We start from the raw sequence: 144,179 nt of genomic DNA, 5'->3' as shown, positions 1-144,179 counted from the left end.
TAAGATTAAGGATTTTGTTATGGATAGGTGTAGTCTATTTTAAAGAGGTTTTCTCAGTTGTAATATTTACATTATGACTTAGTTTATATTATGTATGTGTGTGTATATGGATGTGTGTGTGTGTGTATGTTTTTAATTAATGGAATGACTTTAATTCTTGTAGACTGTGTTCAAGGCTTTTGCATTTATATGAAATACACCTAAATTTTGACTATGTTAGGGAATATGATATTGAAGATAGATAGTTAGTGTAGTTAGGTAAATCCGGTCTAATATGGAGTAAAATAAAGAAAATGGAGACCATTATCAAGAATGGAGTCCAGGAAACCAGAAGAGCACCTGGGAAAATGGAAATATTAATGTCTCCAAGGCCTAGAACCCATCCTAAGGAACCTCCCAGCAAAAAGGGAGATGCTAATCAAACCACCCCAGGCCCTTCCTGCCCACATTACTCCTCCCTGCCCCAACAGTCCACCTATCTCCTCACCTTTTGGCCTTCCCACCTGCATTCTATCACTGCAGGATAGAGGGAACAAAGGACAAGAATGTGGGAGGACTAAAAGAAGACCTTAGATATAAAAAAAGGGAAGACCTCCCCTTTCCATGCATTCCGCCTTTTGGGTCCCCATCTTCCTCTGGGAGGAAGACTTTTCTGCTATCCTTTAATAAAGGCTTTCACTTTCCACTCTACACTTGCCTTGGTATGCTTCTCTGGTGTTATGCTTCAGCATTGGGGAAGCAAGGACTCAGTAAACAGCAGTAACAATGGGATCAAACCCAGGATCTTGCACATGCTAGGCAAGTATTCTGCCATTGAATTATGTCCCCAGCAGATTTTCTGCTTTTCTTCTCTTTATCCTTTTGCTGTATTAATTTATATTTTATTTTTATTTTCATTTTTTGGGGGGGTTGAGGGGAACCAGGGATTGAACCTAGGGGTGTTTAACCACTGGACAACATTCCTATCCATTTTTTATATTTTATTTAGAGACAGGTTCTCACTGAGTTGCTTAAGGCCTCACTAAGTTGCTGATGCTGACTTTGAACTCAAAATCCTCTTCAGTGTCAGGAGCTGCTCTGGAAATACATGCCCTTAAGTCCTCAGCAAAAGACACTGAACAATTATTGTGCCATGCAATAACTTGGGCGTTACCTCCACTCAGATAATGAGGCATGGCTCCAGGAGTAGGCATTACCTGGTGGGGTTGAGTTACACTCACCTGTTCCTTGGTAATCCTACCCCTTTGCCCTTTTTGGGATAGAATGTTCCATGGAACCTCCCCTTGTGTGTTCCCTATATAAGAATAAAGAATTCCGGTGGCTTTCTCTTTCCACAGACCCCTAACGTCAGAGAGCTGTCCAGGATTTTGAAAAGGTACTTCTGTGTGTTTGTGTGCTTTCTTCACCATTTTCTTACATTATTGAAATAGTCAGATTTGTGATCCTAGCATAGGTCACCAGCTAGGATAGATGGCAGTACCTCAGCCTCCCAAGCTGCTGGCATTGTAGGCATTCACCCCTGCACCCAGCCCTTTTGCTTTACTTTTGAGAGATTTATTTTCTCTCTCTTTATGGAGATTTATTTTCAATTTCCAAGAAGTCTGATTCTTTTTTAATCTCTCTGAGATTGTCAATGGCAGCTTTTCTGGAGTGCTTTTGTGTTTCTTCAAACTATTTCTGATGATCCCTAGCCTTTTGCCAATAATTAACCCCTTAAGTCCCACATTTTCAATTCTGTGAATATTTCAGCAAAATTGACACAGGTGCATTAATATAGGTTAGAAATCATAATCTAGATTACATATATATTATGTTAATTAATGTTATACTATAATTTTTAATTACACAATTATGTAGTATACATTTGTATATTAAAGTTTTGCAGGGGTTTTGAGTGTGTATGTGTGTGTGTGTGTACGCGCGCCGTGGTACTAGGGACTGAACCCAGGGCTTCATGCATACTAGGCAACCACTCTACCACTGAGCTACATCCTCAGCCCTATTTTATATTTTCTTTAGAGACAGGGTCTCACTGAGTTGCTTAGCACCCCGCTTTTTGCTGAAGCTGGCTTTGAACTTGTGATCCTCCTGCCTCAGCCTTCCAAGCCACTGGGATTACAGGCATACGCCAAGGCACCAGGCTTAAATTTTTATAGGTGTTCCATTTCTGGGACAATGGGACAAAATCGGGATATTAAAAAATTGATGGAAGTACTGAGTTGTTGGGTGGTATTCACTTCAAGATGATCTGGTGGGAATGTTTCTTTAGTTATAGCTTTAATATTTAAATGACTTCTGATACCAACTTCCTGGAGTTAGCCAAACTTCACAGGTTAAGGGCACAGTCTTCCATATAACTGCCCTCACTTTAGACACCAGCCACAAGGCTGAATATCCCCAAGTCACCCTTACTCCTGACCATCTCACTACAAATTCAGGCTTTACCATTTCCTCATGTTTGATAGTTTCCTAGAACCACTCACAGAACTCAATTAAGTTACTATGCTGCTTATAACAGTGTTATTATGCAAAAAGGTGCAAATCAGAACCAACCAAAGGGAGATAACATGGGGCAAGGTTTGGGAGGGCTCCAAATATAGTTTCTATTGTCTTATCTTCATGGAATCAGTATGCATAACACTCCTGGCACATCAAAGCATATTAGGGTATGATAACATGCATAGTATTATTCAGATGTGGTGGCACACATCTGTAATCCCAGCTCCTTGGAAGACTGAGGCAGGAGGATTGAAAGTTCTAGGCCAGTCTTGGCAACTTAGTGAGACCCTGTCTCAAAAAATAGAGGGGCTGGGAATATAGCTCAGTAGGTAGAGTGTTTGCTTTGCATGCACAAGGCCCTGGGTTCATTCCCCAGCACTATATAAATATACACAGAGTGCTGGGGATATATTTCAATGGTGGAGTGTCCCTGAATTCAGTTCTCAGTCCTGGGAAAAGAATTGCAGAGTATTACTGACTAGTGAAGTTTGCTTAAACTTCCATGTGCAGGGTTTTTGTTGGGGATTTTTTGTACAGGCATAAGTGATTGAATCATTGTCCACATGGGTGAATTCAATCTCTAACCTTCCTCCTTTTCTGGAGGTTACCTGAAATCCCCAATCTTGTAATCATATCCTTGATTTTTCTGGGATGGTCAGCCACCATCCTAAGTTGTCTCATTAGCACAAGAGATCTAGAGGCCTACTCTAAGTTACTTCATTAATGTAAACTAACAGATGTTGTCCCAGAGGTCTACCTTGACTAACAAAGACTTGCATCATTTAGGAAATTCCAAGCACTTAGTGGCTACCTCCCAGGAACCAGAGACAAAGACAAACTAAATTCTTTATTACATAATACTGCAGTCTACCCTTTCCCATGGTTTCAACTCTGTGTAGTTTCAGTTACCTGCCATCAAACACAGTTCAAAAATATTTAATGGAAAATTCCAGAAATACATCTTAAGTTTTAAATTGTACATTATTCTAAGCAGCATGATGAAATCTCATGCCCTTCCATTCCATTCCTCCCAGGATGTGAATCATCCCTTTGTCCAGTGTATCTACTTTGTGTACAATACCTTCCTGTTAGTGTAGCCATCTTGGTTATCAGTTCAACTGTTGTATTAACACTGTGCTGCTTCTGTTCAAGTAATCCTTATCCTACTTTTTGTAGGGTTTTTGCTGTGTAAATGTGCCATGCTGGGGATGAAACCCAGGACCTGTGTTTGCTAGGCAAGTGCCCTGCCACTGAGCTACATTCCAGACCCTTATTGGCCTCCTTATTCTTTTTAATAATGACTTCAAAGTGCAAGAGTAGTGATGCTGGCAATTCACATTTGCCAAAGAGAAGCATAAAGTGCTTCCTGTTAGTGCACAGGTGAAAGATCTAGACTTAAGGGGGGAAAATATCATATGCTGATATTGCTAAGATCTACGATGTTATTATCATTACATTCTTGTTGTGCCTAATTTATAAATTAAACTTTATTGTATGGATAGGAAAATATGTCATATATCTAGTGTTCAGCAGTATCTGTGGTTTCAGGCATCCACTGGGGATTTTGAAATATATTCCCTGAGAATAAAGAGGGCTATTATATCAGTAAATTTTTTTTATTTGGGATTATATCTAATATCAGTATATTTTAGTCTTTCCTGTTCAGGTAACCAGAAATCTAGAAAAATATTCTCATCTCTTGCTGGGGAATATAGGCCTGTAAGTGCTCTGGGATCTGAGTAGAGAAAAAAGGCAGAATGAAGAAGACTGGTTTAGCACTCACTATGTAGCTGTCCATTTACTCCCCCAGTTTTCACTTGGCACCCAGTGAAACTCAACTGCCTTACCCAATGTGAAAATACATCTCACATCTTCTTCACAGGGGGAGGTTTTGGAGTAATGTAGAAAATTTAGAAAAATCAAATTGCTTCATAAACAGATTTTCACACAGTCCTTTTTTAAGTCCTTTCTTTACCCTGTTTTCTGTAATACATGGCATAAAATTCCTGGGCATTTTGGGGATGGGATTCTGTGGGGAAAATTGGATTGCTTCTTGGCTTTTCCTACTTCTTGTTTAAAATTCATCCATTTTAGGTAAGCAGTTTAGTATGTGAATTGAGGTATTGGGAATTAGCATATAATGATTTTCTTGAAGTTACAAGTGTTGGTTTGTATATGCTTTTAAGAGTCCAATTTAGGGCCTGGGTTGTGGCTCAGTGGTAAAGCACTTGCCTAGCACATGTGAAGCACTGGGTTTGATCCTCAGCACCACATATAAATAAATAAAATAAAGATATTGTATCCCTCTATAACTAAAAATATATTTTAAAAAAAAAGAATCAAATTTAGGTGTCTAGAGATTAAGGTGGGTATAAACTGAGAAGGAGGTCCTTGTCACAGATACAGATACAAACATTATATTGTTTTGCATGCTGTTTAGTTCAAGGACACTGATAGAAACAATGAAGAAGCAGATTCTTACAGATCAGGAAAAATGTTTGAAAGAAAATTTCTTCTAGTTGAGCACAATAATAGTGGTATTTTAAAAACCAGCCATCTGTAGCAGGGTGAGATAGAGAATGTCTATAATTCCAGTGACTCAGGAGGCTGAGACAGGAGGATAACAAGTTCAAGGCCAGCCTCAGCAACTTAGTGAAACTCTCAGCGATTTATTTAGAACCTGTCTCAAAAATAAATTAAAAAAACTCTGGATTCAATCCTCAGGATCACAAAAAAAAAAAAAAAATCTCCCTCCCTCAAACCAATTATCTGAACTATGCTATCCAATCATATATAACGGCCAGATATCTTATAGATATCTTTATGGAGAAAAAAAGAAATTGCTAAAAAGCAAAGAGATAGAACCTTTAAAAGAGTCTCAAAGATCACTGCTCAAATCTATACCATTTTGTTTCTCTTTATTGTACTACCTATACATTCAGATCAATCTATAATTCTTTAAATTATGTGTTAGCTCCTCAAGAAAAGGTTCTGAGATGATATGTCATGAGCTTTGTAATGTTTTGAACAACCAATAAAAAAAATAAAAGTACCAATAGATTTTTAAGTAATTTTTAAAAAATTAAAAAATAAATAAAAAATTTAAAAATTTAAAAATTTTAAAAAAAAGAAAGTAAAGGTTCTGGCTGTATCTGGGTTTAAGGACATTGAAAAGTATACAGTGATAAAAGATTTGTTTATTTGTTTTGTAATACTGGAGATTGAACCCATTGTTGCTATGCCACTGAGCTACATCTTCACATCCACAGCCTTTTTTTTTTTTTTTTTTTTTTTTTCCTTTTGAGATAGGGTCTAGCTAAGTTGTCAAGGCTGATCTGGAACTTTCAATTCTCCTGCCTCAGTCTGTCATTGGGTTATAGGTGTGTGCACTATGCCTGGCCATTTACAAAAAAAAAAAAAAAAAATTCACATTCATTTCTTTTTTATAATTAATAACACATGTTTTTTGTTAAAAAAAAATTAACAATTCAAAAATAATTAAGTAGAATATCACTGGTAGTTCTACTACACAAATATAATCACTGTTAACATACTATACTTCTTCTCTGTGCATAAACGTGCACACAAACTGGTTTAAAAGCAAAAATGAGATCTGTGCATGGATATTTAAAAACAGTATATGGTAGAGATATTTCTGTGACAGTTAATATATTTCTGCATCATTTAATGGTCATATAGTATTTAAGCAATTCCACAAAGAATTGTTAATCATGTTTGTTTATAAAAATATTATGTTTATTATAAGTATTCACATATTATAGAAAAATATGTATAACAGATAAGGGGAGCAGAAAGAATATCAGTTAATTTAGATAATCAGGGTTTGGCATACTTTTTATTAAAGGGTAAATAGTAATGATTTTCAGCTTTGTTGGTCTTATAGTATCTGTTGCAATAAATGAGCCTGGCTGTGTTCCAGTAAAATTTTATTTACAAAGATAGGAAGCCAGCAAGCTGTAATTTGCTAATATATGGTGTATTTGCATATTCTACAATCCATTGTTTGTTTTGAATGAATAGGATTGTACTATGCATACTGTTTGTAACTTACTTGTTTTCACTTAATTACTGTGGCTATATTTCCATTTTAAAGCATATAGGTTATGCTTTTTAATGACAATATTATTTCATTTTATAAATGTACTTTCATTTAGTTTCTACTGATGAGCAATTTGGTGCTAACATTTTTTTTAGTGTTTTATGAAGTTCTTTAGCTATTAGGGAAATTGAATATATAGTTAATTCCCCTTCAAAAGAATCTCTAGGCCTAGATGGTTTTGCTGGAGAATTCTCTTGGTACTTTAAAGAATAATTGAAATAATTCATACAGTCTCTAGAAAATAGAAGAAGGCACCTTCCCAGTTTGTTTATGAAGCTAGTATTACTCTTATATCAAAACCAAAAACAATATAATAAAAAACTACAGATCAATGTCTTTCCTGAATATAGATGAGAAACTCATTAAGAAAATATTATCAAACAATTCATCATTGTGTCTCATTCATTCTACCTTTTCCTTTAATTGCTATTACTAACCTTAACACTAATTAATGATTAGACCATACCTTCATAATTCATGTCAAAACTCAGCTTGGTACCAAAACACTTAGAAATTTAGCTTCATTTTATGTTAAGTTTTTAGGAATTCCCCTACCCACACCCCATGATTCTATTTACACTTATTTGGTCTAGGTTGCTATTTCAAATGTTATAAAGAAGGTGACGGCCCGGGCAACCAGAGATCTGGTTTTAATCTTATTACTGAAGGATTTAAAAATATATGTAGTTCTCTCTTATTTGCCAGATACTATTATATTTTTAAAATAATTTTTATTAGTGATGAATATAGCCTAATTCTATCTTAAGATTGGGAGCCATCTCATCACAAAGTTATCAAAAGTTCATTTCTGTTTTACTATAAAATATTGAGATTTCCAAACTTGTTTGGAATTCTTGCCCGTGCTCTGAATTCACCCATGCCTGGCTCTCCATGACCAGATAACAACCCTCTCTCAAACCTCAGCAGCACCTCATAAATTCTGATGTTGGGATCTGAATTTACTCCCTACCTGGAAATATCAAGCCATGTAAATCATTAATCTGTTAACGGCTCTTATATTATGTTTGCCAGAACCCTGTTGGCTATAAATTCCCGAGACACCCCACTTTGTAACTTTTTGTGCTATAAAAAACCTTTTCTTCCCTGAGAGCTGGGCTGTTCTCTGTCCTGGGTTTCAGGTGAGACAGCCACTGGCCAGCTCTCTTTGTGTACACAATATAAGCTTGATTTAATTTAGTTTAAAATTACAGTCACTGGTCTTTTCATTGTGTCGTGGTTCAATTAGTGCATAATTATACATCATAATGGGATTCATTGTGACATGCTCATATATGCACACAATATAATCTTACCAGTTTCATTTCTCAGTACCTCTCCTTTCCCTTCCCACTATTATAACTCCTGATTGAAAGGTCTTTTAGAAAAAAAAAAAAAAAAAAAAACTCCTTTTCTTTTTCACTGTGTACTGGAGACTCAACCCCGGGGTGCTTAATCACTGAAACACATCCCTAGCCCTTTTTTTTTTTTTTTTTTGGTGATACTGGGGATTGAACCCTGGGCCTTGTGCATGCAAGGCAAGCACTCTATCAACTGAGCTATATCCCCACCCCCCTCAGGCCTTTTAAAAAATATTTTATTAGAGACAAGTTCTCGCTGAGTTGCTAAGTGCCTCGCTAAATTGCTGAAACTATATGTTTGGCCTCAGCCTCCCAAGCCACTGGAATTACAGGTGTGTGCCACCATACCCGGCCACCTGTCTTTTATTTGTTAAAATTTTAAATCTACAGAAAAAAAATTCAAATTGGGGCTGGGGTTGTGGCTCAGTGGTAGAGTGTTCACCTAGCATGCATGAGGTTTTATCCTCAGTACCCCATAAAAAATAAACAAATAAAAATAAAGTTTAAAAACCATTATATGTTAAGGGCAAGGAGTATAGCTCATTGGTAGTGTGCTTAGCATGCACAAGACCCTGGTTGAATCTTCACCTCTCTCCCCAAATTGTATGACAAAAATCATATATCCTTTATCTAGACTCACCATTTCCTCACATTTTTTCCTATATAAGTTGAATATCTCCTTATCTGAGGTGTTTAGAACCAGAGTGTTTCAAATTTCAGAGGTTTTTTTTTTTTTTTTTTTTTTTTTTTTTTTTAGATTTTGGAATATTTCTATGTATATAATGAGATTACTTAGGGATGGGAACCAAGTCTAAACATGAAATTCATTAGTGTTTCACATATACCTTATACACATAGCCTGAAGGTAATTTAATACAGTATTTTTTAGTGTACTTATATTTTGACAGTAATCTGTCACATGAGGTCAGGTGTGAAGTTTTCTATTTGCGGCATCTAGAAAGTTTTGAATTTTTAGGATTTGCTCTTCTTTTCTTCAAGCTAATATATATGCTATTGTTTTAGACCAGTTGAAAGAAGTAGTGTAAATTATGATATTTCATCCCTAAATACTTTTTTCCAAAGGGTTTTTCTTATACACTCTTTTGTTGATGTATATTCCCCTCTGAACCAGTGCTCCTGATGAATTGATGAATGATTGTGGGGAGCCATTCTCACACGTGACTGGGTGACTCCCGTTTTGGGTCTGAGGCGCTCTGGCTAATCTGTGTCGGAGCTTTCCCTGCCCTCTCCTGATGAGAGAACCCGTCCGTGTGGGGGTGTGACTGACCACTGACCCTGGGGCCCAATCACTGACCCTGACCTTGGAGTGCGGCCCCTCTTCAACCTTCATTGGATGGAATTCTCCCCTGAATTTCTTGTTCCCCAATAAAAGGCTACTCCCTGGCACGCTCCCTCTCTCTCTCTCCTGCTAGCCCTGAGTAATCCTTGCTGCCCTACTGGGCGGTTAGAGATGGAAACCAGAGAGGGGAGCCATCTCGGACCTGGTCATAGAAAAACGTAACTGAGTCTGTGTGTTTTATTTCGATCTCACTAGTTAACTTTTATGCCAAGAACCTCATTAATGAAACCAGTGCGCTGGTCGCATGGTGGAAATGATGACAAAGATACACTGTTCGGAAAGTCTCATTCTTCTATGACTAGGCTTCCTCCAAATTTCTTCCTCAATTTATATTACATTGATTTTTTTGTTTGTTTTATTGATTGCTAAAAATTTCTGATCACCCTCTACTATTATCTACCACTACTCTCTGTACTCCTGATATCTATTATTTATTCATTTTTTTAAATTTATGGCAAAATACTTAAAACATTTGTCATTTAACTTGTCTGTGTTTGGGGCGGGGTGGGGGGGTCCTGGGCATTGAACCCAGGATGTACTACCACTAAACTATATCTCCAGCCCTTTTTATTTTTTTGAGACAGGGTCTCACTAAGTTGCTGAGGCTGACCTCGAACTAGCAATCCTTCTCCCTCAGCCTTCTGAGTACTTGGGATTACAGGCATGCATCACTACATCTGATGCCACTGAACCACTTTTAATTCATTGGTATTAATTATATTCACAATGTTGTGCAGCCATCACGATGCTTTTCTAAAATTTGCACTACTCCAAACAAGGATCTCTAATTATTAAGCAATATTTTTTTATTTTTGGTATCCCTGGATGGGCCCAAACAGTAATGAGTTTTTATTCCTTCCCTTCCTCTGTCCCTTGGTAACCTCTATTTTCTGACTCTCTGGATTTGCCTTTTTTAGTATTCCACATAAATGGAATCATAAAATATTTGACCTTTTGTATCTGGCTAATTTCACTTTGTATAACATCTGCAAGGTTTAAGCATGTTGTAACACAGATCAGAATATCATTTCTTTTATGACTGAATAATATTATTTTGAGTGTATTTAATACAATTTGGGGGGGCAGGGTACCAGGGATTGAACTCAGGGGCACTTGGCCACTGAGCCACATCCTCAGCCCTATTTTGTATTTAGAGACAGGGTCTCACTGAGTTGCTTAGCACCTCAGCTTTGCTGAGGCTGGCTTTGAACTGGCAATCCTCCTGCCTCAACTTCCCAAGCCACTGAGATGACAGGCATGCACCACTGTGCCTGACTTATTTACCAAATTTTGTTTATCCATTCATCTGTTGTTGGACCTTGAGTTGTTTCCACCTTTTGGCTAAGGTGAATAAAGTTGCAGTGAACATTGGTATACAACATTTCTTTTGAGTCCTTGCTTTCATTTTATGGGGATTTCTACCTAGGAGTGGAATTGTGCTAATTTTATGTTTTTAACTTTCTGAGTAACAGATAAACTGTTTTCCATATAGTGGTACCACAGTTTATATTCCCACTAATAATGTGTGAGAATTTCAATTTCCCTACATCCTCCCTCTTTACTGATGAGAGCTATCCTAGTAGAAGTGGTATCTCATTGTGGTTTTGATTTGCATTTTCCTAATAGGTGTTGGGTAGCTTCTTATCTTGTTAGCCATCCATATCTTCTTTGGAGAAATGTCTGTTCAGTCTCTTACTCATTTTTTTTTTTTTGGAAAGTATAATTTTACTTCATTTTTTCTCCCAGAGGATAGTTTTTCTTCAGTTCTTGAAGACTCAGATTCTTACATGGGCTTTGGTGGACATTGTGGGGCAATACCTGCAGGTCTAAATAAGGGTGAGGTGTTCTGTCTTCTGGGCTTCATGAGATCAATGATTCTTGACCACTAGGCTACAAATGGCACAACTTGGCACTGCTCATGTAGTAATATAGCTTCACATGCAGTTAGGAAGCATATAATCATGAAATATGATTTATGTCTTTTTTTTCATTTGTGGATTTTTCCCCCCAGTACTGGAGATTGAACCCAGGGCCTCAGTACATCCTAGGCAATTGGACAACCTACCAGGCACGGTCCTTAAGCCACATTAACCTCACTCCCCCACTGGCACCAAGGCCAAATTTGGGGGCCAACAGAGGTGAGGCAAAGAACCTCACCCCCCCACTGGTGCATAGACCTATCCACAAGTATGGCTGTATGCTGGACCGGTAGTCAGTGACGGGTATGATCCAGTTGCAGTGGTATCAACCTAAGACAGGAGGCTGACGCCTAAAGGTCAGTTTTCCAATGACGGGTAAGAACCATATGTTGAACTGGACAACCTACCAGGCACGGTCCTTAAGCCACATTACTTGTTATTTAATTAATCAGAAGGGGGGAGATGCTGGGAGCCATCAGCCAAGTAGGTATGACAATTTCCTTGCCAGCGTACCCCCATGTTTCTTTAGTGGAAGGAATCGTGGAAATAGGACATTTTGCAGCTACATTGCATGTAAGGTGACCTTGCTCAAGGACCAGGGCGGATCCGTGTTTAGGGTGTTCCCGGTTTAGCATAATAGGAGATTAGGGTGTTCCCGGTTTAGAATAGGGCGTATCCTGCTGCCTGAGTTCCTCTTGAGTTCTCACGGCATTCAGAATATATTTTGGGAGACAGAAGCCCATGAGGTGTGGATTTGGGCAGAGAACGTGGATTCCCCCAGAACGTGTTTGTAGACGGCCGGTGTGAGTTCGGGAATAAAGAATTGCTGTTTGAATCTACAAGCTGTGTGGAGACTCGTGATTTGTGCCCAGCCAGAGACTGCGGCACTCTACCACCAAGCTACATCCCCAGCCTTTGACTCAGGTGTTTTTTTCTCTTTGTAATAGAACCATCTGCAAATATCTGCTCTATTACCCTAGAAAAGTGAGAGATGCCCTCATAGTTACACCTCGGATACTCCTCTTGGAAACTCTGTATGTGATGCTGTGGATTAAAATAATTAGGCTTTCTCTAGGAGTGGTATGAATGCATTCTTTCAGTATATTTTCTCTCAGATACTCTAATAACTGTTCACCTTTTCTCTTAAACTATAAAAACACAAATATCAAGTGCTCTATCAATGTTTAATATGATTTATTCTGATTTTTCCTCCTAGCGGATCTGAAAAGAACAATCGCCGTCCTTTTGGATGATATTTTGCAACACTTACTGAAGCTGGAAAACAAAGTCGACTATATGGTTGTGAATGGCTCTGCCACCAACACAACCAATGGTGCTGGTGGGAATTTGGTGCCAGTAACCACAAATAAAAGGATAAACGCATCAGGCAGCATTAGATAGCAGTTGAAGATCACCCTGTGCTGCTACGTCCACCGTGGACTATATCCTATTGCAAAAAAGCTTTTGAATTGCTGGCTAGAACAAAAGAATCCTTTTAAAAAGCTCCATGTATTGTCAAGAAGTGTGCTGGATTCATGGAACTCTTAATTCTGTATATAAAATTTAAAATGTTATTAGTTTGCTATTAGGCAAGTCTCTTCAATGCTGTATTATATTCTTAAAGGGAATTTGATAACATGGTTAATATAGTAATAAGCAGGTAGGTGATCTTGTATAAATCTTTTGTGTTTTAGATGAAGCTGAAACAAAACACTAAAGACATATTCATTTTTATAAAATATTTATTTATGTATACAACTTGTTTGTTCAGACAAATGGAGAATATTGTTATTGATTCATTCTGTCACTTGTTCTCAGTAGATGTAACTGTTTGACTAAGGCTATTAGAAAACATGTTTTACTTCCAGGACTATATTTTGTTACTAAGATTATGAGCAGAGAAAGGAAGTATAGTGTTGAAAATGTTTTGAAATCATGACCGGAAGAATGTGTTCATTTGCACTATCCTTCAAAATAACTGAAGGTTAATTATTGTATATTTTTAAGAATTACATTTGTAAGAGTATAATCTTGAAATGGGTAGCAGCCACTGTCCATAAGCTATTCTTAACACTGGGGGGCAATTCAATAGCAACATTAAAATAATATTCTTTAATCTCATACTTAAATTTTTCTTATATATATTCTAAAGAGTAAGATATTTTTTTTTTTGATGAATTAAAAGTAACTAAAGCATTCATGATTTTTCACATACATGAGTGTTGCTTTAAAAGTTCAATCTCTTGGCTGGGTGCAGTTTCCCATGACTGCAGTCCCAGCTGCTTGGGAGGCTGAGGCTGGAGGATCAAGAGTACAAGGCCAGCCTGGGCAACATAGTAAGACCCTGTCTAAACAAACAAACAAACAAACAAAAAACAGCATTTGACCCCTTGAATATTTATAGACGAGGATGCACATTATTTCCACGTTTGGGTGAGTTTGCTTTTGTTATATTGGTGGGGAAGAGGATATTCTTGAGGATTTTAACTATCAGAAAACCTGATAGTTAAATCTGTTAACTGTTTAATGTTGGGTGTATCAGAGAGATCTGAAGAAAGTAAAAATAATAAGAAAAGAAGGTGACAAGAATGCTATTTTAGGAAGATGGTCAGAGATACCTTCCCTTCCATAGTAACAGTATAATGAAGGTGTTTGTGCTGCATAACACTGATTAGAAAATGTTAATATTACTTGATGTTATATAAGAGTATCATGCTTTATGAAACCTTTGTGATTAGGTTTTCATTTAATATAATGACCACTTAAAATAATTAAGAACAATTGAGATATGTTTAAATTACAAAGATTGGTTATCCTTTCAGATACTGTATACAGCACAAGAAATACCTATCTAGGGTAATTTCAGGGTAGAAAAAAGTACACCTTTATTTAAATTTCCCTTGTAACAAATTTAATTGCTATATGGTACCCTATATGTCATAGTATTTATTCTCTATAATAGCTGTTTAAGTGCAGCTAGTTTCTAGATTAAATTTAGTTTTAGATATTATATTCATTATTATAATATGCTACCACAAATAGTAGCAATAATTATAATATTTTGTTGAAATAAGTGTGAGAAAATATTGTTTCATAAATGATGATTTCTCAAACTGTCTTTTCTGTACCTTTATGTGAAGAAAGTAATTATATATCATTGCCAGGTAAAGTGTGAAATGATTGGTCTCTAATGAGATGCAGACATTTTTGTTTCTTGTTTTTACTTTCAGGGATGAAATGAAATATATTATTTGTACTTACAAAGTGTTATACATTTTTTAAGTAGTGGTTATGCACTTAATAAATGGTAAATAATTAAAAGGAATTTTAACATAAGAAAAAAATTGAAGGTTATCCAATAGTGCCTCTCATTTGATGCTTAGATGGGACATCTAGGAACAAGTCTGGATTGAGATTGGGTGTGACTTCTAAATTTGTACCCTTAAGTTGAAATTTACTGTTGATTTTTTTTTAAGAGTCAAGTCTTCATAATTATATTTTCAGTTAATTTTAGTTAATTATGCCAGGCCAGGCACTGTTTAGATACCCATGCCTCCTTGGAACTTAGATTCTAAGAAGCATCAGAGAAAACTTGATAGTTAATACACTGTTTAATGTTAGGTATATCAGAGCTCTGAAGAAAGTAAAAAGAATTAAAAAAGAAGGCTACAGGAATGCTATTTTAGGAAGATGGTCAGAGATATCTTCCCTTCCATAGTAACATTTGCGTTAAAACACCTGAATTATGTTTGGGGGAACTATAAAAATATTTGGGGGGTGTGAGAGTCACAGACAAATATCAGGTTTGAATTTGCTGAGGCAAAACCATGATTGATATGGCCTAGGAAGAAAAAAATCTGCAGAACTGAGCAGGAACAAGAGAGGTGGTTGGCCAAAAAGACTCAGGTAAGAAATGCAGCCTGGGGCAATTTTAGAGTTGAGTTTAAAGTTCAGTTGAGAACTCCAGATTTTAAGTAGAAATGGTAAGTCACTAGAGAATGTGGCCATTCAGACAGAGTAACTGTTTTTGTCCCTTTTGCAATGCTGAGAATTGAACCCAGGGCCTTGCATATGCTAGGCATGTGTTCTACCACTGAGCGACATCCCCAGCCCAGAGATTGACATTTGTATACTAAAATGTCAACAGTATGTATCCCTGGGCAGAAAGATTTCAGTTGTTCTCCCCACTTTGCTTCTCTGATTTTTTTAAATTTATTCTCAAGCAGTGAGCCCTACCATTCTCCTAACCAATAGTTCTTAACAAAGTTGATCTATTTTGTACAATATATAAATCCCTTTCCAATTCAGTAACTATAAATGTTTATCTGTTGTTTGGCTGTACTAAATATCTTTCACTCAATTTTTAAGCATTTTGGTTGCAAATAAAGTATTTAGCTCTTTGTGTGGGGGCACCTCTAAAGTCTGACCACTTTGCATGTGTTATTTAAGATGCTGGAAGGTAACAATAAAGTGTGATAAATTACCCATTTGGGGGAGACAAACTGGCAAAATGTTACCACTTGAATAGAAAAGTAAGAGGAAGGCTGGCATGGTGGCACTTACTTATAATCCTAGCATTTTAGGAGACTGAGGCAGGAGGAGTGTAAATTCAAGAATAACCTCGGCACTATAGCTAAATACTGTCTCAAAATAAATGAATAAATAAAAAGGGCTGGGGATATAGTTCAGTGATAGAGCACCCTAGGAACAGCTCCCAATAGTGCCCCCCCAAAAAAGCATAGAATATCTAAAATAGGTGACAGGTGACTATCCTCAGACTTTGCTTTAGATCATGAGGAACAGGTCAGAAGGATTTTGCAGCATAAGGAGAAGATGGAATGTACAGTGGCTATTCTATAATTAGGTTAAAGAGTGAGGAAGGGATTGGGTAGTGGTTAGACTTAAGCAGATCAATTTTGTCATTTCATAGCTTGGATCTGGTATTTTTTTTTTTCCTTTGGTGCTGGGTGTTGAACTCATGGCCTTGCATATGCTAAACATGTGCCATTTTACACATTTTTTCATAACTGAATATTAATGTACACTTAAATAAGTTAAGTCATACAGGGGTGTGTGTGTCTGTGTATTTCTATTGAGAATTGAACCCAGGGACACTTTAACACTGAGTTACATCCCAACTTGTTTATTTTTTATTTTGAGATAGGGTCTTGGTGAGTTTCCCAGCTGGCCTCAAATTTATGATCTCCTTGCTTCAGCCTTATAAGCAACTGGGATTACAGGCATAAACCACCTTGGATGGATACAAGATTGTTTTTAATATTTTAAAATATAGTTTAGTGGTTGATGGACCTTTATTTTATTTATTGGTATGTGGTGCTGAGAATCGAACCCAGTGCCTCATACATGCTAGGCAAGTACTCTTCCACTGAGCTACAACCTGCCCAGCTACAAAGATTATTTAAATTTTAATGTTTTCTCTTTTTTTTTTTATTTTTAGATTTTTATCAGTTTCAGTACCTTTTAAATATCTGTTGAGAGTGAGTTTAGAACGTTCATTAAGTCCTAGGTAGGTCAAGTGTAACTTCACAGTGCTTTTTAATATGTGTTAGCAGCATTATTCATTTTAATAAATCACTATTTATTGTGGTTTTTATTACTTTTTATCTTAACTCTTTCTGTGTTGCTTTTTTTTTCTTTTCTTTTGTAGTATTGGGTAATGAACTCAGGGGTGCTCTAAGTCCCCAGCCCTTTTTATTTTTTATTTTGAGAGTGGGTCTCACTAAGTTATTCAGACTGGCCTCAAACTCATGATCCTCCTGCTTCAGCCTTCTGAGTAACTGGGATTACAGATGTGTACCACCATGCCTGGCTCTAGTGCTTCATTTTATCTATCCATCCACCCGCCTCCTTTCTTTAATATCTACAGATTTTTTAGGCAATGAAATAAGCTATGGTTCTGAGAGAATTCTGTTGGAGGTGGGAGGATTGTTGATATGAAGGCCTGGGGAAAAAAGGAAACATTATGAATCACTGGTGTGAGAATTTACACAAAACATTAGGTTATATTCAATTTTGAGACATTTTTTTTTGCCTTCAAATGACATCTCATGAGAATTTGAAACTACTGTGATACATGGGAATTGAACATTCCCTAAAGGCTTGTGTTTTGAAGGCTTGGTCCCCAGTACAGCAATAGTCAGAGGTGGGGTGTTGGGATGGGATTGGATCATGAGGATTCTGACCTCATCATGGATTAATCCATTGACAAATTAATAATTTGATGGCATTATTGGCAGCTGGTAGAGACCTTAGGAGATAGGGCCTATTTGGAAAGTGGATCATGGGGCATGCCCTGGATAGGAAATCTTGTCCCCAGTCTCTTCCTTGCCGCCCCCTGTTCTGCTTCCTGGCTGCCATGAGCTGAGCAGTTTCCCTCCACACCCTTCTGCCATGATGTTCTGCCTCACCTAAGCCTCAAAGCAATGGGGCCAATCAACTAGGGACCTCTGAAATCATCAGCCAACATAAGTCTTTCCTCCTTGAAGTTGTTTTTCTCAGGTATATGCCAGCAGTGAAAAGTTGACTAACATAACTTTATTAAATCTTTTAATTTTTTCTATGCAGAAAAAATATTGAAATGATATAGAAAATAAACACCATTTTGAAGTTGATTATTTTAAAGTACCTTAGGTTTTAGAGTTGAGGTTGGGTTTTAAACTTTCATGCTGTAATGGTATGACTTCGGGAGAATGTGTATTTTCTAATTCAGAACTTCCAGTTCCAAAGCACTGATAATGTCTATCCTATGTGACTCCATGGGGTTTTTGAAAAATTAAGCATGATATGTCTAAAACTCTTTGAGGACTTAGGAAGAGAATATGTAAAAGAAGAACTATTGAATGATTATCTCAATTTTCTAACATAAGGCTTTGCTGAAAGAACGTGTTCAATACATACTTGTTAATTTAACATGAAAAAAAGGAGTTGAGTAGTAGCATATATGACACAATAGAAAGATGTTTCTTAGTTCCACAATTCTCAGACTGTATCACCATACAATCTGTATTTATAACCATAAGTACCACACGGTATACTGTTTGAAAATGGTGAATTGTTACACTTTTTTGGTACCAAGGATTGAACCCAGAGGCACTCAATCACTGAACCACATCCCCAGCCCTTTTTTTGTATTCTTTTATTTGTAGAGACAAATAAAGTTTCTTAGGGCCTCACTAAATTTCTGAGGCTGGCTTTGAATTCAAGATCCTCCTGATTCAGCCTCCCAAGCCCCTGGAATTACAGGCGTATGCCACCATACCCTAGATGGTGAGTTATGATCCATTGGATGTAAAGTCTAACAGACATTTAAATGTTGCCATAGTCTATTGATATAAGCAAGTCACACAAGGGGTGGGTTATATAAGGTTTAAAGAAAAGGAAGTAGGGCTTTGGGATCATCTTAAGGCTGTTGACCACAACCACATTCATCTGCTACCAATTAGTTCTTGCTGAACTTCAGTATAACTATCACCATTCTACTGCCACAACTCTTCTCAAGGTTGCCAGTGACTTCATATTGCCAAATCCAATAGCCAATACTCACTATACTGTCCTTACCTATTTGTATTTAATCACAGTTGCTATTTTTTTTAAGTCATGAAAATTTCCAAACATAAAAGTAGGAAGCATACTTTAACAAACTTCCCTGTGCCCACCCTCACCTACTTTGAACAGCTGTCAATACTATATTTAATTCTGAGCGTGTGTTGCTCTGATTGCTTAAGAAATCAACTTGATGCTGGGTATAGTTGCACAAGCCTGTAATCCCAGCAGCTAGGGAAGCTGAGACAGGAGGATCATGAGTCCAAAGCCAGCCTCAACAACATAGTAAGGCTCTGTCTCTAAAAAAAAAACAAAAAAAACAAAAAAAAAAAAAACAAAAACCTGGGATGTGGCTCAGTGGGTAAGCACCTCTGGGTTCAATTCCCCATATGAAAAAAAAGGATATCAACTTGAGCTGGGTACAGTGATACACACCTGTAATCCCAGCTACTTAGAAGAGTGACACAGGACAATCATAAGGTTGAGGTGAGTCTTGGCAATTTAGGGAGACCCTGATTCAAATTTTTTAAAAAGGATGGGATGAAGCTCAGTGTCAGAGCACCCTGGGTTCAATCCTCAGAATCTAAACAAGAAAAAAAAAAAGAGTCAGACTGTCACTTCTCTATGTCCTGAATTATTTTTCTTGGTGAACATCAAGAACCTGGTTGTTCTGATCCCCTCCCTCTGGGGACCTCCTTGTTCCCCTTTCCCAGTGACATTTGGTGATATGGCAATATTAATTTTTTGGTTTAGTTTTGGTTTTGGTACTGGGGATTGAACCCAGGGTAAATAACTACTAAGCAACATTTGCAACCCTTTTTATATTTTTGTTTTAGAGGCAGGGTCTTGCTGAGTTGTTCAGGGCCTCACTAAGTATTGAGGCTGGCTTTGGATTTGTATCCTCCTACCTCAGCCTCCCAAGTTGCTGGGATTATAAGCGTGTGCCACCGCACCTGGCTGGCAGTGTTAATTTGTTTTGTTATTGTTGTTGTAGATGGACACAGTATCTTTATTTTATTTATTTATTTTTATGTGGTGCTGAGGGTCACACCCAGTGCATTACACATACTAGGCAAGTGCCCTACCACTGAGCTACAACTCCAACCTAATTTTTAAAAATCATTTTAAAAGATTAAACATATTTGTGGCATATGACATGATGTTTTGATATATGTATATTGATATATATACATTGAGGCATAATTACATCATTAATTAACATATCACCTCACATCCTTATAATCTTTTTGTAAAGAGAACATTTAAAACTTACTATTTGGGCTGGGGATATGGCTCAAGCGGTAGCGTGCTCGCCTGGCATGCGTGGGGCACTGGGTTTGATCCTCAGCACCACATAAAAATAAAATAAAAGATGTTGTGTCCACCGGGGAAAAAACTGGAAAAAAAAAATATTAAAAAAACTTACTATTTAAGCAATTTTCAAGAATTCCATACATTGTTATGAAGATTAGTCTCTGTGCTATAAAGTTGATCTCCTGAACTCATTTTTTTCTACTAGAAACTTGGTATCTTTCCTGCCCTATCCATACCCCTTCTCCCTTGGCACAGGCCCTTATACCTCCATCATTCTATTTTCTGCTTCTGTGAGTTGGACTTTTTGAGATCCGACATGCTAGTGAGATCAGACAGTATTTTCTTCCTGTGCCTAGTTTACTTTACTTACCTCCAGGTTTATCTATGTCATTGCCTAAGACAGTCTTTCCTTCTTTTTTAAGTTGAATGCTACTCCCTTGTGTGTACAGTAATTTCCACCAATTCTTCCATTGATGATCACTCAGGTTATTTTCTTATCTTGGATATTGTGAATAATACTGCATTGAACATGGGACTACAGTTATCTGGCATACTGATTTCATTTCCTTTTCATATACCCAGTAGTAGGATTGCTGAATCCTATGTTAGTTTTATTTGTAATTTTTTTGAGGCACCGCCATAATGTTTCCATATGGTTGTACTAAATTACATTCTCACCAACAATGTACAGGTGTACCATGTTCTCTACATCCTCACCAATACTTACCTATGTTTTGCCATTTTTTTTTATACCAGAGATACCAGGCACTTAACCACTGAATCACATCCCCAACCCTTTTTATTTATTTAATTTTAATTTGTATATACTTGACAGCAGAATGCATTACAATTCATATTACACATATAGAGCATACTTTTTCATATTCTGAAACTTGGTATCTTTCCTGCACAAAATAGAGTCACACCATTCGTGTCTTCATGCATGTACTTAGGATAATGGTGTCCATCTCATTCCACCATCTTTCCTATCCCATTTCCCCTCCCTTCCCCTCCCTCCCCCTTGTCCTATCTAGAGTTCATGGAATCCTCCCATGCTTCCCCCAACCCTATTATGAATCAGCTTCCTTAAATCAGAGAAAACATAGGGTATTTGGTTTTGGGGAAATGGCCCCTTTTTATTTTTTGAGACAGAATCTTGTTAAATTGTTCAGGACCTCACTAAATTGCTGAGACTGGCTTTGAACTTGTGATCCTACTGCCTCCGTCTCTTGAACAACTGGGATTACTGGCATACACCACCAGGCCCAGCTCTTTGTATTTTTGGTACTAGCCATTGTAACAGGTCTGAGGTGATATTGTGGCTTTAATTAGGCGATATTAGTTTTTGATTGCTTTCTTGCTTTTTTGTCATAATAAGATATCCCAAGTACGACTGATACATTTCCTGGAATTGGTTGTTCATCTAAAAAGTCTTTAGTTTTTTTAGTCTGAAATGGTATTTAAAGATCACAGTAAAGAATTCTCCTTAAAACTGGATCATCATTATTTCTTGACCTCCATGGATAGAGGTAGAATATATACAACTTTTAAAAATTAGCTGGGTATGCTGGCACACACCTGTAATCCCAGCAGCTCAGTAGCCTCAGTAGTCTCGATTTCAAAGCCATCTTCAGCAACTTAGCAAGGGCCTAAGCATCTCAGGAAGAACCTCTCTCAAAATAAAACATAAAACGTGCTGGGGCTGGGATTATGGCTCAGCGGTAGAGCTCTCTCCTAACATGGGCGGGACCCAGGTTCGATCCTCAGCACCACACACACAAAGAAAGAAAATAAAGGTGTTGTGTTGTGTCCATCTACCAAAAAAAAAAAAAGTTTTCTCTCTCAAAAAAAAAAAGTGCTGGGGATGTGGCTCAGTGGTTAAACACCTCTGAGTTCAATCTTTGATACAAAATAATTACAATTTTATACTGGGATTTATAACTACAATGGCAAGCACTATACCACTGAGCTACATCTCCAGTCCCATTCTAAGGTTATATGTTTTGTTTTTTTCACTGAGCTTTTTTATGCTGAACATCATGTCTTAACAACTTTAACATAGTGTCTTGTTATATTACAATGTGCAGATTTCAAAATAACAGCATTGTTATTAACAATAAGACTATGAAATGAAACTAGATAATTTGAGATGTTTGCCCTTTATTTTAGGTTTTGAATATCTCACTAAGAAATGTACAGTGAAAATATTTTGTTCCAAGGTCAGTTGGAATAATTCTTTTCTCTATGGGATTTTAGCAAATGATACTCCATCTTGTTCAATTGTTTCCCTTCTAGGCGTTGTTTTTTCTTCAGTTATTTCTGTGCTTTTTCTTACTATCTCCTTTTTTTCAATATTTATTTTTTTAGTTGTAGATGGACAGAACACCTTAATTTTGTTTGATTATTTTTATGTGGTGCTGAGAATTGAACCCAGTGCCTCACACATGCAAGGCAAAGGCTCTTACTGCTGAGCCACAACCCCAGCCCCTACTATCTCCTTCTTTAAATGCTTTTTTCTTATCCTGTGGGATTACTTTTTATTGTGTGTGTGTATGTGTGTGTGTATGTGTGTGTGTGTGTGTGTGTGTGTGTGTTTTCTTACTGGGAGATCCTTCTCAGTTGTGCTCCCCACCCCAACCTCCCAGTAGTACTGGGGATTGAAACCAGTGCGCTTACCTCTTGGCTACATTTCCAGCCCTTTTTTAAAATTTTAAGACAAGGTGTGGCTCAGTTTCTCAGGCTGGCCTTGACCTGGGATCCTCCTGCCTCAACCTCCACAGTGTCTGGATTACAGGTGTGTGCCATTCAGTCTCTTTTCCTTGGTTCTTCCTCTTCTTTTTGTGAAGGATGCGTACCAAGAATCAAACCCAGGGGCACTCAAACTCTGAGCCACATCCCCAGCCCGATTTTGTATTTTATTTAGAGACAGAGTCTCAACTGAGTTGCTTAGTGCCTCACTGATTCTGAGGCTGGCTGTGGACTCCCAGTCCTCCTGTCTCAGCTTCCCAAGCTGCTGGGATTACAGGCTTCCACTACTCTGCCCAACTTCCTGGTTCTTCCTCTTTGTGCTCTAAATTTAAGAGTGCCCAGGGATTTTTATTCTCACCTATGTGCATTTATCCCCTTCCTAATAAACTCATCTTGTCCTGTAGTTTTAAATGCCACCTGTTTTCTGACTACCCTCTAATATATGTCTCCCGCCTGTACTGGCAGATCTTGGTATCCAACTTTTTACTCACTATCTCCACTTGGATATTTTAGAGGTAGTTAAACTTATTAAGTCTCCCCTATTTCAGTAAATAGTAGCTTTATTGTTTTACTCAGACCTTGATTCTTTTTCACTTTCCATAACTGATCCCCTGGTATATCTTGTCAGCTTCGATCTTTGAACTATGCCAGGGAACCAACAAATCCAATCCACTGTCTCTGTCTCCACTGCCATCACCACAGACTACAGTGCTTTCAGTTCCTCTGGATTGTTGAGGCGGGTCTTTCTGTTTCCATCCATACTTCTCTTCACCAGCTATTCTCCACTTGTCAGTCAGAGTGAGCTCGAAAAAGCAGATTGTTCAAAACTTGCCAATGTTTCTTCAAAATAATCTTGGTTTCGGGACGGTAAGTGGAGGTATAGACGAATCAAGATTGGCCATGAATTGCTAATTGTTGAAACTGGGCAATAACAACACTGAGTTTATTATACTGTTCTTTTTGGTTTTGTTTATTTTTGAAAAATGAACCAGAACCAAAGCCTTCAAAAGCTTTTCAGTTTTCTGTTTCAGCCTTGTTGAATATGGTGGCTCCTAGCTATATGTGGCTATTGACTAGTTGAAATGTGGCTAATCTGAATTTAGATGTGTTACGAGTATAAAATATACGCTGAACTTTAAAGACTTAATAAAAAGGAAAAAATATCTTGCATTTTGTTATATGGGCTACATGTTGAAATGATAATTTCTTGGTTATATAGAGCAAAATACATATTAAAATTTCACTTTTTTAATAATAGAAAATTAAAAATTACATGCATGGCTCATGTTGCCTTTTTGTGGGAAATGGATCTTGCTTCCCCTCTGACCTCATCTCCTATTGTTCTTCTCTTCTTTATTCTCACCATTCCAACCACATTAATCTCAAGTAAAACATATTTCTGCCTCCAGACCTTGCACTTGCTAAATTATCTGCCTCAGGTTCTCTTTCTTAGTGTCTGTAGTTCATTCTCTTCTTTCCTTCAGAATTATGCTCAAGCCACTATTTTGTCAGATAGGCCTGATTTATATAAAGCCATCATCTTCACTCTTTATTACCCTTAATCTGCATTTTTAAAAATATTTTTTAGTTGTAGGTGGACATGATGCCTTTATTTTTATTTATTTATTTTTATGTGGTGCTGAGGATCAAACCCAGTGCCTCACCCACACTAGGCAAGCACTCTACCACTGAGCCATAACCCCAACCCCTCAATCTGTTTTTTTTTTCTTCTTGATAACACATTACCATATTAGTCCATTTCTCACTGCTGTAACAAAATACTAGAGTCTGAGTACTTTATAAAGAAACAAATTTATTTAGCTCAATATTTTGGAAGTTCAAGAGCATAGTACTGCCATTTGTTTGATGAGTGTCTCCTTGGTCCATATCCCATCATGGTAGATGACATCATGCAGGAGTATGTGTAAGAGGGGGAGATCAGGTGGCAAGAAAGGATGCCAGAGAGGGAGCAGGAGTCAGGCTTGCTGTTTTATAACAACTCACTCTCTCAGGGTCCCATAAGAACTACTTTAATCTAATGAGGGCAACACTCCCAATGGTCTAATCACCTAGCACTAGGTTCTACCTCTTAAGGATTCCACCAACTCTGTGCTGCCACACCAAGACCAAACTTCCAACACATGAACCCTCAGAGGGCATACTCAAACCATAGAAACCGCTGACTTTTCTGTTTTGTTTATCTCCCTATACCCTGAGATCCTAGTATAATACTTGATATGGAATAGGTATGGCTATAGGTTGTAGAAATAAGTTCAGTGTAGATCTATGTTCAGTGTTGACTACATCTGCAATAAGATTCAGTTTCCCTAAATGTATAAAGAGTAAAATTTGTTAGAATAAAATAAAATAACTCTTCTTGTGGTTTATATATGAGGTATCTCCCCCGCTTAAGCCTCATTGTGAGATAAAACAAGAACGTTTAGAGGTGAAATGATTAGGTTATGAGAGCCTTAACCTAATCAGTGAGTTAATTCCACTGATATAGCTTAACTGGGCGTTAGCTATAGGCAGATAGAGTATGAATGGAGGAAGTAGGTCACTGGAGGCATGCCTTCAGGGTTTGTATTTTGTCCCTGGTTAGTGGAGCTCTGTTTTCTGGCTGTCATGTCCTGAGCTGCTTTCCTTAACCACACCAGTTTGCCTTAGATGTTTTGTCTCACCTGAGGCCCAGTACAATGGTGTTGGCCATCTTAGCACTGAGACCTCTGAAACCATGAACCTCCTCTATATTGTTCTTGTTAGGTATTTTGGTGACTCAGATGCAAAAGCTGACCCAAAACACCCCATACTAGTCAACTTTTATATATTTGTGTGATTAGTAAGATGAGATGTATTATATATCAAAATGCATTCTACCGTCATGTATGACTAAAAAAAAAAAATAAAAATTTAAAAAAAGATGAGAGACACTTATGAGAAATTCAAGAAAGTAAATTAAAATACAGACCAAGACTCATTTTAAGAGTCAGCAATTTCTTTTATCTAATAAATAAAATCTCAATTCTCAAAGGAATTTTTCAGATTCCTTTGTTGTTCTATCATTTGTATTGTATTGATAGTAATCCAGTTAATTGGGCTTAGTAGAAAGGTGAGACAGGACAAAAGGTTTTTGTTGTGGGGGTAAGTACAACAAAACATGATCTGTTTATGAAATAAGTTTTGAAAGCAGTCATTAGTCTTTTTTTTTAGATAATTAAATGTATGAATCAAGAAAAGTATCCCCCCCAAAAAAAGAAGGGAAAAAGGATCATTTTAAACTTATTGTCTTAATTTTAAAATTAAGATAACTAAAACATACTAATGAAATAAAATCAAGATCTTTTCCTCATATGAATGTATTTACTTTTCTATTATAAAGCAGGGTTACCTTCAAAAATAAAATGACACCAACATGGTATATGAAAATTTGGACCATGAAATTTCAATAGACAATATTGACAAATCATTGTTAACACTGTATTAAAGACCATTAACTAATACTCATTTAATAAACTTTTAATAAAGTGAATATATATCAGCATTGTAGCAATACCCAAGGTTATACAAATATAGTTTAAAACATTTTTTTAAATTGTAGATGGACACAATCCCTTCTTTTTATTTTATTTATTTTTATGCAGTGGTGAGGATCCAACCCAGTGCCTCACACGTGATAGGCAAGTGCTCTACCATTGAGTCACACTCCCAGCTCCAATACAATTATACTTTTATTGTAGCTGTCCTTTACTGAGAGCTAATTAAATGTGGAGCAAGTGCTTTACAGGAGTTATCTCAGTTCATTCTCATGGGAGTGATGCTTTTATTATTTTCAACATACAAATGGGGACAGAAGCTTTCCAGAGTTCTGCTTTCAAAAAATTCACCTGGAGGGATGAGAAGTACAGTAAACATAAAGTGCTAAGTGCTCCAGTGGAGGATGCCTAAGAAGAACTGCCTTTAGCTGGTGGCAGGAAGGAAAGTCTTTCAGAGGACAAGATGCCTGCCCTGGATTTGAAAGATAGGGAGGAGATTGCAGGGTAGAGGAGAAGAGTGGGAAATACTGCTAGCGTCTCAGAAACTCATATAAGTTGAGGATTAGTGAGATTTTTCCATAAGCATCTTTTTCATCACATAACACACATTGCATAGTTCCTTGTTTAAAAAAAAGATCTGGCTTGGGCCATGAGGGTACAACTGTTTGAGTTGTCATGAAGTGGGGGAGGGGGCTGGAGTGCTGCAGGGATTGTAGGATCAGCATATTGGCTAGAGCTTTGTTACTCATTTATCTGTTGAACACTTTTTGGCCCTAACAAGTCTCTATAAAATGTACAAATGTCTGGGAGACTTCATAGCTTATTAGGTGATGGCTGAGTTATCATACTTTGGTTAACAGACAAGAAGTCAAGAGTGGCAATGGGACCTGCCTGAACAGAGGGATGGCTTCAAAATGGATGGCTTCACTAATAAGGGAGAGGGGCACCGAAGCAAGTTGTCTATATAATATTTTACTTTTTGGACCTGAAAAATGTAAGAAAGTACTTTTGAAATCAAGCATTGTAGTTCAATATTTTCTTGTCATTTGCCTATTCTGTCAGTTAATTTAAACAGTCATTCCTTGGAGATATGGTGGATATGGTTGAAGACCATTGCAAACAAGTGAGCACTGCAATAAAGGGTGTCACATGAATTTTTTGGGGGGGTGGTTTCCGGTGCACAAAAACATTATGTTTCTATTCTACATGTATCTATTAAGTGTATGAGAGCATGTCTTAAAAAAGTGTATATTTGAATTCAAAAAACTTTATTGCTAAAATAATGCTAACAATCAGGGGTAATCAGGGGTAATCTTTTTATTGGTTGTTTTGATGTTGATGGCTGTTGACTCATCAGGGTGGTGATTCCTTAAAGCTGGGGTGACTATAGCAATTCTTTTATTTTTTATTTTTTTAAAGTTTGCTGCATTGGTCATTTGCTTCCTGTCATGGAAGATTTCTCTGTAGCATACAATACTAATTCATAGCATTTTATCCACAGTAGAGCTTCTTTTGCATTTGGAACCAATTATCTTAAACCCTGTCCCTACTTTATGAGCTAAATTTATGTAATTTTCTCCATCCTTTCTTGTCATTTCGACAGTATTCACAGCATCTTCACCAGGAGTAGTTTCTGTCTCAAGAAACCACTTTCTTTGCCCATTCATGAGAAGCAACTCCTTATCCATTACAATTTATCAAGAGATTGCAGGAATTCTGTGACATCTCAGGTTCTACATCTATTTCTAGTTCTTTACTGTTTTTACCATATCTGTAGTTACTTTCTCCACTGATATCTAGAGCCACTCAATGTTCAATCATGAGAGTTGGAACCAACTTCATCCAAACTCCTATTACTATTGATATTCTGATTTCCCATGAGTTATTAATGTTCTCATGGTGTTAAAAGACAAAATTACAACCAATCTAGATTTGCAGATCTTAATTGGCTTCATTTGTAATTCTAGAATCAGGCAACAGTCTGGACTGTTCAGAATGACCTCTTCTACTAAATGTACATTGTCAATGACAGAAATATTTTTAAATAAATATATTTTTTTCCTCTGAGCAATACGTCTCAGCAGTGAGCAGCAAACTAGTAAACTATGCAGTTATCCAGCTTTTGTGTTCCACTTGTACAGCATCGGCAGAGAAGATTTAGTGTAATTCTTCATGGCCTTAGGATTTTTGGAATGATAAGTAATCACTGCCTTCAATTTAAAGCCATTAGCTACGTTAAGCCCCTAATAATTGAGTCAGTCTGTCCTCTGAAGCTTTGAAGCCAGGCATTGATTACTCTCCAGCTAACAATCCTGGACACATTTTCATCTAGTACAAGTCTGCTGGATCTCTTCTTTAGTATAATTACCTTCTTTAATTATTTCCGCTAGAACTTCTGGATAACTTGCTGCAGCATCTACATCAGCACTTCTTGCTTTGCTTTGCAGTTTTATGTTATGAAGATGGTTTCTTTCTTTAAGCCTCACAAACCAACCTCTCCAGCTGCAGACTTTTCTTCTGCAGTGTCTTCACCTCTCTCAGCCTTCCCTGAATTGAAGAGTCAGGGTTTTGTTCTGAGTAGGACTTTGGTGTAAAGTAAGTTTGTGACTGATTTGACTTTTCATGCAAAACACTAAAACTTTCTTCACAAAATCTTTTGTCCTGTCTCACCTTTCTACTAAGCCTAAACATTTCTAGCTTTGGATTTATTTATTTTTTAAAAATGTTTTGTTAGTTGGCAATGAATTTTCCTTATTTATAAGAGAATCAAACCCAGCATCTCACATATGCTAGGCAAGTGCTCTACCACTGAGCTATGTATGTCCGCAGCCCTCTAGCTCTGGATTTAAAGTGAGAGATGTGACTCTTCCTTTCACTTGAACACTTAGAGGCCATTGTCAGGTCATTACTTTGCTTATGTTTGATGTTGTATCTCAGGGAATAGGGAGGCCTGAGGAAGTAAAAACAGACTGTGGACTGGCAGGTAGGCAGAACAGTCAGAACACACAAACTTTTATTGGTCAAGTTCAATGTTTTATGATTGGGATTTTGGCTGAGTAGTATAGAATTTGCCTATCCTGGACAGGACCATTGTTGGAAACTCAGCACCACAAACCAAAACCAAAACAAAGTCTATTGTTTTGTATGCTGTAGTTCAGTGCTCTTAAAACAATTACAATAGTAATATCAAATATTATGGATCACAGATCATAACAGATACAATAATAATAAAAAATTCTGAAATATCATGAAAATTACCAAAATGTGACAGAGATATCAAGTTAGCACATGCTGTTGGAAAAATGGTTGTGATAGACTGATTTGATGTTGGGTTGCCACAGACCTTCAATTTGTGAAAACAAAACCAGAAAACCAATGACTTCTGAAAAGCACAATAAAGTAATGGGCAATAAAAAGAGTTATGCCTTTAATTTACAGAGGGTACTATAGTGGATCCCCAGGGAGCTTCAGAGATTAAGTGTTCCTCCCTCCTGAGTAGTAATGGATTTCCTACCCCTTTGGCATGGTAATTCAAACTCAGGCAAATTTAGGGGAAGTATTTCCAAAGGTTAAAAAAACTTGGGGCTGGGATTATGGCTTAGTGGTAGAGTGATTGCCTAGCATATGTGAGGCATTAGGTTCGATTCTCAATACCACATACAAATCAATATATAAAATAAAAAATTTCATCAACAACTAATAAAAATATTTAAAAAAAAAATCTTGGGGCTTGGGATGTAGTTCAATGGTGAAAGACCTAAGCAACCTCATTCTACTTGAGACCTCATTTTGCTCTGAAATTTAACCTCTGACCAACTGCAGTCCTAAAGTCAGGAAAATACCACAGAAAAGCTCTGTGGAAACAGTTCTCAGAAAAGCCGCAGATGGTGATCACCTAAGATAGGTCAAGATATCAATATATCTGAAATTCCAGATGGCCCCCACCTAGGTGTGGTGACCAATATCTAAACTAGAAGCCCTGCAGCTTGGCATGTACACCCCTTGCGACATCAGACATCCTCACTGTTTAAATCAATCAATTTTAAGTGTGTCAACCCCTTGAACTAATCAATAATCCTTTCCAGATTCTTTCCAGCCACTTGATACGCTAATCATGTTTTAGAGTTGTTGTTTGATTTTCCCGAGGTGTGTGATGATTTGCTAAGAGATGCTATGATGTATGTGAAGTCCCTGCCTTCCCCAAAGAGTGTATAAAACTGCTGCAAACCCTGGGCTCAGGGCCTCTCAGCGACACCAGTTGCTGTGTGTGCACACAGAGGACCAAGCTAGCTCGCAATAAACACCTCTTTGCTGCTTACATCGATCTTGGTCTCTGGTGGTCTTTTGGGGGTCCTGAATTCGAGCATAACACTGGCAGAACTCTTCTCTACCATGTGCAAGGCCCTGTGCTGGGTTTCTGTTCTCAAGACTAAAAGACTCAGGGATCACTCTAGTTGAACTGGGCTGACTGGGCTGCGCAAAATAACCACACAAGAGACACAAGTACCTTTTTCTTTGGGTCGCTGTGACGGCTCCTCTGACCTTAAGGGTCCGCAGGAAGAGAGAGAGCGAGAACATGCTCTGACCCCGTTTATTCAGGAGAAGCTATTCAAATGAGGCAAGGGGTCAGGTTTCAGGGGCTGAGTCTGTCTTCATGATGTCCACTGTCAGCAGGTTGACTGATACCTGGGTAGGCCACACCCAAGGGCACAGTAAAAGAAGGGGACACATACAAGGCACTTCCATGGAAGATTCTATCCTAAACAGGGCAAGGGATTATATTACAAAGGAACAGGTGAATGTAGCTCCACCCATGGGGCTATAGCAAGACACACCCAATCACAAGACACTGACCCTCAAACCCAAGAAGGGTGAGGAAAGCTCTGCCACATTTTTGTGACTGAGCGCCTCAGCAGCCAGCTAGGGAGTGTGACCCAGTCACGTGCAAGGTTGGTCTCCCACAGTCCTGGGTCCCATTTCCAGCACCACAAAATGTAAAACAAATCAAAACCTGACAATACAATGTTATGCTTGAGGTCGGGTCCCACAAAAGACCACCAGAGACTGAGATCGATGTAAGCAGCAAAGAGCTAGCTCGGTCCTCCATGCACACAACAACTGGTGACACTAAGAGGCCCTGAGCCCAGGGTTTGCAGCAGTTTTATACACTCTTTGGGGAAGGCAAGGACTTCACATACATCATAGCATCTCTTAACAAATCATCACACACCGCAGGAAAATCATAAAACAACATGATTAGCACATTCACTGGCGGGAACAAGTTGGGTAAGGGTGATTGGTTAGTACAAGAAGGGGGATTCATTTGAACTGATTGGTTTAAGCCTCGATGGGAGTAGTGCTGAACTACCTGGTTTCCCAACATGTTATCAATCACCATAACTACTGGGAGGGTCATCTGGCATCCCAGGTATTTTCCCTGTCTCATGCTGATTGGTGGCTGCTAGGGGATTGCTATGGGTCCTAGCCTAGCCTCACTGAGTCAGGGACACCTGGCACAGAAGATCTCTCTTGTTATTTGTAGATAAACAACTCAGCAGGGTGGGTATGTGCCTAGGAGTGCTCTGTGGGTTTTTTCCAAGGACAAGGGTCACGCCCCCTTCCTTGCCCAGGCTTTGCTCTTGAGGTAGAGGCTGGTTTCTCAACAACAACAAAAACCCTGAAAAATAAACCATCAAAAGCTTAACTAAATTATTTTCCCTTAAACTTATTGTGTACTTTTTTGAGGACCATGTTTTCTTGTCAAACTAGACTCAAATACCCATGACTATGTTATATCCATTTTTTAAAATTTTATTATTATTTTTTGTGGTCCTGAAGATGGAACCCAGGGCCTCCTGCTTGCCCAACACTAGCTCTACCACTGAGTGATACCTTCAGTCCCCTTATTAGTGTTCAAAGCCAATTTTGAAAACACTGCTATTGTGGTGAGGCCAGCTTCAAACTCACCAGGATTTTCTGGAAATAGCTTGTTTCCAAGGCTTGGACTAAGTGAAAAGAGCTATTTCCCATGAATCCATGATATACAAGGCATTGTGCTCCCTTGTTACTTACAAGGACACTGGCCAGAAGGGAGCAGTGTCGGGAATCCTCTTTGGCCGGCTGCAAACTGCCCCCACCCTGCCCCGGCCGTGCTGCAGCACAAGGGCTCACGTGCCTCTGCCTGTGCGGGGCCAGGCAGCAGCGCTCGCCACCTGCGCGGTCACGGCGCCCGCCCGCGGGGATCTTTGGGCTGGGCCAATCCACGGGGCTATCCCGGCTGCTGGGCTGTGTGCTGGCGCGCGCAGGCCGAGCTCGGGGCGAGTGGCGCAGGCGACTTTAGCCTCCAGCGGCCATGGAGCGGCTGAGGTTGCCCCCCGGCGGCGCCGCGGCGGTGGACGAGTACCTGGAGTACCGCAGGTGAGGCCGCTCGGGGCTCACGTCCCGCCCCTCCGCCGGCCGAGAACTCCGGGCCCGTCGGTCTCCCTCGCCGAGGGGGACTGGTGGCGCTGGCCCTGACCTCCTGCCGAGCGAGCGCTGGGATCGGGAATCTCTTCCCAGGCTGTTGAGGGAGGCCTAGATTAATTTCACATCTCGTCTTGCTGAAATTAAATATGCTGACCCGGAGTTCTAGTCAGCAATCGGGGTCTGCCGCGGCCGTTTTGCCTCCGCTTCCCAGAGGGATGTGGACTGTATTCGTGCAGAGCCCCGTGGTTTCCCCCACTCCTATGTGGCCCCTGGAGAATCCCACGCTGAGCACACTCAGTTAGCAGACCTCGAGCTCGCACGTCATTCCAGTGTTAGGGCAAGTCGTGAACTTCCAACGTGCTCCCAACCCCGAGGTGCTGGTTTATACAAAAACATCCCAACGGGTGTGGTTTTGATGGCTTTGGAGTCCTGTATCCCAGACAGGAAACACAGCCTCTCCTTTGGCTTGAGGATGTGATTCACTGTCAAGGCTCTGACAAAGGCTGAGGCACTTGGATGGAAAGATTTTTAACCCTCCTCCGCCCCTCCCCCATCTTCTAACAAAAAATGTGGACAGTTGGAAAACAGACCAAAGGGGAATACCGAGAGGACTGGCAGAAGGATGAGAAGTTGAAGGGGAGAGCTGTGTGTGTACCGATGATAGGTGACACAATCCTGGCTGGGCTGGGGAGACCTAAGCAGAAGGCGACTCTTCCTAAAGCTGGTTACTCTAAAGGTCCGGCGAGGGTGTGGGGAGCACAACAACGACAGGGGATGGGTCCCGGGCAGATGGGTTCTCTGGCAGATGGGTTTCCCAGCTGTCAGCTAGTTTAGAAGTGACTGAAAATTCTGAGCTGGAATCGTGAGATTGGGGAAGGAACTTGATGGGTCATTCCCCATGTCCTCTTAGGTGGGTCTGGGTAAGGCAGGTTATAGAAACTACACTCAGCCCTTACCCAGAGCAGAACCGGCTCCTGTAACCTTCATGTTTTTGTGCTTTTTCCCTGGGAGCAAGTTGCTGAGCCCTGGTGTTGACTGATGTTAGAAATACAGAAGGGCATGCCACCAAAGAAGATCTCCAGCAAGCACACTGGGAGGGCAGTCCACCTGCTTTTATCCCTAAGGCTGTGCTGCCCCTTGTCCTGATAGGAGGAGCCTGGGGTTATAATCTACGTGATTGGCTAATTTTACAATCTGGGTGGGCAAAGGGATGGACTGTAGTTAAAATGGTTACAATTGGATCTTACATCTCAAAAGGGCTAAAGAGTAAGTTTTGAAAATGGACCACTGAACTTTCTGTTTCTCACAACTTAGGTATTTAGATGTGCGGATTGTGGGCCTCCGCTTGTCCCTTGCCCAGAAAGTGCTAGGGGCAGGCCTGTGGGAAATTATTTTTGCAAGCATAAATAGCACTCAACATTTCTCTTTAAAAGGGATTATCAGATCCCTTGTTTAACATCAGGATTTGAGAAAGGCCAGGAAAACCGGACTTGTGTGCCTAGATATAAAAGGGAATCTGAGAGAAGGGTCAAAAAGATGAGTGTCCATCAGAAATGAACTTTTCTTCCTCAATTTAACTTGATTTGGTCATGCCTCCGTGTTTTGGTGGGGAGAAGTTGGGAGGGGAAGTGTAGAGTCCTTGCTACTCAAAGTACCTGAAGCTGAGAACTGTAATATAGATATGACCAGGGAGCTTGCTGAAAAGGAGAATCTCAAGCCCACCCCCAGATCTAAGAATTTGAATCTGCATTTGAATGAGACTCCTGGGATCTAGAAATACAATAAAATTTGAGAGGCACTGGTTTAAATTTTGAAAAACAATCTCTTCCTTAAAAGATCTACACTTGGTCATGGGAATCCTGTAGCAAGTTCTTGGCCAGCCTAGACAATTTCGTGAGACCCTGTCTCAAAATTTTAAAAAATGGCCAGGAATGTAGCTCAGATTTAGGGTGCTTGTTTAGCATGCACGAGACCATGATTTCATCTCCAACCCTGGGGAAAAACATGGTTTATTTTAAGATCTTTCTGTGGGCCAGGATTGTGGCTCAGTGCTAGAGGGCTTGCCGAGCATGTATAAGGCACTGGGTTGTTTTTGAGCACCACATAAAAATAAACAAAATAAAGGTATTGTATCCATCTACTACTAAAATAAAATTTTAAAAATCTTTCTGTTCTTCTTAGATATTCTTGATAGCCATAATAAAGTGTAATGACCCTCAGTTTTCCTCGGAAGAAAATGTCCTTTGGACAGGGATGTTGGTACATGCCAATAATCTCAGCAAATTGGGAGGCTTATGCAGAAGGATGTAATGATTCTGTGTGGCCTGGGCAATTTAGAGAGAGGCTGTCTCAAAATAAAATAAAAAGGGCTAGATATGTAGCTCAGTGGCAGAGTCCCTCTGGGTTCTGCCAAAACAAACAAACAAAAAAACAATAACAAAAAAATATTTTATAGTATATCTCAATCGCTTAAATAAGGAAGAAGTTGAGGAATTTCATAATTTATGAATTGTTTTTTTTTATTTTCTACTCAACTAACAGTTTCAAAGTATGGTAAAATGTATGTATTGCATAAAAAAAGTTATGTTGCATTTTACAAATGAAACTTTTTATGATTTTTAGAGGTTAGAGGGCATTTTCATGGAGAAATGTCTTCCTCTTTGAAGACCTTTGTTTAGTTGTACCTTCTTTTCCTCCAGAAAGACAAATTTTTTTCCCCTTAGAAATAGTGATGGCTTGATTTTTCCCATAAAATTTTGGAATCTGAAATTAAGCAATGAAACACCTAATTGTCCAATACACAGGTGTCAGTATGAGCCTGTGCAAATCTAAGCATGTTTTTAGAGCCTTCATAAAATTAAACTCCTGGCCAGGGCTTGGGTTCAGGTATGGAATTAGTCATGGTTGGCTTCTTCATTGATTTGTTATTGTTGGTACTATCTTTAAAAAGACAAAAACATTAGATTTTCAGAGCTTAGGCTCTCGATTTTAATAAGAAAAACCAACCTGTCTGACTCAGAGTCACAGGAGAAACTGAGATAAATACATAGTAATCTTCCATTGATATGCCTTAATCAGTAAAGGCAGATGGTGTGAAATCATTGACTTTTAATTTATAATCCTTTATTATCAGGGAATAGTAGGAGAGAAAAGATTTCTTCAGTCATCACTAGGTTCATGGCTGAGGTACCTATGATAAAAGACAGATTAACAAGAGAAAAGCTTGCCAATTTATTTAAGTTTTATAAGACATGGACCCTTCAGAGGTGAAGACCCAAAGAAACAGGAGATCTTGTGTGTTTTTATGCTTAGGTTTGATGAAGAGTGGATAGTCCTGGAGAAGTATGACCAAAGGACAAAAGGGTGTGTCCTAATGGTACAAATTGGGGAGCACTTAGTAAGGCCTATTTGTTCAGATTCTTCTCCCTGTCATGGTATCTCCTCCAGCATGTGCTTTTCCTCCAGGTATGGGGAGGGGACCTCTGGAATGACTGATGTATGACCTACTGCAGGGAAGAAGAACACAGGAAGGTGAGAGTGGCCTTCCTGCTTCTGCTGCTTCCTCAAATGCCAAGGAGTCATGTTTTGGGGTAGCATGGCTGAACGCCATCAGAAGCAAAAGTTTTATTATCATTGTTTGTAATGGGGCTCTTAACAGGTGTCTAAAACAAAACAAAACAAACAAAAAAACCTCAAAGCAGCCTTTCCTTGAACTATACAAGTATAGTTTTAATTACAGTTTAGTATGTGTACCTGGAACATTCTCAAGGGTAATAAGACCAATGTTTTCTGTTGTAGAATTGTTGGTGAGGATGATGGAGGGAAACTTTTTACTCCTGAAGAATATGAAGAATACAAAAAGAAAGTTTTACCTATGCGCTTACAGAACAGGTTATTTGTGAGCTGGCGATCACCAACAGGAATGGATTGTAAACTCGTTGGCCCGGAGACACTGTGTTTTTGTACACATAGGTAACATAGTTTATTACTATTTTCTCATGACTAGAAAATAAGAACAATAGCAAAACATATTCTCCTTCCATAAGTAATAATGTGATGATTAAGAAACATTTAAAAATAGGCTTTGGGCTGGGGCTGTAAATCAGTGTCAGAGTGCTTGCCTCACAAGTGTGAGGCACTGGGTTAGATCATTAGCACCACATAAAAGTAAACAAATAAAGGCGTGTTGTCTATCTACAACAAAACAAAACAAAACAAAACAAAAAAACCCAAAAACAAACTAACAAAAAACAAAACAAACAAACAAAAAAAACCCTTAAAAAAAATAGGCCTTTACATAAAACAATAGAAATACCTAAAAGATTTTTGTCATGAAATTTTTTTGGTTCTATTCTTTTAGACTCATAGACTATTGCCTTAAGCACCTCTGTTTTCTTGGTGAACAAGATATTGCTGCTCCTGTGACTCTGCTGTGGATCTTTCAGTTCGGTTAGGAAGCAGTGTCCACCTGTCCCATGCTACCCTTTGATAAACAACCATTCCTCCTCAAATTTACTAACCACCCTTCCCATCTTAAAGAACAGCTGTGTTGATACTCTTCTTTAAGAACCTTTCTTTAAAAATAAAAACATACGCATACACTGCTTTTGGTTACAAATGGTCATGTTCCAAGAAAATCATAGAGGCAAAGGAGGTATAGGGGGCTCCAGTCCTTGATGCAGGCTGCCTGGGTCTGAGGTTTGCATTTCTCTGTGTACATGCCCTACTTCAGATTTTTACTACCTTCTCACAGTTGTAAAGATCAAAATAATCAAACTGCTTCACAGAAAAACCACTGAACCTATTATGTGTTTTCAGGCAACAACTTTGATTTTTTGTTCTGAGGAAACCACTGAAGGGTAAATTCCTTGTTTTGATAGGAATTCCTGGGGCTCATTTTTGAGAGACTTTTTGTGTAGTTGCTGTTTACAGTTGCACTTTGCCAGAGGTTGTTTTAGGCAGTTGCTAGGATGAGTAATGTGTATACAGATTGACTTTAAGCTTATCTAGCAATCTCAGTTAAAAACATTGTGATGGATGGAGGAGAGGCATGTGTTGCTATCTTTTATAACTGAAGAGGGGTTTGGTAATTTTATGATATTTTTATAATTCTTAAAAGATTTCATGCTGCTTATAGAAAAGAAGATTCAATGAAACAAAGAGCCTAAACCTGAAAGTTGATTTAAAAAAAAAATAAATAAACTAGAAATCATGTGAGGAACCATTTGCATCCCAGAAATATGTAAATAAATTTATTATCAAAATAAAGAGTTTATTTGATGGAAAAAAATATTTCATGCTTGTTTCTTATCTATATAGCATTTGTAGAGCATGGATTTGACCCTCAAAAACCCAGCCAAATTTAATGGAGAAACTTGTAGTACTGAGTTTTCTACTCAAACTATTTTTTTCCCCTTGTTATCGAAGTGAGACATTGTCATTAAGGAAAATGGGGAGGAGTATAGAAAAGTAGAACACACACCACCCAACAGCCAGTTGCTGTTATACTACTAACTTTATCTATGTAATTTTTTTCTTTGCATAGTACATTTAGTTGTTGGTTTTGTATGTGTATAAAATATTAAGCTCTTTTTTAATGACAGAATCACAGAAATGTTTCTACATTATTATAGCAATCTCAGACAAGATTTTTAATACCTGCGCGATGCTCCAGCTAACCCAGTGGTGTTCATCATGTGTTCACTGAGCTCTGAGCAAGACTCAAGGGTGCACCAGCTGGAAGGGCAGGTTAAGGGAAGGGAAGGGGGGCTTCAATTCCTGCTTTCATCTATTTTACATAGAGTGTTATGATTCGGTGAAAGATTTAATTTGAAGAAAGGGTTTAAAAAGTTTGAAAACTATCCTCTAGTCATTTGTTTATCTATTCCCATATATATGTGAGTATGTATATGTACACGTGTACACATATGGTATATATTTGCTATTGTAGATACTATTGTGAATATTGTCTTTATGCACAATGCTTTTTCTTTATGTGTAATTATTTTCTTATCGTACATTTTCCAAAATGAACTTTCTGGGTGAAAGCATGGCTTTATTAAATATCTTGAAGCATTGTTAAATGCAATTGGTTCTTCTTTAACGCTTTCCACAGCCACTCTACGTAATTGTAAATTACATAATTATAAACTACATGTAATTTTTAAAAATGTACCTCTTTTTTCAAAGTGAAAAGTAGTTTGTCATAGTTTAACCTACATTTCTTAGATCCTTATTAAGAATAAGACAAATTTAATATTATTTTACTAAGTAGCTCCTTCTGAGAAGGAGTAAAAAAAATTACTAGAAATCTTTTAACAGAATTTTAGCTTTTAAAATATCTGAGGTTTACTTTGAAATAAAAGTTAAAATTATATTAAAATAAGTTGTAATAGTACATACATATGGAGCCTACTTCAATTTTAAAAATCAAACCATGAAAATAAATTTAAGTAGTGCATTTGATCAAAAGCATTTTTTAAAAATACTTATTTATTTTAGTTGTAGTTGGACACAGTATCTTTGTTTGTTTATTTATCTGTTTGTTTGTTTGTTTTTGTGTGGTGCTGAAGATGGAACCCAGGGCTTCCTATGCTCTAGGCAAGCGCTCTACCGCTGAGCCACATCCCCAGCCCCTCAAAAGAATTTTTATAAAGAACCTTTTTGACACTCTCAGGTTATGCATACATATCAAAGGATCTGCATTGATGAGCAAGTATTTTATGTATCTTGGTATTGCTATGAAACTTCTTATATAACTTAAAATAAAAATCTAAAAGTATGAAGATTCCCTCTGACCAAAGCTGACAAATACTGCATACAGGGGAGTTTGTTTTCCTTATTAACAAGAATAGCAAAACCAAACAAAACAGAATTGTATTTGCATCTGACAGAATAGAGATTGTAACTTTTGGCAATACCCAATTTTGTTTGTATGTCTTCCCTTTCTTTTTTCAGGTATAAGCAACATAAAACTGACTTTGAAACAATTCCACAGCAGCGCCCCATTGATCTGCCTTGCCGAGTGACTGGCTGCCAGTGCAGGGCTTACCTTTTCGTGCCTTTGAATGGCACGCAGCCCATTCGCTGCAGGTGCAAGCACTTTGCTGATCAACACAGCCCTGCACCTGGTTTTACATGCAATGCATGTAAGTTACACTATTATACATAGCCACAGGTTGGTTGAATTTCTCTATTGAATATTTAATGTGTCTTTGTACCAATTTAATCAGGTACAGAGCCAATATTAAAGAGCTAAGCAGACTGGAATAGAGCACAGGAGGGAGGGTGTCTATGTGGGGCTGAAGTGACTTTGGTTAAAAGAGAGGTGGATGTGGATAAGGAACTCAAGGAGGACCCTCATTAACTCACACATATTATCCAAATTATTCATGGCCCTGGATTATTCCTTATGATCATCCTATTTTATAAGAGTTACACCCATGAAATTGCATTATATGTGGATTTACTTACACAAAATATATATTTAATTTACTTACACAAAATATCTTTATTAGTAGGGTGCAGTGGGGCACACCTCTAATCCCAGGGGCTGGGGAGGTTGAGGCAGGAGGATCTTGAGTTCAAAGCCAGCCTCAGCAATGGCGAGGCGCTGAACAACTCAGGGAGACCCTGTCTCTAAATAAAATACAAAATCGGGCTGGGGATGTGGCTCAGTGGTTGAGTATCCCTGAATTCAATCCCCACTACTCATCCCCCGCAATAAAATATCTTTATTAATGATCCAACCCTGACAGAAACAACTCTTCCTATTCTTCTTTTCAACAAAAGCCTAAGAGAGGAGGAGTCAAATGGGCATTCACATCACATCACATTCAGCAAATAAATCAGAGCACCTGCTCTGTCCTAGGCACTATCATTCCAGGCACTGAAATATAATGGTAGGCATGAGCATGACCTTCCTCACTTGCAGACACAATTCAGCCTCTTGGTAATTTGGTCTCTTGATATCTGCAATTATCTCTTCATTTTGAATTTTATCTTATCTTGAATTTAAAAAAACTAAGCAAAATTTAATGTATAGATACATAGAGTTATTGGCATGCTTAATAATCATGAACTCTAACCTCATAAATTAATGGGAATATATTTTAGAGAATTACAAGACACAATCCAATCTGATTCAAAAATTTAAAAAGTGGGAGTTTAATCAACTAAATTTTTCTTGTTCTTCTCTCCTGCTCCTTGCTCTTTTGTTCTTCTTGTTTGGGGGATCAAACCCAGGGTCTTGTGCATGCTAGGCAAGAACTCTACCACTGAACTACACCTGCACAGCTGCAGGCCTCAACTAAATTTTTTTCAGATTATATATATATATATATATATTAGTTGTGCTTGGATACAATACCTTTATTTTATTTATTTATTTTAATGTGGTGCTGAAGATGGAACTCAGCGCCTTGCACGTGTTAGGCGAGCGCTCTACCGCTGAGCCACAACCCCAGCCCCTTTTAAGACTTTTAAAAAGAATTTCACACATCAGATATTTGAGCTGAGCCAGGCAGGTGGGGCATGCCTGTAATCCAGTGACTTGGGAAGCTGAGGCAGGAGGATCTCCAGTTCAAAAGCAGCCTCAGTAAAAAGTGAGGTGCTAAGCAACTCCATCAAAACCTGTCTCTAAACAAAATATAAAATAGGGCTAGGTTGTGGCTCAGTGGTCGAGTACACCTGAATTCAATCCCTGGTATCAAAAAAAATTTTATGGGGGGGGTTGATAATGATACTCAAAATTTTTCAGATTGGGGATGCTCAATCAGTAGTCTATACAAATATTCCAAAATCCAAAGAAGTCTAAAATCTGAAATATTTCCAGGCCCGAGAACTTTTGATAAGGGAAACTTAACCTCTAAAATATTTTAATTGAAAGGAGCAGGAATGAACATGTTTCAAAGACTTCATGTAAGTGTTGGATAAAGCAGATTTATGTGTCATGGCTCTACATTTTTGAGAGGTGTGAGCTGGTAATGATTCTACTAATGATATATTCTGGCTTCCATTCCAATATGGCTTGTTTTTTTATATAAAAACTTCATTTAGATATAATGCACATTTTTAAGACATACAATTTAATGGTTTTAAATATATTCATCAAAGTGAAACTTGTGCAGGTAACAGCATAATACATTTTAGAACATTTTCATTACCTTAATAAGAAACTCCGTATTTGTTAGTAGTCATTCCTTATTCATACCTCTCTCCACCCCTTGGCAAACCACCAGTCTACTTTCTATTTCTATGGATTTGCCTATACTGGACATTTCATGTAAGTTAAATCATAGGATATGTGGTCTTTTGTGACTGACTTCTTGGACTTAGCATAATATTTTCATGACTCCTTGGTGTTGTAGCATTCATCAGTACTATCCTTTGGATCTTTTTGGGGTTTATGGGTTGTTTTTTTCTGTATGGCTTTTATCAGAGTTGATCTGTAGGGTATTCTATATGATTTCAACCTGGACCTGCCCATTGGGCTGTCCCCATCATATGTGCATTTAACTTGGGTTTTGAGGACAGGGCCTGCATTTCCTATACTTCATTCTTTAACTTCCTTTCTTTAGTCCCAGCTGGTTTTGCAAAAATATCTTTTTCCTTCTACGTATCTTATGTACCCACTTACCACTTCACCATCTTTCAGAAGTAAGAGCAGTGGCCTGCAGGGAGGTCAGGGGCACTGGGATAAAGGGTCAGAAGATCTGACCATATCCTTTGGGTGGACAGTACAGTACCTGAACTTTAAACATGTAACGTCTTTTCCGTCTTTATTCAGGTTCCAAGTGTTCAGGATTCCATAGCTCTTTCACATGTGCTTGTGGTCAGCCTGCATATGCCCATGACACAGTGGTGGAAACAAAGCAAGAAAGAATGGCTCAGGGAAAACCAGTGGGACAGGATGTTCCTTATGCAGCAATGGGAGGATTAACTGGTTTCAGCTCACTGGCAGAAGGCTACATGCGATTAGATGACAGTGGGATCGGTAAGTGATGTCAGATGAATTGTGATCTTGTCATGATTTTTATGGCGCTAACAGTAGTGAAGTCTTTGTTGAGCAATTTATGTTCATCATGTTTATTTTTTAGAAAATATTCCCTCAGTTGATTGTTAATCTTTAGAAGATTTCATTGCCACTATGTGATACATTGTCATTATAGAAAATTTAGGAAAAAAAACAAGGAAAAAGATCACTTCTACTTCAGTAGCTGCACGTATCCCAATTCATATCCCCATCGTTTGTGATAGCCAAATAATGTTTATTTTGTTTGACATGATACGGTTTACTTGTTACCCTATTTTGTCCTGTTTTTAGCATTATAATCATCTCATTTTGGAAAACTGTAGGCCTGTGCTCATGTGTGAATATGTACATTCACCTCATCTATATAAAATTTGTCCATACAGTGTATGTACCCCCATATATCTTCTGTGTACATGTAAGTCTTAACTAACACAGGGAAAGGTTTAATAGGATGTATTCTAAACTCTTGAAGGTAGCTATAAACGTAAGAGAGTTGAGTGGGATTGGGGAGGTGAATATGTTCCCTGTCTACATTAAACACTTCTATGTGTTAATTTTATTTTCTTTTACAAGATATATTTTATTTTTTCATTAAAAATTATGTAAACATACATGTATACTTTCTTGTAAAACTTCAAACAATAGAAATGAAATATAAAGTCCCATTGTGCACACTTTTCGTTACACCACTTTCTTTCCCAGAGAGTAATTTGCTGTCATTAACTAACTTAATTTTCTCTTAAGCATACATTTTTACAGTTTACCTCTTTTTCTTAGAAAAATTTTGAAGGCCTTTATGTCATGAACTAATGAATTGATTTCATTCTTTTTCATTGCTACACAGTATTCCACACTGGAGTTTATCAGTTTAGCTATTTCCTTGTTCATAGCATTTAAGTTTCCATTTTTTTTTTGCCATTACAAACAATCTTGTCCAGAAAAATACTTGAACTTCCTTCCTTGTGTCCTTTTATGACTTTGACTTTAAGGTAGCTATAATGAAGTAGAATTGCTGGGCTGAAGTGTGTGCTCATGTGAAATTTTAATACATGCTGAAAGCAAGTTGTCTTCCCAAAAGGCAAAACTTCTTTTTTTCCCCTAAATATTTATTTTTTAGTTATAGGTGGACACAATATCTTTATTTTATTTTTATGTGGTGCTATGGATCAAACTTAGTGCCTCATGCATTCTAGGCAAGTGCTCTACCACTGAGCCACAACCCAGCCACCAGAACTTGTTTTGTTTGTTTGTTTGGGGGTTGGTTTTTTGTTTTATTTTGTTTGGTTTTTTTGGTGCTGGGTATTGAACCCAGGGCCTTGTGCATACAAGGCAAGCTCTCTACCAACTGAGCTGTATCCCCAGCTCAGAACTTGTTTTTAATTCCTCTCCTGGTGATTCATCTTACCTACTTTCTCACATTTGAGCTCATCATTGATATTATTAAACTTAATTTTTTGCCAGTCTGTTGTGTGAAATTGTTTATTGCTTCAATTTGCTTTCTCTAGTTATTAGTAAGATGAGGATCTTTTCATATTTATTGGCTGTTTTACTTTCTGTGAATTGTTTGTTCATATTTTTGCTTGTTTTTCTGTTTGTCTTTTCTCATTGATTTATGCAAAGTCTTCTTTATTTATTCTGAAAACTAATCCTTTCTTTCTTTCTGTATGTTGCAGATATTTTCCCCCAATCTGTCACTTGTTTTTAATCTTTTTTTTTTTTTCAGTGTTGGGGATCAAACCTAGGGCCTTGCACATTCCAGGCAAATGCGTACCATGGAGCTATATCCCTAGACCCATCTTTTAATCTTAGGGGAAAAAAGTCATAGTTTTTAAATTTTGGACAGGCCTTCCCTATTCAAATTTATTCTTACTCTAATTTTAGAAACATAATCTTCTTCATTTTACCTTAATATGCAATTACATTTTTAGCTTTTTCAGGCATCTGGAATTTTTGTCTTTTTTGTGAAACTATGAGGTAGTTAGGTCTAACTTCAGGTTTTGTCCAAATTGGTGGACACTTATCCAACACTATTCTTTGTCAAATAATAGGAAACTTTATCATAGTCTATCACACTTGTTATTTTGTATTGCTGGCCTATTTGTCTGTCCTGTGCCAATATTATGTATACAAAATTTTGATGGCCTCATGGTGTTTTGATATTTGTTATTCCTCCTGTTTATGTTCATCTTCTACAATTGGCTTGATATATTTATGCGTTTTTCTATTCTAGGTAGTTTAACTTGTTAAATTCCGTAAGTAAAGTAGAATTTGCAGTTTTAATAGGTACATGATTATAATAGGCTCATGTATCAGCTACAGAGAATCCAAATACAAGTACAAAGACAATGATGATGGTGGAGGCTTTGTGCCAGGGGTTATTCCAACTGTTTCATGTGTATTTCCTCATTTAATCCTCCCAACAACTCCATGGGTTAGAGTAGTCTTATTTTACACACTAGGAGACTTAGCACAGAGAAGTAAACAACTTCCTTTTTTTTTTTTTTTTTAATATGAGAGTTTTATGGTTATACACAGGAGTTGGGTTCGTCTGGATATATTCATGCATGTGTAGAAACTGATTTCAGTTCATAATCTCCCTTGCCCTTTTCCCTCCTGTCCTACCCCCTTCTCCTTCCTCTACTCTCCTAGACTTCCTTTCTCTTGCCTATTAGTGTTTGATTGCTTCTTTAGGTAATCTTATTCTTCCCTCCCCCTTTCCTTTCTTTTACTCTAGCTTCCACCTATAAGAGAAAGCATTCAACCTTTGAGTTTCTGAGTTTGGCTAATTTCACTTAGCATGATACTCTTCATTCCATCCATTTACAAGCAAATGCCATAATTTTCATTCTTTTTAATGATGTTTAGGACTCCACTATGTGTGGGATATATATACAATTTCTTAAGCCATTCATCTATTGAGAAGTAAGCGACTTCATAGAAGTTAACAACTTGATCTGGGTTCTTCAGCTAATGTTTGGTTTCAACCTACAGAATGCTATGGCCTCCGTAGTTGGCCTCAATATTTCTGTACAATTTACCATATTGTTTTTGTTAATACAACCATATAGTAAGTAAATTAATTAATTTATGGCTTAATTTTATTACTTCAGAATTTTTTTGAGTTATTCTTACCTTTTAATTTTTACTGAATTATAGCATCTTTTGTGAAATTATAAAAATATGAATTATCATTTTAATTGAAATCACATAGAATGTGTAGATTGAGGTAGAAATAATTTATATTTTTGAAATGTTGTCACTTATCTTCTGTGAAGCTACGTGGGATTCTGAAACTGTTTTTTTAGAAGTCCTGCACAGTTCTTAATTAAGTTTATTTCTAGTTATTTAATCTCTTTTAAAAATAGCTATCCTGGGTTGGAGCTATAGCTCAGTGGTAGAGCAGTTGCCTACCACACGTGAGACTCTGGGTTTGATCCTCAGCACCACATAAAAATCAATAAAAATAGGGCTGGAGTTGTGGCTCAGTGGTAGAGCACTCATCCTGCATATGTGAAGCCCTGGGTTTGATCCCCAGCACCACATAAAAATAATTAAATAAAGGTGATATTAAGAGAAAAAATCAATAAAAGTAAAGATATTATGTCCATCTATATAACTAAAAAATAAAATAAAAGAGGTATCATGCATGTTTTTCCTTCCATTATGTTTTCTGTTTGTTTATAAAAAAAGGAAATGTTTTCTACTATTTTTATTGTCAGTCTTATTACTTAATGTTAGAGTTATTAAACATATTTTTACTATATTTTTCAAATAATGGTATTTTTGTCTCTTTCCAATATTTATGAACCTTCTTACTTTGATTAATTTAATGGCTACAACTTTCACAAAAATGTCAAACAACAGTGATAATAGCTGGCATCGTTGCCTTTTTGTGATTTCTAGTATTTTATCACCCAAGTGTCTTCATAGTATTCAGGAAGAAAAATCTCTCCTCTTGGCCTCTGAGGGAATAGAGGGAGAAGGTACAGAGAGGTGGGATTGAGGAGAGGAGATATATGCTTCCTTACTTTGTTTTTGTCCTACAGTCAAGTGGGGGGGAGCCCAGGGGCAGAGGGGCCCTGTAGCCATGTAGGCCCCTAAACAGAGGTGACCTCTGGCTGGGATGCAGTTCCTTTATGGTACATAAGGACCATCATTCCTAGCTCTCAGGGAATGCTTGTCAGGTAGCTCAAATGTGAGATAATGGCAATGCCGTCCCATCTGTCATAGGGGGACAAGGTGGCCTCAGGGCCAGAACTGAAGATGGGTCGTAAGAGCCAGGGGATTCCATAGAAGAAGTGGCAAGCTTTGAGGGAGTCTGTACTTCTAGTGAGAGCCAGTATGAGGCCACCAGGTCCTATCAAGCTGAGGAACCAAATGACAAGTTAGGCCATCCTTGAGCATCTGAGATCAGTAACACATGCATCAACCAGAGGACAGCACTAGGGCCTGAATGGACCTGAACCTCCCCTCCCACTCCTATATTCTCCTGTGCCACATGAGAGAGTAGCTGGGGACAGGAAGGGGGCCAAGAATTGGAAGGGCTGAACAATTTTTCTATACTGTTCACATTACAAGATGGGACTAACTTTAAAACTATTTAGGGCTAAAAGTTTCTTTCCTTCCCTGTGCCCCTATGTGGGGACAGGGCTGTGGGGAAGTGGTAGTTTTGAAGGAAGTACACATTTTCTCTATACTTTTCCTTTTGGTCCAGAAGTCCATACTAAGCGTTGGTTCTTGTAATTTGTGGTTTGGGGATAGTAGATATTTCCTTATATCATTGGAGAAGGAACTTTCTTCTTTATTTTTTATACTTTTTTATATATATTTTTAGATCAGGAAAAGATTAAAAATACACTTATTCTATCCTCGACAACCAGAGGTTTTTTATAGTGAATGTTGTAACCATATTAGGGTTTAGTAATTTGCTGACATAGGTACATTAATGGACAATATTTTTTCATAGAAAAAAAATGTTTTGGAGAAAAGTGTTGAAAAATGCAAAAATACTTTTATTAATCATTTTCCTTTATGTCACAGATAAAAATTGAAATAAAAATTTTTGTGGGTTTTTTTTTCTTTTCTTTCTTTCTTTTTTTTTTTTTTTTCTTTTTGAGATGGGATCTTGTGTTGCCCAGACTGGTCTTGAACTTCTGGGCTCAAGTGATCCTCCCACCTCAGCCTCCTGAGATGCTGGAATTATAGGCATGCATCACTGTACCTAGCTAACATTTTCTTTTTTGTAGAAAGGAGTTTTCTGCTGAGCATAGTGGCACATGCCTTTAATCCCAATGACTTTGAAGGCTGAGGTAGGAGGATTGCAATTTCATGGTCAGCCTAGGCAATTCAGAGAGACTCTCTCAAAACAAAACAAAAAGTTTGCCAATGAGGCTTCTGAGATTCTAATTAGACATAATAACTTGTGTGTATCCCTATAAGTACAGATTTTCATTCTGCATGTATTTTGTTCTCAGGTGCACCTTCAGTTGAATTTTTAAATTCTCCAGTTACTGCCATGGACCACGCGTTTCTAAAAGCATTGCAAGGACCATCTACTTCTTCTCCAGAAACACTAACAAATGGTAATGAATTAGAGTGAGAAATATTTTTGGACATAGTAAGAATATTGAGTCTTGGTTTCCTTCCTAAGCTTCTCTTCTTTCTACTATTACGTAATACAATTTGACCTCAAAGTTAGCCTTTTGTTTTATTTTTCTTTTATATTGGCACACACTGCAAGGAAGCAAGTAACTTCATTTTTTTATTGGGAAAAAATAGATAAATCTGAGAATAACAAGGAATCTGATAATAATAATATAAATTAAATTTTAGACCTTTTTCTGGTTCTATGGCTCTGGTGTTTGAATCAGAGTGCCCTCTAGTGGACTGATTACCTCCATCCTTTGGATTCTCACCAAGGGTTGTAATCCAGTGATAACCATGGGTTAGGAGGATTTTGCCATTCATACATTAAGTGCAAATAAATTCATTTTAAACAGCTAGTATTCCATATTTCATTTATTTAAAAAGAGAATGAAAACACTGAAGATAGAAATCAAAAGGCTTATTGATTTTTGTTTTGTCGGTGGTGTGGATCCTACCTAGGGCTCCATGCAGGCTGGGCAAGTGCTCTGGAAATTGTATGGTATATTTTAGGTTTTAATATTTTAAAATGAGAACTTTCTTTGACTTTATTTGTATCTTCATATACCCTGACATTCTCCATAAGAGATTCTAATGCTGCTTATAAAATCAACACTCAATGAAGCAATAATTGAATGTAAAAATTGAACAACAACAACAAAAAAAACACAATCGTGGCAGCTTTCAAGATTGATATAATTGCTGCATTAAGCCTCAGTTTAGACTGAGTGTAATGGCAGCCACTGCATGGGGCAGGTGAGGTCGATTAAGTCCTTTCAACTTATTGGAAAGGAGAAAGTACAAGTTTCCCAGTGCCAATGCATGGAATACCAACATTGAATTTTGAAGAAGTTGGTACAGTGACCTTCAATGATGCAGTGGCCAAGGACATCCAAAAAGAGCTTTCCAGAGCTACTTTTCAGCAAGTATAGACTATGCATCCTAGTTTTCTGTAGTTGCCTCTGGTAAGAATGATCATGTACCATTAAAATGCAAGTCTGGGAAAGGGAGTCTGCAAGGACATAGTTTAAATGGCCCAACCTGATCCAGGAATAGACCCAGAGTTTCCAGAGGTGTGGATTTTCCTTTCATATTCAAAGCTTTCTCAACAAAGCTTTTGTGAAAGATAGTTGAGATATGGTTGCACCCTGTGGAAATTTACTGGGGTTAGATGCTTTTATGGTTGCTGGTTGAGGGTGAATTTATATACTTTAGAAACCAGAAGAACAGATGTCTAAGTTGCTATTTTGTTTTGGAAATGAAAGCACCCAATGAAGACATTCATTTGTACTGAAGGTGAACTTTTCTCCATAGGCTTTTAGAGGATCTACAACGAAAACTAGATTATCCTTACTGAAGCAGTTTTAAATTTCTTTTAGCCTACAAATTAGAACTTCATTAATTTTACAAAATAAATACTATGAAAGATGGCTAAAATTCAGAGCAGATAGTATCATCATTTGATGGCCTATACAAGGCTTCAGTAAAGCCTCAGTAATGCAGACAGCAATGTATTACATCATGCATTTATCATACTTTTGTATTATATTATCTTTCATGTACAAAGCATAACATGGATTTCTAGTTGTAATGTCAAAAGCTGGACATAGCTAAGTGTATTCATATGGAATAGCTATGTTGCGTTAATACAGCCAGTTGAATATTTGAGAGAATGTTTGCTGCTATTGGTTTACTTCTGTCTTGTAATGCCATTCTTTCTTAAAAAGAATTAGGCATTGGGATTTCTTGGGCCATTTCTCATTCAGAAAATAAAACATCACCTAGCAGAAAGAAATATTTCATTGTATTTTTTTCCAATTCTGGGGGAATATATGTCATAAATATGTCATTGCTTAGTTTTTTTCCATATCAGTAGGTACAAGTAGTCAAGATTCTTCCTTAAGGAGACCTGATGAGGATGACATGACTTTCTTTGAAAGGCGATATCAGGAAAGGGTAGGTTTTTAAGGAAATTCACTGGTATTAAGCATTTACTTGTAACAAATACACTATAGAATGATTATACTTTGAATGTGGAATATCATAAAAAATAATTTGCAAAGTCTTTACTTATAGTTAGTATTAGGCCTGGAGGTTTACATAGAATAATTCAGAAAGAAGCAGGACTAATGAATAATGTGATATATTCTACGATTGATTTATAGAGGTCATAAACATTGATTAAATATACAAATAAAATAACAATGTCAACTGTCAGCATATTTGTAAATTATATGGACTCTCCTCTTCCCTACTGCTGGGAATTGAGCCCGGGGCCTCACACATACTAGGCAAGTTTTGTGCCTTTGAGCTACAAACCCATCCTCTATGTGTATCTGGAATTTGTGTTTTTTTAAGTACAAGGTCTATTTATTTTTTAATTTAAGGTATGCAATTGTCAAGGAGAGGGGATAGAGAAAAGATGGTTAACAGGTACAGGGGTGTAGTTGGGTAGAAGGAACAACTTCCAGTGTTCTGTAACATAGAAGGGTTCCTATGGTTGACAACAATTAACTGTACATTTCAACATAGCTAGTAGGATTTTTGAATGTTCTCAACACCTAGAAAAAATAAATATTTAAGGTGATAGATATGCCAGTTACCCTGATGTCATTACACTTATGTATAAGTAGTAAAATATCACACTTTGCCTCATGAATATATACAATTATGTGCTCATTAGAAATAAAATATTTGTATCATAAAAAATGATAAATTATCTGGGGCTGGGTTGTGGCTCAAGCGGTAACACACTCATCTGGCATGCACGGGGCGCTGGGTTTGATCCTCAGCACCATATAAAAAAAAAATAAAGATGTTGTGTCTACCGAAAACTGAAAAATAAATATTTAAAAAATTCTCTCTCTCTCTCTCTAAAAAAATGATAAATTATCAAATGAAGATTGAATAAATTGAATTCTTAATCTGTACTATTTCTTTTTAGTGTTTTTTTTTTTGGGGGGGGGGGGTTCAAGTTAAAATTACCTGATAGCTTTTTAAAAAGATCACTAAACAAAGGTCTTAACAATTGCTAGGATCCGAGCAGTGTGGTGTGATGTGTTCCCACTTTCAGTGATGGCCAGTTTCATCACTTCTCCCCAGAGTGTGAAGGCCTAGAGAAGAAACATAGTGTTTTGTTCATCCTTGTATTTTTCCTAGTGCCTAGTGTACTGCCTTATATGTACCAAGTTTTGCATAAGTAATTATTTATGGTAAATCAAAAAAATTAACACATAATTGACATTTGCCATCATGGATGTCAACTACAAAGACCTTTTTTATACTTCCAAAAGTTTCATAGCAGTGTTCATATTTGAGAAATTTGACTTTGGTTTTTGTTAGAAGAAAGTCTGTTGGTTAAGGCTCTATGAGGGATGGTATTTCAGCTGTATGACAGAAACTGCTTCCTTTAGGACTGTTTTCTTGTCAGGGTATTATTATCTCTCCAGCTAAGTAGCAAACTCCACAAAAGTAAAGACTCCTATTTTTTTTCTTTGTGGTGCTGAGGATCAAACCCAGGACCTCATGCATGCTAGGTAAGCATCTGCCACAGAACTACACTCCCAGGCCTCCATTCACTTTCTGTTATGTTCTCTTAGACAAGAGGTCATTGAATAACCAAAGATATGAAAAAAAGAATACTAAATAAATTTGCCATCCTAGACCAAAGGAAATGAGTAAGAGATATTTAGCTTGGCTTTCCTGATGAAGACTTTTGAAACAAATGGGGAGAGTCCTGATCAGTGTTTAAGGCTTAACTGGACAGTAGAACTTTTTCGAGATGGAACTATCTGTGCTATAGCCTTTTACCATAAGTGCCTCCATGAGTCTAAATTTAAATGACTTAAAATTTGAAATGAATTACCTCAGTCACACTACCCACATTTCAAGTGCTTAGAAGCCACATGTGGGTTGCGGCTGCCTTAAAGGACAGCACAGATATTAAACTTTTCTATCTTTGCTGAAAATTCTTTGGAAAGCTCTGGCTTAAGGTTGTCTCAGTTTGTTGGGACTGCTGAAACAAAATTCCTAAACTGTGTGGTTTGTATACAATTTTATTTCTCAGTTTTGGAGGTTGGGTGTCTTAGATCTAGGTGTGCAATTTCAGTGTCTGGTGAGGGCTGTCTTCTGGTCCACAGATGGCGCCTTCACATTATGCCCTCACGTGGTAGACAAGGCAAGGCAGCTCTCTGGGGCCTCCTTCACAGGGCGCTAGTCCCATGCACAAGGTGCCAGCTCTCATAACCTAATCCTTGCCTGTAGGTCCCACTTCCAAAGTTTCAACATATGAATTTGGGGGTGGAGGTCAGAAACTTTTAGACCATACAAAGAGAAAAGAGGTAGTAGGAGGACATCCGGGAGGTAGATGAAATGTCCAGAGTGATTTTTTTTAAAAAAATGCTTTTTTTGTAGCCCCATTGAGGGTAGGGCGTATAATGAAACTGATCTTCATTCTTGGAACACACACATTCACAGACTGATTTTAATTGTTCTGGGTTCTAGAACTCTATTTTCTTCAGAAACCTGGGTAGTGTGACAGTGTTGAAGACATGCCAGTGTATTTGCTTGTGGGAAGATAATGAAAGGAGTTCTTATTTATGATTGTTTTAAAGGATATTCCAGGCCCATCCAGAGTGCAGTAAACCTGGAATGTCTAGATTTATGAGATATAGTTCATAACTCTCCAGCCTGTGTGATTTATGGCTTTATGAGACAACTTATAACCTGTCTAGCCTGTATGATTAATGCTGTTCAAATCTAGAAACCCCAACAGGAATGATTTCCTCTGAGTTGACATGTATCTCACATAACAGTAGTCCTTGTCTTTTACTCCAAAACTGTTGAGAGGAAAGGGATCATTAGAAAACTATCTCTTGGTTCAGGAGCCCTCTCAAGAGCAGTGCTGTGTGGGTATCTGGGTTTCGCTTCTATCCTTTGCCAATCACTGCTAACATTTGGTGTGGGAGGAATGTTATAATAAAAGTAAGTTGGTTTGGACAGTTGAAGCCTTGGTGGAAACATGGTTTAGCAGCTACTTTCAGAGGTTATTGAAAAGTTGCTTCTTTTATATATCAGGTCAGATTATTTTCTTCTGCCGTGATGATGCTTGTTCTCTTTTCCCCAAGAAAGGAGAATTTTAGTAAGGAAATAAGTTTCAAAGATCTGCTAGGTGCAAGGCACTTTATGCAGGAAATAAATTTTTTAAACTTTTTTTATAACTTTATCTTATTTATTTATTTATATGTGATGCTGAGGATCAAACCCAGTGCCTCACCAGTGCTAGGCAAGCACTCTACCACTGAGCTACATCCCCAGGCCCAGGAAATAAATTTTAAAAGAAAGGGAAAAGTAGCAGAAGGAGGTACTTTGGACTCTAGATGGATGTATTAAGTATTATTTTAAGTGAGCAAACACTGCTATTGTTTGTTGTTTTGCATGTTTGGTGCATTAAAAAAAAAAAAGAGTTAATATAATTAGGCATGGTGGAACACACCTGTAATCCCAGCCACTCAGGAGTCTGAGGCAGGAAGATTGGAAATTCCAGGTCAACCTCAGCAACTGAGTGAGCCTTGTCTTTAAAATAAAAATAAATACATAAAAATGCCTGGGGATGTGGCTCAGTGGTAAAGTGACCCTGGGTTCTATTTTCAGTAGTCATTCCTACCAAGTGTTACTGCAATCTAAATTTGGCTTTAAATGGTAGGAGACAGGGGAGCAGCAATTGTTGAGTACTTATTGAGTGTCCAGATCTTTATCTATATAATCTTACTTATGCCTTCAGAACAACCTTGAGACGTGGCTATTATTACTATGTCTTTTTTAAAAACAAATAAGAAACTATTGGTTAAATTACTTGCCCCAAATCTTTAATATAAATGGAAGAGATAGAATTCAGATGCTCTTCTTTTCACCTCCAAAACCTGTAATCTTTGCCTTAGAGTAGGGTGTCCTTTGGAGGTCCTTCAGATGACCTGTTGACTGATAATAGTGTGTGAAAGTGAAATGAATGCATGGTTCCTGAATGAGGTTTGTTTCACAGAGGAGAGAGAAAATAATGAGGGAGAAGTACAGATTTGTTTTATTACTTTTATTATTGGGAATTTGTTGCTTTGATTTGATGGGATTGGGATAGACTGGTTTTAACAGGTCCCTCCTGGTTTCTTCACACTATCTCTCCCAGGTTGGAAGCTAGGAAGCCCTGTCTCCACCTGCCATGCCCTTTATTTTCTGTCCCCTTCTCTTGTCTATGAAAATTGAGGTGTGTGAATATGAGTGGGGGTAAGAAGCAGGTGGGCTTGTGTTCTGCTTTGTGTTCTTTAATCCCATGGGAAGGGTTTACATGTGTCTGAAATGTTAAAAGGCTGCTACTTTGGGAATGTATGCGGCTGCTTTGCTTGAACTCCAATGGAGAGGACAAGGACTTTGGGAAGAACACTAGGAGATTATAGACACCAGAATTACAGGGAAGCATTCTTAAAGGAGTCCAGGTGTCAGAGACAGTCCGGCTGGCTTAGGTGCATTCTGTAACTGTAGGCAATGTGCACAGGCTGGATGTATAGTTAGGCTTTTAAGTATTAAAAAAATTTCTTTACTAGCAGTTCAAGTTAATTGATCCTCTCTTCTAAAGCAATGTTTATTTATATATTATTTTTATTAAAATGCTTCTGTAAAGTTAAAATCACAGCACTTAAAAATAGGCAATCATGTCTCTTTAAGGATCGGATTTTAACTTTAGTATATGGCAGCTTATTAACTGTGTGGTATGGCTGTGATAAATAAGGCCTGAATCCAAATGAGGTATGTGCAGTCTTTTGTTCCTTAGAATGGTCTACTACTTAGTAAATAAATGAATGTTTTAAATTTACAGGTAAAAATGGAAAAGGCAGCTAAGATGAAAGGAAAATCTCTGTTGCCATCAACTACAAAACCTTCGTGAAGGCTGTTGGACAGCTTAAAACATCATGCAAATATATCTTTCTGCTCACTTAAATGTAATAATAGAGTTCATCCTCTCTCAGATTATTTACTTTTAATTGTATAAATATGTCTTTTGGATGTTTTGTTCATTTATTGAAAGGAGAAATTGTCTTATATTATTTTGATTAAAATAATGATTTACTACTTTGTATATACTTTTTCTCTCGGGTAGAGAAGTTAGGATATTCTCATAGAAGCCAAACTCTGAAAATACAGTAAATATTTTTAGTCTATTATAATTTAACTTTTCCAGCCTATTTAACAAATTAAAGATGTTATCAATGTTTTTTAATAAACGTGTCACTTTCTCATTCAAAATTGCAAGTTAAAATCATTAATTTTTTCTTTTACAAGTTTTGGAAGGTCGATTTATGTTTTTAAATAAAACAACTGCATTTTATAATTATGGAATAATTTTCTAGAGTTATCCACTGATTTTTTTTACACTGGTAACTAACTATCTGCTATATAAAAAAAGACAAAGCAAGAGCACAAAGTACATAGAGGGCTGATTCTGTAGATGGCAATATCACTGAGGGTCCAACTGCATGTTCTGGGGCCAGGCCAGGAAGTCACACCAGACAGGAGAGAACCAAGAAGCAGAGTCTATGTATGCAGTTGACACTTTGGGTTCCTGACAACTAAAAGGAGACTTGGGAAATTGTAGTGGCATCCCCTTTCTCCACAGAAAATCTTAACTGGGTTTCTCCAGAAATCTTCACCATGGCTGATTTTAGGACTGTTAATAAAATAGTTCAATGAGATAAACTTCCTATTTTCCTGTTGTCCTAATTTACCTGGCCCATAGCCTGGAAGAAATCTACACTCCAGGTACTGTACACCCCCTTACTAGTTTTTCACAAACATGTATCCAGTATGGTAGTTTGCAGAAATGTGTAAACAAGGCCTCTGGCCTTGAGCTGGGGCTCAGAGATGTCTACATTTCTAAGATAAGAGAAGTTACAAACTGGCTGGCAGGGGGAGGGAAGAAGGGGAGAAGAAGCTCTCCCTTCTCAGGTGTTGTCCTTGAAGGGTTAACTTGCCGAAAACAGTGAAAGAAAAGCTCCTTTTATGTGAACTTCTGCAGACTGTGAACTTCTGAGCCCCTCCCCTTACATGCTGGGTAAAAATTCTGAAACTACCTGAACTAGTGGTTCAGGAAACAGTTTTCTTTGGCTGCAGCCAAAGAAAACTGTTCCCTGCTGTCTTCGGTGCCTTGCCTTGTCTGTCCCTACAACAAAATGGAGCCTTGGTTGGTGGCTAGAGTTGGTATTTTGGGATACTGAGTGACATTTATGGCAATGGGAGCTAGGAGCAATACCAGGGTACTTAGATGGATCCAGGTTTGTGTGCCGGCTCCGTCATAATCTGTGTGTCTTTGGGCACTGCACATGGCATTCTATACCTCTTTTCTTATGAAATGAGATGATGATACTAGTATTTCCAACTATTCTGGAGGGGTGAGTGTGTTTGTGTGTGTGTGTGTGTGTGTGTGTGTGTGTCTGCGTGCGCGCACTACTTTACAAATTTATTGTAGGGGAAAACTACTTTCTACACACAGTTTTATGTTTCTGCTTTGTAAAACCCAGACAACTTCAACAGAGGTCAAAATTATAAACAGTCCCTTCTACAACCTAATCAGGACTAGAGATTCCCAAAGTTCAAAAAGTAGGAAAACATAGGTTGTGAGGAAGTGTAAGGAGAGCAGGAGCTGAGGAGCTAGCTATTCAAGGGGGGCTAAGCTCATCCGTTTTGCCATGCACTCGAATGCATTTAGATTCTATAGCAAGAGGGGCTTATTTTTCTTGAAACTATCTTCTAGAGGATACTAGTATAATACCGAAAAGCATACCTTAGTATAGAATGAGTCAACAATCCACTTAATGAGAATCAGAATGCCTAGTGGAGACAACTCCATCACATATCATTATACAATAAAATTAATCTGAACAAACTATGCACACGTTGTTGTTTTTCCAAACTGAATGGGGGAAGATGTGAAATGAACTCAGTGTGAACAGAGCCATCTAATTTTTGCCTGAACTCCAAATATTCTCTTCTACCACATGCGAATAAGTCATTCAGGGCCACTCCAGGTGAATTTGGCAGAAATAACCACACCGAGATAGAGAAAATACCATTTTCTTGAGATTCCTCAGTGATGGCTCCTCTGCTCCAGCTCCCACTGGAAGGCAGACAAAAGAGGAGGAGGACATTCTAAAGTCCCTTTTTATTGTGGGGAAGACACTTGAGTAATTTCCACCCCAATAAGCTCAGTCAGCTTTCAAGGGGTTAAGTCTAGCTTCCTGATATCCTGATATCTTGTCAGCAGATTGACTGACATCGTGGAAGGCCACACCAATCTTACGTGCTGTGTGAGGATCACAGGCAGAGCAAGTGAAAAGGACACATATGTGCACAGCCCAAACAGCAACATCAGTCCAGTCCACTAATGTACTCATGCTCATAGTTCACATATCGTTCATGGCTGGCCCACGACAGGTCTCAACAGACTAACTATTGTAATAAGTACAAAATAGTGTATAGTCTTAAGACTACATCCATACAACATGGGTTTTCCTGCAATAAGTGGTTTTTATTTTAACTTGCCATAAACTTGCAATCAGGAAAAGTCAAAAGCTAAACACTTTTTCTGACTCTTTGTTCTGATTAAGAGCATAGAAAGCTATAGAAGCACTTTCTACATATCCCATTCTTTTTGTGTGCAGGTTAACTTTGTTTTAGAAACAAAGTTTCTATGGCCCAGAAATGTTACCTTTTAACAGGACTCATTATCTAACTCACTAGTTACCTCTACCTGCTTAGTCTCTGTTTGTGATCCAGGTTTTCATCTTGATTTCAACCAAGTCTTCTTATTTTGTTGCTGGGTTTTAGCATCAATTTTGACAAGCGATGGTACAGGTGCTAAGTCTACAGTTCTATATGGAAGTCTGCATTAAAGAGCAGCAAGCAACAGACTTATCACTGACAGCATTGCCCTGGCTTCTCCAAGAACACTAAGCTCCTTAACTGAGAATGTCTTTTGATGACACATCTGGCTGGGGAGGTGGTGATGGACCTGTCCACTAGCTGCATCTCTGGTGATCCTGACTATAAAGCAAGGAGGACCTGCGGGACAAAAGGCAGAAGGAACATTGATGACTCTTCCATCTACCCTCTCACTTGGCTCATCAGCTCTCATTCTGGACAGCACACTAGATAATGAAGGGTGTCAAAGGCAGTTCCCAGTTCCCATGAGAACTAACTCAACAATTAGCTGTTGTACTTAATTGTCATGGAGCAGGCTCTCCAAGCAACTATAACCATAACAGAGTTCTAATATATAAGAACTTCCCTTGACTCAAGAGTGTAAGAAAACTCGTACAACATAAAAGTGTAAAGCAACAAACTCTACTCAGTGTTGAAAAAAAAATTGTTATTGTAACCCCAGTAAGCTCAAACTTTATTTTTCTAACAGTCAAAAATTGCAGTTAAGTTCTTACATTTTATTTCAATATTCTTACATTTTATTTCAACATTTCTAGAGCAAGTGTTGACTCTAATAGGAAAAAAATCTATCTGGATCTAAACCTAAACGTGAAAATGGGTCTACAGGCACACTCTTCACCAATTTTCCACAGAAATATGCTGAGCTCCTACCTCCAGAAAGGGTTACAAATCAGTCTTTCCAGATGAGAAGTTTCCTTTCAAGTAACTCAGTTTGGGGACACTCCAGTCAGTCTTGGGGAGCTCTCGAGTTTGGTGTTGGAGGTAACTTTCCACCCAGGAAGCTGAGGAAATCTGGTTCTTCTGCGTTTTTGATCCCAAGCCAGCGCACCCTCATTGCCTCGCTGATAGCAATCTGAACTCCAAAATCAAAACTTCGCTGATGGGTCTCCACGTTTTCTTGTAGAGGTTGGAGTCGGCGGCAGTTGCATTTTGAAAGGGAGCACAGAGAAAATGCTGGCTGCTGACACACGGGGTCTTTGTAGAGCTGGGCCACTGCGGTGGCTGAGTCCTGGAAGAGGTGCCACAGCTGGTGCAGCTTGTGCTCGGGCTTCGCGGCGGCCGCCGCCTCCTGCAGCTCAGGGGACAGCTGCTGGTCCTGCTCTTCCTGGGCCTGGCACTGCCGCTCCCACTTGGGGAGCCAACGCTCGGGCCCGTGCTCCTGGATCTCCTCTTCGCCCTCCTCCTTCCGCTCCTCCATCCTCCGCGGCTTCCCGCATTCTCGCCTCTGCCGTGACCTCCCTCAGGCGGGGTCCCCCGCGGGAGCCTCTTCAAGGGCGGCCAGGTGTCTGAGCCCCGCAGCCTTTGGCGCCTCCTGGAGGCGGCCCAGGCTTCCTGCCCCGGGACAGTTGGCGACCCAGCCTCGCAGCCCCGCCCAATCCGGAAGAGGCCCGCCCCCGGGCATCCTGGCCCCCGGGGGTGTTTAGGCTGTTGCTGTGCCTGGTGCACACACCTACTGGTCCCCTGTCCCCAGCCTTGGCGTCGCAGCCTCCCTAAGGCCACCGCTTCTGCCCACCGAGCCCTCCACCTAAAGCGGACTATTTATGAGGCTTTAATGAGGAGGCATTGGTACATTGAAGACAAGAGGCACAAGTCACACAGTAACTGCTGGGTTTTGTTGTTGTTGTTGTTGTTTTGAATGGAACGCTAGCGTGAGTACAGGTGACAGGGGCCTCAGGAGACATTAATGAACTGTTGGCATGACATCAGGGGCAGGTTGCTCTCTCCACCAGCGTTCAGAACCATTATTAGCAGAGGTATTGGAGTCTGTTAGAGTTTTCCAGGGAACCAGAACCAGTAGGGGATGTGTGTATGAGGAAAGAGAGGGACAGATTAGGAGGAATTGGCTCATGCATTTAGGAAAGCTGACAGATCCCAATTTTTACAGAGTGAGTCATCGACCTGGAGACCCAGCAGAGTCAATTGGGTGGCTGAAGTCTGAGTTCAAAGGACAGAGAACCAGAAGAGGCAATTCTATAGTGGATCCTGGAGCTGGCAAGCTCAAAACCTAATAAGAGCCCATGTTTTAGGCCAAGTTCCAAGGCTGACAAAAATGGATGTCTCAGGTTGAAGGCCATCAGGCAGAAGGAATTCTTTCTTATTCAGCCTTGTTATTCCATTCTGGCCTTCAACAGATTGGACAAGGCCCACTCACATTAGGGAAGGAAATCTCTATGGATTCAAATGCTGTCATCACCCCCAAACACATTCAGACACGGTCAGAACAGTATTGGATCCAATATTTGGGCACTATGAGGTCCATTCAAATGGACACAAAGTTAACCATCACAGCAGGGAAGGGCTGATGGGGGCATGCTCCTTTCCACAGGGGACTGGGACTTTGGTGGGTTTACTGGAGGATGTGTTGCCAGACTGGCAGTGAGGGGTGTTACTAGACTAGACCTTGTCCATTTTCTGGGTTTCAGAAGGGTGGTAATGGCCTCTCCTGCAGCTTCTTTGGCTCTTCAAGTCTGGCCACCAGTGCTAAGATGGATCTTGCCTGTTAGGGCAGGCCAATGTGAGCTGTACACTAGTTGGAGTAACAGGAATGGACCTAGGAAAAGAAACCTTGACCTTTCTCACCTATGTGAAGAATAGGAAAGCTAGGTTACTTGGAGGTAGACATTGAGGGAAGGATGACTCTTGGAGCTTACACTTCTAGTCCTCTTCCTGCCTGGGGGGCAGTGGGTTTGCCCTGCCCATTCCTAATGCCCTGGTGACTTTTCCCTCTGCTAGCTATCCTACTCTTCCAAGGAGCTGCTTTAATTGCATTCTCTGAAAAGAAAGCAGTCAGCATAAGACTTTGCTCAGGATGAACTTCAAACAGAATTATGCAGTGCTAACAAAGGCAAGTCTTTGGTAAAGACTCCAAAAGAGTGGAGTCTGACCCTTTCTAGACAAATCTTATTCACATTTTGCAAACTCTTTCTTAGGGGAAAAATCTACCAATTGGAGGTTTTGTCTCAGTCAACAAGGGTAAATCAATTCTTCTCCCGAGTCAGAGCAGTTCTTCAGTATGCTGTAAGCAAGCAGAACCTTCATAAAGACTTTCTTAAGTTAGAATATATAATCAAAGAACTGATCATCATAAGGACTTTCCTAAGGTGCAATAGTAGAGGTGACACTCAAGTGCTATGTGCCTACAGATACACCATGCTGTGCACCTTCCATGCATCCTCTCATTTTGTCCCCAGAATAAAACCATGGGAAAGAAACTATGATTGCCCCCATTTTGCAGATGAAGGACAGTGGCTTAGGGAGACGATAGAACCTGCCAGGATAGATCATCCTGGTGAGACCAGCCATGTCCTGCTCCATAGAACACATACATTTAATCCATTGATGGCACTTCGGGTTTACTTATAGCTGCTATGGAAAGAAAGCTTTCACTTCAGTCTGAAGGCTCCTCCAGCCAGAGTCCTAGGATTCCAGCAATTTGGAGAAGGCTTTGTCCTCCACACACCAGGTGAAAGCAACAATCCAGGGCGCCCAGCAGAAGCAGTCCACTCAAGCTGCCTCACCTTTATTTCTAATGCTTTAGCCATGACTGCATTTGAGAAAAGGAACTTCTCCTTGAGATGTCCACCCCCACCCCCAAATGCCTGGTTGTGTAAAGCTTGGGCGTGTCCTCTGCCAGCTTTAGCAGCTGGAAGGAGTTTGCAGCTCACCCATCACCACCTTTCAAAGCTTTCTAAAATGGGATAAATGGGTTTTCTTTCTTTCTTTTCTTTTTTTTTTTGCATTATAATTCTTATTACACATATACAGAACAATTTTTCATATCTCTGGTTCTATATAAAGTATGTTGACACCAATTCGTGTCTTCATACATGTACTTTGGATAATGATGTCCATCACATTTCACCATCCTTGCTAACCCTCTGCTCCCTCCCTTCCCCTCCCACCCCTCTGCCCTATCTAGAGTTTGTCTATTCCTCCCATGCTCCACCTCCCTACCCCATTATGAATCAGCCTCCTTATATCAGAGAAAACATTTGTGGGATTGGCTAACTTCACTTAGCATTATCGTCTCCAATACCATCCATTTACCTGCAAATGCCATGATTTTATTCTCTTTTATTGCTGAGTAAAATTCCATTGTGTATATATGCCACATTTTTTTATCCATTCATCTACTGAAGGGTACAAAGGTGTGAAAAACATGCATTGGAGGAAAGATAGCCTCTTCAACAAATGTTGCTGGAATAACTGGAAATCCATATGCAACAAAATGAAATTAAACCCCTATCTCTCACCATACACAATACTCAATTCAAAGTGGATCAAGGACCTAGGAATTAAACCAGAGAGTCTGAATCTAATAGAAGAAAAAGTAGGCCCTAATCTTCATCATGTGGGATTAGGCCCGAATTTCTTTGATAGGATTCCTATAGTGCAAGAATTAAAACCAAGAATCAATAAATGGGATGGATTCAAACTAAAAGGTTTCTTCCCAGCAAAAGGAGATCTGTGAGGTGAACAGAGAGCCTACATCTTGTGAGCAAATTTTTACCCCTCACACAGATAGAGCACTAATCTCTAGAGCACTAATCTCTAGAGTATATGAAGAACTCAAAAAGCTAAGCACCAAAAAAACCAAATAACCCAATCAATAAATGGGCCAAGGACCTGAACAGACACTTCTTAGAAGAAGATATACAATCAATCAGCAAATACATGAAAAATGTTCAACATCTCTAGCAACTAGAGAAATGCAAATCAAAAACACTCTAAGATATCATCTCACTCCAGTCAAAATGGCAGCTATTAAGAATACAAACAATAATAAGTGTTGGAGAGGATGTTGGGGGAAAAGATACACTCATACATTGCTGGTGGGACTGCAAATTGGTGCAGCCAACATGGAAAGCAGTATGGAGATTCCTTGGAAAACTTGGAATGGAACCCATTTGACCCTGCTATCCCTCTCCTCGCTCTACACTCAAATGAATTAAAAAACAGCATACTACAGGGACACAACCACATCAATGTTTATAGCAGTACAATTCACAATAGCTAAACTGTAAAACAGGTCCCCCCCCCATGAAAATCAGGGTGTTTTGGGTTAGCAGTTTTGCATGGTCTTGGAAGGAAAAACTGACAGTTACAAGACCTCCCTCTAGGCAAGTGCTCCTCCTACTTTCCCAGCCTAACTGGCTTCTTTTTTCTTTTAAAGTATCCACCAAGCAGGGATCTGTGGTGCACTCCTGTCATTCCAGTGGCTCGGGAGGCCAAGACAGGAGGACCACAAGTTCAAAGCTAGCCTCAGTGATGGTGAGGCACTTAGCAACTCAGTGAAACCCTGTCTCTAAATAGAATACAAAATAGGGCTGGGATTGTGGCTCAGTGGTCAAGTGCCCCTGAGTTCAATCCCCAGTACCAAAAATAAAACAAAACAAAAAAACACCAAAAGAAGTATCCACCAAATCACCTCACCTGCTTTCAGTTTTCCAAATTGTTCCCTAGTGTAGTTCCAAATACAATGTGTGCCACTGTTAATTGATCCCCCTTCCACCAACCTATGGAGTGGTCAGAACCTCTATGTTATATGTAAGGCAAGTGCTCTACCACTTAGCCACAACCCCAGGCTCTAATGTACCTTTTATTTAAAAAGTTTCATCTGATGCCAGAAGGCAGACAACTTACACTTGCATTTTGCATTCAACAAGTTAGTAAAACACTTCCTACAATGAAGCCACCCGTAAGGACTTTCATGTCTTAGTAGTTCCTTAGCACAGGGCTGATTGTACCGCTGCCTATTCCCACCATATCCTAGAGCCTCAGAAACTCCCTTCCTTACTGCATACCTCAGTTCACCTGCCTTCCCAGCTTTTTTCTCTCTCCAAATGGGATCCTAATCCATCAGAATATTAAAACTGGAGGCTGCTTTCAATAGAGAGAAAGACGTAATTTTTTAAAAAATGTTAAATTGTTAGCTTCCATCATTCTCTTAAATTTCTGCTGTGGTTTTCAAATACATTTTAGGCGGAACTCTGTTGTGTCCCTGCCTGCTCTTTTAGAACACCTAAATTAGAGTATACTGTTTATCTGATAGGTAAAATAGCACTTGTTTTTCTTTGTATTCAACACATTGTTCAAAAGGATTCAGAGAAAGAGAAGTCCCTACCTAAAAGGCCTAGATTCTACAAATTCACAAAGATTCTGGAACAGCATCATTCCCAGATTGCTTTTGAGAATATCTTTATTTGAATCCTTTGGGAGAGGGAAGATTTAAAAAAAAAAAAAAAAAAAAAGGAGTTTCATCTCTTTCCTAAAGGAACAGGAATACTGCTCAAAAGCATTGAGGCAGAAAACCTATCCTGATGAAAAAGAAAATCCTGAAACTTTGAGAACAGCAAGAAGGAAAATTGGGAGAGTATGGAGCCCTGAATTAGGAGTGCAGATATTATCAGTACAGTGCACTTGGACAGACACACCTGAGCAGCTTAGTTGACAATCATAGAGGAGTTGGTGGACAAGTTGACCGAGGAGGTTGAGAAGTTCCTAAGCCTCCTCGACCTCTTCCTCTTCGTCCTCATCGAACTCTCCCTGTTCCTCAGCAGTGGCATCCTGGTACTGCTGGTACTCGGCCACCAGGTCGTTCATGTTGCTCTCGGCCTCAGTGAACTCCATCTCGTCCATGCCCTCGCCTGTGTACCAGTGCAGGAAGGCCTTGCGTCGGAACATGGCAGTGAACTGCTCAGAGATGCGCTTGAAGAGCTCCTGGATGGCTGTGTTGTTGCCAATGAAGGTGGCTGACATCTTGAGGCCCCGCGGTGGGATGTCGCACACGGCCGTCTTCACGTTGTGGGGGATCCAGTCCACGAAGTAGCTGCTGTTCTTGTTCTGCATGTTGAGCATCTGCTCGTCCACCTCCCTCATGGACATGCGGCCTCGGAAGATGGCGGCCACTGCCAGGTAGCGGCCGTGGCGGGGGTCACACGCGGCCATCATGTTCTTGGCGTCGAACATCTGCTGGGTGAGCTCGGGCACCGTCAGGGCGCGGTACTGCATGCTGCCCCTGCTGGTCAGGGGCGCGAAGCCAGGCATGAAGAAGTGCAGGCGGGGGAAGGGCACCATGTTCACAGCCAGCTTGCGCAGGTCTGCGTTCAGCTGGCCCGGGAAGCGCAGGCACGTGGTGACCCCGCTCATGGTGGCTGACACCAGGTGGTTGAGGTCACCATATGTGGGGGTGGTCAGCTTTAGGGTGCGGAAGCAGATGTCGTACAGGGCCTCGTTGTCGATGCAGAAGGTTTCATCCGTGTTTTCCAGCAGCTGGTGGAGAGACAGGGTGGCATTATAGGGCTCCACCACCGTGTCTGACACCTTAGGTGAAGGCACGACGCTGAAGGTGTTCATGATGCGGTCTGGGTACTCCTCCCGGATCTTGCTGATGAGCAGGGTGCCCATGCCCGAGCCAGTGCCGCCCCCCAAGGAGTGGGTCAGTTGGAAGCCCTGCAGACAGTCACAGCTCTCTGCCTCCTTTCTCACCACATCCAGCATGGAGTCCACCAGCTCGGCTCCCTCTGTGTAGTGGCCCTTGGCCCAGTTATTCCCTGCTCCACTCTGGCCTGCCACAGGAAAGAGAATAGGAGACACAAACGGACAAGGATTCTGGATGCTGTCATTTGCACTGTGGAGAAGGTGGGACTAGTCTTACAAAACCTTTTAGGTATGCTTTGGTTACCTAGACTGTCTGCAAGACTGAATGTTATCAGTGAACCTCAAAAATGCTGGGGATCATCCTAAAGTGAAAAAAATTGAGGAAGAGAAAATATTTAACAAAATTCAGCTGCCTCTGCAATTAAGGGAACATTGCTCACTACTCTCATGCAGTACGATGAGGCAAGAGGAAGGCACAGTGTGATCAGAGGGAAAGAGGGACTCTAGGCAGTTGTCTGAATCTTGGTCACAGGCTGTGCTTTTGGCCTTCATTACTTTACTTTGGTTCACTGTTTTCCCTGGTCCCTTCAAGTGACCTGTAGCCTATTAAGCCTCATTAGACGCTCTTCTTGCTCTTGAGTCTTTCCCTTCAGGGATTGCTGTAAAGGAGGCTGACCTGAAATCCTGAGCTGTCCAGAGTGACCAGAGATATTCCCCCACTCCCATGGTCTGCAAGGGGTTAGGCCAGGACTGGGGCCATCTGTGGACACAGTCTCACCTGGGTACAGAACACTGAGAACTGTGAAATGTGTGGCTGTCAGGAAGAAGGTGAGTCACAGTCCCCTGGACCATGAAGACATACCAAATACAAAGTTGTCTGGCCTGAATATCTGGCCAAATGGTCCCGATCTCACCGAGTCTACCGTTCCTGGCTCCAGGTCCACTAGGATGGCCCGAGGAACATATTTATTGCCTGCAGGAACAAAAGCTCACTTACACTTGTGCTTGGTAAAGAAACAAGGGTAGGGTCATAATTCTATGTAGTTCTCACAGAAGAATTCATTACAGAAGATTCCAACATTTGAGACAAAGGAATGAAAAAGGGAAAAGAAAAAAAAATGCTGTTCATGCTTAGTCATGTTAAATAAAAAAGGACTATTAAGGAAGTATGAAATCTGTTTTTTGAGGTTGGCATTTTATATGAATGTGCAAAAATGCATTCCTTTGTCATTTCTATGCACCTAGGACTTTTCCACTACCACAGTATGGGAAGCAAGTTTAATATGCATATACTCACCAGCTGCTTCATTGTAGTACACATTGATTCTGTCCAGCTGTAAGTCACCATCTCCATGATAACTGCCTGTGGGGTCAATGCCATGTTCATCACTGATGACCTCCCAAAACTGAAATGAAAAAAAAAAAAAAAATCACTCCATGGCCCAGCATTCTGTCACTAGAATGGCCTTGGAATAGTAGTCAGAGAGTTAAGAGTGTCAGACTATGACCAGAGAGCTGGTCTATTTCCCATATTAGTTGCTTCCTAGGGGCTTGGAAGTCTGCAGGGCACGAGCCATATATGGTCACAGACTGATGGGCTGGAAGCACATTGGGAGAAAAGGGGGTGAGGGACCAAGATCCTCTTGCAGGAAGCAGTGGGCATAGTGGGGCTTTCCCTCCAGGCAGGTTTGAATGTCCCTAAATCCCTGCTGGTGGATGGGTCCCAGGATGGGTTCTAGCAGGACCAAGGATCAAGTGGCCTCACTCCTGGCACAAACCCCAGGCAGCTTTGAAGGGTACAGGTCGTTGCCAGGCATGTACATGTTGTCCTCTGGATCCTAACCCTGGCAAGGAGTGGGTGAGGGAGGGTAGGCATGATGTTGGGAGGGCATCTGAGTGGCAGAGGAAGAAAGTGGCCATGGTGAGGAAAAGTGTGCCCACAAAGGATGGATGTGTCCCTGGGTAATTTAAAGGTCACTGATTTCAAGGCACACCTAGCTCCATCACCATATTCATGTGCCGCCCTGGCACACCTGGTAGCTGCGCACGCCAGACCCCCCCCTCCCCCCTCAGTCCACTCTTATCCTTGGAACCCTTTGCCCCGGCCTGTGTCATGCAGGGTCCACTCCCCAGCGACGTGCCCACCTTGGCGCCGATCTGGTTGCCGCATTGGCCTGCCTGGATGAGCACGATTTCACGCATGATGCCCAAAGCTGGTGAAGGAGCTGAATGAAGGCCTCTTTGGAGCGAGAGGAGGCCAGAGCTCTTAGTTTAGGGAAGACTGCCTCAGCCAGCAGCTCTGCTTTTCTATCCTGGGACCGCCCCCACCCCCAGCCCCAGTGATGTAATGCTGGGCGGGGAAATGAGAGGTTACCTATGAAAGGGATTCAAATTGAAGGAGCAAAAATGCCTGTGTAAAGCCCCAGGTGATGCCCTCATCATGAACATGAATTCTATTTGCAATACTAAGGGTTGGTCAAGTCACCCATGAGGAGTCTCCGGGCATTAGCTGTGTCTTACTTAGTCCTGCTTTAGGAAGCCAGACCTGGGAGTACTCCCAGCATATAGGCAGGTGCCTGCCTGGTGCCTCCTCTCAGGCTGGGGTTGGATATCCTGGACTCTGCTCCTACCCCTTTTGCCCTTGGACAAGCTTCTGGGCTTCCACTGGACAGCTTGTGCCACTCATACTATTCACATTTGTCCAGGGCATGGCCTCCACCTCCACACCACCCCTGCCTCCAATTCCACACTGTAACACAGTGCTTACTAATAAATGAGCTTTGAATTCACTTGCTGTATGGTAAACACAGGTTCATCTAGTTCTGATAAGCACATTGTTTCTACTCCCAAACAGTAGGAGGTGTGTGAGGTGAAATTAAGATGTTTCCAAGTTTCACCTGACCTAGGTGCACACATCTTTTCCCAGTTGTTCAAACAGTAATCTAGGTACTCCTGTTAAGGATTTTTACAGATATAATTAAGGTTCCCAATCAGTTCCCAATTAGTTGACCTCAAATAGGGAGATAATCTGTGCCTCTTCTAATCAAATGAGCCTATTGATTGATAATTAACTTAATGACCACCAAGACATGAATCTGAACAAGTTGATGTTCATGATGTACCAGGGGGAAAGACAGAAGTACCTCGGCTGAAGATGTTTGATTTGGCTGGGAGGATCTCAAGTTCAAAGCCAGCCTCAGCAACAAGTGCCTCAGCGAGGCACTAAGTAACTTAGCGAGTCCCTGTGTCTAAGTTAAATATTAAATACAAAATACGGTTGGGGCTGGGGCTCAGTGTTTGAAAGCCCCTGAGTTCAATCCCTGATACAAAAAAAAAAAAAAAAAGGTATTTGATTTGTATTACTGCCCCTCCCCCCTCATAAAGAACTGAGAGGGCTGAGGTTGTAGCTCGGTGGTACAGCTCTTGCCTAGCACATGTGAGCAGCTGGGTTTGATCATCACCACCACATACAAACAAATAAAATAAATGAAGACATTCTGTCCATCTACAACTAAAAAAAAAAAAAGTTAGAAAAGAAGAACCTAAGAATTAACAAGCAGCAGGCTGACATCAATCATGGGAAGGAAAAATCACAGTTCCTCAGCTAGTTTCCAGATCTAAGGTGGTTCAAGTTGAAAGCCCAGAATAGAAGGGAGGGGCCCCTGGGATCCTTTCTCACAGGGGTAGTCCATTTACTATCCCTTAACAGAAACTACAGAGTGAATAAAGAGGAATGCTCAGAATTTCTAACCTAAGATCTGCACTAAAATGGATTTCAAACGACCCAAATCACCATTGTGGTCCATTGATTAGTGTTAGAGTCTTTGTATTTTTCCCTTTTTGAAAGTTGGCATCTCTCTATGTTGCCCAGGCTGGACTTGAACTCCTGGGCTCTAGTGATCCTCCAGCTCAGCCTCCCCTGGAGCTGGCACTACAGGCACCAACATCATGAACAGCTTAGAGAAAGGTTTTATGGAAGCCTCAGGATAAGTGGAGACCTGGCCAAAGTCTATCTCGCAATGGGTAAAGTGGGTCTGGTCTCACTCTTTATTTCTACAGTCACTGCTTCATATCCTTGCAAGAGCCAAGCAATCTTCCAGAGGACCCCAGCAAATTTTCCTTCTATCTCATTGCCTGCAATTGTGTCATGAGCCCAGGTCTTAACCAACAATGAAATGCTGGGCTATATCTCCTAAAACAAAGATAACCTGCTCGTTAAAAAAAAAAAAAAAAAAAACAAGGGAGGGGTATGTAAAAAGTGGTTCTATGGCACTGAAAGTTAATTCCTGCAGAGACTCTCTTTTACAAACCTTGATACACTCTATACGAACAAAGAGTCGGGGCTGGGGATGTGGCTCAAGCGGTAGCGCGCTCGACTGGCATGTGTGCGGCCCAGGTTCGATCCTCAGCGCCACATACAAACAAAGATGTTGTGTCTGCCAAAAACTAAAAAATAAATATTAAAAATTCTCTCTCACTCTCTCTTTAAAAAAAAAAAGAACAAAGAGTCAGAAAAAGTGTTTAGGTTTTGCTTTTTCCTGATTGCTATTTTGTTTATGCAAATTAAAATAAAAACCACTTATTGCAGGAAAACCCCAGTCCTATGGATGCAGTCTGAAGACTATACACTATTTCTTCCTTATTACAATAGTTAGGCTGTTGAGAACATTTGGAGTTCAGGCAAAAATGAGATTGGTCTGTTCACACTGAGTTCATTCCACATCTTTCCCTTTCAGTTTGGAAAAACAACAATGTGTACAACATTAATTTTTCAGATTAATTTTATTGTATGATGATATGTAACGGAGTTGTCTCCACTAGGCATTCTGATTCTCATTAAGTAGGTTGATGACTCATTCCAAACAAAAGTGTGTTTTTCAGTATTATATTAGTATCCTCTAGAAGATAGGTTCAAGAAAAAATAAGCCCCTCTTGCTATAGAACCGAAATGCAGCTGTGTGCATGGCAAAAAGGATGAGCTTAGCCCCACTTGAATAGCTGGCTGCTCAGCTCCTGCTCTCCTTACACTTCCTCACATCCTACAATTTCCTACTTTTTGAACTTTGGGAATTTCTAGTCCTGATTAGGTTGTAGAAGTCACTGTTTATAATTCTGACCTCTGTTGAAGTTGTCTGGGTTTTACAAAGTGGAAACATAAAACTGTGTGTAGAAAAGTAATTTTTCCCTACAATAACTTTGTAAAGTAGCGTGCGAGCGCATGCACACACACACACAAACCTCCAGAATATTTGGAGATGCTAGTTATCATCATCTCATCTCAAAAGGAAAGAGGTATAGAATGCCATGTGCAGTGCCCAGAGACACAAACCTGGATCCATCTAAAGTACCTTGGTATTGCTCCTAGCTCCCATTGCCATAAATGTAACTCAGCATCCCAAAATACCAACTCTAGCCACAAACCAAGGCTCCGTTTTGTTGTAGGGACAGACAAGGCAAGGCACCAAAGATAGCAGGAAACAGTTTTCTTTGGCTGCAGCCAGATTCAGACGGCACAGCTTTTGCTGTAATCAATCCCCTGAACCCTGAGTACAGGTAGTTTCAGAATTTTATACCCAGCATATAATGGGAGGGGCTCAGAAGTTCACAGTCTGCAGAAGTCCACATAAAAGCAGCTTTTCTTTCACTGTTTTGGGCAAGTTAACACTTCAAAGACAACACCTGAGAAGGGGAGAGCTTCTTCTCCCCTTTCTTTCCTCCCCCTGCCAGCTGTTACCACTGAGCCTAATTGTTAACTTCTCTTATCTTAATAGACATCTCTGTGAAGCTCCAACTCAAGACCAGAGGCCTTGTTTACACATTTCTGCAAACTACTATACTAGATATATGTTTGTGAAAAACTAGTAAGGGGGTGTCCAGCACTTGGAGTACTGATTTCTTCCAGGAAAGACGCCAGGTAAATTAGGGCAACAGGAAAATAGGAAGTTTATCCATTAAACTATTTTATTAACAGTCCTAAAATCAGCCATGGTGAAGATTTCTGGAAAAAAGCAGTTAAGATTTTCTGTGGAGAAAGGGGGTACCTACAATTTCCCAAGTCTCCTTTTAGTTGACATAAACCCAAGGTGTCAACTCATACAGAAGACTTTACTCCTTGCTTCTCTCCTGTCTGGTGTGACTTTCTGGCCTGGCCCAAGAACATGCAGTTGGACTCTCAGTGATCTTGCCATCTACAGAATCAGCCCTCTGTGTACTTTGTGCTCTTGCTTTCTCTTTCTTTATATAGCAGATAGTTAGTTACCAGTGTAAAAAACTCAGTGGATATCTCTAGAAAATTATTGCATAATTCTAAAGTGCAGTTTTTTTATTTAAAAAAATAAATAGACCTTACAAAACTTAAAAAAGAAAAAATTTAATAATTTTAACTTTCAATTTTGAATGAGAAAGTGACATGTTTGTTGACAAACATTGATAATGTCTTTAATTTCTTAAATAGGATGGAAAAGTTGAATTATAATAGACTAAAAATATTTACTGTATTTTCAGTTTGACTTCTATGAGAATAACCTAACTTTCCTACCCAAGAAAGAGAAAAAGTATATACAAAGTAGTAAATCATTTATTTTTATCAAAATAATATAAGGCAATTTTTCCTTTCAATAAATGAACAAAACATCCAAAAAGACATATTTACACAATTAAAAGTAAATAATCTGAGAGAGTATGAACTCTATTATTACATTTAAGTGAGCAGAAAGATATATTTGCATGATGTTTTAAGCTGTCCAACAGCCTTCACGAAGGTTTTGTAGTTGATGGCAACGGAGATTTTCCTTTCATCTTAGCTGCCTTTTCCATTTTTACCTGTAAATTTAAAACATTCATTTATTTACTAAGTAGTAGACCATTCTAAGGAACAAAAGACTGCACATACCTCATTTGGATTCAGGCCTTATTTATCACAGCCATGCCACACAGTTAATAAGCTGCCATATACTAAAGCCAAAATCCGATCCTTAAAGAGACATGATTGCCTGTTTTTAAGTGCTGTGATTTTAACTTTACAGAAGCATTTTAATAAAAATAATATATAAATAAACATTGCTTTAGAAGAGAGGATCAATTAACTTGAACTGCTAGTAAAGAAATTTTTTTAATACTTAAAAGCCTAACTATACATCCAGCCTGTGCACATTGCCTACAGTTACAGAATGCACCTAAGCCAGCCGGACTGTCTCTGACACCTGGACTCCTTTAAGGATGCTTCCCTGTAATTCTGGTGTCTATAATCTCCTAGTGTTCTTCCCAAAGTCCTTGTCCTCTCCATTGGAGTTCAAGCAAAGCAGCCGCATACATTCCCAAAGTGGCAGCCTTTTAACATTTCAGACACATGTAAACCCTTCCCATGGGATTAAAGAACACAAAGCAGAACACAAGCCCACCTGCTTCTTACCCCCACTCATATTCACACACCTCAATTTTCATAGACAAGAGAAGGGGACAGAAAATAAAGGGCATGGCAGGTGGAGACAGGGCTTCCTAGCTTCCAACCTGGGAGAGATAGTGTGAAGAAACCAGGAGGGACCTGTTAAAACCAGTCTATCCCAATCCCATCAAATCAAAGCAACAAATTCCCAATAATAAAAGTAATAAAACAAATCTGTACTTCTCCCTCATTATTTTCTCTCTCCTCTGTGAAACAAACCTCATTCAGGAACCATGCATTCATTTCACTTTCACACACTGTTATCAGTCAACAGGTCATCTGAAGGACCTCCAAAGGACACCCTACTCTAAGGCAAAGATTACAGGTTTTGGAGGTGAAAAGAAGAGCATCTGAATTCTATCTCTTCCATTTATATTAAAGATTTGGGGCAAGTAATTTAACCAATAGTTTCTTATTTGTTTTTAAAAAAGACATAGTAATAATAGCCACGTCTCAAGGTTGTTCTGAAGGCATAAGTAAGATTATATAGATAAAGATCTGGACACTCAATAAGTACTCAACAATTGCTGCTCCCCTGTCTCCTACCATTTAAAGCCAAATGTGAGATTTGCAGTAACACTTGGTAGGAACGACTACTGGAAATTGAACCCAGTGTCACTTTACCACTGAGCCACATCCCCAGGCCTTCTTATTTTTTTATTTTGAAACAAGGCTCACTCAATTGCTGAGGCTGACCTGGAATTTCCAATCTTCCTGCCTCAGGCTCCTGAGTGACTGGGATTACAGGTGTGTTCCACCATGCCCAATTATATTAACTCTTTTTTTAAAAATGTAGCAAACATGCAAAACAACAAACAAAAGCAGTGTTTACTCACTTAAAATAATACTTAATACATCCATCTAGAGTCCCAAGTACCTCCTTCTCCTACTTTCCCTTTCTTTTAATATTTATTTCCTAGGGCTGGGGATGTAGCTCAGTGGTAGAGTGCTTGCCTAGTACTGGTAAAGCACTAGGTTGGATCCTCAGCACCACATATAAATAAATAAATAAGATAAAGTTATAAAAAAATGTTAAAAAATTAATTTCTGCATAAAGTGCCTTGCACCTAGCAGATCTTTCATACTTGTTTCCTTATTAAAATTCTCCTTTCTTGGGGAAAAGAGAACAAGCATCATCATAGCAGAAGAAAATAATCTGACCTGATATATAAAAGAAGCAACTTTTCAATAACCTCTGAAAGTAGCTGCTAAACCATGTTACCACCTGCTAAGAGCCACAGCCAATTAATATGATGCATGGCATTTTTGATTGAAAGGTGATGCCAGCTAGCCATTGAGATGATATGATTATGTTAAAATTTACATTCATATGAATACCGGACTCCTGCTGTTTACCTCAGCCTGCTGCGGGACTCCTGGAGAGTTCCCATTGGTTGGGAAAGTGCAGTAGGAGGGAATTCCGGGGGAGGAACTTGCTCTGGGGTTCCGGGACCGGGGGAACGCCACGTGTGTGGATCGGGAATCTTCCCGGGCGCGTACGGGGTATTGGCGGCTATTTCAAAAATAAAGTTTGTTCCTGTTTGAGTGGCTCATGATCTTGTGCCCAGCCAGACTGAGGCAATTGGTGGCCCGTACGGGGAACGCCTGAAGCTTGGAGGTGAGTAAAATTGCTCACCCCTGAGGGAAGGCGACAGAATGGGTGACCATTTCAAAATACAATGTGTTCTTCTTTTGATTTATTTTGTTTTTGTTTCAAGCTGCCTATCCCTAGAATTTTCTCAGGCAAACTGGGAAAAATGGTTGGCTCAAGGTTTGAAGTTGTTCGGCCCTGAGAAAGAGAAAATTGATACAACTATTTTTTGCTCCGTTTTTGTTTCATTCTGTTTCGGTTTTCTTTTATGTTATCTTATTGGGTTGCGTTACCTTTATAGTAGATTAGAAACTAGTAAAAAACAAACCGAAAGACTGTTAAGTAAATTATTAGAGGTCCAGACTGTGGTAGAAAACATGTCAGGTCAAGCAAAAGAGAAGGTCTCTCGAGTTAGTCAGACAGAGGAAAATTTGAAGAAAGAAAGCTTAGAGGAAAAACAACTATCAGGCGGGGAATTACAACAGGAGGCTGCTACTAACTCCATTCTATCACCAGAGGGCATAATTCAACCAACAGCTCCACCTACAGCTGAGCGGCCCTCAACCCCCATAGTTGATGGACAAAATCCTGAGGCAGGACCCCAAAGATTAGCATGCCCTGTACTTGAGCAGGCAGGAGGGCAACGAATTCACCATGCTTTAGATTTCAAAACAGTGAAGCAATTAAAGGAGGCTGTAACAACCTATGGCCCGCAAGCACCCTTCACCATAAGTATGGTCGAATCTATTACCAACTTGGACATGACACCAGCAGATTGGGCTAACATGTGTCGATCTGTGCTAAATGGAGGACAATATTTGTTATGGAAGGTTGCCAATGAGGAATTTTGCACGGAGACAGCTAGGCGAAATGCAGCAGCCGGTTACCCTCAAAGAAATCTAGAAATGTTGTTAGGAAAGGGACCTTATGAGGGTCAACGGCAACAAATTGAATATGATCCTGGTGTATACGCACAAATTGCTGTAGATGCAGTTAGGGCATGGAAAACTTTACAGGGGCATGGAGATTTACAAGGACAGTTATCTAAGGTAATACAAGGAACTAATGAACCTTACGTTGAATTTGTAGATAGGCTTATTCAGACAGCTTCTAGAATATTTGGAGATACAGAACAGGCAATGCCATTTATAAAACAACTGGCTTATGACCAAGCAAATCGTTGCTACAGAGAGGTCATTAGACCATGGAAACATGAAGATTTAAACACATATATTAAATTATGTAGAGACATTAATGAATAAGGGCAAGTCTTAGCAGCAGTACAACAGGCTTTAGATGCCAGGCCAAAAACATGCTACAATTGTGATCAAACAGGACATTTTAAAAGGAGTTGCCCCATAGGAGGAGGGTTTAACAAAGCTAGGGATCAAAGGAATAGAATACCAGGTATTTGCCCACGACGCCATAGAGGGAGACATTGGGCTAATGAATGCCATTCTCAAACCACCATAGAGGGCACTCCGTTATCAAAAAACGGACAAGGACCAAGTGTTTACCCACGATATGGTGGAGAAAGGCATCAGGCTCCATTGCCAAAAAACGGTCTGGAGGGCCCAATGCTCCGGGGCCCAAAACCACAAATATACGGGGCAATGGAGGAACCCAGCAGCACCATCAAGGTAGTGCCCAGGACACATCATCCATTAGATCCCTCATCAGACAAACTAGTGGGAGCGCAGGGTTGGACATCTGCGCCTCTGCAAGAGCAGTACTAACTCCAGAGATGGGAGTTCAAATCATTCCCACAGGAGTAAAAGGACCTCTTCCCCAAGGAACAGTAGGCTTATTATTGGGACGCAGTTCTTCTACACTAAAAGGACTTATGATAAGTCCTGGGGTAATTGATCCCGATTATGAAGGTGAAATAAAAATTATAGCTAGTTCTCCAAGAGGTATATCAGTAATTTCACTAGGAGATAGAATAGCACAGTTACTAATAGTACCCAGCCTACATGATATTTTCCAGCCGTACTGTAAAAAGAGGTACCAGGGGATTGGGCTCCACAGGTGTAGATTGGGCTATGCTGTCTTTAAATTTAGATTCTCGCCCCATGCTAAAACTAAATATTCAAGGACATGAATTTAATGGGCTGCTGGACACAGGTGCTGACCTCAACATCATATCTCGTCAAGAATGGCCAAAACATTGGCCATTACAACAAGCCACTCAAACACTTCTAGGCCTAGGAGTGGCGACTAATCCCCATAGAAGTGCAATGATTGGAAGATCCTGAAGGATGTGAAGGAACTATAAATTTATGAGGACGAGATGTCCTAGATCAATTAGGTTTGACATTAACAAATAACATCAGTCCTAACGTGCCCACTACTAGGGCGAGACAAGGCTTTAGGAAAGAAAAAAAATTAAGAGAACAAGAACAAGGTATGACAGCACCAATTCAAATAGATCAAGAAATAAATAGACATGGATTGGGTTTTCAAAAAGGGCCACTGAGACAATCAAAATTACTTGGAAATCAGACAGACCAGCGTGGGTTCCTCAGTGGCCCTTGACTAAAGAAAAGATACAAGTAGCCCATGACCTGGTCAAACAACAATTAGCGGAGGGACATATACAACCTTCCGTATCTCCCCATAATACTCCCATTTTTGTCATTAAAAGGAAATCTGGTAAATGGAGATTATTACAAGATTTAAGAGCCATTAATAATGAGATGGTTATTATGGGACCTGCTCAATCAGGGATTCCCCAATTGTCTGCTTTACCAAAAAGCTGGTATGTTTTAGCTATAGATATTAAAGATTGTTTTTTTTCAATTCCAATTCATCCTGAGGATAGTCCACATTTTGCATTTACTATCCCTGCACTAAATCATGAAGGTCCTGATCAGAGATATGAATGGAAAGTACTCCCTCAGGGGATGGCTAATAGTCCAACTATGTGTCAAATTTATGTTAACAAAGCAATCCAACCACTTAGAAATCAAAATCCTGAACTACAAATATTTCACTATATGGATGATATGTTATTGCCACATAAAGATAAAAACACATTGCTAGAATGTTATGCCACACTTACAAATTTATTAAAAGGTTATAATCTAGAGATAGCAATAGATAAAGTACAATTAAATCTTCCAATTATTTATTTAGGAGTTCTGTTATCCTCAACCATGGTCCATCCACCAAAAATTCAAATATGAGTAGATCAACTCAAATCACTTAATGACTTTCAAAAGTTATTGGGAGACATAAATTGGATAAGGCCTTATCTAGGCATACCAACAGGAGAGCTAGGATCTTTATTTGATATCCTAAAAGGTCCATCAGATCCAAATTCACCCCACATGTTAACGCCTGAAGCAAGAAAGGCATTAAAAATCACTGAAATATATATGGAAAATATGCACTTGGATAGAATTGATATAAGTTTGCCTTTATTATTTATTGTACTACCAACAAAAAATATTCCTACAGGAGTATTTTGACAAGAAGGTCCATTATTGTGGATACATTTATCTTATTCTCCTAATACTATTCTTACTAGATATCCTGAGGCTGTAGGACAATTAATACTCAAAGGAATAAAAGCAGCAAAGGGAGTGTTTGGGATTTCTCCCAATAAAATTATTACTCCATATACTATGGATCAAATTGATGAGTTAGCCAATGAGTTAAATACTTGGGCAATAATCATGTGTAAATCTAATGTTTCATTTGATAATCACTTACCATCTAATCCTTTGTTGTCTTTTTGGTCTAAACATCCTGTAGTTTTTCCAAAAATGACAAAAAAGACCCCTATCATGAATGCTCCAAATATATTCACTGATGGGTCAAATAATGGTACAGCAGCAGTAGTTACCCCTGATCAAACTTTTACATTTTTAGTACCCAAACAATCAGCTCAAAAGGTAGAGCTTAATGCAGTATTACAAGCTTTTATGATGTTTAAAGACTCTGTATTTAATTTATTTTCTGATAGTCAGTATGTAGTTAATGCTATAGAATCCCTTGAAGATGCTGGTAGGATTTCCCCTTCTTCTACTGTTTTCTCTTTGTTTTCCACTATACAAAGTCTAATCTGGGACAGAAAAGATCCATTCTTTATAGGACATATCAGGGCACATACAGGATTGCCTGGAGCCCTTAGTTTGGGCAATGAATTAGCAGATAAATCTACACATGACATACATATTTTCTCCACAATAGAAGAAGCTATAAATTTTCATAAAAGGTTCCATGTCAGTGCTAATATTTTACAAAAGCGTTTTAAAATAACTAAAGAACAAGCCAGACATATAATAAAACAATGCCAAAATTGTGTGACATTTTTACCACAAGTTAATCTTGGAGTCAATCCTAGAGGACTGATACCTAACCATATTTGGCAGATGGACATCACACACTTGCCAGAATTTGGAAAATTAAAATATTTGCATGTTACAGTTGATACTTCTTCTGGATTTTTGATGGGCTCCCTTCATGCCGGAGAAAAAACTAAAGATGTTATAGCTCATTGCTTACAAAATTTTGCCACTGTGGGCATTCCAAAACAGTTAAAAACAGATAATGGTCCTGGTTATGCTTCTACCTCTTTTAAACAATTTTGCTCATCATTTGGCATTACTCACATAACAGGAATTCCATACAATCCACAAGGACAAGGCATAGTTGAAAGAGCTCATCAAACTATTAAAATGTACTTATTAAAACAAAAGGAGGGAATTGGAAAGGGGTATATATCCCCCAAAGATAAACTTAAAATAACCCTTTTTACTCTAAACTTTTTAAATTTGGATTCATCAGAGCTTAGTGCTGAGGAAAGACATTTGAATCCAAAAAATATACATAAGCCTAAGGTACTTTGGAAGGATATTCTAACAGGACAATGGAAAGGTCTGACCCAGTGATTGTCTGGAGTCGGGGCTCTGTTTGTGTTTTTCCACAGGGAAAACAGCAGCCGATTTGGATTCCAGAGAGGTTAACTAAAACAATTTCTACAAACCAAAAAGAAGATGATTTGACTGAAATCCATAACAGCTGATATCCAGAACTCCAGCTTGGCTATTCTTACATCTGTGACAGTGATTAACCAGGATGCTTTTTTCAATATCTATTTTATTATTGCTTTTTCCCACATCATAAAGTTCTATTTTATTTTTGAGCTCGTACAGACCTAGGTTAATGTTTTTCTGATCAGTTTTATTTTTTGACTGTGGAGTTTTTAACATTGCAATGGAGATTTCACCTAGATAAAGCTACAAGGCCTTTACTATTGTCTTATGTGTTGTATGTTACGTGTGCATACTTCTGTTTTGTGTTGTATGTCTGTATGTGCATATGTCCATATATCATATATGAGGAGCGCTCATGAATAAATGGATCCAAATTTTTTTATTATTCATGTGATTTTAGTGGTTTAATTTAAATTGGGTAAACAGCTGTTGAAGATTGTTTTAATATGTGTACAAATAAGCAGGTTAACAGATCTGTTTGTTTACTTTCATCTTTCCTTTTCATTATATTTAATAATTCTGTTCAGGATAATGTAAATTGTTCTAAAAAATGTTTTCTTAGTACCTGTTGAAATGTTACATTTTTTTTTTTTTAACATCATTGTCAAAATTCCTATTTTCATCCCAGTGCCGGTGAAGACAAAGATGAAACCAGACTACAACTTCTTCGATAATTATCACAACAAACTGTATAAACTGATACATCAATGAATAATAACTCAACAAGTAATGCTCAATCAATGAGTCGATTTATCTTGGGAGGAATTGGACATATTGATAGATTCCTCCTCTTTGAACTGCTTACAGAACTTGCCTGGACTATGTATCACTTGTATGCATTGTGATCTATCTGTTGATGCAGCGAATTATGGTAATGCTGGCGTATCTTTGCTGATGTGTCACCAGTGATGCAATTTTTCCTAAGGAGCCGTCAATTGATTTGGTGTCGTGGCATTTCTGTATCCTCCTCCCTTCTACTAGTGATGGTCTAATTTTGGGGGCCAACAGAGGTGAGACAAAGAACCTCACCCCCCCACTGGCACCAAGGCCAAATCTGGGGGCCAACAGAGGTGAGGCAAAGAACCTCACCCCCCCACTGGTGCATAGGCCTATCCACAAGTATGGCTATATGCTGGACCGGTAGTCAGTGATGGGTATGATCCAATTGCAGTGGTATCAACCTAAGACAGGAGGCTGATGCCTAAAGGTCAGTTTTCCGATGACGGGTAAGGACCATATGTTGAACTGGAGAAACTTAACAGGCACAGTCCCTAGCCACTTTGCTTGTTGCTTAATTAAACAGAAGGGAGGAGATGCTAAGAGCCACAGCCAATTAATGTGATGCATGGCATTTTTGACTGAAAGGTGATGCCAGCTAGCCATTGAGAGATATGATTATGTTAAAAATTACATTCATATGGATACCAGACTCCTGTTGTTTACCTCGGCCTGCTACGGGACTCCTGGAGAGGTCCCATTGGTTGGGAAAGTGCAGTAGGAGGGAATTCCGGGGGAGGAACTTGCTCTGGGGTTCCGGGACCGGGGGAACGCCGCGTGTGTGGATCGGGAATCTTCCCAGGCGCGTACGGGGTATTGGCGGCTATTTCAAAAATAAAGTTTGTTCCTGTTTGAGTGACTCGTGATCTTGTGCCCAGCCAGACTGCGGCAACCACCAAGCCTTCAACTGTCCAAACCAACTTACTATTATCATAAGATTCTTCCCACACCAAATGTTACCAGTGATTGGCAAAGGATAGAAGCAAGACCCAGATACCCACACAGCACTGCTCTTGAGAGGGATCCTGAACCAAGAGATACAGTTTGCTAATGGTCCCTTTTCTCTCAACAGTTCTGGAGTAAAAGACAGGGACTACTGATGCGTGAGACACATGTCAACTCAGAGGAAACCATTTCTATTGGGGTAACTAGATTTGAACAGCATTAATCATACAGGCTAGACAGGTTATAAGTTGTCTCATAAAGCCATAAATCACACAGGCTGAGGGAGTTATGAACTATATCTCATAAATCCAGACATTCCAGGTTACTGCACTCTGGATGTGCCTGGAATATCCTTTAAAACATTCATAAATAAGAACTCCTTTCATTATCTTCCCACAAGCAAATACACTGGCATGTCTTCAACACTGTCACACTACCCAGGCCTCTGAGGACATAGAGTTCTAGAACCCAGAACAATTAAAATCAGTCTGTGAATGTGTGTGTTCCAAAAATGAAGATCAGTTTCATTATAACCCCTACCCTCAATGGAGCTACAAAAAAAGCATTTTTTAAAAATCACTTGCCACAGTCTGGCTGGGCACAAAATCACGAGCCACTCACAGCCTTGTAGATTCAAACAGCAATTCTTTATTCCCGAACTCACACCGGCACTCTACAAACACGTTCTGGGGAAATCCACGTTCTGGGCAAAATCCACACTCTCCACTGGGCTCTGAATCCCAAATACTCTCTGAATCCGGAGAGAATTCAACAGGAACTCAAGGCGCCTGAGGCAGCAGGATACGCCCTATTCCCAGCAGGAATAACCTTAAACCTGGAACCTCCCTAAACTCAAGGAGCAGGACACTCCCTAATCCCAGCAGGATACACCCTAAACCTGGATCCGCCCTGGTCCTTGAGCAAGGTCACCTTTCACACAATGTCACTGCAAATGACCTGGGTCATGCCATGCGTCATACCTACTTGGCAATGGCTCTCAGCAATCACTCTGGACATTTTATCTCCCTCCCAGATGTCCTCCTACTACCTCTTTTCTCTTTATTATGGTCTAAAAGTTTCTGACCTCCACCCCCAAATTCATATGCTGAAACTTTGGAAGTGGAACCTACAGGCAAGGATTAGGTTATGAGAGTTGGCACCTTGTGCATGGGACTAGCGCCCTGTGAAGGAGGCCCCAGAGAGTTGCCTTGCCTTGTCTACCACGTGAGGGCATAATGTGAAGGCGCCATCTGTGGACCAGAAGACAGCCCTCACCAGACACTGAAATTGCACACCTAGATCTAAGACACCCAACCTCCAAAACTGAGAAATAAAATTGTATACAAACCACACAGTTTAGGAATTTTGTTTCAGCAGTCCCAACAAACTGAGACAACCTTAAGCCAGAGCTTTCCAAAAGAATTTTCAGCAAAGATAGAAAAGTTTAATATCTGTGCTGTCCTTTAAGGCAGTCGCTAGCCACATGTGACTTCTAGGCACTTGAAATGTGGGTAGTGTGACTGAGGTAATTCATTTCAAATTTTAAGTCATTTAAATTTAGACTCACAGAAGCACTTATGGTGAATGGCTATAGCACAGATAGTTCCATCTCGAAAAAGTTCTACTGTCCAGTTAAGCCTTAAGCACTGATCAGGATTCTCCCCATTTGTTTCAAAAGTCTTCATCAGGAAAGCTAAGCTAATCTATCTCCTCCTCATTTCCTTTGCTCTTGGATGGTAAATTTATTTTTTCATATCTGTGGTTATTCAATGAGCTCTTATCTAAGAGTCATAGAGGATACAACAAAAAGTGAATGGAGGCCTGGGAGTGTAGTTCCGTGGCTAAATGCTTACCTAGCATGCATGAGGTCCTGGGTTGGATCCCCAGCACCACAAAGGAAAAAAAAAAATAGTCTTTACTTTCGTGGGGTTTGCTACTTAGTTGGAGAGATAATAATACCCTGACAAGAAAACAGTCCTAAAGGAAGCAGTTTCTGTCATACAGCTGAAATACCATCCCTCATAGAGCCTTAAGCCAACAGACTTTCATTTAACAAAAACCAAAGTCAAATTTCTCAAATATGAACACTGCTATGAAACTTTTGGAAGTATAAAAAAGGTCTATGTAGTTGACATCCATGAAGGCAAATGTCAATTATGTGTTAATTTTTTTATTTTCCATAAATAATTACTTATGCAAAACTTAGTACATATAAGGCAGTACACTAGGCACTAGGAAAAATACAAGGATGAACAAAACACTATGCTTCTTCTCCAGGCCTTCACACTCTGGGGAGAAGTGATGAAACTGGCCATCACTGAAAGTGGGAACACATCATACCACACTGCTTGGGTCCTAGCAATTGTTAAGACCTTTGTTTAGGGGTCTCTCTTTAAAAAAAAAAAAAAAAAAAAAAAAAGTTATCAGGAAATTTTAACTTGAAACCAAAAAAAAACCTGTAAAAAGAAATAGTACAGATTAAGAATTCAAGGTATAGGGCTGGGGATGTGGCTCAAGCGGTAGCGCGCTCACCTGGCATGCGTGTGGCCTGGGTTCGATCCTCAGCACCACATACAAACAAAGATGTTGTGCCCACCGAAAACTAAAAAATAAAAGATTAAAATTCTCTCTCTCTCTCTCTCTCTCTCTCTCTTAAAAAAAAGATATTGTGTCTGCCGAAAACTAAAAAATAAATATTAAAATTCTCTCTCTCTGTCTCTCTCTCTTTAAAAAAAAAAAAAAGAATTCAAGGTATATTCAATCTTCATTTGACAACTTGTCGGTTTTTATGATACATGTTTTATTTCTAATGAGCACATATTGTATATATTCATGAGGCACAGTGTGATATTTCACTACGTGTACATAAGTGTAATGACATCAGGGTAAATGGCATATCTATCACCTTAAACATTTATTTTCTCTAGGTGTTGAAAACATTCCAAAATCCTACCAGCTATGTTGAAATGTACATTTTATTGTTGTCAACCATAGGAACCCTTCTATGTTACAGAACGCTGGAAGTTATTCCTACGCCTCTGTACCTGTTAACCATCCTTTCTCTATCCCCTCTCCCTGAATCACATATTTTAAACTTAAAAATAAATATATCTGGTACTTTAAGAAAACACAAATTCCAGATACAGATGGGCATGGGGTTATAGCTCAATGGTACAAAACTTGCCTCACATGAGTGAGGCCCTGGGCTCAATTCCCAGCAGCAGGGCAGAGGAGAGTCCATATAATTTACAAATATGCTGACAGTTGATATTGTTATTTTATTTGTATATTAATCAATATTTATGACCTCTATAAATCAATCATAGTATATATCACATTATTCATTAGTCCTGCTTCTTTCTGAATTAATGTATGTAAACCTCCAGGCCTAATACCAACTGTAAGTAAAAACCTTGTAAATTATTTTTTTATGATATTCCACATTCAAAGTATAATCATTCTATAGTGTATTTGTTACAAGTAAATGCTTAATACCAGTGAATTTCCTTAGAAACCTACCCTTTCCTGATATCGCCTTTCAAAGAAAGCCATGTCATCCTCATCAGGTCTCCTTAAGGAAGAATCTTGACTACTTGTACCTACTGACATGGAAAAAAAAACTAAGTAATGACATATTTATGACATATATTCCCCCAAAGTTGAAAAAATACAATGAAATATTTCTTCCTGCTAGGTGATGTTTTATTTTTTGAATGAGAAATGGCCCAAGAAGTCCCAATACCTAATTCTTTTTAAGAAAGAATGGCATCACAAGACAGAAGTAAACCAATAGCAGCAAACATTCTCTCAAATATTCAACTGGCTGTATTAACGCAACGCAGCTATTCCATATGAGTGCACTTAGCTATGTCCAACTTTTGACATTACAACTAGAAATCCATATTATGCTTTGTACATGAAGGATAATATAATACAAAAGTATGATAAATGCATGATGTAATGCATTGCTGTCGGCATTACTGAGGCTTTACTGAAGCCTTGTATAGGCAACCACAATGATGATACTATCCGCTTTGAATTTTAGTCATCTTTCATAGTATTTATTTTGTAAAATTAATGAAGTTCTAATTTGTAGGCTAAAAGAAATTTAAAACTGCTTCAGTAAGAAAAATCTAATTTTCTTTGTAGATCCTCCAAAAGCCTATGGAGAAAAGTTCACCTTCAGTACAAATGAATGTCTTTATAGGGTGCTTTCATTTCCAAAACAAAATAGCAACCTAGACATCTCTTTTCTGGCTCAACCAGCAACCATAAAAGCATCTAACCCCAGTAAATTTCCACAGGGTGCAACATATCTCAACTATCTTTCACAAAAGCTTTGTTGAGAAAGCTTCGAATATGAAAGGAAAATCCACACCTCTGGAAACTCTGGGTCTATTCCTGGATCAGGTTGGGCCATTTAAACTATGTCCTTGCAGACTCCCTTTCCCAGACTTGCATTTTAGTGGTACATGGATCACTCTTACCAGAGGCGACTACAGAAAATTAGCATGCATAGTCTATACTTGTTGAAAAGTAGCTCTGGAAAGCTCTTTTTGGATGTCCTTGACCACTGCATCATTAAAGGTCACTGTACCAACTTCTTCAAAATTCAGTGTTAGTATTCCATGCATCGGCACTGGGAAACTTGTACTTTCTCCTTTCCAATAAGTTGAAAGGACTTAATCACCTCACGTGCCCCATGCTATGGCTGCCACTAAACTCATTCTAAACTGAGGCTTAATTCAGCAATGATATCAATTTTGAAAGCTGCTATGATTGTGTTTTGTTGTTGTTGTTGTTCATTTTTTACATTCAATTATTGCTTCATTGAGTGTTGATTTTTTTTTAAGCAGCATTAGAATCTCTTGTGGAGAATGTCAGGGTGCATTAAGATACAAATAAAGTCAAAGAAAGTTCTCATTTTAAAATATTAAAACCTAAAATATACCATACCAATTTCCAGAGCACTTGCCCAGCCTGCATGGAACCCTATGTAGGATCCACACCACCGACAAAACAAAAACCAAAAAATCTTTAATTTCTATCCTCAATATTTTCATTCCTTTTTTCAATAAAGGAAATACATAATAATAGTTGTTTTAAATGAATTTATTTGCTCTTAATGTATGAATGGCAAAATCCTAACCCATGGTTATCACTGGATTACATACCCTTGGGGAAAATCCAAAGGATGGAGGTAATCAATCCACTAGAGGGCACTCTGATTCAAACACCAGAACCATAAAACAAGAAAAAGTTCTAAAATTTAATTTTTAGTATTATTATCAGATTCCTTGTTATTCTCAGATTTATCTATTTTTCCCAATAAAAAATGTAGTTGCTTTCTTTCTTGCAGTGTGTGCCAATATAAAAGTTTAACAGGTCAAATTGTGGTAATAGTAGAAAGAAGAGAAGCTTACTACGTCTAAAAATATTTCTCATTCTAATTCATTACCATTTATTAGTGTTTCTGGAGAAGAAGTAGATGGTCCTTGCAATGCTTTTAGAAATGGGTGGTCCATGGCTGTAAGTGGGGAATTTAAAAATTCAACTGAAGGTGCACCTGAGAACAAAACACATGCAGAATGAAAATCTGGACTTATAGGGATACATACAAGTTATTGTATCTAATAAGAAGTAAATTAGAATCTAAGAAGACTCATTGGCAAACTTTTTTTGGTGAACTTTCTTGAGACAGAATCTCTCTGAGTTCCCTAGGCTGACCTTGAAATTGTGATCCTCCTACCTCAGCCTTCAAAGTCATTGAGATTATAGACATGTGCCACCATGCCCAGCAGAAAACTCCTTTCTACAAAAAAGAAAATGTTATCTGGGTACAGTGATGCATGCCTATAATCCCAGCAACTCAGGAGGCTGAGGTGGGAGGATCACTTGAGCCCAGAAGTTCAAGACCAGTCTGGGCGACACAAGATCCCATCTCAAAAAAAAAACCCACAGGAATTTTTATTTCAATTTTTATCTGTGACATAAAGGAAAATGGTTTAAAAAAGTATTTCTGCAGTTCTCAACACCTTTCGCCAAAACATTTTTTATATGAATAAATATTGTCCACTAGAGTACCTATGTCAGTAAATCACTAAACGCTAATATGGTTACAACCAGAAATCTCTGCTTGATGAGGATAGACTAAATGAATTTTTAATCTTTTCCTGATCTAAAAAAAAAAATCCAAAAAAGTATAAAAAATAAACAAGAAAGCTCCTTCTCCAGTGACATAAGGAAATATCCACCATCCACAAACCACAAATTACAAAGACCTTAATGCCTGGACTTGGTGCTTAGTGCCTGGACTTCTGGACCAAAAGGAAAAGTACAGAGAAAATGTGTACTTCCTCCAAAACTACCACTTCCCCACAGCCCTGTCCCCACATAGGGGCACAGGGAAGGAAAGAAACTTTTAGTCCTAAATGGTTTTAAAGTTAGTCCCATCTTGTAATGTGAACAGTATAGAAAAATTGTTCAGCCCTTCCAATTCTTGGCCCCCTTCCTGTCCCCAGCTACTCTCTCATGTGGCACAGGAGAATATAGGAGTGGGAGGGGAGGTTCAGGTCCATTCAGGCCCTAGTGCTGTCCTCTGGTTGATGCATGTGTTACTGATCTCAGATGCTCAAGGATGGCCTAACTTGTCATTTGGTTCCTCAGCTTGATAGGACCTGGTGGCCTCATACTGGCTCTCACTAGAAGTACAGACTCCCTCAAAGCTTGCCACTTCTTCTATGGAATCCCCTGGCTCTTACGACCCATCTTCAGTTCTGGCCCTGGGGTCACCTTGTCCCCCTATGACAGATGGGACGGCATTGCCATTATCTCACATTTGAGCTACCTGACAAGCATTCCCTTAGAGCTAGGAATGATGGTCCTTGTATACCATAAAGGAACTGTATCCCAGCCAGAGGTCACCTCTATTTAGGGGCCTACATGGCTACAGGGCACCTCTGCCCCTGGACTCCCCCACACTTGACTGTAGGACAAAAACAAAGAATGAAACCATATATCTCCTCTCCTCAACCTCACCTCTCTGTACCTTCTCCCTCTATTCCCTCAGGGGCCAAGAGGAGAGATTTTTCTTTCTGAATACTATGAAGATACTTGGGTGATAAAATACTAGAAATCACAAAAAGGCAACGATGCCAGCTACTATCACTGTTGTTTGGCATTTTTGTGAAAGTAGTAGCCATTAAATTAGTCAAAGTAAAAAGGTTCATAAATATTGGAAAGAGGCAAAAATACCATTATTTGCAAAATACAGTAAAAATATGTTTAATAAATCTAACATTAAGTAATAAGACTGATAATAAAAATAGCAGAAAACATTTGCTTTTTATAAACAAACAGAAAACATAATGGAAGAAAAAACATGCATGACACTTATTTATTTTCTTTTTTAGTTATATAGATGGACACAATATCTTTATTTTTATTGGGTTTTTTGGTGCTGAGGATCAAACCCAGAGCCTCACATGTGGTAGGCAACTGCTCTACCACTGAGCTATAGCTCCAACCCAGAATAGCTATTTTTAAAAGAGATTAAATAACTAGAAATAAACTTAATTAAGAACTGTGCAGGACTTCTAGAAAAACAATTTCAGTATCTCACTTAGCTTCACAGAAGAAGATAAATGACAACATTTCAAAAATATCAATTATTTCTACGTCAATCTACATACTCTATGTGATCTCAATTAAAATGATAATTCATATTTTTATAATTTCACAAAAGATGCTATAATTCAGTAAAATTAAAAGGTAAGAATGACTCAGAAAAATTCTAAAGTAATAAAATTAAGGTTGCATTATTAAAAACAATATGGTAAATTGTACAGAAATAATGAGGCCAACTATGGAGGCCATAATGTTCTGTAGGTTGAAACTAAAGATATTAGCTGAAGAACCCAGATCAAGTTGTTAACTTCTATGAAGTTGCTTAAGAAATTGTGGTATTTATCCCACACTTACTGTATGGTTGTATTATACACTCCACACACAGTGGAGTCCTAAACATCATTAAAAAGAATGAAAATTATGGCATTTGCTTGTAAATGGATGGAATGAAGAGTATCATGCTAAGTGAAATTAGCCAAACTCAGAAACTCAAAGGTCGAATGCTTTCTCTTATAGGTGGAAGCTAGAGTAAAAGAAAGGAAAGAGGGAGGGAAGAATAAGATTACCTAAAGAAGCAATCAAACACTAATAGGCAAGAAAAAGGAAGTCTAGGAGAGTAGAGGAAGGAGAAGGGGGTGGGACAGAAGGGAAAGGGCAAGGGAACAGGGAGATTATGAACTGAAATCAGTTTCTACACATGCATGAATATATCCAGACAAACCCAAATCCTATGTATAACCATAAAACTCTCATATTAAAAAAAAAAAAAGAAGAAGTTGTTTACTTCTCTGTGCTAAGTCTCCTAGTGTGTAATATAAGACTACTCTAACCCATGGAGTTGTTGGGAGGATTAAATGAGGAAATACACATGAAACGGCTGGAATAACCCCTGGCACAAAGCCTCCACCATCATCATTATCTTTGTACTTGTATTTGGATTCTCTGTAACTGATACATGAGCCTATTACAATCATGTACCTATTAAAACTGCAAATTCTACTTTACTTACGGAATTTAACAAGTTAGATGTCTAAACTACCTAGAATAGAAAAATGCATAAATATATCAAGACAATCGTAGAAGATGAACATAAACAGGAGGAATAACAAATATCAAAACACCACGAAGCCATCAAAATTTTGTATACATAATATTGGCACAGGACAGACAAACAGGCCAGCAATACAAAATAACAAGTGTGATAGACTATGAAAAAGTTTCCTATTATTTGACAAAGAATGGTGTTGGATAACTGTCCACCAATTTGTCCAAAACCTGAAGTTAGACATAACCTCAGAGTTTCACAAAAAAGACAAAAATTCCAGATGCCTGAAAAAGCTAAAAATGTAATTACATATTAAGGTAAAATGAAGAAGATTATGTTTCTAAAATTAGAGTAAGAATAAATTTGAATAGGGAAGGCCTGTCCAAAATTTAAAAACTATTGACTTTTTCCCCCTAAGATAAAAAGATGGGCCTAGGGATATAGCTCCGTGGTACAGCGTTTGCCTGGAATGTGCAAGGCCCTAGGTTTGATCCCCAACACTGAAAAAGAAAAGAAAAAGAAAAGATTAAAAACAAGTTACAGATTGGGGGAAAATATCTGCAAAATAGAGAAAGAAAGAAAGGATTAATTTTCAGAATATATAAAGAAGAGTTTGCATAAGTCAATGAGAAAAGAGAAAAGAGAAAAACAAGCAAAAATATAAAATAAATATAAAAATAAATAAAATAAAGATATTGTGTCCAACTACAAGCAAAAATATGAACAGACAATTCATAGAGAGTAAAACAGCTAATAAATATGAAAAGATCCTCATCTCACTAATAACTAGAGAAAGCAAACTGACACAATAAACAATTTCACACAACAGCCTGGCAAAAAATTAAGTTTAGTAATATCAATGATGAGCTCAAATGTGAGAAAGTAGGTAAGAAGAATCACCATGAGAGGAATTAAAAACAAGTTCTGGGCTGTGGATATTGTTCAGTTGGTAGAGTGTTTGCCTTGCATGCACAAGGCCCTGGGCTCAATACCCAGCACCAAAAAAAAAAAAAAAAAAACAATTCTAGGGGCTGGGGTTCTGGCTCAATGGTAGAGCACTTGTCTAGCACAGGTGAGATGCAGGGTTCAATTTTCAGCACCACATAAAAATAAATAAAATAAAGATACTGTGTCCAACTATAAGTAAAATAATATCCAAGAAAGAAAACAAGTTCTGGGACTAGGATTATGACTCAGAGGCAGAGCACTCTCCTACCATGCATGAGGCACTGGGTTCAATCCACAGAACCACATAAAAATAAAATAAAGATATTGTGTCCACCTATAACTAAAAAATAAATATTTAGGAAAAAAAGAGAAGTTTTTGCATTTGGGGAAGACAACTTGCATTCAGCATATATTAAAAATTCACATGAGCACACACTTCACCCCAGCAATTCTACTTCCCTATAGCTACCTTAAAGTCAAAGTCATAAAAGGACACAAGGAAGCAAGTTCAAGTATTTTTCTGGACAAGATTGTTTGTAATGGCAAAAAAGATGGAAGCTTCAATGCTATGAACAAGGAAATAGCTAAACTGATAAACTCCAGTGTGGAATACTGTGTAGCAATGAAAAAGAATGAAATAAATTCATGTTTCCTGACATAATAGGCCTTCAAAATTTTTCTAAGAAAAGGAGGTAAATTGTAAAAATGTATGCTTAAGAGAAAATTAAGTTAGTTAATGACAGCAAATTACTCTCTGGGAAAGAAAGTGGTGTAATGGAAAGTGTGCACAATGGGACTTTATATTTCATTTCTATTGTTTGAAGTTTTACAAGAAAGTATACATGTATGTTTACATAATTTTAATGAAAAAATAAAATATATCTTTGTTGTAAAAAGAAAATAAAATTCCCACATAGAAGTGTTTAATGTAGACAGGGAACATATTCACCTCCCCAATCCCCCTCAACTCTCTTAAGTTTACAGCTACCTTCAAGAGTTTCGAATACATCCTATTAAACCTTTCCCTATATTAGTTAGACTTACATGTACACAGAAAATATATGGGGATATATACATGTATGGACAAATTTTATATAGATGTGATTACATGTATGCAGGCAAAGGTACATATACACATATGAGCACAAGCCTACAGTTTTCCAAAATGAGATGATTATAATGCTAAAAACAGGACAAAATAGGGTAACAAGTAAACCGTATCATGTCAAACAAAATAAACATTATTTGGCTATCACAAACGATGGGGATATGAATTGGGATACGTGCAGCTACTGAAGTAGAAGTGATCTTTTTCCTTGTTTTTTTTCCTAAATTTTCTATAATGACAATGTATCACATAGTGGCAATGAAATCTTCTAAAGATTAACAATCAACTGAGGGAATATTTTCTAAAAAATAAACATGATGAACATAAATTGCTCAACAAAGACTTCACTACTGTTAGCGCCATAAAAATCATGACAAGATCACAATTCATCTGACATCACTTACCGATCCCACTGTCATCTAATCGCATGTAGCCTTCTGCCAGTGAGCTGAAACCAGTTAATCCTCCCATTGCTGCAAAAGGAACATCCTGTCCCACTGGTTTTCCCTGAGCCATTCTTTCTTGCTTTGTTTCCACCACTGTGTCATGGGCATATGCAGGCTGACCACAAGCACATGTGAAAGAGCTATGGAATCCTGAACACTTGGAACCTGAATAAAGACGGAAAAGACGTTACATGTTTAAAGTTCAGGTACTGTACTGTCCACCCAAAGGATATGGTCAGATCTTCTGACCCTTTATCCCAGTGCCCCTGACCTCCCTGCAGGCCACTGCTCTTACTTCTGAAAGATGGTGAAGTGGTAAGTGGGTACATAAGATACGTAGAAGGAAAAAGATATTTTTGCAAAACCAGCTGGGACTAAAGAAAGGAAGTTAAAGAATGAAGTATAGGAAATGCAGGCCCTGTCCTCAAAACCCAAGTTAAATGCACATATGATGGGGACAGCCCAATGGGCAGGTCCAGGTTGAAATCATATAGAATACCCTACAGATCAACTCTGATAAAAGCCATACAGAAAAAAACAACCCATAAACCCCAAAAAGATCCAAAGGATAGTACTGATGAATGCTACAACACCAAGGAGTCATGAAAATATTATGCTAAGTCCAAGAAGTCAGTCACAAAAGACCACATATCCTATGATTTAACTTACATGAAATGTCCAGTATAGGCAAATCCATAGAAATAGAAAGTAGACTGGTGGTTGCCAAGGGGTGGAGAGAGATAGGAATAAGGAATGACTACTAACAAATATGGAGTTTCTTATTAAGGTAATGAAAATGTTCTAAAATGTATTATGCTGTTACCTGCCCAAGATTCACTTTGATGAATATATTTGAAATCATTAAATTGTATGTCTTAAAGATGTGCATTATATCTAAATGAAGTTTTTATATAAAAAAACAAGCCATATTGGAATGGAAGCCAGAATATATCATTAGTAGAATCATTACCAGCTCACACCTCTCAAAAATAGAGAGAGCCATGACACATAAATCTGCTTTATCCAACACTTATATGAAGTCTTTGAAACATGTTCATTCCTGCTCCTTTCAATTAAAATATTTTAGAGGTTAAGTTTCCCTTATCAAAAGTTCTTGGGCCTGGAAATATTTCAGATTTTAGACTTCTTTGGATTTTGGAATATTTGTATAGACTACTGATTGAGCATCCCCAATCTGAAAAATTTTGAGTATCATTATCAACCCCCCCCATAAAATTTTTTTTGATACCAGGGATTGAATTCAGGTGTACTCGACCACTGAGCCACAACCTAGCCCTATTTTATATTTTGTTTAGAGACAGGTTTTGATGGAGTTGCTTAGCACCTCACTTTTTACTGAGGCTGCTTTTGAACTGGAGATCCTCCTGCCTCAGCTTCCCAAGTCACTGGATTACAGGCATGCCCCACCTGCCTGGCTCAGCTCAAATATCTGATGTGTGAAATTCTTTTTAAAAGTCTTAAAAGGGGCTGGGGTTGTGGCTCAGCGGTAGAGCGCTCGCCTAACACGTGCAAGGCGCTGAGTTCCATCTTCAGCACCACATTAAAATAAATAAATAAAATAAAGGTATTGTATCCAAGCACAACTAATATATATATATATATATATATATATATATATATATATATATATATATATAATCTGAAAAAAATTTAGTTGAGGCCTGCAGGTGTGCAGGTGTAGTTCAGTGGTAGAGTTCTTGCCTAGCATGCACAAGACCCTGGGTTTGATCCCCCAAACAAGAAGAACAAAAGAGCAAGGAGCAGGAGAGAAGAACAAGAAAAATTTAGTTGATTAAACTCCCACTTTTTAAATTTTTGAATCAGATTGGATTGTGTCTTGTAATTCTCTAAAATATATTCCCATTAATTTATGAGGTTAGAGTTCATGATTATTAAGCATGCCAATAACTCTATGTATCTATACATTAAATTTTGCTTAGTTTTTTTAAATTCAAGATAAGATAAAATTCAAAATGAAGAGATAATTGCAGATATCAAGAGACCAAATTACCAAGAGGCTGAATTGTGTCTGCAAGTGAGGAAGGTCATGCTCATGCCTACCATTATATTTCAGTGCCTGGAATGATAGTGCCTAGGACAGAGCAGGTGCTCTGATTTATTTGCTGAATGAACTGATGTGATGTGAAAGCCCATTTGACTCCTCCTCTCTTAGGCTTTTGTTGAAAAGAAGAGTTGTTTCTGTCAGGGTTGGATCATTAATAAAGATATTTTATTGTGTGGGATGAGTTTTGGGGATTGAATTCAGGGACACTTAACCACTGAGCCACATCTCCAGCCCAATTTTGTATTTTATTTAGAGACAGGGTCTCCCTGAGTTGTTCAGCGCCTCGCCATTGCTGAGGCTGGCTTTGAACTCAAGATCCTCCTGCCTCAACCTCCCCAGCCCCTGGGATTAGAGGTGTGCCCCACTGCACCCTACTAATAAAGATATTTTGTGTAAGTAAATTAAATATATATTTTGTGTAAGTAAATCCACATATAATGCAATTTCATGGGTGTAACTCTTATAAAATAGGATGATCATAAGGAATAATCCAGGGCCATGAATAATTTGGATAATATGTGTGAGTTAATGAGGGTCCTCCTTGAGTTCCTTATCCACATCCACCTCTCTTTTAACCAAAGTCACTTCAGCCCCACATAGACACCCTCCCTCCTGTGCTCTATTCCAGTCTGCTTAGCTCTTTAATATTGGCTCTGTACCTGATTAAATTGGTACAAAGACACATTAAATATTCAATAGAGAAATTCAACCAACCTGTGGCTATGTATAATAGTGTAACTTACATGCATTGCATGTAAAACCAGGTGCAGGGCTGTGTTGATCAGCAAAGTGCTTGCACCTGCAGCGAATGGGCTGTGTGCCATTCAAAGGCACGAAAAGGTAAGCCCTGCACTGGCAGCCAGTCACTAGGCAAGGCAGATCAATGGGGCGCTGCTGTGGAATTGTTTCAAAGTCAGTTTTATGTTGCTTATACCTGAAAAAAGAAAGGGAAGACATACAAACACAATCGGGTATTACCAAAAGTTACAATCTCTATTCTGTCAGATGCAAATACAATTCTGTTTTGTTTGGTTTTGCTATTCTTGTTAATAAGGAAAACAAACTCCTCTGTATGCAGTATTTGTCAGCTTTGGTCAGAGGGAATCTTTATACTTTTAGATTTTTATTTTGAATTATATAAGAAGTTTCACAGCAATACCAAGATACATAAAATACTTGCTCATCATTGTAGATCCTTTAATATTATATGTATAACCTGAGAATGTCAAAAAGGTTCTTTATAAAAATGCTTCTGAGGGGCTGGGGATGTGGCTCAGCGGTAGAGCGCTTGCCTCACAAGTGCAAGACCCTGGGTTCAATCCTCAGCATCACATAAAAATAAATAAGTGAAATAAAGGTATTATGTCTAACTACAACTAAAAGATAAAATTTTTTTAAAAAAAGAAGTTCATTTTGGAATATATACCCTAAAAAATAATTACATGTAAAGAAAAGCATTGTGCATAAAAGCAATATTAATAATAGTATCTACAATAGCAAATATATACCATATGTGTACACATATGGTATATATTTGCTATTATATGCATATACACACATATATGGAATGGATAAGCAAACAACTAGGGGATAGTTTTCAAATTTTTTTAACCCTTTCTTCAATTAAAATCTTTCACAGAGAAATGTAAACCTCAGACCCAGGTAGCCTGAATATAAAATAGACAAAAGTAGAGTCAGTAAAAGCAGGAATTGAAGCCCCCGTTTCCTTCCCTTAACCTGCCCTTCCAACTGGTGCACCCTTGAGTCTTGCTCAGAGCTCAATGAACACATGATAAACACCACTGGGCTAGCTGGAGTATCACGCAGGTATTAAAAATCTTGTCTGAGATTACTATAATAATGTAGGTTATTATTTATATAATAAAAATATATACTTCTGTGATTCTGTCATTAAAAAAGTGCTCAATATTTTATACACACACAAAACCAACAACTAAATGAACTATGCAAAGAAAAATTACATAGATAAAGCTGTTGGATGGTGTGTGTTCTGTATACCTCCCCATTTTCCTTAATGACAATGTCTCACTTCGATAACAAGGGGGAAAAATAGTTTGAATAGAGATCTCAGTACTACAAATTTCTCCTTTGAATTTGGCTGGGTTTTTGAGGGTCAAATCCATGCTCTACAAATGCTACATAGATAAGAAACTAGCATGAAATCTTTACAAGAATAAATTATAAAACTATCATAAATTTACCAAACCCTTCTTCAGTTCTAAAAGATAGCAACACATGCCTCACCTCCATCCATCACAATATTTTTAACTGAGATTGTTAGATAAGCTTAAAGTCAATCCGTATACACATTACTCATCCTAGCAACTGCCTAAAACAACCTCTGGCAAAGTGCAACTGTAAACAGCAACTACACAAAAAGTCTCTCAAAAATGAGCCCCAGGAATTCCTATCAAAACAAGAAATTTACCCTTCAGTGGTTTCCTCAGAATAAAAAATCAAAGTTGTTGTTTGAAAACATGTAATAGGTTCAGTGGTTTTTCTGTGAAGCAGTTTGATCATTTTTATCTTTACAACTGTGAGAAGGTAGTAAAAATCTGAAGTAGAGCATGTACACAGAGAAATGCAAACCTCAGACCCAGGCAGCCTGCATCAAGGACTGGAGCCCCCTATGCTCTTTGCTTCTGTGATTGTCTTGAACAATGATCCTTGTAACCAAAAGCAAACATTGTAACAAAAGCAGTGTATGCTTATGTTTTTATTTCTAAAGAAAGGTTCTTAAAGAAGAGTATCAACACAGCTGTTCTTTAAGATGGGAAGGGTGATTAGTAAATTTGAGGAGGAATGGTTGTTTATCAATGGGTAGCATGGGACAGGTGGACACTGCTTCCTAGCCAAACTGAAAGATCCACAGCAGAGCCACAGGAGCACAAATATCTTGTTCACCAAGAAAACAGAGGTGCTTAAGGCAATAGTCTATGAGTCTAAAAGAATAGAACCAAAAAAATTTAATGACAAAAACCTTTTAGGTATTTCTATTGTTTTATGTAAAGACCTATTTTTTTTAAGGTTTTTTTTTTTGTTGTTGTTGTTTTCTTTTTTTGTTTGTTTGTTTGTTTTGGGGAGTTTTTTGTTTGTTTGTTTGTTTTAGTTGTAGATAGACAGCATGCCTTTATTTGTTTACTTTTATGTGGTGCTAAGGATCCAACCCAGTGCCTCACACTTGTGAGGCAAGCACTCTGACACTGATTTACAGCCCCAGCCCAAAGCCTATTTTTAAATGTTTCTTAATCATCACATTATTACTTATGGAAGGAGAATATGTTTTGCTATTGTTCTTATTTTCTAGTCATGAGAAAATAGCAATAAACTATGTTACCTATGTGTACAAAAACACAATGTCTCTGGGCCAACGAGTTTACAATCCATTCCTGTTGGTGATCGCCAGCTCACAAATAACCTGTTCTGTAAGCGCATAGGTAAAACTTTCTTTTTGTATTCTTCATATTCTTCAGGAGTAAAAAGTTTCCCTCCATCATCCTCACCAACAATTCTACAACAGAAAACATTGGTCTTATTACCCTTGAGAATGTTCCAGGTTACACATACTAAACTGTAATTAAAACTATACTTGTATAGTTAAAGGAAAGGCTGCTTTGAGGGTTTTTTGTTTGTTTTGTTTTGTTTTAGACACCTGTTAAGAGCCCCATTACAAACAATGATAATAAAACTTTTGCTTCTGATGGCGTTCAGCCATGCTACCCCAAAACATGACTCCTTGGCATTTGAGGAAGCAGCAGAAGCAGGAAGGCCACTCTCACCTTCCTGTGTTCTTCTTCCCTGCAGTAGGTCATACATCAGTCATTCCAGAGGTCCCCTCCCCATACCTGGAGGAAAAGCACATGCTGGAGGAGATACCATGACAGGGAGAAGAATCTGAACAAATAGGCCTTACTAAGTGCTCCCCAATTTGTACCATTAGGACACACCCTTTTGTCCTTTGGTCATACTTCTCCAGGACTATCCACTCTTCATCAAACCTAAGCATAAAAACACACAAGATCTCCTGTTTCTTTGGGTCTTCACCTCTGAAGGATCTTATAAAACTTAAATAAATTGGCAAGCTTTTCTCTTGTTAATCTGTCTTTTATCATAGGTATCTCAGCCATGAACCTAGTGATGACTGAAGAAATCTTTTCTCTCCTACTATTCCCTGATAACAAAGGATTATAAATTAAAAGTCAATGATTTCACACCATCTGCCTTTACTAATTAAGGCATATCGATGGAAGATTACTATATATTTATCTCAGTTTCTCCTGTGACTCTGAGTCAGACAGGTTCGTTCTTCTCATTAAAATCGAGAGCCTAAGCTGCTGAAAATCTATTGTTTTTGTCTTTTAAAAAAATAGTACCAACAACAACAAATCAATGAAGAAGCCAACATGATTAATTCCATACCTGAACCTAAGCCCTGGCCAGGAGTTTAAATTTATGTAGGTTCTAAAAACATGCTTGGATTTGCACAGGCTCATACCGACACCTGAGTATTAGACAATTAGGTGTTTCATTACTTAATTTCAGATTCCAAAATTTTATGGGAAAAATCAAGCCATCACAATTTTGGAGGAAAAGAAGGTACAACTAAACAAAGGTCTTCAAAGAGGAAGACATTTCTCCATAAAAATGCCCCCTAACCTCTAAAAATCATAAAAAGTGTCATTTGTAAAATGCAACATAACTTTTTTATGGAATACATACATTTTTCTGAACTTGAAACTGTTAGTTGAGGTAGAAAATAAAAAAAAAAAACCAATTATGAAATCCTTCAACCTTCTTCCTTATTTAAGCAATTGAGATATACAATAGGAAAAAAAAACTTTTTTTTTTTTTTTGGTTATTCTTTTTGTTGCTGTTTGTTTTTGCAGAGCCCAGAGGTACTCTGCCACTGAGCTACATCCACAACCCTTTTCATTTTTTAATTTGAGACATTTTCTCTCTAAACTGCACAGGCCACCCAGGACCTGTAGATCTTTCTGCCTCAGCCTGGCAATTTGCTGAGATTGCTGGCATGCAACAACACTTCTGTCCAAAGGACATTTTCTTCCAAGGAAAACTGAGGATTATTACACTTTATTATTACAATCAAGAAGAATACCTACAGAGAACAGAAAAGTATTTATCTATCTATCTATCTATCTATCTTTTATTTATTTATTTACACTTTTATTACTAGATGGATACAATACCTTTATTTTGTTTATTTTATGTGACCCGAGATCGAACCTTGTGCTTCCCGCATGCTCTGCATGCTCTCTAGCACTGAGCCACAACCCCGGCCCACAGAAAGATCTTAAAATAAACCATGTTTTTTTCCCAGGGTTGGAAATTGAAATCATGACCTCACACATGTTAAACAAGCATCCTAAATCTGAGCTACATTCCTGGGCCTTTTTTAAAATTTTGAGACGGGTCTCACAAAATTGACTAGGCTGGCCTGGAACTTACTACAGGATTCCCATGAAGTGCAGATCTTTTAAGGAAGAGATTGTTTTTCAAATTTTAAACCAGTGCCTCTCAAATTTTATTGTATTTCCAGATCCCAGGAGGTTTCCTTCAAATGCAGATTCAAATTCTTGGATCTGGGGGTGGGCCTGAAATTCTCTTTTCCAGGAAGCTCCCTGGTCATATCTATATTACAGTTCTCAGCTTCAGGTACTTTGAGTAGCAAGGACTCTACACTTCCCCTCCCATCTGCCTCCCCCGAAAACACTTAGGCATGACCAAATCAAGGAAAACTGAGGAAGAAAATTTCATTTCTGATGGACACTCATCTTTTTGACCCTTCTCACAGATCCTCTTTCATATCTAAGCACCCAAGTCCGGTTTTCCTGGCCTTTCTCAAATCCTGATGTTAAACAAGGGATCTGATAATCCCTTTTAAAGAGAAATGTTGAGTGCTATTTATGCTTGCAAAAATAATATCCACAGGCCTGCCCCTAGCACTTTCTGGGTAAGGGACAAGCTAAGGCCCAAATACACACATCTAAATATCTAAGTTCTCAGTTGTGAGAAATAGAAAGTTCAGTGGTCCCTTTTCAAAACACACTCCTTAGCCTTTTGGGGATGTAAAGTCCATTTTACCTACAGTCCTTCCCTTTGCCCACCCAGATTGTAAAATTAGCCAATCACGTAGATTATAACCCAAGGCTCCACCTATCAGGACAAGGGGCAGCACAGCCTTAGGGATAAAAGCAGGTGGACTGCCCTCCCAGTGTGCTTGCTGGAGATCTTCTTTGGTGGCATGCCCTTCTGTATTTCTAACATCAGTCAACACCAGGGCTCAGCAACTTGCTCCCAGGGAAAAAGCACAAAAACATGAAGGTTACAGGAGCCGGTTCTGCCCTGGGTAAGGGCTGAGTGTAGTTTCTATAACCTGCCTTACCCAGACCCACCTAAGAAGACATGGGGAATGACCCATCAAGTTCCTTACCCAATCTCATGATTCCAGCTCAGAATTTTCAGTCACTTCTAAACTAGCTGACAGCTGGGAAACCCATCTGCCAGAGAACCCATCTGCCCGGGACCCATCCCCAGTCGTTGTTGTGCTCCCCACACCCTCGCCCCACCTTTAGAGTAACCAGCTTTAGGAAGAGTCGCCTTCTGCTTAGGTCTCCCCAGCCCAGCCAGGATTGTGTCACCTATCATCGGTACACACACAGCTCTCCCCTTCAACTTCTCATCCTTCTGCCAGTCCTCTCGGTATTCCCCTTTGGTCTGTTTTCCAACTGTCCACATTTTTTGTTAGAAGATGGGGGAGGGGCGGAGGAGGGTTAAAAATCTTTCCATCCAAGTGCCTCAGCCTTTGTCAGAGCCTTGACAGTGAATCACATCCTCAAGCCAAAGGAGAGGCTGTGTTTCCTGTCCGGGATACAGGACTCCAAAGCCATCAAAACCACACCCGTTGGGGTGTTTTTGTCCAAACCAGCACCTCGGGGTTGGGAGCACGTTGGAAGTTCACGACTTGCCCTAACACTGGAATGACGTGCGAGCTCGAGGTCTGCTAACTGAGTGTGCTCAGCGTGGGATTCTCCAGGGGCCACATAGGAGTGGGGGAAACCACGGGGCTCTGCAAGAATACAGTCCACATCCCTCTGGGAAGCGGAGGCTAAACGGCCGCGGCAGACCCCGATTGCTGACTAGAACTCCGGGTCAGCATATTTAATTTCAGCAAGACGAGATGTGAAATTAATCCAGGCCTCCCTCAACAGCCTGGGAAGAGATTCCCGATCCCAGCGCTCGCCCGGCAGGAGGCCAGGGCCAGCGCCACCAGTCCCCCTCGGCGAGGGAGACCGAGCGGGCCCGGAGTTCTCGGCCGGCGGAGGGGCGGGACGTGAGCCCCGAGCGGCCTCACCTGCGGTACTCCAGGTACTCGTCCACCGCCGCGGCGCCGCCGGGGGGCAACCTCAGCCGCTCCATGGCCGCTGGAGGCTAAAGTCGCCTGCGCCACTCGCCCCGAGCTCGGCCTGCGCGCGCCAGCACACAGCCCAGCAGCCGGGACAGCCCCGTGGATTGGCCCAGCCCAAAGATCCCCGCGGGCGGGCGCCGTGACCGCGCAGGTGGCGAGCGCTGCTGCCTGGCGGCACAGGCAGAGGCACGTGAGCCCTTGTGCTGCAGCACGGCCCTGGCCGCCTGGGGGCAGTTTGCAGCCGGCCAAAGAGGATTCCCGACACTGCTCCCTTCTGGCCAGTGTCCTTGTAAGTAACAAGGGAGCACAATGCCTTTTATATCATGGATTCATGGGAAATAGCTCTTTTCACTTAATCCAAGTCTTGGAAACAAGCTATTTCCAGAAAATCCTGGTGTGTTTGAAGCTGGCCTCACCACAATAGCAGTGTTTTCAAAATTGGCTTTGGTTTTTTTTTTTTTTTTATGTTCTTTTTTTTTTAAATTAATTTTTATTGTTGGTTGTTCAAAACATTACATAGTTCTTGATATATCATATTTCACACTTTGATTCAAGTGGGTTATGAACTCCCATTTTTACCCCATGTACAGATTGCAGAATCACATCAGTTGCACAACTATTGATTTACATATTGACATTCTGGTTTACATATTGCCATTCTGGTGTCTGGTGTCTCAAAATTGGCTTTGAACACTAATAAGGGGACTGAAGATATTATTCAATGGTAGAGCTAGTGTTGGGCAAGCAGGAGGCCCTGGTTTCCAACCTCAGGACCACAAAAAATAATAGAATTTCTTAAAAATTGATATAATCATGGGTATTTGAGTCTAGTTTGAAAAGAAAACATGGTCCTCAAAAAAAGTACATAATAAGTTTAAGGGAAAATAATTTAGTTAAGCTTTTGATGGTTTGTTTTTCCTTTGTTGTTGTTATTTATACACACACACACACACACACACACATATCTTCATTAGTTGTTGATGAAAATTTTTATTTTATATATTTATTTTTATGTAGTGCTGAGAATCGAACCTAGTGCTTCACATATGCTAGGCAAGTACTCTACCACTGAGCCACAATCCCAGCCCCAATTTTTTTTAACCTTTGGAAATATTTCCACTAAATTTGCCTGAATTTGAATTACCATGCCAAAGGGGTAGGAAATCTACTACTCAGGAGGGAGGAGCACTTAAACTCTGAAGCTCCCTGGGGATCCACTCTAGTACCCTCTGTAAATTAAAGGCATAACACTCTTTATTGCCCATCACTTTATTGTGCTTTTCAGAAATCATTGTTTTTTTGGTTTTGTTTTCACAAATTGAAGGTCTGTGGCAACCCAACATCAAATCAGTTTATCACAGCTAGTTTTCCAACAGCATGTGCTAACTTGATGTCTCTGTCACATTTTGGTATTTCTCGTGATATTTCAAAATTTTTTATTATTATTGTATCTGTTATGTTCTGTAATCCATGATATTTGATATTACTATTGTAATTGTTTTATTAAGAGCACCGAACTACAGCATATAAAACAATAAACTTTGTTTTGTTTTTGGTTTTATGGTGCTAAGGTTCCAACCGATGGTCTTGTCCAAGCTAGGCAAATTCTATACTACTCTGCAAAAACCCCAATCCTAAAACGTTGAAGTTGACCAATAAAAGCTTGTGTGTTCTGACTATTCCACCTACCTGCCAGTCCGAAATCTGTTTTTACTTCCTCAGGCCTCCCTATTCCCTGAGATACAACATCAAACATAAGCAAAGTAATGACCTGACAGTGGCCTCTAAGTGTTCAAATGAAAGGAAGAGTTCACACCTCTCACTTTAAATCCAGAGCTAGAGGGCTGGGGACATACATAACTCAGTGGTAGAGCACTTGCCTAGCATATATGAGATGCTGGGTTTGATTCTCTTATATTTATAAGGAAAATAAAGGTTTGTTGCCAACTAAGAAAACATTAAAAATAAATAAATAAATAAATAAATAAATAAATAAATCCAAAGCTAGAAATGTTTAGGCTTAGTAGAAAGGTGAGACAGGACAAAAGATTTTGTGAAGAAAACTTTAGTTTTCTGCATGAAAAGTCAAATCAGTCACAAATTTATTTTACACCAAATCCCTACTCAGAACAAAACCCTGACTCTCTTCAATTCAGGGAAGGCTGAGAGAGGTGAAGAAACTGCAGAAGAAAAGTCTGCAGCTGGAGAGGTTGGTTCGTGAGGCTCAAGGAAAGAAGCCATCTTCATAACATAAAACTGCAAAGCAAAGCAAGAAGTGCTGATGTAGATGCTGCAGCAAGTCATCCAGAAGTTCTAGCAGAAATAATTAAAGAAGGTTATTACACTAAAGAAGAGATCCAACAGACTTGTACTAGATGAAGATGTGTCTAGGACTGTTAGCTGGAGAGTAGTCAATGCCTGGCTTCAAAGCTTCAGAGGACAGACTGGCTCAGTTATGAGGGGCTAATGTAGCTAGTGGCTTTAAATTAAAGGCAGTGATTACTTATCATTCCAAAAATCCTAAGGCCATTAAGAATTATAGTAAATCTTCTCTTCCAACACTGTACAAATGGAACAACAAAGCCTGGGTAACTGTATAGTTTACTGTTTGCTGCTCACTGCTGAAACCTATTGCTCAGAGGAAAAAAAAAAATTTCATTTAAAATATTTCTGTCATTGACAGTCCACCTGGTCACCCCAATGCTCTGACAGAGATTAATAGAGAATGAAATTAAGAAAAAAGAGAATAAAATCAATGTTGATTTCATGATATCATTCTTCCACCCATGAAGCAAGAAGTCATTTGAACTTTCAAGACTTACTATTTTAGAAACACATTAGAAAAAACTATAGCTACTATAGATACTGATTTATTTGATGGAGCTGGGCAAAGTAAATTGAAGACTTCTGGAAAGGTTTCACCATTCTAAATGCCATTGTTAAGTTTAGCTTAAGCTGTCTCTGTACATTTTTAACCAAAAGAATTGAAGGTTTTTCTGTACATAATGAAATATAACCTAATTTGATACATGAACAGACTGTAACCTACTCTTACAACAAGTAGCTGAATCGCAGCATATCACAAGTGGCAAAGTGTTCAAACCATGTTCAAATAAGACAAATGTGAGCTATAATCAGCTGAGCTATTTCTGTGCCTTGCTTTCATTTTCTGTACATCACTTCCATTCTCTGGTTATAAATATAACCCCAACCATTTGGTAGAAGAGGTCATTCTGAACTATTTTTGGTCCAGACTGTTGCCCGATTCTAGAATTACAAATGAAGCCAATTGATGATGTGCAAATCTAGATTTGTTGTAATCTTATCTTTTAACACTATAAGAACATTAATGCCTTATTTGAGATCAGAATATCAATAGTAACGGGAGTTTGGAAGAAGTTGGTTCCAACCCTCATGGTTGACATGCAGTGGCTCTAGATGTCAGTGGAAGAAGTAACTGCAGATATGGTAAAAACAGTAAGAGAACTAGAATTAGATGTAGAATGTGGAGATGTCGCAGAATTCCTACAATCTCATGATGGATTATAATAGATGAGGAGTTGCTTCTCATGAATGGGCAAAGAAGGTGGTTTCTTGAGATGAAAACTACTCCTGGTGAAGATGCTGTAAATACTGTCGAAATGACAAGAAAGGATGGAAAATATTACAAAACTTAGCTGATAAAGTAGTGACAGGGTTTAAGATAAGATAATTGATTTCAAATGCAAAAGAACCTCTACTGTGGATAAAATGCTATGAAATAGTGTTGCATGCTACAGAGAAATCTTCTATAACAGGAAGAGTTGATCAATGCAGCAAATGTAAAAAAAAAAAAAAAAAAAAAAAAAAAAGAATTGCTACAGTCACCCCAGCTTTGAGGAACCACCACCCTGATGAGTCAACATCCATCAACATCAAAACAACCAACAAAATGATTGCCCCTGTCTGAAGGTTCAGGTGACTATTAACATTATTTTAGCAATAAAGTTTTTTGAATTCAAGTAAACACTTTTTTAAGACATGATCTTATACACTTAATAGACACATGTAGAGTAGAAACATAATGTTTTGGGGCTGGGGTTATGGCTCAGTGGTAGAGCACTTGCCTAGCACAGGCAAGGCCCGGGTTTGATCCTCAGCACCACATAAAAATAAATAAATAAAGTTTTTTTTTTTTTTAAAAAAAAAAAAAAAAAGAAATGTTTTTGTGTACTGGAAAGCACACCCCAAAAAATTCATGAACGCCCTTAATTGCAGTGCTCACTTTTTTGCCTCATGGGAGATCAGAATATCAATAGTAATGGAACTTTGGATGCTGACAGAATAGGCAAATAATAAGAAAATATTGAACCACAATGCTTGCTTTCAAAAGTACTTTCTTACATTTTTCAGGTCCAAAAAGTAAAATATTATGTAGACAACTTGTTTGGGTGCCCCTCACCCTTATTAGTGCCCTTTGCCCCATTTTGAAGCCATCCCTCTGTTCAGGCAGGTCCCATTGCCACTCTTGACTTCCTATCAAGTGTTTGTTAACCAAAGTGCAATAACTCAGCCATAACCTAATAAGCTATGAAGTCTCCCAGACATTTATACATTCTATAGAGACTTGTTAAAGCAAAAAAGTGTTCAACAGATAAATGAGTAACAAAGTTCTAGCCAATATGCTGGTCCTACAATCCCTGCAGCACTCCAGCCCCCTCCCCCACTTCATGACAACTCAAACAGTTGTTCCCTCCTGGCCCAAGCCAGATCTTTATTTAATAAACAAGGAACTATGCAATGTGTGTTATGTGATGAAAAAAATACTTATAGTATAAGTCTCACTAATCTTCAACTCATGTCATATGAGTCTTCTGAGATGCTAGCAGTATTTTCCACTCTTCTGAGATGCTAGCAGTATTTTCCACTCTTCTGAGATGCTAGCAGTATTTTCCACTCTTCTGAGATGCTAGCAGTATTTTCCACTCTTCTGAGATGCTAGCAGTATTTTCTACTCTTCTCTACCCTGCAAACTCCTCTTTTAAATCCAAGGCAGGCATCTTGTTCTCTGGAAGACTTTCCTTCCTGCCACCAGCTAAAGGCAGTTCTTCTTAGGCACTCTCCACTGGAGCACTTAGCACTTTGTTTATTATTATTCTCATATCTCCAGGCAAATTTTTTGAAAGCAGAACTCTGGAAAGCTTCTGTCCCCAGTTGTATGTTGAAAATAATAAAAGCATCTCTCCCATGAGAATGAACTGAGATAACTCCTTTAAAGCACTTGCTCCACATTTAATTAGCTCTCAGTAAAGGACAGCTACAATAAAAGTATAATTGTATTGGTGCTGGGAGTGTGACTCAATGGTAGAGCACTTGCCTACCACAGTGTGAGGCACTGGGTTGGATCCTCACCACTGCATAAAAATAAATAAAATAAAAAGAAGGGATTGTGTCCATCTACAATTTAAAAAAATTTTTTTAAACTACACTTGTATAACCTTGGGTATTGCTACAATTTTGATATATAATCACTTTATTGAAAGTTTGTTAAATGAGTATTAGTTAATGGTCTTTAATACAGTGTTAACCCTGATTTGTCAATATTGACTATTGAAATTTCATACCAAATTTTCATATACCATGTTGGTGTCATTTTATTTTTGAAGGTAACCCTGCTTTACAATAGAAAAATAAATACATTCATATGAGGAAAAGATCTCCTTGATTTTATTTCATTAGTATGTTTTAGTTATCTTACATTTTAAAATCAAGACAATAAGTTTAAAATGATCCCTTTTCCCGTCTTTTTTTTGGGGGGGATACTTTTCTTGATTCATACAAGAAGTTATCTAAAAAAAAATAATGACTGCTTTCAAAACTTATTTCATAAACAGATCATGTTTTGTTGTATTTACCCCCACAACAAAAATTTTAATGTATCCTAAACATTTCTAAGCTCCTTACCATGGCCCAATTAACTGGATTACTATCGATACAATACAAATGATAGAACAACAAAAGAATTTGCAAAATTCCTTTGAGGATTGAGATTTTATTTATTAAAGAAGTTTTTGACTCTTAAAATGAGTCTTGGTCTGTATTTTAATTTACTTTCTTGAATTTCTCATAAGTGTCTCTCATCTTACTAATCAAACAAATATATAAAAGTTGACTAGTATGGGGTGGTTTTGGTCAGCTTTTGCATCTGTGTCACCAAAATACCTAAGAACAATATAAAGGAGGAAGAGTCCATTTTGGCTCATGGTTTCAGAGGTCTCATTGCTGAGATGGCCAACCCCATTGTACTGGCCCTCAAGTGAGGCAAAACATCTAAGGCAAACTGGTGTGGTTAAGGAAAGCAGCTCAGGACATGACAATCAGAAAACAGAGCTCCACTAACCAGGGACAAAATATAAACCCTGAAGGCATGCCTCCAGTGACCTACTTCCTCCATTGATTCATACTCTACCTGCCTATAGCTATCGCCCAGTTAAGCTGTATCAGTGGATTAACCCACTGATTAGGTTAAGGCTCTCATAACCTAATCATTTCACCTCTAAACATTCTTGTTTTATCTTACAATGAAGCTTAAGGGGGGGATACTTCATATATAAACCACAAGAAGAGTTATTTTATTTTACTTTAGCAAATTTTACTCTTTATACATTTAGGGAAACTGAATCTTATTGCAGATGTAGTCAACACTGAACATAGATCTACACTGAACTTATTTCTACAACCTATAACCATTCATCTTACAAATATTACCATCTACCTATTGCATATCAAGTATTATACTAGGATCTCAGGGTATAGGGAGATAAACAAAACAGAAAAGTAAGCAGTTGCTATGGTTTGAGTATGCCCTCTGAGGGTTCTTGTGTTGGAAGCTTGGCCTTGGTGTGGCAGCACAGAGGTGGTGGAATCCTTAAGAGGTAGAACCTAGTGCTAGGCGATCAGACCATTGGGAGTGTTGCCCTCATTAGATTAAAGTAGTTCTCATAGGACCCTGAGAGAGTGAGTTGGTACAAAATAGCAAGCCTGACTCTGGGTTCAATCCTTGGTACCAAAAAAGTATAGCTCATTATTTCAAACAGTATACTGTGTGATACTTATGGTTATAAATACAGATTGTGTGGTGATACAGTCTAAGAATTATGGTACTAAGAAACATCTTTCTATTGTGTCATATATGCTACTGCTCAGACTCCTTTTTTTGTGTTAAATTAACAAGTATGTATTGAACATGTTCTTTCAGCAAAGCCTTATGTTAGAAAATTGAGATAATCATTCAATAGTTCTTCTTTCACATATTCTCTTCTTAAGATCTCAAAGGGTTTTAGACATATCATGCTTAATTTTTCAAAAACCCCATGGAGTCACATAAGATAGACATTATCAGTGCTTTGGATCTGGAAGTTCTGAATTAGAAAATACACATTTTCCCGAAGTCATACCATTACAGCATGAAAGTTTAAAACCCAACCTCAACTCTAAAACCTAAGGTATTTTAAAATAATCGACTTCAACATAGTATTTCTATATCATTTCAATATTTTTCTTCATAGAAAAAATTAAAAGATTTAATAAAGTTATGTTAGTCAACTTTTCACTGCTGGTATATACCTGAGAAAAACAACTTCAAGGAGGAAAGACTTATGTTGGCTTATGATTTCAGAGGTCCTTAGTTGATTAGCCCCATTGCTTTGAGGCTTAGGTGAGGCTGAACATCATGGCAGAAGGGTGTGGAGGGAAACTGCTCAGCTCATGACAGCCAGGAAGCAGAACAGGGGGCAGCAAGGAAGAAACTGGGGACAAGATATTCTATCCAGGGCATGCCCCATGATCCACTTCCCAAATAGGCCCCATCTCCTAAGGTCTCTACCAGCTGCCATCAATTATTAATTTGTCAATGGATTAATCCATGATGAGGTCAGAATCCTCATGATCCAATCCCATCCCAACACCCCACCTCTGACTATTGCTGTACTGGGGACCAAGCCTTCAATACACAAGCCTTTAGGGAATGTTCAATTCCCATGTATCACAGTAGTTTCAAATACTCATTAAACGTCATTTGAAGGCAAACAAAAATGTTTCAAATTGAATATAACCTAATGCTTTGTGTAATTCTCACACCAGTGATTCATAATGTTTCCTTTTTTTCCCCAGGCCTTCATATCAACAATCCTCTCACCTCCAACAGAGTCCTCAGAGCCATAGCTCATTTCATTGCCTAAAAAATTTGTAGATATTAAAGAAAGGGGGCGGTAGATAAAATGAAGCACTAGAGTCAGGCATGGTGATACACATCTGTAATCCCAGTTACTCAGAAGGCTGAAGCAGGAGGATCATGAGCTTAAGGCCAGCCTAAATAAATTAGACCCACTCTCAAAATAAAAAATAAAAAGGGCTGGGGATATAGCTCAGTAGTAGAGCATCCCTGGGTTCATATACTCAATACTACAAAAGAAAACAACAACAACACAGAAAGAGTTAAGGTAAAAAATTTAAAAAAATAAAATAAAATAAAACAGTAATTTATTAAAGTGAATAATGCTGCTAACACATATTAAAAAAGCACTGTGAAGTTACACTTGACCTACATCAGACTTATTGTCTTAAACACACTCAACAAATATTTGAAAGACACAGAAACAGATAAAATCTTAAAAAACAAACAAACAAACAAACAAAAAACATTAAAATTTAAATAATCTTTGTAGCCGGGCTGGGGTTGTAGCTCAGTGGAAGAGTACTTGCCTAGCATGTAAGAGATTGGGGTTTGATTCTCAGCACCACATACCAATAAATAAAATAAAGGTCCATTAACCACTAAACTATATTTTTAAAAAGCTGTAAAACGGCACATATTTAGCATATGCAAGGCCGTCAGTTCAACACCCAGCACCAAAAAAAAAAAAAAACCCAAGCTATGAAATGACAAAATTGATCTGTTTAAGTCTAACCACTACCCAATCCCTTCCTCACTCTTTAACCTAATTATAGATAAGCCACTAAACACTCTATCTTCCCCTTATGCTGCAAAATCCTTCTGACCTGTTCCTCATGATCTAAAACAAAGTCTGAGGATAGTCACCTACCTTGGATTTTCTATGCTTTTTTGGGGGCACTATTGGGAGTTGTTCCTGGGGTGCTGTATTACTAAGCTATATCCCCAGCCCTTTTTATTTACTCATTTATTTTGAAACAGGATCTACCTATAGTGCCAAAGTTATTCTTGAATTTACACACCTCCTGCCTCAGCCTCCTAAAATGCTAGGATTATAAGTGTCACCATGCCAGCCTTGCCCTTATTTTTCCATTCAAGTGGTAACATTTTGCCAGTTTGTCTCCCAAAAATGGGTAATTTATCACACTTTATTATTACCTTCCAGCATCTTAAATAACATATGCAAAGTGATCAGACTTTAGAGGTGCCCCCACACAAAGAGCTAAATATTTTATTTGCAACCAAAATGCTTAAAAATTTAATGAAAGATATATGTAATACAGCCAAACAACAGATTAACCATTATACTTACTGAATTGGAAAGGAATTTATATATTATACAAAAAAAGATCAACTTTGTTAAGAACTATTGGTTAGGAGAATGGTAGGGCTCAATGCTTGAGAATAAATTAAAAAAAAAAAATCAGAGAAGCAAAATGGGAAGAACATCTGAAATCTTTCTGCCCAGGGATACATACTGTTGACATTTTAGTATACAAATGTCAATCTCTGGGCTGGGGATGTCGCTCAGTGGTAGAACACATGCCTAGCATATGCAAGGCCCAGGGTTCAATCCCCAGCACTGCAAAAGAGAATAACAGTTACTTTGATATCTGAATGGCCACATTCTCTACTGACTTACCATTTCCACTTAAAATCTGGAGTTCTCAACTAAACTTTAAACTCAACTCTAAATTGCCCCAGGCTGCATTTCTTACCTGAGTCTTTCTGGCCAACCACCTCTCTTGTTCCTGCTCAGTTCTGCAGATTTTTTTCTTCCTAGGCCATATCAATCATGGTTTTGCCTCAGCAAATTCAAACCTGATATTTGTCTGTGACTCTCACTCACCCCAGATATTTTCATAGTTCCCTCCCAAACACAATTCAGGTGTATTAACGCAAATGTTACAATGGAAGGGAAGGCATCTCTGACCATCTTCCTAAAATAGCATTCCTGTCCCCTTCTTTTCTTATCCTTTCTACTTTCTTCAGAGCTCTGATATATCCAACATTAAATAGTATATTAACTATATGGTTTTCTCTGATGCTTCTTGGAATCTAAGTTCCATAGAACCATGGGTATCTAAACAGTGACCGGCTTGGCACAATTAACTAAAATTAACTGAAAACATAATTTTTTTTTAGTTTGAATCCATCCCATTTATTGTCTTTTTTTTTTTTTTTTTTTTTTTTTTTTTTTTAGAGAGAGTGAGGAGAGAGAATTTTAATATTTTATTTCTTAGTTTTCGGCAGACACAACATCTTTGCTTGTATGTGGTGCTGAGGATCAAACCCGGGTCGTGTGCATGCCAGACAGGCGCGCTACCGCTTGAGCCACATCCCCAGCCCCTGAAAACATAATTATGAAACTTTTTTTTTTTTGGTTCTGAGGATTGAATCCAGACATGCTTTCATGGAGCCACATCCCCAGCACTTCTTTATATTTTATTTAGAGACAGGGTCTCTTTGAATTGTTTAGGGCCTTACTAAATTGCTGAGGCTGGCTCTGAACTCACGATCCTCTTTCCTCAGTCTCTGAAGCCACTGGGATTGCAAGGTATGCGCCACTGCCCCTGGCTATGAAGAATTGACTCTTAAAAAATCAACAGTAAGGGTGGGCTTGTAACGCAGTGGTGGAGTGCTTGCCTAGCATGTGTGAGGCACTGGGTTCGATTCTCAGCACCACCTATAAATAAATTTAAAAAATAAAAAATAAAGGTCCATAGACAAATAAAAAAATTTCATAAAAAATCAACAGTAAATTTCAACGTAAGGATACAAACTTAGAATCCACACTAAATCTCAATCCAGACTTATTCCCAGGTGTCCCATCCAAGCATTAAATGAGAGGCACTATTGGATAACCTAAAATTTTTCTCTTTTGAAAAGTTATCCAGTGTTATTGAAACAAAACCCAAAGTTATGTTAAAATTCCTCTTATTTATTTACCATTTATTAAGTGAATAACCACTACTTAAAAAATATATAACACTTTGTAAATACAAATAATATATTTTATTTCATCCCTGAAAACAAAACAAAAAAACAAACAAAAATGTCCACATCTCATCAGAGAGACCAATTATTCCACACTTCACCTGGCAATTGTATATAATTAGTTTCTTCACATAAAGGTTCAGAAAAGACAATATGGAAATCATCTTTCTTGAAATAATATCTTCTCACACATATTCAAACAAAAATATTATAATTATTGCTACTATTTGTGGTAGCATATTATAATGAATACAATATCTAAAACTAAATTCAATCTAGAAGCTAGCTGCACTTTAGCAGGTATTTAGAGTAATAAATACTATGACATATCGGGTACCATATAGCAATTAGATTTGCTACAAGGGAAATTTAAATAAAGGTGTACTTCTTTCTATACTAAAATTACCCTAGATTGGTATTTCTTGTGCTGTATTCAGTATCTGAAAGGATAGCCAATTTTATAATTTAAATATATCTTAACTGTTCTTAATTATTTTAAGTGGTCTTATATTAAATGAAAACCTAATCAAAAAAGGTTTCATAAAGCATGATACTCTTATATAACATCAAGTAATATTAACATTTTCTAAGCAGTGTTATGTAGCACAAACACCTTCATTATACATATCTGATTAAAATCCTCAAGAGTATCCTCCTCCCCACCAACATAACAAAAGCAAACTCACCCAAACATGGAAATAATATGCATCCTGGTCATATAAATACTCAAGGGGTCAAATGCTGTTTGTTTTGTTTGTTGTTTGTTTAGACAGGGTCTTACTATGTTGCCCAGGCTGGCCTTGTACTCTTGATCCTCCAGCCTCAGCCTCCTAAGCAGTTGGGACTGCAGTCATGGGACACTGCACCCAGCTAAGGGATTGAACTTTTAAAGCAACACTCATGTATGTGAAAAATCATGAATACTTTAGTTACTTTTAATTTCATCATAAAAATATCTCTTACTCTTTAGAATATATATAAGAAAATTTTAAGTATGTGATTAAAGAATACTATTTTAATGTTGTTATTAAGTTGCTCCCAATGTTAAGAATAGCTTATGGACAGTGGCTGCTACCCATTTCAATATTATACTCTTACAAATGTAATTTTTAAAAATATACAATAATTAACCTTCAGTTATTTTGAAGGACAGTGCAAATGAACACATTCTTTGGGTCATAATTTCAAAAAAACATTTCAACATTATACTTTCTTTCTCTGCTCATATCTTAGTAACAAAATATAGTCCTGGAAGTAAAACATGTTTTCTAATAGTCTTAGTCAAACAGTTACATCTACTGAGAACAAGTGACAGAATGAATCAATAACAATATTCTCCACTTGTCTGAAAAAAACAAGTTACATACGTAAATAAATATTTTATAGAAACAAATAGGTCTTTAGTGTTTTTGTTTCAGCTTCACCTCAATTTCAAAAGATTTATACAAGATCACCTACCTGCTTAATACTACATTAACCATGTTATCAAATTCCCTTTAAGGATATATTACAGCATTGAAGAGACTTGCCTGATAGCAAACTAATAACATTTTAAATTTTTATATACAGAATTAAGAGTTCCATGAATCCAGCACACTCCTTGAAAACACATGGAGCTTTTTAAAAGGATTCTTTTGTCCTAGCCAGCAATTCAAAAGCTTTTCTGCAATAGGATATAATCCACGGTGGACGTAGCAGCACAGGGTGATCTTCAACTGCTATCTAATGCTGCCTGATGCGTTTATCCTTTTATTTGTGGTTACTGGCACCAAATTCCCACTAGTACCATTGGTTGTGTTGGTGGCAGAGCCATTCACAACCATGTAGTCAACTTTGTTTTCCAGCTTCACTAAGCGTTGCAAAATATCATCCAAAAGGACGGCGATTGTTCTTTTCAGATCCGCTAGGAGGAAAAATCAGAATAAACCATATTAAACATTGATAGAGTACTTGATATTTGTGTTTTTATAATTTAAGAGAAAAGGTGAACAGTTTTATTAGAGATCTGAGAGAAAATATACTGAAAGAATGCATTCATACCACTCCTAGAGAAAGCCTAATTATTTTAATCCACAGCATCACATACAGAGTTTCCAAAAGGAGTGTCCGAGGTGTAACTATGAGGGCATCTCTCACTTTTCTAGGGTAACAGAGCAGATATTTGCAGATGGTTCTGTTACAAAGAGAGAAAACGCCTGAGCCAAAGGCTGGGGATATAGCTCATTAGTAGAGTGCTTGCCTAGCATATGCTAAGGCCCTGGGTTCAATCTCCAGTACTGAAACAAACAAAAAGCCACAAATGAAAAAAAGAGATAAATCAGATTTCATAAAGACTTAAAACTATAAATCAGATTTCATCAAAAGATAAAACTTTGGGACATCAAAGGGCATTATCAAGAAAGCAAAAAGACGGGCTGGGGATGTAGTTCAAGCCGTAGTGCGGTCGCCTGGCATGCATGCGGCCCGGGTTTGATCCTCAGCACTACATACAAAACAAAGATGTTGTATCCACTGAAAACTAAAATAAATAAATAAATAAATATTTTAAAAAATTTTCTCTCTCTCTCTCTCTCTCTCTCTCTCTCTCTCTCTAAAAAAAAAAAAAAAATTAAAAAAAGAAAAAAAAGAAAGAAAAAAGACAAGGTACAGAATTGGAGAAAATATCTGTAAACCATATATCTGATAAAGATCTACTATCCAGGGCTGAGGTTATAGCTTAGTGGTTGAGTGCTTGCCTTGCATGCATGGGGCACTGGGTTTGATCCTCAGCACCACATAAAACAAATAAGACAAAGATGTTTTTAAAAAGATCTACTATCCAGAACATATAAATATATTCTGCAACTTAAGAACAAAAGATAACCCAATTTAAAATATGAGCAAAGGTCTTGGGTTCTCACTTGCAAGATGACCAAAAGCCAAAAGGAACAAGGTTGTGTCAAAAAATGCCACAGCCAAGTATAGACAATTCAGTAGCATGAACTGCACTAGATTCTGTGTCCAAGATCAAAAGCCATTAAGAAGTCTGAAACATAGCAGATGTTGCAGATATCAAGACATGTCTTCAGTGTCCTCAATGCCTATATGCTTCCCAAACTTTACGTGAAGCTATATTACTATGTGAGCAGTGCCGAATTGTGCCACTTGTAGCCAGGTGGTCAAGAATCATGGATCTCATGAAGCCCAGAAGGATAGAACACCCCATCCAGATATAGACCTGCAGGTATTGCCCCACAACCTCCAACAAAGCCCATGTAAGAAGCTGAGTCTTCAAGAACTGAAGAAAAACTATCCTTTGGGAGAAAAAATGAAGTAAAATTATACTTTCCAAAAAAAAAAAAAAAAGAGCAAGAGACTGAACAGACATTTCTCCAAAGAAGATATGGATGGTTAACAAGATAAGACAAGACACCCAACACCTATTAGGAAAATGCAAATCAAAACCGCAATGAGATACCATTTCCACTAGGATGGATCTCATCAATGAAGAAGGAGGATGCAGGGAAATTATAACTCTCACATATTATTAGTGGGAATATAAACTGTGGGTACAGTTTATCAGTTACTCGAAAAGTTAAAAACATAAAATTAGCACATGACCCAGGAATTCCACTCCTAGGTAGAAATCCCCATAAATTGAAAGCAAGGACTCAAAAGAAATGTTGTATACCAATGTTCATTGCAGCTTTATTCACCATAGCCAAAAGATGGAAACAACTCAAGGTCCATCAACAGATGGATAAACAAAATGTGGTAAAGAAACCAGAAAAATGACACACCTGTAATCCCTGTGGCTAGGGAGGCTAAGGCATGAGGATTGCCAGTTTAAAACCAGCCTCAGCAAAAATGAGGTGCCAAGCAACTCAGTAAGACCCTGTCTCTAAATAAAAATCAAAATAAGGCTGGGGATGTGGCTCAGTGGTTGAGTGCCCCTGAATGCAATCCCTGGTGCAAAAATAAACACAAAGGAATATTATTCAGTCATAAAAGAAATGATGTTCTGTTCTATGTTACAACATGAATAAACCTTGGAGATGTTATGCAAAGTGAAATTAGCCAGACACAAAAGGTCAAATATTTTATGATTCTACTTATATGGTATATTCAAAACAGGCAATTCCAGAGAGTCAGAAAATACAGATTATCAAGGGCCAGAGGAAGGGAAGGGATAAAAACTTATTACTGTTTGGGCCCATCCAGGGATGCCAAAAAAATATATATATATATTGCTTAATAATAATTAGAGTTCCTTGTTTGGAGTAGTGCAAGTTTTAGAAAAGCATTGTGATGGCTGCACAACATTGTGAATATAATTAATACCAATGAATTTAAAAATGGTTCAGTGTCACCAGGCTCTGTGTTGCATACCTATAATCCCAAGTGCTCAGGAGGCTGAGGGAGGAGGATCACTAGTTCGAGGTCATCCTCAGCAACTTAGTGAGACCCTGTCTCAAAATTAAAAATAAAAAGGGCTAGGAATACAGTTTAGTGATATTCTGGGTTCAATCCCTAGGACGATATACATACACGTGTATACACACACACACACACACACACACACAAATTAAATGACAAATGTTTTAGTATTTTACCATAAATTTTTAAAAATGAATAAATAATAGATATCAGAAAGGAGCAGGAAAGTAGTGGTATATAATAGTAGAAGGGGATGAGAAAATTTTTAGCACTCAATAAAACAAACAAAAAAAAAATCCGAGCACTGGTCCTATCTCTTTCCTTTTGGTAATTTATTTTTTTTCTCCATAAAGGTATCTAGCCATTATACATGGCTGGATTGCACAGCATAGATAGCTGGTTTGTGGGAGGAAGATTTGGTTTTGTTTTTGCTTTTTGTGTGTGTGTGATTCTGAGGATTGAACCCAGGGTTGTTTTATTTTTGAGACAAGGTCTCAATAAATTGCTGAGAGTCTCACTAAATTGCTGAGGCTGGCCTTGAACTTCCCATCCTCCTCCTCAGCCTCCTGAGTCACTGAGATTACAGGCTTTTTCTACCTCACCCAGCTACAGATGGCTGGTTTTTAAAATATCACTATTATTGTACTCAACTAGAAGGAATTTTCTTTCAAATATTTCTCCTCTAAGAATCTGCTTCTTCATTGTTTCTAACCATATCCTTGAACTAAACAGAATGCAACACAATATAATGTCTATATCTATATATGTGACAAGGACCTCCATCTCAGTTTACACCCATCTTCATCTCTAATCACCTAAATTTGATTTTTTAAAATATATTTTTAGTTATAGATGGACACGAGACCTACCTACATTCCTTCATTTCCTTCTTCCTTCCCTCCTTCCTTCCTTTCTTTCTTTGCCTGTGGTACTGAGGATTGAACCCAGAACCTCACAAATGCTAGGCAAGCACTTTACCAATGAGCCACACCCCAGCCTTAAATTTGATTCTCAAAAGCATATACAAAACCAACACTCGTAACGCCAAGAAAATCATCATAAAGGAAAGAAGAAAATATAGAGAATGTCCAGTACATTTCCAGGTAATGATGATACACTAAACACAGGCATTTAACCTATGCTAATTCCCAATACCTCATTCACATATTAAACTGCTTACCTAAAATGGATGAATTTTAAACAAGAAGTAGGAAAAGCCAAGAAGCAATCCAATTTTCCCCACAGAATCCCATCCCCAAAATGCCCAGGAATTTCACGCCATGTATTACAGAAAACAGGGTAAAGAAAGGACTTTAAAAAGGACTGTGTGAAAATCTGTTTATGAAGCAATTTGATTTTCCACATTACTCCAAAACCTCCCCCAGTGAAGAAGATGTGAGATGTATTTTCACATTGGGTAAGGCAGTTGAGTTTCACTGGGTGCCAAGTGAAAACCGGGGGAATAAATGGACAACTACATAGTGAGTGCTGAACCAGCCTTCTTCATTCTGCCTTTTTTTCTCTACTCAGATCCCAGAGCACTTATAGGCCTATATTCCCCAACAAGAGATGAGAGTACTTTTCTAGGATTTCTGATTAGCTGAACAGGAAGGACTAAAATATACTGATATTAGATATAATCCCAAATTTAAAAAAATTTACATAGCCCCCCCCCTTATTCTCAGGGAATATATTCCAAAATCCCCAGTGGATACCTGAAAAACCACAGATACTACTGAACACTAGATATATGATGTATTTTCCTATACATACAATAAAGTTTAATTTTTAAATTAAGCACAGCAAAAGTTTAATGACAATAACTTACCATATATCTTAGCAATCTCAGCATACCATTTTTTTTCTTAAATCTGTATCTTTCACCTTTTCACTAAAAGGAAGCACTTTATGGCTTCTCTTTGGCAAATCTGAATTGCCAGCAACACTAATCTTGTATTTTGAATTCATTAATAAAAAAGAATAAGGAGGCCAATAAGAGTCTGGGAATGTAGCTCAGTGGCAAAGCACTTGCCTAGCAAACACAGGTCCTGGGTTTCATCCCAGCATGGCACTTTCACACAGCAAAAAATCCACAAAAAGTAGGATAAGGATTACTTGAACAGAAGCAGCACAGTATTAATGCAACAGTTGAACTGATAACCAAGATGGCTACACTAACAGGAAGGTAGTGTACACAAAGTAGATACACTGGGCAAAAGGATGATTCACATCCTGGGAGGAATGGAATGGGATGGCATGAGATTTCATCATGCTACTCAGAATGATATGCAACTTAAAACTTAAGATGTATTTCTGAAATTTTCCATTTAATATTTTTGAACTGTGTCCACATGTAACTAAAACTATATAGAGTGAAACCATGGAAAAGGGTAGACTACAATATCATATAATAAAGAATTTAGTTTGTCTCTGTCTCTGGTTCCTGGGAGGTAACCACCAAGTACTTGCAATTTCCTAATTGATGAACGAACGTCTTTGTTAGTCAAGGTAGGCCCCTGGGACACATTCTGTTAGTTTACATCGAGGAGATGACTCAAAATAGGCCCCTAAATCTTTTGTATTAATATCTACAAATAAGATAATAATTATCTAATAAGATAACTCAGGATGGTGGCTGACCATCCAAGAAAAATCAAGGATATGATTAAAGGATTGGGGATTTCAGATGACCTCCAGGAACGAAGAAATGTTAGAGACTGAATTCACCCACATGACCAATGATTCAATCAATCATACCTATACAACAAAACCCCAATGAAAACCCTGCACCTGGAAGTTTGTGCAAGCTTCCCTAGTCAGTAACACTCTGCAATTTTCCCAGGATGGAGACTGACACAGGAACACTCACCAGTGAACTATATCCCACCCTCTATTTTTTGAGACAGGCTCTCACTTAAGTTGCCAAGACTGGCCTAGAACTTACAATCCTCCTGCCTCAGTTTTTCAGGGGCCTGGGATTACAGATGTGTGCCACATGCATACTATTATTCAAATGTGGTGGCACACATTTGAATAATAGTATGCATGTTATTACACCCTAATATGCCTTGATGTGCCAGGTGGGTTATGTGTTCTGACTCCACAAAGATAAGTCAATAGAAACTGTATCTGGAGTCCTCCCAAACCTTGCCCCATGTGTATCTCCCTTTGGCTGGTTCTGATATGTACCCTTTTGCATAATACCACTGTTATAAGCAGCACAGTAACTTAATTGAATTCTGTGAGTGGTTCTATCAAACTATCAAACATGAGGGAACGGTAAAGCCTGAATTTGTAGTGAGATGGTCAGGAGTAAGGGTGACTTGGGGATATTCAGCCTTTTGGCTGGTGTCTAAAGTGAGGGCAGTTATATGGAGGACTGTGCCCTTAACCTGTGAAATTTGGCTAACTCCAGGTAGTTGGTATCAGAAGTCATTTAAATATTAAAGCTATAACTAAAGAAATATTCCCTCCAGATTATCTTAAAGTGACTACCACCCAACAATTCAGTATTTCCATCAACTTTTTACTATCCTATTCTTAATCGATTTTGTTCCATTGTCCCAGAAATGAAACACCTATAAAAATTTAAATAGGGTTGGGGATGTAGCTCAGTGGTAGAGTGCTTGCCTAGCATGCAGGAAGCCCTAGGTTCAATTCCCAGCAACACACACACACACACACACACACACACACACACACACACCAAAAAAAAAAAAGCAAAACCTTACTAAATAAATATATACTATGGTATAACTAATTATAATAAAACAATTTTTTTAAACCTCAAAAAATAAATATGTAAACACTACACAACCATATAATTTTATTATTAAAAATTATAATATAACATTAACATAAACTCTAGATTATGACTTATAACCTATGTTAATGCACCTGTGTCAATTTTGCTGAAATACTAAGAGAATTGAAAACTTGGGACTTAAGGGATTAATTATTGGCAAAAGGGATCATCAGACATTTGGAAGAAACACAAAAGCACTCCAGAAAAGCTGCCACTAATAATCTCAGAGAGGGAGAAAAAAAAAAAAAAAAAGGAGCTCTCAGAAATTGAAAATAAAGCTCCATGAAGAGCTAGAAAATAATCTCTCAAAAATAAAGCAAAAGGGCTGGCGCAGTCATGCATGTCTATAATCCCAGCAGCTTGGGAGGCTGAGGCAGGAGGATCACCAATTCAAAGCCAACCTCAGCAACTCAGAAAGACCCTGTCTCTAAATAAAATATAAAAAAGGGATGGGGATGTCACCAGTGGCTAAACACCCCTGGGTTCAATCTCAGGTGCGAAAAAAAAAAAAAACATAAAAAATAAATATAGCAAACAAATAAATAGAAGAAAAAGAATAAACGTGCTGGGGATGTAACTCAATGGCAGAACATTTATCTAGCATATGTAAGGCCCTGGGTTCAATCCTAGTCACCCTCAAAAAAATAAAAGTAAAATAGAAATTAAAAGGGGCTTGGATGATAGAGCTCAGTTCTAGAGCTTCCCTGGGTTAAATTCCAAGTACAGCACCAAAAATAAAAAAGGAAAATTAGAGGACAAGTTCAGGGAGTCCAAATGCTAAATAACAGAATTCTAGAATAAAGTTTTAAAAATTTCAAATAAATAATTTAAGAAATATCTTGGAATTAAATGACATAAATTGCAGATTTTAAAATATAAACTGAGGTCCCAAGATATATACAAAGATACCCACATCCAGACAGATAATTGAGAAATTTCAGAACAGTATGCAACAAAAACCTTACTTTCAAAAAAGTAAGCTACAAGGCTGGAGTTGTAGCTCATTGGTAGAGTGCTTGCCTAGCACATGTGAAGCACTGGGTTCAATCCTCAGCACCACATAAAAATAAACAAAATAAAGGTATTGCATTCATCTACAATTAAAAATATTTTTTTAAATGTAAGCTTCAAAAAATAAGTCATATATAAAGGCTGAAGAATAAGAACAGGATTCAATTCTTAAAAATGGAAGATGGGATGGAAAAACACAAAACAGAATAATCTTTATAATCTTAAGGAAAATTATTTTCAGCCTAGTATTCTATACCCAGCCAAATTTTCAATTAAGAATGAAGGTTGCAGAGGGGAAAGACCTTTCCAGATATACAAGGAACTCAAAACTTTATCTCCCTTGTACCTTTCTCAAGAAAGGGGATAACCTAAAATCAGGAAGACGCTATAGAATTCTAGAAAATAAAGGATACAACATTAAGAGAGGAGTAAAGAGAATATCCAGAATGATGACGGAGTGAGATCTTAGAACAATTCATGCTTCAAGCCTAGAGAGCAAGCAGTTCAGACCAGAGCTGAGCTGATCAGAAAACTCCAGGAAAGACTTCTTTTGTTTTGGCAGCACTGGAGATTGAATTAGGGGCTACAATGCCACTGAGTTATACCCCCAACCCTTTTTTTTATTCTGAGACAGGGTCTCAGTTACCAAACTGGCCTCAAATCTGCAATCCTGCTGTGTCTGCCTCCTGAGTACCTGGGACTACAGGTATGTATCAGCATACCTGGCCAGGAAAGATTCTTTCAAAATAAAGGAAGTAATGGAATACCTAATGAGTCAGAATACATCAGGAAGAGATTTAAGTAACTCTGGGGAGATGGAATATAAAAATAGGCAAAGAAACAAAAACCTGTAATTATTACTTCTAGGAAGAAAATTAAGTTTTACATGAAAGGAAACATATGATAATGTACCACCTGGCTCAGTAATGAATATCACTAATAGTCATAGTGCAAACAGTGAGTATTATTCTAACCAAAATTATGAAGGTAAAATATCAGGAGGAAAAAGACATGTGTCACGGAAGGCAACTTTGGGATGGGTAGAATGTATTTGGGGATGAAAAAGAAAGCTAAATCTTCACCCTACATGGTAGAAAGTTAACAAACAATGCCTATAACTAAAAAAATCAAGAAGTGGTTCATACATCATGTTATTTGGATATAGAGATAGTCCCCAAATAAATGAAAAAAAAATTTAATGGGTGGCTCCAAGGAAGAAGAAATCTAAGGACTTCTGAGAATGGGAAAAACTGCCCTTTTCATTATAAAAATCAACACATTTTGATTTTTTTTTCACATTTTGATTCTTGAAATACATGCCAGTGTAACTTATAATTAAACACTGAAAATGTCCATAAACTCATGTACATACATAGTGTATCAGAACCTTTCTGTTTGCTCTCTATTCTTCTCTTTCTTCTCCTCCCCACTAGCACCCCTGACCCCACAGAAAGAGAACATGGCATGCATAAGGAGCTTTAAATATAGCAGAAATCCAGGATAATAAACAACAAACCCAGGCAATAAATAATGTATATCCTGTGTCTTAGGGATGAATAAACTTTAAACTCTACACAACTGATGATTTATATAAAAATTGGGACATTCAAAATAATTTAAATAAGTGATTTTAAATATATATATATGTATGTCACACACACATAAATAAAACCTGGGGGTGGCACACACCTATAATCCCAGTTACTCGGGATCCTGAGCTAGCAGTATCACAAGTTCTGGGCCTACCTGTAAAACCTGATGAATCCCTGTCTCAATATAAAAAAATGGCTAGGGATGTAGTTCAGTGGTATATAGAGTCCTTGGGTTCGATCTCAAGTATGGCAAAAAATAAATAATATATACATTTACATATACAAACAAACATTTTTACACATGTATATTTTTAAAGAGGTACAAACCTAGTGGTGAAATGTCACAATTTCTATAATGTATTTTTCGTATATTTTGTTTATTTTTATGCAGTGCTAAGGACTGAACCCAGACCCTCACACATGCGAGGCAAGTGTTCCAACTACTGAGCTATGGCCCCAGCCCTATAATGTACTTTTAATATGTTGCAAACTGTTAATAACTATCAAATCTGGGTGATGAATATATCTCTACTTTTCAGTACATCTGAAAACAATTTTAATAAACAGTCAAGAAACAGTTACTTTGTAAGAACTTATACATGAGGACAGGCGCTGGGGCTCAGCAGTAGAGTGCTTGCCTACCATGTAAGGCACTGGGTTCAATCCTCAGCACCACATAAAAATAAATAAATGAAGATATGTATTTTTAAAAGACTTATACATGAAATAATAAGTTCTATTTCCATGACTATCTTTAAATGGGGATAGACTAAACAGGAGAAAACCAGAAATATTCTGTGGTTATCTTACCATATCCTGCCATAGAAGCACCATTCTCAACATCCACTGTGTTCTTATTTTCCTCTGCTAGAGCTTTAACGTATCTTTTGCTTAAATCTAGTATTTGTTCACGTAATTTGACACTGCTTTGATGTCTTGGTTGTTGAAAAGTGTAATGCAATAACATCAATCCCCAAATGAGTCCAAATACAAGCAACAGTAAACTCAATTTCTGAGACATATTTTTTCTTGAGATTGTAAAAAACATTTCTGATGAAGCAAACAGACTTGATTTAAAAGCAGTAACTGGAGATAAGCCTCCAAACAATCAAGACTTTTGAAAGAAAAAAACTCTTCTAATATGGTATAATCTTCATCTTCAGCAAAGTTGCCTCCACTCTTATATTAACTCTGTAAAACTGAGAAGAAAAAAAAGACAATTAGTCTTAGTCTATATCAGCAACAAAATAAACAATGATAAAGAGAGGCTCTAGTTTTGATTTGAAAGAATATCTTTTTCCTTGACAACTTTCTCCCTACTAAGTAAGATTTGTGGTCTTTCATCAGTTTCATTTTATATCTTATCAAAATTTAAATAAAAATAAATGTCAATTCATTGAAAATATCTGAAAAAAATGCAACCATGATTACAAAAATCTTTGAATGTTTCTTCTCATTTCTAACTAAAACCAAGGACATACAATAAGACTTATAAGAGATCTAAATCTGTTCAAAAACATGCCACCAAACTAATACCTAAAGGCTATTTCTCATTATTTTTAAAAGTAATAAATTTAAAAAAAAAAACACAAGTAAATGCCAAATAAAAATTAGAAATAAGATAAAAAAAATTTAAAATCAAAATGCCTGTCTAACAAGAATTTCCATAAGTGTGCTAACATTTAAAAATGTCACTAGCAGATATAACTAATGGGAAGGAGATAACCCTAGGAAGTATCCAACCTAAGATGAAAAATAAGTTGATTTCTTAGTTTATATCTTATAAAAGTATGACAGGCCAGGCACGGTGGCACACGCCTATAATCCCAGTTGAGGGAGTCTGAGGAAGGAGAATCAAGAGTTCAAAGCCAGCCTCAGCAAAAGCAAGGCACTAAGCAACTCAGTGTGACCCTGTCTCTAAATAAAATACAAAATAGGGCTAGGATGTGGCTTAGTGGCTGAGTGCCCCTGAGTTCAACCCCCAGTACCCTCAAAAAAAAAAAAAAAAAAGTGTGGCAAATGCTAAAACAAGTTAGAATATTTTCCCATATTTCCTGGCTTACAATTTATTTTATTTTATTTATGGTGCAGTACTGGAGATTAAACCCAGGGCCTTGCACATACTAGGTAAGCACTCTACCACCAAGCTACATCCACAGTCCTTTTTAAGGGTTTTGCTAATTTCCCAGCCTGGCCTTGAACTTGAGATCCTCCTGCCTCCCTCGCCCTTACAATTCCACAATTTAAATGACAAAGGTATGCATTTGTTTATGTATTTGTATAATTTAAGGAAAAAATTAGAATATTTTTAAATCAACTGTATCTGTGTGTATGTGTATATGTGTGTGTGTTGCTAGAAATTGAACCCAGGCAAGTGCTAGGCACTGATCTACATGCCATGTACTATACTTCAACTTTTTTTTAAGAGAAAGATTGTAACCATCATTAAATCTAGAAAGACCTGGAGAATAATGACATATATGTATCACCAAAGTGTCCAGTGAAGAAAAGATCTGATTACACCAAATGGCTGGAGTGCATTTCACAAGGATATTTCACAGCTTACTAAAAATAATCTTTAAGAACTTTTTAACTTCCTGTAACAAAACATCCCAATTTAATCTGCTTACTAGGGAATGATCACATAATTGAATAAAACCTAGTTTTTGAGGATAAGACTAAAAATGAACACTATGTATTATAAAGGTAACTTTACAGAGCATTCCATCACTTTCATTGAGAAAATATTTACCGAGCAGCACATAGACTGGAGATCAGGGATACTACAGTTCTACTCTGGAAATTTGCTTCCTAGAGCACATGATTTCAAACTTTTTAAAAATAAGGTATTTTAAAATCTATACAAAATATCAAAATACATACACACACACACATGTATATGTATATACATACACACACACACAGTCAAAACTTCTCAGCTGGGCACAGCGGTACACTATAATCCCATCAATTTGAATTTATAAGGCAGGAAGATTACAAATTGGAGGTCAACCTAGGTAACTCAGAGTTACCTGGCAACTTAGCAAGACCCTGTCTCAAAATAAAATAAATAAATAAGTAAAAATTTAAAAAAAAATTTAAAGGGCTAGGGATGTGGCTTAGTGGTAGAGTAACCCTGGGTTCAAGTTCCAACCTAAAAACAATAAGAACTTCACTATTAGATGTGTGCTAAAGCATATATAAGATGGGAATTCTCTGCCCTGCTGATTCACCTGTCCTGCTCAGAAAACTCCCACTCAGTCCACCAGGCCACCCCACAGTCTCTGATATACCTTTACTAAACTCTGGGGCTCCAAGGTTTGAACAACAGCCATCTGTTTTTTGTTGAAGTATACTATCCTGCCAAACCTCACTACAACATGATATACCCTTAGTATAATAATAATTGCTGTAGTCAAATAAAAACTACATTAAAAATTAGGAATAAAGTCCTTTTCAAAGTTTCTTCTACTTATTTCTTTAGCTACCATGCACAGAATAAATTCCTTTTTATTTTATAAAAATAATACTATTAAATCAACATTGGATTATTAAACTTTGCTTTATTAGCAAAATTAAATAAATGTTTTACATATTAACATTATTCTTCCTTCAATATATTCCTCCTATATATCTTGAAGTATGTATTATTATTCTCCCCTTAAAGATGATCAAATTAAGGCTTACAGAGATTAACCTGCCTAAGATTTTTGTCGGGGATAACTGACTTTAGTTGCCTTAACTTGGTAAGAACCAAAGGTCCAAAAGTTTAGAATCTATATATCCATTCAGAGTCTGTTCTTTCCTTTATAGAAAGTCTAGCCCCATTAGAACTCATAAGTTTTCCAAAGACTCATTAAAGTAGAAAATACCAAGACTACAATAGCATTGAGAAGATAAAAGGAGATTCGGTAGGCCAAGTTTGGAGATGGAGTAGGGAAAAGGATAGTCAAACCCAGGGAGCCTCATCTATAAGAGGTAAAATTTTCCAAGTAGGAACAAACTTAAGAATGTCGAAGCTTCTAACCACTATGTACTGTCTTAAAGAGTAAACAGTAGAACCAACAACAAACATAGGTACTAGACAGGGCAGAGGAACAGCTGATGAACTTATGACCCCAAAAGAATAAGTCCCAAGGAACAAGTCTCTGGGAATTAGTTTAAACTTACTGATTCTCAATAGAGGGGGCCAAAGATCTCAGTTGCATACTTAGATAAAGAGATCCTTATTGCTCTATATCACTATACAATCACACTCAGAAATGAGGCTTTCATGATTGAAAGGCTTTAGCAGCCTGGACTCTGTAAGGACTGTGAATGCTCAGCACTGCCCTGAACAAAATGAAAGCAGTGCAGATGCTCATCTCAGGGAAAGTCAGGAATTTTTACAGGGACTATCATGGTAAGGAATTTAATGTTTTGCAACTTGTTAATGTTTATTATATAATTTTTACAGTGAAAAGTAAAATATTAAACATGAAAAGGTTTTGTCTTTGGGACTAGCAAAGATCTGAGAAGTTGGGAGCACTTAATCTCACTCACACTAGGGAATTCCAAAAAGACTACCAAGGAAGACAGAATATCATGGAGCTGTCTCCAAGTGAAAAGATGGCCTGAGAGCTGGGGCTGTAGCTCAGGGGTAGAGCCTTGCTTATCATATGGGAGTCATGGGTTCTATCCCCATCACAAAAATGGGGCTAAAAATTAAAAGGTGGCTGGGAGCCAGTTTGTACCTGAGAAAGAGCTGAGCAGCTCAAAGGACCCTATGCATTCCCTAAAGCAACCCAAGGCCGCCTGAAAACTTTTATCTAAGGGTTCGTTTTCATAAGAAATTCCAAACAAAACTAACAGAGGTGAGTAAGATTTCTAAAAGGATACATTTCTGGTTTTGGTCTCTTCCAAGGGAATGCTTCACATTAAAATCACCTAGAGTTGTGTTTTGTTTGTTTGTTTGTGTGTGTGTGTGTTTTAAATCCTAGTGCCAAGTCCCACCCAATACCAACTAAATTAATCTGCCTGGAGAGGGAGTCAGCCATCAGAGTTTTTTAAAGAACATTGGAGTCTTTATGCAGCAAAGTTAGAGAACCACTGTCCAAAACTCAAACTTCTTATAAAGCAACAATGACAGCTGCAGGAAGGGTGTCTAAATTCAAATCTATAATTCAGTTCAACAGTGTGACACAGGAATCCTGTTACTTGGACCTACCCACAACAACCTTTTAAAGTGGTGAGATAGAAAAGAGGTGAACTTTTCTGGAACCCAAGTTATTACTTTCAAGGTGGATGAGGCAAGCATGCAAGTAAAGAAAAGAGAGTAATTGCCATTGGTACTACTTTAATTCCCAGAATCAATATGAATACACTGTTCTGTTCTCTGAGAACTATGTCTATGGTTTCACACAGTAGAAGAGGAGGAGGCAAGAAGTTTAAAATCTTTAGTGACTGAACATAATTTACTAGTGTACTTTTACATTAGTGATTAAAAAGGGAAATAAGTCTTAGCTTCAATCTTCAGGAAAGAAAAAGAAAGGGGAAGATGCAATCTCTTCTTTCTGTGCAATTTTCAAAATTGCAAAAGACAGAGGAAATTGCACTCTGAATCTCACCACTTTTTTTCATGTTTTAAGTACTGATCCTACTCCTGACAACCACTAGATCATGAAAGAACCACTAATTAAAATCTGAAAGGGCAACATTGTTACTGGGGGCTTAGGCTAGCAACTAGCATACTCTGTTATAGAGCCCTCCTCCACCAAAATGGTCTACAATCTAAAAACTTTTAAACTTTAACTTGTAGGCCTCTGTATCAATTTTCTACTGATGACTTAAAAAACAAAACAACAACAACCAAAAAAAAAAAAAAAAAACAAAAACGTCAAATTCACCCAGGCAACCAGAGAGCTTTTTTTTTTTTTTTTTTTTTGGTGTAGATGGACACAACACAATGCCTTTATTTTTATGTGGTGCTGAGGATCGAACCTAGGTCCCACCCGTGCTAGGCGAGTGTTTTACCACTATGCCACAATCCTAGCCCAAGAGACCTTTTAAAGTAAGATAAAATCATCACTTTTACCATCATTATTATTTTGACCTAAGATAAACTCCTGAATATTTTTAGGATTTCTAACTGTAGGAATTACAAAAGGTATGAAGTCAATATGGCACAAAGGTAGAAAACTTAAGGAGAAGAAACACATTTAAAATTAAACTTATACAAAAAAAGATAAAAGGAAAATGAAGTTTCTAGATGGGAATGGTGGGTGGCATACCCCTTTAATTCCATCTATTTAGAAAGCTGAGGCAGGAGGAATACAAGTTTGAAGGCAGCCTGGACAACTTAGTAAGAACTTGTCTCAAAATCTGAAAAAGAAAAAAAGGGGGTACCTGGGGGTATGGCTCAGTGGTAGACAACCCCTGGGTTTAATCCCCATTACTTAAAAAAAAAAAAAAAAAATGTACATATACATAAGAACTGAAAAGAGGGACTAAAGTGATATTTGTACATCAATGCTCTCTGCTAAACTACTCATAATAGCCAAAAGGTGGAAACAACCCAAATATTCATCATAGATAAACGGATAAACAAAATGTGGCATAGATACACAATGGAATATTATTCAACCATAAAAAGAAAAGATTCTCTGAACCATGCAACAACATGACTGAACCTTAAAGATATTATGCAAAGTTAAATAAGCCAGACACAAAAGGACAGCTATTTTATTATTCTATTCATATAAAATATCTAGAAGAGCACATTTATAAAGACACAAAGTAGAATGGTAGTTGTCAGGGGCCAATGAAAGAAAAGGGAGAATTATGATTTAATAGGTACAATTTCAATTTGAGAAGATGAAAATGTTCTAGAAATGGATGGCAGTGATGGTTGCACAACAATGAGCATTACGTAACATCACTGTGACTGTCATTTATAAATGGTTCAAATGGTAAATTTTATGTTATATATTTTTTTTACTGCACACACACACACGTATCATTCCCCTGTTTAAAAACCCTTCAAGGGGGCTGGGGATGTGGCTCAAGCGGTAGCGCGCTTGCCTGGCATGCGTGCGGCTTGGGTTCGATCCTCAGCACCACGTACAAAAACTGAAAAATAAATATTAAAAATTCTCTCTCTCTCTCTCTCTCTCTAAAAAAACAAACAACAACAACAAAAAACCTTCAATAGTTTACCACTAATCCTAATATAACATTCAGACTCCACAGAAAGGTCCACAAGGTCCTATAACCTAACTTCCACCCATTTCCCTCTGTCTCAATCTTGTACCACTTCCTTCAGTGTGCTGTTGCCACATGAGACAAACACTAAATTCTCTGGCTATCTACAATTGCCATTCCCCAGATTAGAATGGTCTTCCTGTGGTTTGTTCCTTTTCATTCTTTAATACTTGGCTCAAATGTCAGCTCTTTAGAAACAGGATTCTCATTTCTGTCCCACCTCCTGCCACAAGGTCCTTTTTAAATATTCTTCATATGAAATTTCATATTCTATCTTTAAGTTCTTTTTTCAGTGCTGGGGATGAAACCCATGGCTTCATACATGCCAGGCAAGCAGTCTACCACTGAACTATTGCCCTATACTTTATATCCCAAAGCCCTGATTTCCTCACTTCTATAATAAGGACAATAGTGCCTACCTCATGTTGATAAAGATTAAATGATAGCTCATATTACTCGATAAATATTAACCCTTATTATTAGCATCAGACACTTATGCAACAATGCTAATTCTTGATCACCTGAGCAACTTGAGGAAATATAGGAAAAGCTTTTAACATTCCTGATTAGCATTCATGGGCTGTTTCTACTCATAATTTGTGGATGACAGAAATGCTTCATTAAGTTACTAAAGAATTATCTAGTCCTAAAACATGACATAATAGCATATTGTTGATCAGAACAGTTCATCTTTCAAATAGCCCAAAAAGACTATATGAAAGTACTTGCTTCAATAGAGCCTCTGCTAAAGAATTTTTTTTTTTGGGGGGGGGGGGGCAGGGAGGGGTTCCTGGAATAGAACTCAGGGGCACTCAACCACTGAGCCACATCCCCAGCCCTATTTTGTATTTTATTAAGACAGGGTCTCACTGAGTTGCTTAGTACCTTGACATTGCTGAGTCTGGCTTTGAACTCAAGATCCTCCTGCCTCAGGCTCCCAAAACACTGGGATTACAGGAATGTGCCACCATGCTCAACTCTGCTATAGGATTTTAAAACCTCAAATCTTTATTTTGGCCCACACTAACTTTCTTCTAACCCACATTTTGTGCCCATCAATTTTATACATCATATTGCTATTCATGTGCCTCAGCCTTTTTCTCCTTGATTAAATCCCACCTCCTTAAGAGAATTACACTGTACTTAAGCTAAGTACAGTGGCACACATCTATAATCCCAGCTACTGGAGGGGCTGAGGCATAAAGATTACAAATTCTAGGCCAGTCTCAGCAATTTACTGAGACCTGATTCAAAATTGGGATGGGGGACGGGTGAAAGTCTGAGGGTGTAGCTCAGTGGTAGATGGCTTGCATGACATGCACAAGGTCCTGGGTTCAATTCTGAGAAAGAAAGAAAGGAAAAAAAAAAAAAAAGCCTTAGACTGCTGCCACATCTCCCAGAGAGCCTAATGAATTATCAGTAATCACTAAAAAACACCTTACTTTATTTAAAATATGTCCCTGAGTTTAACCCAAGCAGCAATGTGACCTCACTGCAATTTCTTTTGGGAAGACAGCAACAAAGGACGAAAATTTGGAGGTAAAATTAAAGTATCTTCAATTATTCATTTCTGAGCTGGAAGTATCCAAGTGGAAATCAATTTAATCCCCTCAAATTTCAGGTGAAGAAAGTGAAGTAAAAATATGTGAAGTATCTTGCCTAAAATGAAATAACCAGTTAGCAGCTATTATGATTTGGATATGAGGTATCCCCCCAAAGTATCTGTGCTAATGCAGAAATGTCTGGAAGTGAAATACCTGGATTAAGAGCTCTAACTAATCAGTCCATCCTAGTTGAAACAGAATAACTGGGTGGTTATTGTAAGTAGGTGGGGCATGGCAGGGTCACTGGGAACATGGCCTGAAAAGGTTCATCTCTCCTGTGGTCCTTCCCCCTGGTTCGCTGGCTCCCTGCTTCTAGGCTGCCATGAATGGAGCAGTGCTCCTCCACCACATCCTTCCACCATGATGTTCTGCCTCACCTTGGGCCCAGAGCAATGGACTCAGCCAACCATGAACCAAACCTCTGGAACTATGAGCCAAAACAAACTTGTCCTCCTCTAAGTTGTTCCTATTGAGTATTTTGACCAGCAACAAAAAGCTGACTAATCCAGTGACAGAAAGTATACTGGTCCAGAACATAGGTTTAACTCACTGTCTCAATTCTTCACCACACTGACTCCTTTACATCTACTAGCAAGGCTGTGTTTAAATACTGAATAAATTGCAATATTAAATGAAGCTTTGTTCTTTTTTGCTTTAAAAGACTAGAACTAAAAAATAATAAAGGCAGTTTAGGGCAGTGATCCTAAAATCCTGAAGATGTATAACTTAGATTATTCATTAATTTACGCAAAAGTTAGCCATTAAAGTTTCAAATACATTTTATTCACATAAATCAATGTATTACAAAGTACCTACAAAAGGATTTAGAAGTAAGTTTTATATTATTTTTCACAGAGGCAAAAAAACTAGAATTGAAAAAGTATAAAGTAACACAAAAATAAATACAAAATCTTCTAGAGGTAGAGAACTTTACCAGGATCAGTAAAAACACACTATTCTTTTTATTTCCATAAAAAAGACTTTGGAGGAAAATGCATAAAGGCCTAGGCCTCACTACACAAGAGTTTTGTTTAAACCATAAAAGAACTTGTTTTATTCATTCATTTGTTTATCCATTTATTCAAAATACTTATTAAAGTACCTACTATGTGCTGGGAACTGGAGAAGTGAAAAGGTGAAATAAGGTAGAATTCCATTCTCCTAGATACTAAGCTTTAGTAGGAGTGGGACAACTAATAAGTAAAAAGAAACAAGCTAATTTGAGCTTATAATAAATTGTTGTGAAGAAACTTTAAACTAGCTGATGAGTCTGGGGAAGTCTATATGAGGTATGGGGTCAAGAAAGGCCTTCTAAGCATATAATATTTGATCTGAGGCAGTACAAAATGTGGTTCCAATTTCCTTCCAACTAAAACCTCTTCTGACCAGAATCTTGGGAGCAGGCATTAAATTCCTTATTCCTATCATCTTTGGTACAAACAAATAAGAATCAAAGAACTCCCAATCCCTAGCCTGGAATAGTCTGGTCTAGAGAAATCATCCAAAGTGAACAGACGGAAACCACAAGCAAATAAAGCCTTGAGTTTCCCTTTCTTATGATACTAGCAGTTTCATTGTCTGGTAATATACAAGGAACAGTAATGATCTGATGTGGTGGCCTTTACATAAAAAAAAATAAATAAACAAACAAACAAAAAAAAAACAAGATTCTTGGGCTGGGATTGTGGCTCAGTGGCAGAGTGCTTGCCTAGCATGTGTGAGGCACTGGGTCAATTCCCAATACCACATATAAATAAATAAAATAAAGGTCTATCTACAACTAAAAAAAAAATAGAGAGAGAGAAAAAAAAAAGAAAAACAGATTCTTCTTGGTGTTTTAATTAATTGAAAGAGGCAGTGGCAAGGTGAGATATGGAACGAAGCCTAAGCAGCAATCTGTGGGCATATTAACATACTAACATTTTAAGTACAGTTTCTCAAACTCTAAAATATTCTTTGTTAACACAAAAGTGTTATATTTTCATATTTATTACAAGCCCCAATGTTTCCACTCCAATTTACAAGATTTTTGAGGAAAAATAGTATTCAGAGTTCTATTATGCCACTTGCCAAATAACACCATGTAAACAACCAGACATTTAGGCAATTTTTCAGTGGCTTCTGTCTGGCCAGAAACCTGAAGATAAATACATTAGTCCAACTCCATTGCTAGAGAAAAGTAAAGACAAAGAATCATCAAATACTTAAACCAGAAAACCTTCCTTATAAAGATAAGGAAAGTAGACTAGGGTTGTGGCGCAGCGATAGAGCACTCACTTAGCATGTGCGAGGCCCTGGATTCGATCCTCAGCACCACATAAAAGATAAATAAAATAAAGGTATTGTGTCCAACTACAACTAAGAAATAAATATTTTTTTAAAAGATAAGGAAAGTGAAATACAAAAAGGATTAATAATTATCCAATGCCAAAAAAAAAAAAAAAGAGGAGAAATTAGGCATCCAAACTCTGAACCCAGGACCCCAATGTTTCTTGCTTTCTTTTTTTTTTTTTTAAATATTTTATTTTTTAGTTGTGGTTGGACACAATACTCCGCATGTGCTAAGGGAGCATTCTACTGCTGAGCCACAACCCCAGCCCTCTTTTTTTTTTTTTTTTTTTTTTTTGATGCTGGGGATCAAACCCAGGGTCTCTGGTACATCACTGAGCTACATCTCCAGGCCTACTCCATTGTTTTTCAAAAGGAGGGAACAAAAATCACCTTAACAATTTGCAACTAGCACTTTAAAAAATTTTTTTAAAGTTATTAAAATAGAAACCACCAGAGTAGACTGTACACACTACTACAATTTTTGTAAAATTTTTCTAAAAATTTATTTTTACATACCCAGATACACATGTGCACAGTTATAAACTTACGAAGTATTGAATTAAAAAGATCTCTTGCTGTGAATTGCATTTAAAGAGCTTTTCAAAACACTTCATTTCACACTGCTTGTCATGAAGTACTTCCATGCATTTTTATGCAAACATTGCAATGACATTAAAAACATTAACAGATGGTTAATCCTACCTTAAAAACTCTCATTCAAATCCCATCTTTGCACTTATTCAGTGCTCTAATTTTTGTAGTGTTATGACTTATAGCTAAAAGTAACTATTAACAACAATAGCAGCAACCATTGAGCAGAGCAGCTTTCACTCAGTCAAAGGTGCTATGAGAATCACTGCTTATTAATCTTCAAAGGAATTTACAGCCAGAGAAGCATATGTTTATTACAAAAAGACATGGTATGTTCAACAGAGCTCAGAGGTGCAGATAGTTCTTTCCAAAAAAAGATTCAGAAATGATCCCTCAGCAGACCTGACCCTAGAATGTCATTTCTGGGGAAAAGTCCATTCCTGAAATAGTTTCTCTACAAAATATTGCCTGGAGCTAATACCTAGGGGGAAATATTTTAACGATGTACAGACAGGGCCATGCACTCCACAATTAAGTCTAAGATTTAAAAATGCACTGCCTTGGGCCTGAGGGTTCAGTTACTTGTTTCAATCCCCAGAAATAAGAAGTAAAAATAAATAACAAAATGCACTGCCTTGGGGCTGGGGCTGTAGCTCAGTGGCAGAGCGCTTGCCTAGCACGTGTGTGGCACTGGGTTCGATCCTTAACACCACATAAAAATAAATAAAATAAAGGCACGCTCTCCAAACACAACTACCAAAAAAAAAAAACACAAAAAACGCACTGCCTTGAGAGAAACTGCACTATTCCTGCTAAGATACAGAAATACAAATATGAAGATATCAGATCACCTTTAGATGGCATCTTTGGAAAAGGGAGAAGACAATAGTACTGAAAATTAGAAAAATAGAGGAAAAAGGATAAAGCAATACAGGAATAGAAATAGAAAACTTTATAACAAAAGGAAAACTACTTAATTCTGTAATATGGTAAAGGTCTCATCTAAAATACATCATGTAATCCCAGTTATTGGGAGGTTGCAGCAGGAGGCTACAAATTAGAGGCCAGCCTTGTTAATTTAGAGAGACCCTGTCTCAAAATTAAAAAATGAAAAGGGCTTGGGATGTAGTTCAGTGGTAGAGCGTCTCTAGGTTCAATATCCAGTACTGGGGGTGGGTATGGGGATGCAGAGAAAAACATGCAGCTCATGAGAGAGAGGGATGAGCTGACTGGTAGATTCTGATTTCTGGCATTTTTTTTTTTTTTAAACTGGAGATTAACCTTGGGGGCACTCTGCTACTGAGCCACATCCCATCCCCAGCCCTTTTTATTTGGAGACATAGTCTTCCTAAAATTCAGGGGCTGGTCTTGACCTTGAATTGTGATCATCCCGCCTCAACCTCCCAAACACAGCTGAGATTTCAGACTATGCCAGCTATATCAATTTTTTTCATGTTAAAAAGAACCTTTAAAAACCCTTAGCAATGAAAACCTAAGCTATAAGTCTTTAAAATCACATCAATTTAGTATATTAGAGATAAAGAATGGAGGACCACAGAGTTTCCTACAATTACAAAGATAGAGACAGAGTTATGACAAGAACCAAGGTCTCCTATTTCTGTCTGTACTCTCCATCCTACACTGCATTAAATAACACCAATACAGAAACATTTTCCTCAAAATGAGTGTTTTTGACAAACATATTAAAGTGAACCAGAAATCTTTATGTCCATATGCCTTCTTCCACAGTTTAAATAAGTTTTCCACTTACTTACTCTGACCCTCTAGTTACCTGTATAAAACATCTTCATTAAATTTCTTTCCCTTCATATAAATTGCTTTTAAAAAAAAAAACCTGTCATAGGGCTGGTAGAGTACGTGTGAGGCACTGGGTTCAATTCTCAGCACCACAAATAAATAAAATAAAGGTCCACTGATAATTAAAAATATTTTTTAAATCACCTGTCACTAAAGACTTACAGACAATTCATCTAGATCACTGCCTTTCCCTAACCCCTTACAATTCTATATGTAAAAACAGCATTTACTCAAGACATGTTATTTCACACATTGCAAAATAGTGTCTGAACTCAGAGTAATACAGAGCAGGCATTTAAATGAAAAACAATTTAAGGACCACAAATATTTCCTTGAAAAACTCACCACCAATTTCAGTAGAAATTAAGGCGAAAAGAGTGCAAGAACAATCAAAACTGAAGTGGGACTAACATGAAATTTTCCAAGTCATTGCTTATCAAATATATCACATTCATTGTGTCTTAAGAACAAAAACTACAACTTAGAAATACAATCCCAAAGGGAGCTAAAATTACGAACCCAGTGAGAAAGTGTAGAGGAAGGTACAAAAAAGTAGACAAGAGGGTGAAACTGGCAAAGTCCCCCATGGGCCACCCCCCCCCCCCCGCAGGTTTGCAGAACACCTAGATGCTGACTCTGACAAAACAGACATTTAACCTCCTCTAAGGATCCCCACAGGACGCAGCTGGGGAGGATAGGGAGGTGAATAAGTCCTTGTACAGAATCTCTACAGCTGATCCCCAGAAAAGCAGAGTCATCAATTTCCTAAGAACGTTCTCAGCCATTTTAAAACAACGGAAATTAAGAAGACGGCATATTTCCAAGGATTTTTTTTTTTTTTTTTTTTTTTTGCTTAGGTTTAAGGTGAACAAAAAATAAAGTGAAAAACACAATCCAGGATGCTAATGATTAAACAAAATAAAGCACAAAACTCACAAGTCCATAGGCCACTTCAGTCGTAGCTATTTCAAGTATCGCATTCAAAGGCTCTTTTCATCAAATGAAGAACTAGTGGTATAATAGGCATATCCTATTCTAATATTATCTCCGACTGCTAGGTGAGAAAACTCAGGCTTAGAACCTTCTAATGAACCAAGATCACAAAGTCAGAGCGAGACAATCAGGGTTCGAACCCTGGTCTAGGCTCTCGCGTCACGCTCCACAATATCACAGCCGTTTAAGTTCATCCTTACCAGTAACCCAGGAGATGAGTTTTGAAGAGCGAGTTTAAAAAGGGCATCTGACTTCCCCTCTCTTTCCCAAAGTAGAACAGAACTGAGCTGTCAAAAACAGAACAAGAAGTGAGAGCGGCGGCCGCCGGGCTCCCCAACGCTGCAGCTCCAGACTGAGCCCGCCCCGCTTCGCTCACGCAGCCAGAGCCACGCTCGCTCCTCCGCCCCGGGCCCACGGGGTCGCGGCGGTGACATCCCGGGGGCAGGGTCGCGGCCGAAGGAAGAGAGGGACAAAGAGCCTTCCCGGCCGCGGCAGGGGCAGCCGGCCGGTCCCGAAGCCGTAGCGGCGGCAGAGGCCCCGGGGGGGCGGGATCCCTGCCGGGGGCGCGGCGGGGGAGGGGCGGCCCGGGCGAGTCCGCGGAGCCGCCACCTCCCCGCGCTTCTGTGTCGCCCCTCCTCATTACCTTGCTCGTGGGCTTCTCGTCACGGTCGCCGCCGCCACTGGGCTCCCGAGCCGGAGGGGCGCAGTCAAAGCCGATTAGCGGGCGTCAGCTGCGTCTCGCAGTGGAGGAACAGCCTCCACGTCGGGATGGAGAAAGGCCGGGGTTTGGAGTCCGGACGAGGTAGGCTCCCGGCGTGTGCAGATAGTACTCCTCTCGCCCCTCGCACTCCGCTTCCGCTCCGCCTCCCAGCCCGGCCCTTCCCCGACTCCCCGGGCCCGCCGCCCCTTACGCGCGGCATTATGGGGAACGTAGTCCCTGCCCTAGGGACTATGGCACGTGCTCCTATCCGCCCTGCAGCTGCTCCGGGTCAGGGTGACGCGGTTGCGCGGCAACCAGAGAGGGGCGGCGGGCTTCTCGGGATTGGAAAAGGAGCTTGCGAGAGGCATACCGGCGCCCCAACCCGCTGCAGGCGCAGAAAGGAGGGCGCCGCCGTCTCCAGACCTTCCGTTAGCCCCCCAACCCTCCCCTGGAGAAGCTGTTGATTTGAGGCTTACTAGTGTTTTAAGTGTGCCAGTGTGCCCATTATCGCTACCGAAGGTCTTTAGCCTTGCAAGATAAATAAGAGGACTAAAGATCAAATAGGAGGAAGCAAAATTACTCTTTTGACGGATAGAATTTTGTATATGACAAGCCAAAAAGAATATCAGATAAATTAGTACAATTAATTACAGATTACAAACCTGTAATCCCAGCGACTCAGGAAGCTGAAGCAGGAGGATTGTTAAATTCCAGAGCAGCATCAGCAACTTAGCCAGGCCCTGTCTCAAAAAATAAAAAGAACTGGAGGTGTAGTTCAGTGATGAAAACATCCTGGGTTGAATTCTTCCACCCACCCCAACCCCCCAAAACAAAATTTTATTATGATTAATAAGAGTTTAACAAAATTAATAGATTTTTAAAATTGGGGTCTTGGGGTCAGTGGTAAAGCTTTAGCCTAGCAAGAACATGGCCTTAGTTGAATACCACACAAAATCAGACTTTTAAAAATCAATATTATTTCTGTATGCCAGGGAAAAAATAATATGATTTAGAGTAACTCCAACAAATATCAAGGACGTTTGAATAAGATACAAAATCTGTATGAAGAAAACAGTGAAAGGTACTGAAGAAGACCTAAATAAATCAGAGCTATACCATGTTCATAGGTTGGAAAATTCAATACTTAAAGATGTCAAAGTCTGGGGCTGGGGATGTGGCTCAAGCGGTAGCGCGCTCGCCTGGCATGCGTGTGGCCCAGGTTCAATTCTCAGCACCACATACAAACAAAGATGCTGTGTCCGCGGATAACTAAAAAAATAAATATTAAAAATTCTCTCTCTCTCTCTCTCTCTCTCTCTCTCTCTCTCTCTCTCTCTCCCTCCCCCTCTCTCACTCTCTCTTAAAAAAAAAAAAAAAAAGTCAAAGTCTCTCCAATTGTATCTATATATTCAGGGCTAGTCCAGGCTGAATCAATAGATTTGTCTGTGTATGAGACAGAAAAACTTGACAAAGTAATTTAAAATTTCCTGTCAGAGTCTGGGCACTATGGCACTCAGCTGTAATCCCAGCAAACTCCATAGGCTTGATATATTGAGATATACTACATTGAGATATATATATCAGTGGAACAGAACATACCAATGGGACAGAATAAAGAGCCACGAAAGTCTCACCCATAAATAGGAACTGATTTATGTTGTCATGGTGGCAATGGAGGGCAATACCTAAAGGACAGTTTTCAATAACTAATTGTTCTGAGAAAAATAGTTCTACATGGGAAATAAATGAAATTGGACTCCACATTACACACAAAAATCAATTCCAGGTAGATAATAGACATAAATTTGGAAGGCAAAAACAATAAAGTTTTAATTGTTTTTATTGTTTTTAAAGATAACATGGAAGCATGTATCTATAACTTCAAAAGTAGGGGACAGTTTTTTTAAGCTAATTCAAAAAGCACTGTGATAGAAAAAAATGAATAAATTTGCTTACACTAAGACTTGCTTTCAGAACTGGGGTGGTGGCTCAGTGACAGAGCACTTGCCTAGCATGTGTGAGGCACCGGGTTTGATTCTCAGCACCATATATCAATAAATAAGTAAAGGTCCATTGACAACTAAAATGAAATAAAATAAAAGACTTGCTTTCATCAAATTAAATTACACCATTAAAAGAGTAAAAAGCTAAGCCTCAGAGTTGAATAAGTTTACAATATGTATAATCAAGAAAGAACTTTTATTCAGAATATATAAAGAAATGCAATTATAAGAAAAATATTTCAACAGACTCTTCACTAAGGAATAAATCCAAATAATCAGTAAACACACACAAAACAAAGTCAACTTCATCTAAAAACAGGAAAATTTAAACCATAATGAGAGAATGCTACATCACGCACCAGAATGGCCAAAATAAAAATGGCTAACAATTGCAAATGTTGACCAGGAGCAGAAAACATTGGGAATTCTCATGCTTTGCTACAGGAAGAGCAAATTAATAGAGCAATTTAGTCCAAACTACATATAGATGAATTCTTAAAACATAATGTTAAAAAAAATATATACCAGATAATGTATACTGTGTAATTCCATTTTATAATTTTCAAAAAAGAAAAAAAAGAATGCATACTTAGGTTTTAAAAAGCAAGGAATTGATTACCATAAAAGGGTAAGTAATGACTACCTCTGGAAGCCCTAAGGGGAGGGAGTTGAGATTGGGAAGAGGCGGGCAGATAGTCTACAACTCTCTATTTCTTGGTATAGGTGGTAGTTACACAGTTGTAAACTGTATAATTTGTTAGACTATAGTATATTTATTGTTTATACATTTTCCACATGTTTGCCAATTTAAAAATAAAAGAGCAGCTGGGTGTGGTGGTACACACCTGTAATTCCAGGGACTCAAGAGGTTGAGGCAAAGCTAGAGCTATCACTCAGTGGCAGAGTACTTCCCCAGCATGTGTAAGGCACTGGGTTCTATCCATAGTACCATATAAAAATAAATAAATACTTTTAAAAATGGTTCATATTCCACCCAGTTTAAAAATAAATAAATAAAGGCTGGGCCGAGGTTGTGGCTCAGTGGTAGCGTGTTCGCCTAGAATGCATGAAGCACTGGGTTCGATCCTCAGCACCACAGAAAAATAAAATAAAGATATTCTGTCCACCTAAAACTAAAAAATAAATATTAAAGAAAAAGAGGCTAAGGCAGGAGGATCACAAGTTCAAGGACAGCCTAGGCAACTTAACAAGATCCTGTCTCAAAATTAAAAAAAAAAAAAAAAAAGGCTTGGGGATGTAGTTCAGCAGTAAACACCACTGGTTCACAGAGCTTGGAAAGTCCTCAGGAGGTGTGATTATTATCATTTTATCACATTAAAAACACTAAAGTAGGTAAATCATGAGATAAACCTGTATGGTAGAGGATATGGAGATAATAAATATACAAACAGCCTCAGTAGAATGTGGTATCTGCTACATGTAGAGAAAAAAATACTTGCATCTGAATGGGACAGTAGCACTAACCACATGTGACTCTTGAGAACTTCAGTGTAGCTAATGTGACTTAAATTGTGCTGTAAATATAACATACACACCAAATATTGAAGATTTAGTATGAAAAAGAATGCAAAATTTCTTAGGGTTTTAAAATATTGGATATATATATATATATATATATATATATATATATATATATATATGTTAAATGATACAATTTTTATGTATTAGTTAAATAAAATACATTGTTAAAAGTAATTTATCTGCCAGGTGCAATGGCACAGGCCTATAATTCCAGTGACTCAAGAAGCTAAGACGGGAGGATCCCAAGTTCAAGGCCAGCCTCAGCAATTTAGCAAGGCCCTAAGTAACTTAGCAAGACCCTGTCTCAAATTAAAAAATAAAAAGGACTGGGGATATATAAGGCTCAGTGGTTAAGCTCCCCTGGATTCAATTTCCAGTACAAAAATTTAAAAATTAATTTACATAATTTTTTTACTTTTTAAAATATAGTAAGCAAAAATAAAATCAGATTTGTGGATTGATATATATACATATGTATATAAAAGGAGGTGGGTAATGAGGATTGAACCCAGAACCTTGAACATGGTAGGCAAGTACTCTACCATCAAGGAACATTCCCAGACTTTTTTTTTTTTTTTTTTGGTACTGGGAATTGAACCCAGGGTGTTTAGCCACTGAGCCACATCCTCAGCACCGCACCCTCCTAAGTGCCTTGATAAATTGCCTAAACTGACTTTGAACTGGTTGATCCTCCTGCCTCAGCCTTCTGAATCATTGGGATTACAGGGCATGCTCCATTACGAAGTTTTTTTTATTTTATTTTGAAATAAGGGCTCACTAAATTGCCCAGGCTTGTGATCATCCTGCCCAGCCTTCCAAGATCCTAGGATTACAGGCCTGCGCTAGTACATCCAGCTTGTTTTACATTTCTGTTGGACAATGCTGCTATAGAGTTATATGAGAAAACTAAAAAGGTAGGAGAAATAGGAGCTTGGAGGGC

At 38.4% G+C, this 144,179-nt stretch overlaps 4 protein-coding genes and 2 pseudogenes across 12 annotated transcripts; 2 read left to right on the top strand and 4 right to left on the bottom strand.

Moving 5' to 3' along the window:
- LOC143397607 (HUWE1-associated protein modifying stress responses pseudogene) overlaps window positions 1-32,754 on the top strand; it is a 35,257-nt pseudogene extending 2,503 nt beyond the window's left edge.
- Window positions 32,742-55,492, top strand: LOC143405106 (protein FAM221A-like). Of its 5 annotated transcripts, none has more exons than XM_076863468.2 (7): window positions 32,742-32,831; window positions 36,678-36,851; window positions 39,837-40,027; window positions 42,667-42,873; window positions 48,387-48,494; window positions 50,429-50,511; window positions 55,424-55,492. In XM_076863468.2, exons 1-7 carry the CDS (start codon window positions 32,767-32,769, stop codon window positions 55,490-55,492), a joined length of 897 nt encoding a protein of 298 aa, XP_076719583.2. In that variant the 5' UTR covers window positions 32,742-32,766. The 5 variants fall into 5 exon arrangements, with proteins under 5 accessions (XP_076719583.2, XP_076719576.2, XP_076719593.2 ...); XM_076863461.2 differs by having other exon boundaries at window positions 48,387-48,501; window positions 50,427-50,511; XM_076863478.2 differs by lacking the exon at window positions 36,678-36,851.
- Window positions 55,493-59,249: 3,757 nt separating this feature from the next.
- Window positions 59,250-59,740, bottom strand: LOC143397601 (HUWE1-associated protein modifying stress responses pseudogene; annotated as a pseudogene).
- A 5,192-nt stretch (window positions 59,741-64,932) lies between these two features.
- Window positions 64,933-68,124, bottom strand: LOC143405090 (tubulin beta-4B chain-like). 4 transcript variants are annotated; one of them, XM_077110671.1, is made up of 5 exons: window positions 68,068-68,124; window positions 67,220-67,328; window positions 66,785-66,895; window positions 66,019-66,110; window positions 64,933-65,412 (listed from the first exon to the last, which is right to left on the bottom strand). In XM_077110671.1, exons 1-5 carry the CDS (start codon window positions 68,122-68,124, stop codon window positions 65,044-65,046), a joined length of 738 nt encoding a protein of 245 aa, XP_076966786.1. In that variant the 3' UTR covers window positions 64,933-65,043. The 4 variants fall into 4 exon arrangements, with proteins under 4 accessions (XP_076966786.1, XP_076719553.1, XP_076719561.1 ...); XM_076863438.2 differs by having other exon boundaries at window positions 64,933-66,110; XM_076863446.2 differs by lacking the exon at window positions 66,785-66,895 and having other exon boundaries at window positions 64,933-66,110.
- Window positions 68,125-72,481: 4,357 nt separating this feature from the next.
- Window positions 72,482-102,426, bottom strand: LOC143405081 (protein FAM221A). The gene is made up of 7 exons (XM_076863426.2): window positions 102,332-102,426; window positions 98,297-98,470; window positions 95,682-95,872; window positions 92,811-93,017; window positions 87,138-87,245; window positions 85,199-85,281; window positions 72,482-72,744 (listed from the first exon to the last, which is right to left on the bottom strand). The coding sequence occupies exons 1-7, from the start codon at window positions 102,394-102,396 to the stop codon at window positions 72,676-72,678; spliced, it is 897 nt and encodes a 298-aa protein (XP_076719541.2). The 5' UTR covers window positions 102,397-102,426; the 3' UTR covers window positions 72,482-72,675.
- An 11,108-nt stretch (window positions 102,427-113,534) lies between these two features.
- Window positions 113,535-139,853, bottom strand: Ccdc126 (coiled-coil domain containing 126). Of its 2 annotated transcripts, XM_076863410.2 has the most exons (4): window positions 139,638-139,853; window positions 139,195-139,281; window positions 125,229-125,617; window positions 113,535-115,497 (listed from the first exon to the last, which is right to left on the bottom strand). In XM_076863410.2, the coding sequence occupies exons 3-4, from the start codon at window positions 125,464-125,466 to the stop codon at window positions 115,313-115,315; spliced, it is 423 nt and encodes a 140-aa protein (XP_076719525.1). In that variant the 5' UTR covers window positions 125,467-125,617; window positions 139,195-139,281; window positions 139,638-139,853; the 3' UTR covers window positions 113,535-115,312. The 2 variants fall into 2 exon arrangements, with proteins under 2 accessions (XP_076719525.1, XP_076719533.1); XM_076863418.2 differs by lacking the exon at window positions 139,195-139,281.
- Window positions 139,854-144,179: the final 4,326 nt, after the last annotated feature.

Source organism: Callospermophilus lateralis, chromosome 1 (assembly GCF_048772815.1).
Source record: "Callospermophilus lateralis isolate mCalLat2 chromosome 1, mCalLat2.hap1, whole genome shotgun sequence".
Lineage (NCBI taxonomy): Eukaryota > Metazoa > Chordata > Mammalia > Rodentia > Sciuridae > Callospermophilus > Callospermophilus lateralis.
This window is presented reverse-complemented; position numbering and strand designations above follow the sequence as displayed.

Coding starts and splice junctions, on each gene's coding strand:
- LOC143405106 (XM_076863461.2), top strand. CDS start 32,767: ATGGAGCGGCTGAGGTTGCCCCCCGGCGGCGCCGCGGCGGTGGACGAG. Junction 32,832..36,677: donor GAGTACCTGGAGTACCGCAG/GTGAGGCCGCTC, acceptor TTTCTGTTGTAG/AATTGTTGGTGAGGATGATG. Junction 42,874..48,386: donor ATTAGATGACAGTGGGATCG/GTAAGTGATGTC, acceptor TTTTGTTCTCAG/GTGCACCTTCAGTTGAATTT.
- LOC143405090 (XM_076863438.2), bottom strand. CDS start 68,124: ATGCGTGAAATCGTGCTCATCCAGGCAGGCCAATGCGGCAACCAGATC. Junction 66,896..67,219: donor GTACTACAATGAAGCAGCTG/GTGAGTATATGC, acceptor TTGTTCCTGCAG/GCAATAAATATGTTCCTCGG. Junction 66,111..66,784: donor GCCAGACAACTTTGTATTTG/GTATGTCTTCAT, acceptor TTCCTGTGGCAG/GCCAGAGTGGAGCAGGGAAT.
- LOC143405081 (XM_076863426.2), bottom strand. CDS start 102,396: ATGGAGCGGCTGAGGTTGCCCCCCGGCGGCGCCGCGGCGGTGGACGAG. Junction 87,246..92,810: donor ATTAGATGACAGTGGGATCG/GTAAGTGATGTC, acceptor TTTTGTTCTCAG/GTGCACCTTCAGTTGAATTT. Junction 72,745..85,198: donor AAAGGCGATATCAGGAAAGG/GTAGGTTTCTAA, acceptor TTAAATTTACAG/GTAAAAATGGAAAAGGCAGC.
- Ccdc126 (XM_076863410.2), bottom strand. CDS start 125,466: ATGTTTTTTACAATCTCAAGAAAAAATATGTCTCAGAAATTGAGTTTA. Junction 115,498..125,228: donor TGCTTCTATGGCAGGATATG/GTAAGATAACCA, acceptor TTTTCCTCCTAG/CGGATCTGAAAAGAACAATC.